Here is a 121,896-nt window from a genome sequence, read left to right as displayed (position 1 = left end):
TTTCATCATCCTGGTTGGAATTTCACTGCACGTCCCGTCAGGCTTTGCACTTTAAATAGGGGGCTGCAAGGAGCCAAGAGAGGGGCTGAGCAGTGGAAATTGAGCCCCTAGATTGCAAAAAGCATCATACTCTGTGGAATCATTGGTGATACTATCCTAACCACGCCACTGTGCAACAGAATGGTATGATTAGAGATAAATGATTGATGACATAAATGAGAGCAGACATCCAACTTACATCTTATAGGTTACTTACTATCCTCTAAGGGGCAAAAGGAAACATGTTAGTGTCATGGTGCTATGTTACCAATAATATACCCCTGCTGCACCCCTACTGCTTGTGACTGGATTCCTTATAGAATATATATTTTTTGTGATGTCTTTCACGATACTTCTACAGGCCCAGCCTCCCAGTATCACATTTGTTGCAGTCTGAATAATATAGGGAAACTTGATATATCGTATGTTGTCCTGGAGATTACATCTCATTTTAGGATTAGTGAAGATGCGTGTGAACGCTACACAATGCACACTTCTGATGAGCATTTATGCAATTTCATCTCAGAGTTGAAATGACAAAATAACTTAAAAACAATAGCGCCCATTGTTCAAGGAAATAAATGCTGCATTACGTTTTTTGTGGGACAACAGCAAAACCAGATTTTGTGCTTTCCCACTTTGTTTTATTGTTTGGGGGTATGAGACCGAGAAAGACGGCATCAGTCAGTTGAAAAATTTACATTTCAATGTAGTCGAGTGCAGATCCAATCTGTCTGGTTTAAATGCCGGCAAATGTGACAGAACACAGGATGCATCTGGAGTTAATGAACACGCTCACTCCATTTAACTATGTGAGAGGGCTACTACTTCACATCATAGTATGTCACAGCATTGCTACTGACAGTTCTCTCTTCATTCAATTTACTTGACTGACTTGAGAGGCTTCATGAATCAGACAGCTATGAGAAGTGTAATCAAAGAAGATATCTTAATTAACCAAAGTCACTCAAAAAGACACCTGGCTGCATCTGAACGTAGACAAACAGCGCTATGCATATCCTTAACACGGCCTGCTTCAGCAGGACTAGGCCTGAGTTCTTTAGTGGCATTTTGATGCTGGATGATTTTGCTCGAAGGAATTCGTTTTCAGTAGGCGGGATAACCAACAATGAAATGTTTAATGAAGTTGTCTTGTAAAATATTTGTATTGTTAAAAAATATATACAAGTTCAGTAAAAAAAAGTGAATGTCAAAAATATACATACAGTTAAATTACAGCTATACGTCTTATCCTCTGAACTTTAGAGGCCCAAGAGATAAATCCATTCCGTTAAATGCAACTGCTACCCCACCACTACAATTCAAACTAATAGCTATCTATATACAAAACATCAAAACATATAATCTATGTCAGGGTGAGATACCAGGCAACATTTTAGCCTATCTTTAATGATGGTTGGCCCAAAACTCCCCCCAACAACACACAACAGTTGACCACAGAGAAAACATTGGCTTTGCCCGTGTTTTGGTTCAGGTGCCAACTTGTCCGGTGCTCCATTTAACTAGGGCCCCTCTTAGTAGGCCTTTTCTCATCTCCAGTGCTGCACATACGGCCCTGGCCACCAGTCTAGCGAGTCAACTTGGCCTGGCCCCTCCGCTCTAATGTGTTCTCAAGGGCTTGGCATAGACGGCTTCCAGGAAATGCAGTGGCAGCAGGCCAAACAGAGCAACCAGGAAGCCCACACTGGCCACTGACAACAGGACGTATCGGCCGATGAAGAAAGTGTCTACGATCTGTGGGAGTAGAGAGATAGGGTTGTTATGTTCATTCATTGGTTGACCAAATATACTGAACAAAATCATAAAACACAACATGCAACAATTTCAAAGATTTTGCTGAGTTACAGCTCATATAAGGAAATCAGTCAATTGAAATAAATAAATGAGACCCTAAACTATGGATTTCACGACTGGGCAGGAGCACAGCCATGGGTGGACCTGGGAGGGCATAGGCCCACCCACTGGGGAGCCAGGCCCAACCAATCAGAATGAGTTATTCACTACAAAAGGGCTTTATTACAGACTAAGCCAAACTAACAGTACTCTTCTCATATTATGAGCCCCCCCCCCTCAACACTTTACATGTTGCCTTTATATTTTGGTTCAGTGTAGATCAAAGTCCAAATGGATGATGAATGAGTTAGTTAGGATCGATGATGGTTTGTGTATATCTGATAAATGGGTAACTTGTGTTTTAATTATCCTAATTCCTCTTTCTTCCAACAGATGTCACAAGTGAGCCACTGTAATCAGTGCTGGAGGGAAATGGGAAGGCAAGGCAGGCTTCTCTCGTCACACTTACTTCACTAGTGGCCAAATGTTTAAGCCAAATGTTAACATGGACTTTGGTAAATGTATTACAGTGTCTGACTTGACTTAGTAGATCATGACCCATGTTGCTCTATAAATGTACACGTTTCAGGCAGTAACTATATTGTACTCAAGCAAACATGGCCTCGTTCAATAAATGGACATGATAGGGCAAGAGACTTGTCAATAATGATGTGAGAAATAACAGGCCTTATTTTAAAAGATAATGATCACTCTCAATGTATACAATATGATCACTTGTTACATCATCCACTTGAAATGGCTCAAAAAACTAAACACTTAGGTTTACATTTACATTTAAGTCATTTAACAGACGCTCTTATCCAGAGCGACTTACAAATTGGTGCTTTCACCTTATGACATCCAGTGGAACAGCCACTTTACAATAGTGCATCTAGGTCTTTTAAGGGGGGAGAAGGATACTTTATCCTATCCTAGGTATTCCTTAAAGAGGTGGGGTTTCAGGTGTCTCCGGAAGGTGGTGATTGACTCCGCTGTCCTGGCGTCGTGAGGGAGTTTGTTCCACCATTGGGGGGCCAGAGCAGCGAACAGTTTTGACTGGGCTGAGCGGGAACTGTACTTCCTCAGTGGTAGGGAGGCGAGCAGGCCAGAGGTGGATGAACGCAGTGCCCTTGTTTGGGTGTAGGGCCTGATCAGAGCCTGGAGGTAGTGAGGTGCCGTTCCCCTCACAGCTCCGTAGGCAAGCACCATGGTCTTGTAGCGGATGCGAGCTTCAACTGGAAGCCAGTGGTAGGTAAGTTGAAACAATGGCAAAAATACAATTGATTCAAATCACAAAAAAATGATTGAATGCATTATGACCAACCTTCCTCAAAGAGACACTAACTACACTTAATATGATTCATTTAATATAATACATAATTCACTAAATCACAGAAGAGTCAATAGTACTGTGTTCCATCATCTTGGTCAATACAATTTCCAGCCAGTGTGTGTGTGTGTGTTAACTGGGGGCCCCTATGATTTAGATACAAGATTACACTTGGACAGTTGTTGGTTTTACTGCGAGGCCTGTTGGAACAAAACAGAAGGACCTGGGGGGAGGAGTGGAAGAGATGACTAACCAAGAGACCCAACTCCCTGAAGACCTGCTCCACCGTACAGATGCCAAATATTACGAGGCGGTAACAACCTACTGCTGACTAAAGATAGGATACTGGGGCCTTGGTGGGAGCTTCGGGGCAGGGGTGGGGGCATTGTCTCTGGCGGATGCAGTGTTCTCTCATTTAACGCATCTCATTTTCTAATTTGCCAATTAGCCAGCAAGAGGAGCCCAGAGCTGGGGCCCATGTTTTATTAATGTGGCATCGAGCCGTTCGGTACGGAGGCCCTGTCTGGGGCCGGCCTAATTGGCACTGTGATATTTTGTTTTTGTTTAACAGCAAGAGGTTAGCCGTTTCTTACACACACACACACAGACACATGCATACACATTCACACATTATCGTGGTCGGTCACACACACACAATCTCTTAGTAACACACACACAGTAGCTAGTTATTCAGAGGTAAGTCACATATAATTTAATAGGATCTCTGTGGTAAGGAATAACTGGTTGAGCCTCTTCTATAAGACCACCTTCTACAAGCAAATTGCATGTGTAATAGGTCTGCCCTTGTGTGTTTCAATAGGCTTGGGCTACATCATACCGAACTGTATGGTTTTTGATGTAATAATCGTTTAGTACACCAGTTGTAGACTATTGACAACTAATTACAATGTGCAATCAGCCGAATTAAAACTATTTTAGCTACGCTTGTTTATTTTAGAAATTATGCACTCCACCAATCATCTTTTAAAATCAATAAAAATATATATTTTTTTACACATGCCTAAGATTTGAAACTAATTTAAAAGTCAATTAATATTTCGCTACATAAACCTAAATACATTAACACTTTTCTGTGGAAAAATAGATTTTTAAAGTATGACAGAGCAGCAAATAGTGAATTTATTCACATAAAAAACAGAATCCATAATGAATACATCGTTGAAAATATATTGCCTGATTCATCGGGTCTGTGTGTCAGCTGATCTTGCACATTGGCCTAAACTAACAGGAAAACAGGCACAGAACCATGTCTACGGCCCAAATGGCACCCTATTACCTATATAGTGCAGTACTTTTGACCAAAGCCTTATCAAAAGTAGTCCACTAAATAGGGAATATGGTGTCATTTGAGACTAGGTTGCAAATTTCAATAAATTCCCTGGTATTTCCGAAATCGAGAGGGAATAAGCAGGAAATCCAGAGTCGTCCAACCAGGGTTTCTGGAAAACCAGGGAATTTATGGAAAGTTCCCGTAATTTTGCAACCCTATGAGACACAGCCCATGCCTCTTTGTACTTCTGGTTTTCCCATGCACAGACAGCGCAGCAGGAAAGGCAAGCGCTGTGGTCTGTCTGTGCTGCGCTGCCTTTGGGGAGAGATAAACCAGACCAGGTCTTTATGACAAACACACCGCCACATGTTCTGACTGCAGCTCTGCAGCCAGGGCCAACAGGCCACTCTGCTTGGCCTACATAATGTACATGGGCCACAAAACAAAAGCCACCATGACAAAAAAAAATGGGTTGCAGTTTACTTGTTTGGGACAAATCCCTCTGTGTTGTTCAGGGGAATCATTTGATGAGCGCAATACGCTATTCATATTCCATAGACCTTCATAGACGGGTTAGCTAATAATGACACGAAAATTAAGCGCATGATTCAATGGGGCAGATGTCTGTAGCTGTGCTCAAATACTCATACTAACCATACTATTTGTGACGTGAATTGAGTATATAGTATGCTTATTGGTCATAGTATGGATATAGTCAGTATACCAAAAGTTACCAGATGACGTACTAAATTTGCAAAAATATGAAGTATACACACAAAGGACACTATTTCAGTACCGTGGGACCCATAATGCAATTCTTCAGGAAATTTGCGTGGCTTCACATCATTTTCAGATTTGAAGAAAATGTTGGAAAATATGCAGCCGAAGTACAACGAGAGTGGATACAAATTAATTGCATTAACCGATTATAACAAATGTTAAGAAAATGTTGAGCAATGTAATAAAGTAATGACTTTTCAAATAAGTTACCTTACACGTTATGCTGGCTGACAATTTGTTAGCTACACTGTCCTTACGAACCACATAGCATATCATTACAGCAGTAAGTACTGGTATGTTAGTTGGCTACTTATACATCAAACTTGCCAGTATATTAACTATAGGCTATCTAACTACCCAACGTTTATTGACTTCATTATTCCTGTCATTCTTTGCTTAGCTAAATGGTATAGTCGTTGTGCGTTCTCAATGGACATTTGGGTGCTTTCGTAAATTCGCTCTGGCTATCTACTCCGATTTCAGAGCACTCTCGTCTGAGTGTACTAGAGCCCAGAATAATGAATTTACGAGCGCTCAACACCTGTTGAATATGGTCGGTGTCAGTAAACGTTGGCAAAAAAGCATATTTAAATTGTTGCCAGCAGCAGTTACAGTCACTAACGCTCTGTATAACATATAAACAGCCTACCCAGCTCTGCTAGGGCGAGTATAATTATCAGTGTGGTCTCATTTGTGTCTGGAAGTAGCTAGCAAGCTAGCCAACGTTAGCTTGGGTCCTTGACTGCTGTTATAAATTCAGAACGCTCAAATCAACTCTACCTCTCGGCCCAAGCGTCCTGTGTGCGAAACACTCTGAATTTACAAAACAGACAATCTGACAACGCTCTGAATTTACGAGAGCACACTGGCACTTCACATTGAATTTAGGAACACACACAAAGTTGTAAAATGTCTAACTAGTAATTTGTTATGCTAAACTAGCTAGCAACAGCATCAACTTGTCTTGAAGAGTAAGCTAATTTGCGTTGACTCTAGTGTTCTATTTGCACATGTGCATTTACGGGGCGCCCCCCCAAAAAAATAAATAGCCCAGCATCACACAGTTCATCTCCCTAAATTCCCTTTCCCTCCGTGTCTCATTCACTCAATTGCATGCGCACACAAGCTCCCGTTAGGCCTACAGAAATAGATGCATATAAAACTGTATCCAGCTGATGGGATACACAAACAACATTCCTTGCAAAATGACAACAGTTTTATCACAAATTCAAAATGGACTGATATGTGTTGCAGTTTTGGAACGATTGTGTCCCGTCTATTTTCCACTTTGGCTCCTTTGTGAACCGCTAGTGCCGTTTAGAATTGTTTAGCCGAAGCTATAACCCAACTAAACAGAGACGGGTTCCAAAAATGAAACTACGCAAAAAACATTAGTTTGATAAACACAAAGAGTATATTTGTCAGAATCATTAAGCCTAGACCTACTCAAACAGACGTCGTGATTGTAATTCATCACCACGCAGTGTTCAATGTGAAATTGTTAATCCGTTTAGAACATTCCAAAGAACAGGCAGAATAAACTAAATTGAACACCGGAATATCAAAAATACAGATTTTGTTTTGTAACCCTGAAGAAAATAGGCTTTCAACTCGCCAAATACAGCCCCGTTTCAAATGATCACTGAGAATAACTGTTCCAGACGTGAGATGCTCATCACTTCGCAGTGGCAACTTTTTTCATTTGGAAAAATATTATATTTTATTATATTACTTCTTTTTTTTTAAACTATAAAATAGGTGTCTAGACTGTGATAAGGGCTCGGGAAATAAGAGTGTCTTGTCTGCTAAATGAATTAGGATTTGTTATCTATAATGGTTATAACAAATTAGCCATTGTCGCGCACTGTTGGCATAGGCCTATAGATAAATGCACATATATTTCTTTCCAGAGCGGGCCTTGTGTTCAAAAAATATATGGGTTTTTTTTTCAGTCAAGTAATCAAGTAAAAATCTGAAATGCCCATCCCTAGTTGAGTATCAATATTAGAAAACACATTACACCAGTGGCTCCCACTTCTAAAGAGAAACTTTGACACCCAAGAGCCTTCTGCAGCTGGCTGCCTCTACGCTGGAGTACATTTGAGCGTGCGTGTGTGTGCATTACAATTGTATTCCAGTTTTTTGCTTACCTCGATGTCTTTGAATGGTGACGGAGTCTCTGAGCTGCGGGGGAAGAACACCAGGATAAGGGTGGCAATGAAGGCCAGCAGGAAGACAGGGATGACGCCTAACCTGTTCAAAAACAATACAGATATCATTAATATCATATGGGGTCAAATTGTATTCTTCAAATATTTTGACTGGTAATCAATCACTTTTGATTGTGTGTTCTTTGGGACTAATGCAAAATAGGCCAAGGTCATTGCAATCAACATCAACCAGCCCAATCAAATATGTATAACCAGTAAACTAACCCCTTTTTACACGTTTTAGTGAATCAAATCATTTTCTCAGAGTAAAATCTTGACATAACCATTTCAGTAGCCGTCAGAAACATCTGACCTAGACAGTAACAGTGCAAATAGCAGGCTAGTCTAAAGTCGAATAACAGTAGACGGCCCTGGGCTAGCCATACATCTGTATAAAACATGTAGGGCCTAACTATTTGATGTAATCTCTGAAATACATTATAATCCCTCTGAAATACATAATAAAGTACAGTATAAACCACAAAAGTGTAAGCCAGGGATTTGATGTGGAACAGCCAGTGCAGCATACACCTATGAACCTGTGATTTCACCTCTTGGCATGGCGGTTGTAGAAGCAGGCTATTCGGGGCAATGCAAATGTAGTGTGGTATCATGTCTGCACAAGATAATGTGTAAAAACTGTGTTGAGGTAGCCTATTTAGCTAGGCCTGCATGTGTGTATGTATACACAACTACCGGTAACTTACTTAGTTGGTCCAGTAGCTCTCAAAAGGATCATCCCGAGCACGAGAGCCACAATCCAGATAAGAGCAATGAGGAAAACCCCAGTGCCCACGCCCATTACCGTGCCAGCCATTCTTCACCAAAGGGTTAACCTAGCTAGCTGCTCACAGTCATATTGAGGAGATTCAAGCGAGCTAGTTAGCTGCTCACAGTCACGTCTTGAGGAGATTCAAGTGAGCTAGCTAGCTAATGTAGCTATATGCGTTAGCTAGCGCTGTTGTTCAGCTCAAGGAAAGCTAATTGCGTTAAATTGAGTTTCTGCAAAACAAGTTGCACCCTAGAATGCGAATTGCATCGTTTAGAACTCTAGACGTCGCATTTTGCACCCGCTGATGACAGTAAAGTTAGCTACCTAGCTAGCTCGTACACTCAACACAACATCAAGGCCTGTGAGCGCGTGCTGATTCAATAACTTGCTTTCCAAATAACTCAAAGTTTGAGACCGCTCGTGATAACCCACAACACCAAAAAATGGATTTCTGAACGCAAACAGAACTTGCACGAAATCACTTCTGTACTATCGCCTGCGTGCAAACTGTATAACAACTACCAGCTGGATCCAATGGTTGCAAATACACTTCAATGTCATAGGATAGAAGCAGCCTGGTTGTTACTAATACCGAATAGAGTGCTGGGAAGTGTAGTGTATTTCAAGAAGAAGGAGCATCTGAAATTATGTACGCTCTCTTGGTTGCCATAAACAACAAACAATGATGCTTTAACCACAATAAATCCAACTAACGTGATGTTGATTTTATCAGTGGGCAACTAGAATTTCGGACATTTTGCCAGTCACTGATCTTACAGCTAATAAGACATTTTTTGTATTATTATTAATTGTTCAACGCCAGAACGACAGATTTGTACTTTGTCAGCTCGCGGATTCGATCTAGCAACCTCTCAGTTACTGGCCCAACGCTCTAGCCACTAGGCTACCTGCCGCCTATTGCCACTGTAACATTGGGATAATAGATCTTTGTGAATAATTTGATAAATAAAGCACTTTTTAACTGGTGTGGTATCATTGCAGCGGTGAAAAAAGTATCCAATTGTCACACTAAGATACCTTAATAGAAAATGAAGTAAAAAGTAAACGTGAAAGACACCCAGTAAAAGACTACTAGAGTCAAAGTTTTAAAAATACATAACTATCAAAAGTAAATGTATAGATACCTTAATAGAAAATGAAGTAAAAAGTAAACGTGAAAGACACCCAATAAAAGACTACTCGATTAAAAGTTTTAAACATACATAACTATCAAAAGTAAATGTATAGATCATTTAAAATTCCTTATATTAAGTAAACCAGACAGTACTTTTTAAAAATGATTTTAGCCAGCGGCACACTCCAACAACCAGACATTATTTATAGTAACGAATAATTTGTGTTTAGTGAGTCCGCCAGATCATAGGCAGTAGAGATGGGATGTTCTCTTGATAGGTATCCTGCTAAGCATTAAAAATGTAACGGGTACATTTGGGTGTCAGGTAAAATGTATGGAGTAAAAAGTACATTATTTTCTTTAGGAATGTAGTGTAGTAAAAGTAAACGTTAACTTTATAAAAATCATAAAGATACCCCCCAAAAACGACTTAAGTATTTTTACTTAAGTACTTTACATCACTGCGTCATTGGGAAGTGACAGAATGTATCCATCCTCATACTGGATAACTGGAATGTTTGCTAATGTTTCCAATGAATGTAGCATATCAGTTGCTTGTCTGACGGTAATTTTTAATATGAGCCGACAGGGGGGCGGCAGACTCCACGATTTGAATAGATGCGCAGTGCTGGGGTTTGTGTGGTAATACTGGAGGGAGAGTAGTGGAGGTGATGGGAGGGGGGATACGAGGAGCCAGAGGGAAGGGGAGGTGTGGGGTGGTGTGTGGGGGGTGGGAGGGGTCTTACATGGCAGACGTCACAGTTTGTGCAAGGGAGTATAGGCTGTGTTGTCAGCCTAGTGTCAGTCTGATGAAGATTGGCATTCAGGTAAGCTGTCATTCATTTTCAATGTCAGAGCATGGAGCAGGCTAACACTCCAGCGTCTTTTTTTCCCCCTCGCCCTCATTACAAAAGGCAGCACATTATTCATACAGACAGGGCCATGCTAGGGAGAGAGAGCGGGAGAGAGATAGCGCAAGATAGACAGGGAGAGAGGGGAGGAGGGAGAACGTGTGTGAAAGGGAGGGAGGAGAGGAAAAGAAAGAAACAGAGAAGGGAGATACATTTTTGTACTGGATGGGAAGACTGGATGTTTTTTTTCTTGATGCAGCGTATGGATTAATAAAATATGTTGGTTATGTTTCTGTTAATGGCATTTAGGGCACGTTTTGCGAGGTGTTTGCGAGGTGTTTGTAAGGGATATGGAGAATAGAACAATGTTTTGGTTTGAGAGAATAATCGAAGGACTGCACAAGACAATTTTAGACACTGCGCACGTGAACGCGCTTTCCACGCGTGACAATGTATCATGCTTATTGAATAATGATTTATTAATAAGTTATTATGCATTTTTCTATTTGTTTGTTTAATTAATTGTATTGGCAAATATGTTTTGACTGACATAGCCTATATGTTAGGCCTTTTTCATGTATATGGATTTATATATTCTTAATTGATTTTGCAGTATATTCTTCATTGATTTTGCACCTGGATGATTGTCTTGAAATGGCATTGTATCCGGTCTTATCCTTCTCATAAGCGTTTTGTTATTGATAGGCTATAGGTGGAACTAATGTGTCCTCTTGTTTAAGGCAAACAAATGCTTTGCTGTCAGACTATGTTAGGTAAAGTAAGTAATAGTCTACGACTAACTTTAGGTTATACTGTGCTTTTTTGCACCACTTACAGGCTATCCAAAATCCACAGTTGCAAATGTATGTGAAAGAAATATAAGTGTATGAAAGGATGTCAACAAAATGGTTTATGTGTGTCAAATGGGCTACATTAAAAGTATATTTCAGTGAAGACCATTGGGGTGCATTATTTTGCATTTATGGCACATATGGTGGTTAAGCTTTATCCCACTGGGTACAGACATCACTTCAATGTCTATTCCAAGTTGTTTCAACGTAATTTCATTGAAATGAAGTGGAAGTAATGTTGATTAAACCAGCGTGTGCCCAGAGGAATGCTAGTCAGTCTTTGTAGCCTAATCATTCGTAATTGGTCTAAAATACAAATGCCATAGTTAAGCAGGTAGACTGGTAATGATTTGTCAGTCAAATCTTGTAATAGCTTGAGCATGGCAAAACGTTTTTAAAGGTCCAGTGCAATAAAAAACGTGTTTTTCTATATTTTCTATACCCATGTTTTCTATATATGTTTCCACACTATGAGGTTGTAATAGTACTGTGCCCTTTTAATGTAAGAGCTGTTTGAAAAGATGGCCTGAAATTTCAGCCTGTTTTGGTGGGACGGAATTTTTGCCTGCCTGGTGACATCGGCATGCTGTAAAGTTAATAGACCAATAAGAAAGAGCGGTGCAAACCTCTCTGCCAATAACAGCAAGTTTTCAGTTTTCCCCTCCCCACTCAGACAACTCCCAGACAGTCTTAGCAAAATTCTTGCTTGAGAAATTGCTATTTGATAAGAAGCTATTTTTGTTTATTTTTTACTATTTTAATTGAAAACAATCACAAGGTACTTCATTGTTACCAATATTTTTTTTTGATATTGAGATAAAAACGACTGCATTGGACCTTTTAGATTTTATCTTATTGGATTTGATTATACTTTTTAAAAATGAATTTTCCCATAAGTGATTTGGTTTGCATTAATCTGAAATTGCGTAATATAATGTACTGTAATATACATGTCATTGCCCTTGTCAGCATGTAATCCATGTCTATCAAGAATAGATTCAGTTTGGCACTTTATTATTTCTATATTTTAAATAGGGATACAGAGGGTGATTTGTCTAAAGTGAATGGCTTGTGGCTGTCAGCATCACAGTGACTCCAATGTTTGCTTTTCAATCCTGAGGCATACCATGCAAGACCTCTCCAGACTGAACATTGGCTCTCTTTGTGTGGCACGATTCATTGCCCAGGCGCTACTTTCTATTTTAGATGACTTGTTTGTTCCAGAATTGGGCTTTTAGTGGGCTAGGCATTTGACAAGAACACACTCAAAGTGTTTCCACATAATTTGGAATTCACTTCAGTCGTGTATCCTCAATTTATTGCCATGTAGATTATAAAGAGTTAAGCTTTTTTGTCTTTCCCTCGCGAAATTTCAATGTATAAAAAGGCATAGGGAGTTCTGATTCACTATCATGTCATGCCATACTAATGAGTTCAATATGTATCCATTTGCAATGTTTGGACATCTGTTATTATTTTATTTAGTCAAAGTAGTTGAGGCATTCTTTACGTAAAACCCTGCATCTGATATAAACAATTTGTTTTGTTTTGTCTTTTTTTTCAGAGGGGGGTTTACAGGTACAAAAAAACAATACAAAAAATGTATACAAAGATAACCCCAACCCCCCCCAGTCGCCATCCACCCGCCGTATCCCCTTTCCATCCAACCCAGAAGCCCCCTCCCCACACCTGAAGAAAACATACCTCCCATCAGTCCCCCTCCCAGCTATCTGTATCTGCATCTTATTTTTTTAATGGTGTTAGAAATTAATTAATGTACATGCCAAGTAATTGTAGACATGACATATAATATATGCGCTGTAAAGATAACTGCCAAAATAATGGAAACACTTGAGTAAATAAGGGATACAAAGTATATTGAAAGCAGGTGCTTCCACACAGGTGTGATTCCTGAGTTAATGAAGCAATTAACATCCCATCATGCTTAGGGTCATGTATAAAAATGCTGGGCAGGCCATTATTTTGGCTACCATGGGTATGCCTCCATAGGAGGACAATGCCCCCATCCACAGGGCACGACTGGTAACTGAATGGTTTGATGAGCATGATGTAAACCATATGCCATGGAGATCAGTGACCAGATCTCAACCCAATTTAACACTTATGGGAGATCCTGGAGCGGAGCCTGAGACAGCGTTTACCACCACCATCAACAACACTCCAAATTATGGAATTTTACGTGGAAGAAAGGTGTTGCATCCCTCCAATAGATTTACAGACACATTGAAGCTGTTCACACACACACACACACACACACACACACACACACACACACACACACACACACACACACACACACACACACACACACACACACACGCACACACACACATAATTTAGATGCTCCAAAGCCCTGCTGGGATCCTAATTGATGATTTGTGTCATGGGACAAGCAGCCCAGGGGCAAAACTGCAGATACCGAACACCCATACATTATTTGCATATTCCCATTCCCCAGTTTATGGGTAAATTACATTATTAGGTGCGATGCTGTGCTCTCCTGCAGCTTTTAGAGGATAATCACTAATAAAGTGATTCAGTTGCACTAAATGAATGAAATAAACAGAGCAAGAACAGCATCTGTTATTAACCAATTTGTGCATTTATGTATGGCCATAAAGCGTTTGAGAAAATTGAAGTGATATGCAAATGGCTGCTCTTTCTTTGCCGTAGCACCTAATACCACCTCCTTCATATTGCCAAAGTAACAAATACATAATTTTCTCTGTGAATATCATCAATGTATTTCAGGTCTCGTTCTAATAGTCCCAGGGCCGGCTCTACTCTTTTGGGGGCCCTAAGGGAGATTTGGTTGGGGTACCCCCATCCCGCGGCAAAATACTTTAGTGTTTTAAAGCAGGTTTTCTGCAGTTCTACACATTTTGCCATAGGGTGGAGAGGAAACATTGCAATTTTATAACACATTTCATGCAATTCTACTCATTTTCCCATTGGTCAGAGAAAATACATTTGCAGTTTTACAGAAAATAACCTGCAATTCTACGCTATTTGCCATGGGGTAGAGAGAATGTTTTGCAGATTTAAATAACATTTCCTGCAATTCTACACATTTTGTAATGACTTATGCCATGTTAATATGATATCTGAGTGAGAATGACTAACAAAATCAATGGGGACCCCCTGGAGATCTGGGCCTCCATTCGGCCATGATAACTACAAGTTTAGATAGCTGGCAAGACTAACTACCAATCAAAAAAATTGTTAGCTAACATCGATAATTGAGTGACTGTCTGTGACTGACATAACAAGAGAAAAACCGCTGATGCACAACCAAATTCCGAACAATTGCACCTGATGTATTCTACTATTCTTACTCTCAATAGTAAGTTGAAACCCCGACTGAGTCGTGTGTGTGCCCCCCTCTATTTTGATCACACCGCGTATGTCGCTTATGCCTGGAACCGGCCCTGAAAAGGCCCATTTCATTTCATCTTTTTGTTAGCAGTCAGATGAAGCGACAGAAAGAGAGAGACCCTAAAGTATGCATGTTCTTTGGTATAATTCATGAGGACTTAGTCTGCTGGGTAGGTACAGTATATCTCTTTGGAGCTCACAACAAGTTGGGCCTTTTTCTCTGCAGCACAGGCCTCAAAAGTGAAGCACACCAGCACACCTCGAGCAGTTGGGATGCATGTTGTGGCACCTACATCAGAGGTCCTCACCGGCCAGGCACTAAGCCTACTTGATCCCTATTGCTTTCCTGAGGAATGACGAGGCCTGCTTTAGCTTTCCGATGGCTCAGTGTAAGGAGGACCCTGCATGCTTTTATACTTTACCCCTCGCCCCATTCTCCCTCTAATGCAGCATGGGCATCGCTCTTACTCTAAGTCCGTCACCGGGGACTGACACGGAGAGGAAACGGATTTGCTTGATTTATGCTCCGAGAGGAGCGATGGGCGTATTTAACGATCCTCAATATTGTTTGTGTCATGTGCTATTGGCTGATCTTTTGCTGCAACTTGCTGAGTCTGCAGAAGGACAGAAAATAGACATGGTCATGAAAATGCATTAGAACTCTCCAATATGTTTTCGAGGATGTTTCCAAAGCCACTACTGCTGAATAGTAACAAGCAGATTTTGTTCCTATGACTTTAATTACATGCTTTCCAAAATCAACAGATCACCAAATACTAGGCCAGCTCTATATGGTTCTATAGAGGTTGTCCAGACAACCCTCATGGTTGGAGATCTGTATAACTATAAAACAGCACAGCATAAAATAACATTGAACAAAGGTTTAAGTCATTTGCTAATGATTTTAGCATCAGCACTTTGATTTTATTGCCCTTTTTTAGAATGATGAAGTAGCAACAGGAAGACATTCTGGAAACTAAACAAAACTCACAAAACAGAATGCTGATGTTTTAATGGTGTTTAGCTGAAACGGGGGTAATTATAGTTTGGTAGATTACAGTCAATGTTATATTATACAATTCAAAACAAAGTTAATTTCAAGTAAATGTAAACATCTTTACAATATTATTGTTATTATTGTTGTTATTATTCAAACCAAAATCAAACATTGTATTTAGACTGCAATGATTATTGTTATTCAAGGATCAAAAGTTAAATAAATGAACAGCAGCTTATTATTTATCCTGTGTTTAAAGACAGGACTGCAAACCTGAAACTTATTTGATTCTTATCTCTGGTGGAATGCAGATCATTCTAATAAATTAACACAGCCTTACAGAGAGAAATATGAAGTCTGCCACTAAATCCAGAAAGTATTTTATTCTAGTAGCAGCTGAGCAGGGTGAGGTAAAACCGCTATGGCTGCTGCATATTTGTGTTCTCCGTTCTCAAAAAATACATAAATGTATGGGCAAAAATGGTAAACCTAAAGTTGCTTAAAAATCTTATACCCTTTAGGTTCAAGCTGCAGCTAGAGCAACCATTCATATTCCCTCAATTAGTTTTGGGGTGTGAAGTGTCATTGTCGAGTTGGCTGGAAATTTCGACCAGTTGTGTTACAAAACGTTGGCTGAGGCGCAGACAACATGGAGAGAGTTTCTCCATAGTGGTTGTAGCCACGTGCCAAAATAGGGAGTTTCTTCTGAAATTGTCTTGATGGAATCCGGTTTGTCCATTGCCTCATGTTGATGATTGGCACCATACAGTAGTAGACTGTACTTGGAAAAACAGTATAAAGCTCCTTTGAATGGATGCAATCGCTTTAGTGCTATTTTGTCCTAAAAAGTGCCATCTTTCACAGTTTACTGGAATGACATCACTCATTCCTTTCTGACATTTCTATTTCCTGTGTATTTCTCAAAGCATTGTTCTACAGGATATCATTGGTTTGGAGGACAACATTTTCCCTCTGTACCCCCACCTCCTAGCTTTTTAACATTAGTCGATATTTAAGTTTCCCTTCCTGCAAATCTATTTGTGCACCTTGTTTTTGTTCTCCCTACGGGGTCCATAGAGGTTTATTATCAAAAGTCAGATGCAACGTCTGACAGGAAATCAAGGACGTTTTTCTCATGGGCTTTGTTATAGCAGAAGCACTGCATCAATGGACTGAAAGCATTGCTTAAACGGTGACATCAGAATCATTTATTGTAATGAGTTTTAGTGGTAATACCACAAATGATTTCCTCAATGTGTCCAACCCCTTACTGTAAAAGCGCAATGATTTTATATGAACGTCGACTACTGGAAGTGCATTTCTCCCTGGTAATGTTATGTCTTATGTTTTACTAGACTTTGACTCTCCAAAATACTTTAAGGAGTACCATTTTATCACTGTAATATAATGCATTAAGGCATTTTGGCCGCAGGGAGACTGTAAAGCTTCCAGCTTCTCTCAGCTTTGACATAGGTGATTTAGGGGGATCTAGGCAAAAACATTAGGCCCCTCTATAGCTACCTCTTCTAGAATTTGAGCCAATGATTCCATGGTTCTGTGCATTGTGCAAGCTGAACTCGTTGACTCAGTCTATTTTAGGGATGGAAGTAAGCTATTTTCGAAATCCATCTTGTAAACATATACAGTGCCTAGTGAAAGTACACCCCTTGCACAGCTATCACATTTTGCAGCCTTAAAATTTAATCTAAAAAGGATTCATTTAGATTTTTTCATTTTCAAAGTGAAAGAAAAAGTATAGAACATTTTCGAAATTAATAACGATAAAATACAAAGCTGTCTTGTGTATGTCTTCACACCCCAAAGTTAATACTTGGTGGAAGTCCCATTGGCAGCAATTACAGCTGTACATTTTTTTGAGTAAGATTCTACCAACTCTGCACAACGCTTAGGGAGACATACTGTATTACCAGCTCATAAAATGTTGTTATGGACAGCAATGTTCAACTCAAGCAGATTTAAAGTTAGTATTGAGACTGGACCCATGGGAACACTCAACACCTCTTGGAAAGCCATTCTGGTGTGTCTTTGGCATTACAATGTGTTATTGCTGTACTGAAAAATATAACTATATCCCAGGGTTAGGTATTCAGAAGACTGAGGCAGGTTTTCATCTGACATCTAACTCAGTCCTGGTTTGAATATTGCTGTCCATCAATGATTCCCAACCAAATTTAATGATCTTCAGCACTTTTGACAAAAACAATGGATATACAGTGCCTTCTGAAAGTCTTCACCCCCCTAGACTTTTTCCACATTTTGTTGTGTTGCAGCCTGAATTTAAAATGGAATAAATTGAGATTTGGGTCGCTGGCCTAAACCCAATAGTCCATAATGTCAAAGTGGAATTATGTTTCTTTCAACAACAAAAATTACAAATTCATTTCAAATGAAAAGCTGAAATGTCTTGAGTCAATAAGTAGTCAACCCCTTTGTCATGGAAAGCCTAAATATTTCAGGAGTAAAATATTGCTTAACAAGAGACAATCAGTTGCATGGACTCACTCTGTGTTCAATAATAGGGTTTAAGATGATTTTTGAATGACTAGCTCATCCCTGTACCCCACACATACAATTATCTGTAATGCCCCTGAACCGAGCAGTGAATTTCAAACACAGATTCAACCACAAAGACCAGGCACTGTAGGCTTTCCAATGCCTCGCAAAGGGCACCTATTGGTAGACGGGTAAAAAAGCAGATATTGAATATCCCTTTGAGCCTGGTGGAGTTATTAATTACACTTTGGAGGGTGTATCAATTCACCAAGTCACTACAAAGATACAGGCGTCCTTCCTAACCGGAGAGGAAGGAAACATTTCAGAGATTTCACCATGAGGCCAATGTTGACTTTAAAACAGTTACATAGTGTAATGGCTGTGATAGGAGAAAACTGAGGATGGATCAACAAAATGGATCAACAACATTGTAGTTACTCCACAATACTATTCTAATCGACAGAGTACAGAATACAAAATATTCCAAAACATTTGCAAATCCAATACAACTGTGACAATAGTGCTAGTACAAACTTGGACCCAGGTGCAGAGAAACACAGCAGGCAGAGGTCAGGGTAAATCCAGAATATTTACTTAAGGTCTTCATAGCAAAACACAGCAAGGGCACACGAGAACATTGAACAAAACATGAGACCTGAGCAACTGTCCCAGTCCACAGAGGAACCTAAATAACCATCCAGCAGGTCATCCCAATTAGCCCAATCAGGGTCACCTGGATACGGTTCTTGATTGTAATGTTATTTAAACCCCAGTAATCGATACAGGGGCGATATCCCCCATCCTTCTTCCCAACAGAGAAAAAATCTGCAACTGCAGGTGAAGATGATGGCCAAATATAATCTGCCGCCAGCACCTCTTCAATACAACTGTTCATGGCTGCAGTCTCTGGACCTGAGAGAGAATACAGCCCTCCTCTCTGCGGAGTGGTGCCGGACAGGTCAATGGCACAATCGTAGGGCCTGTGAGGAGGTAGTTTTCTGGCCATTTGTTTGCTGAAGACCTGACCCAAATCCCAATAATCCCGAGGTACGCGGAAAAGATCGGGCTTGTCATTCCCAGCCAGCAGAACAGGAGGATCGGATGTCTCCAGACAAGGAAGGATTCCATCCCAGAACTCTTCCCAAAGGCCAGTCAATTTGAGGTTTATGGGTGGAAAGCCACGGATGTCCAAGACCCAGGGGAAGCTCAGGAGAGTCCACCAGATGTAACTGGATAAGCTCCACATGGTCATCCAGAACTTGTAGTTCGATAGGCATGGTGAGTTGCTAGACCATCCAGTGCAGTGACCGACAACGGAGTGTCCAGCTTAGTGAGTGGCAGCCTTTGTTGGCGAGCTAATGTGCGATTCAGAAAACAGCCAGTAGCCCTAGAGTCTTTGAAAGCTGGAATATCCAACTGTTCCTTGTCCCACCACAGGTTGTCCAGAAGCAAGGTGCGTACCGTATTGGCCGCAGGAGACTGTATCTGACTCTCCAGAGCTGAAAGTCTGGTGCCTCCCAATTGCATCGGCTCCTCTGAAGGATATGAAGGAGGACAATAGTCGAATTGAGAACCCTGAAGGGGTACAGGACAAGCAGGCCCAGCATACGGCAGTGAAGAGTCGACTCCCTCAGCATGGCCCGAAACACTGGAACCAATTGTTCAGGACCCCTCCGTCCTCTCATTACGATGTTCCCGAAGCCGGTTGTCAATCCGGATGGCCAGAACGATAAACTCTTCCAGAGTGTCAGGGTTGTCCCGGGAAGCCAGTTAATTCTTGAGAACCTCGCTGAGTCCGTTCAGAAAGACTGAGTGAAGTGCCTGTATATTCCAACCGCTCTCAGCAGCGAGCGTCCGAAAGTCAATGGCGTAATCAGCTACGCTCCAGCTGCCCTGTCTTTGAGTAGCATTTCTGCCACTGATGGGGTGATCAAAAACCCTCCTCATCTCCTGGGTGAAGCTTTGCCAATTGAAACAAATGTCTGATTGCTGCTCCCAGATGGCCATGGCCCAGGCCAGAGCCCGTCCTGAGAGCAAGCAGATGACGTATACCACTCTGGAACGCTTGGTGGGAAACGTTGATGCCTGTAGCTCGAAGACCAGCGAACATTGGAGCAGGAACCCACGACACCTCCCAGGATGCCCCTCATAGCGCTCCGGTGATGAGAGATGAGGCTCCTGAGGGGAGGAGGATGATGGGTTGGTAGGAAGTGGAGGGTTAGAAACCGCCACAGGTGCAGCAGCAGTTGCTCCCGTCTGTCGCGTCTACAGAGTGAACACAAGAATTCCTAAATCCTCCGACAAAGTCTTCAGCCGCGCCTCCTGGCGACCAATCACTGTTCCATGGTTAGTGAGAGCCGACCGTAAGTGGTGGAGCTTGGAGTGTCCCTCGGACGATTGAAGAATCTCTGCTGGGTCCATTTTGCAGCTCAGGTCTACTGTGACAATAGTGCTAGTGCAAACTTGGACCCAGGCACAGAGAACCACAGCAGGCAGAGTTAAGGGTCATTCCAGAATATTTACTTAAGGTCTTCATAGCAAAACAACAAAGCAAGGGCACACGAGAACACTGAACAAAACATGAGACCTGAGCAACTGGCCCAGTCCACAGAGGAACCTAAATAGTCATCCAGCAGGTGATCCCAATTAGCCCAATCAGGGTCACCTGGATACTAGAGGAAACCCACGGGTGCTCTCCAGTGGCAACCACAGGTAGTACACTCCAGGAATAAACCCTGACCTGTGAGAACAACACATTACTGAGTACCACCCTCCAGATTTTCAAGCATAGTTGTGGCTGCATCATGTTTTGGATCTGCTTGTAATCGTTAAGGACTTCAGGATAAAAGAAACAGAATGATAAGCACAGGCAAAATATGGTAGAATCTTACTCAAAATGATTTACAGCAGTAATTTCAGCCCAAAGTATTAACTGTGAGGTATGAAGACATTTTTTCTTTCACTTTGAAAAGGTGGAGGAAAAAAATAATATTTGAATCAATTTTTAAGGCAGAAAAATGTGACGAGTACAAGGAGTGTGTAGACTTTCACTACACTTGATAGTTGATACTATCCTTATTTGACATATTGTTCAAGTGTCTGAAATATACTGTTGTATAACGTGAAGTTTGTGTACCTTTTCCCATGATGTTACGTAATCTTAAAACAGAGAAGTTAATACCCTTTAAAGGTGTGTCTCTTTCTGCAATAACTAACATTGGTTTACTGTATAGGTTGGAGAAATGCATCATCAGATAACTGCTGGCTATTCATACACACTTTTCCTTTATTTTATTAACATTTATTTAACTAAGTAAGTCAGTTAAGAACAAATTCTTATTTTACAATGATGGCCTACCCCGGCCAAACCATCCCCTAACCTGGATGACGCTGGGCCAATTGTGCGCCCTATGTGACTCGCCATCATGGCCAGTTGTGATACAGCCCGGGATCGAACCAGGGTCTGTAGTGACACCTCTAGCACCAAGATGCAGTGCCTTAGACCTCTGCACCACTCGGGGGAGCCCGAGGATTTTTAAAACCAAAATTGATAAGCTGTCAACTTGGAAAGTGCACAGTTCATCCAGACGGCCATATCTGCTCTATTCCCAGTCATTGCTTTTCCCTCTCCTGTTCTCACCCCAAAACATTGATGTTATACTGTAACTTTAAAGCTACAGGATTGCATTGAGAGTCAACCCCTTAGCACTTAACTTTTAGTCAGTTAGGTTCGATTCTGTTCTTCATTACATTTTTTTATATTTTTTTTGTCAGCTGCTTCCCTCGTTAATTAAGACACAGAGTATTCTTCCAAGATTCCTCTTCAAATACCATTTCTTGTAGAGAATCGAAGTAGGTTTGTTGTGACATGACTAATGTGAAAATGAAATGTTTTGGCCAGTTGCTCTGCAGTATAGATTGGGAATGTCTGAATCTTGCTGCTCTTTCAATGCTTCTGCAAGAAGATCATGTTTAGCCCTAGCCATGTGTCAGACCCTGCTCCTTTATCACCGGAAGGCTGAAGCCCAAGGGGGCCGGGTTGATTTGTAATTAAGGAGAAGGTTTCTTTGAAATAGTATGAAGTACTGTAGGTCCTAAATGCTGATTTAAGGTCAGTTTTGCATCCATAACCTCTAATGCATAAGGCTAGGCTTTTGGGACGGTAAGCTGATCTGAGATCTGTGTGTAAGGGCAACTTTTACACAGTGCAGGTTTTCACTCCTCAACAGGAAATGCTTGGTGACATGTTTATGGAGATCCCATTGAACTTTGTGTCCAGGAATTTCATTCGGGCTTGAAATGTAGTAAAGTCAGGGATTTAATATGAAATCCAAACCTTAAATGCAGTCAAAGGTAAATTAAATGACTGTGTACGGATGTGGGGATTTTTATGCCTTGAATTCGCAGTGGCACACACACACACGCACACCTTTTGTGAATGAAAGATGTGTGTTTGTAAGACGTTTTAGGCTAACCACATTTCAGTTCTGAAATGGTTGCGTTTTTATGACTCAACTCACATCTAACTTCCCACTGGCTTTTCCAAACAACACATGCCACTTCTTATTTTATGTCCTTTCACATTTGTTACGTTTGAGGGGCCCAGGGCATCAAGTTGTTGCCTTTCAAGTCACATTGTAAACAAGAACATGGCAGATTTATCAAGTGGATGCAGAGGCTCTGGGAAGTAGTGTGTGTTCTTGGGATTATCATATCAGACTCTAAAGGAATCTGCACACAGAGCAATTAGCGACAAAAGGATGCTAGTAGTTTCATTGTACATGTTACCCATTGTACCAAGAGATAAAGAGAACACTTTTGATTCCACTCAAGTCTTTATGTGTCTTAAAACAATGGCCCCAGTTCCTATTTTCCAGTTATTCTGTAATTATCAACATACAATAAAATGAACTATTTCATGTTAAAATGAATAGACATTTACTATTGTCTTTAAATACCAAAAACAAAACGTCTTATCAGGGTTGCTTTATAGTAATAAATTAACCCTTTAAAGCCCAATATTACATATACACTGACTGTACCAAGCATTAAGAACACCTGCTCCATAAAATAGACTGACCAGGTGCAATCTATGATCCCTTATTGACGTCTTTTGTTAAATCCACTTCAATCAGTAATATAATAATAATAAATGCCATTTAGTAGACGCTTTTATCCAAAGCAACTTACAGTAATTTTACATATGGGTGGCCCCAGGAAACAAACCCACAACCCTAGCGGTGCAAGCGCCATGCTCAAGCACCATGCTCTACTAACTGAGCCTTACAGGACCACAATAATTGTAGATGAAGGGGAGGAGACAGGTTAAATAAGGATTTTTTAAGAACTTTGAAACAATTGAGACATGGATTGTGTATGTGTGCCATTCAGTGGGTGATTTAAGAGCCTTTGAAGAGCCGTTGTGGGGTATGGTTGTAGGCAGGCGCACCGGTTTGAGTGTGTCAAGAACTGCAATGCTGCTGGCTTTTTTCATGCTCAATAGTTTCTTGTGTGTATCAAGAATAGACCACCACCCAAAGGACATCCATACAAATTGACACAACTGTGGGAAGCATTGGAGACAACATGGGCCAGCATCCCTGTGGAACCGGTATCGTGGTACAGACATTCTCTAGACATTAATTCAGGCTTGGTAGTCCATTATCTATAGTAGTATGTAGAGACAAAATTGGTTTTGTGAAAGTTCCCAGAATATTTTTTAGATTGCGGCAAATGTTCTCATAACACAAAAACTTTCAAGTTGTGCTGATGATTACAGAATGTTTGTATAAAGAAATTGCCTGATGTTGCAAGAATGTTCCTAGAACGCATTTCATTTGTTTTTTAAAGATTCCCAGAGTGTTTCCAGTTTGTGGAAACAGTCTGGTGGGAGCATTGTGGGGACATCACAAAAGATATATTCCCAGTACTCCAAAACTGTCTAGTTGCGTGGAGGATTTTACTATGTTTCTTTTAGGGTGCAAAAAACATTCCCCTGATGTTGCAAGAACTTTTCTAGAACACATTTAATCCTATCTTTAAAGGTTCCCAGAATTGTTCATTAGGTTGTCGGAACAGTCTGGTGAGAACATTGTGGGGATATCACAAAATATACTGTGTGTTCCCAAAACATTAAAACTGTCCAGTTGTGCAGATGATTCTACAACGTTTCTTTTAGGGTGCAAAAAACATTCACCCAATGTTGCAAGAATGTTCCCAGAATACATTTCATCTGCTCGTTAAAGGTTCCCAGAATGTTTCTTTGTGTTGTGGGAACATTTTGGGAATTCGACAAGAGGTTCTCAAACATTTCATTTGGTTGTGGGAACAGTGTGGGTACATTACAAGAGATAGGTTCCCAAAACACGTAATATGCTTAGTTGTGATGACATTCATACAATGTTTAAGTTTGGTTGCACAGGACATTCCTATAATGTTCAAAAAGCCAAGTTTGTCATGATGGGAAAACATTGCTGGTACATTGTGTTATTACATTACCTAGAAACCTAATGAGAACATTCTGTGGTGATTGTTACACATTTTGTGTAGAACATTTTAGTGAATGTTAGAACATTCCAAGGATATTTCATTTGAAACATTTTTGTGATGTGGTCATCCTAATGTTAGCAAAACCCCTAACTACAACTTATTGGGAATCGTAGCTAATGTTCTGTGTTTGGTGGGAGTACTCATTTTCAACCTAGTCTTTCATTGAGCATTTCTTCACTACAACTACTAATCCCATTTGGTATCGTTTGTCTATAATTTGTTACCACTCTTTTGTCTTATTATGTGTGCACATAATTATTGCAGTCATCACATTAGATTATTTCATGCATAATAAACAGACTCAAACTGTGTGCCGGGTAATTAATATGTTAGGATATGTGCTGCGATATGAGCTTTGCTTTTCTAATGATCCTATTGTTCCCGCTGTCCCTGAAAAGTGAGAGTTACTGATCCAAATTTAACACAGTTAAATAGCAATGTCTTTCATCATACCTTTTTCTTTCTCTACACTTTCTTCTTTTTGGAAGATCCAGCAAATACAAAAAGATGCTAAAGAAATACTGCAGGGAGCATAAGTAGCGATAGACATGATTTCATTCTTGTTTCTGGTAGATAGATCTTAGTCGATTTAAATCACAGATGTGCTACACTCCATTCACAAGGAAAGAGTCTTTTGATCTTTTATGTATTGATAGCTCCGCTCTGGCCTGTGGAAGTTGCGATGCAAAGAACTGTATGGTTTTGATACAGGTTTGGAACTTCTTTCCAAGTTAAGGCCCAGTGGCTTAACGCTAAACTGACTTTTTAAAGCAGACATGTTCGTGTTTTTAGGAAGGAAGTGTACAGTTCTCTGTAGAGGTCTATCAGACCAAGACATTTTGGGATTTTGGAGCTGCTGATAACAGCTTTCATCAACAGAATTGAAGCTACTGTTTGATCTCTCTGCACTGTCCTCATTTTGTCATGAATGACTGGATTAATCCTGTACAGGAATAAACAGCGTCCAGAAATGTTTTTCACCCTCTATTGTGGTAAATTGTCCATTTCCTCAGGGTTTGGGGCAATTAGAATTACAGGCAGTCAATTCAGAAAGTAAACTGAAATTACAATTCAATAAATTGACAAAAATGCATTGATTTCGAATGACTTCACAACAAACTGAAAAGTAGGTAGGTAGGTATGTATTTCAATATTTTTCCAATTCAGAATGTTGTATTCTAATCACTTCATGAACTGACAGCCTTTAAATCGAATTGACCCCAACCCTGCTTTCCCCCAATGAATAGTACAAAAAACACTGATAACCAGATGACTGTGGAGGTTTTTGCTGGCTGCTTTGTTGAGCAACTATATGCCTTTTCAATGGCCATAAGAGACCATGTATACATACAGTGTGTTTATAACCCCACTGCAACCTGTTTATAACCTATCTGCAACCTGCTCCACCACCAACTCACTGTAACAAAATATTTTTATCACCTTTGATTGGACAGTTTGGACCAACATGGCCCTGTACGGGTCTGTCATGTCATCATCTAAACACCCAGAACCAAATCTATTCTGTCAAAATATATAATTTCTGTTACGCCTGCTCCCGCTCCCCATCCTTGGCGCTAGAAGGCGCCAGGCGCCCCTGCATTAGGCGCTCCTGCCACCATCATTACGCACACCTGCCTTCCCCCCGTCACGCACATCACCTGGACTCAATCACCTCTGTCATTTCCTCGCCTATATCTGTCTGGTTCCCCACAACTTTTCCCTGCTTCAGCATTCATTGTTGCTTGTCGTTTTGTACCTGTATGCTGACGCTGTTCTTGTCTTGGTCTTTGTCTGTTGCCTGATTAAATGTTGACTTCCCATACCTGATTCTCATCTCCGGCGTTGGTCCTTACAATTTGTCTGTCACAAGAGACTAGTCACGTCAGAACGTTAACATAATGCCCTTGGCTGATCCAGTGAGTTTACCAGAGTCATAACCACATAACTGCCAGTCTCTGCCACCATATCATTCTAAAGACAGTGACCAACCAATCAACATGCTTCCCCAATAATCGTAAGGTCAGAGTTGAAACACAACACATATAAGGAGCCACGGCGGGTTCAAAAAAGGCACCATTGTGTGGCACTAGAGAACACCAGTTATGTCACCTAGTGGTGAACCCCCGACTTCCATCTTCCACTTGACCTCAGCCCCTCCCGTTTCTATAACTTTATAATGGTGTCCCTGAAAAGGTTGATGACAGCTCTGTTCTAAAAGATAGATATAAACAGCTGCTGTGTAGTGTAGAGCGACTGGTGTGGGGTTGAACACAGCAGCTAGAGTGTCTGTGGCCCGCTTCCATGTGTGTGCTAGAATGACAAGGCCTAGCAGCAGGGCCAGATTACTGGACGGGCACGCAGGGCACGTGCCCCGGACCCCCGACCTCCAGGGGGCCGCCAGATAGCATATGATAGTAAAATAGGTAGAATTGCATGAAGTTACCTTTAAAACTGCAACATTTTCTCTCAGCCTCATGTAAATGGTAAATGGACATTGTAGCCTCTGAGTGCTGATCTGGGGTCAGGTGTATTTGTTTAACAGGCTGGCTGCTGTCCCTGGTTCCACTGATGCCCTGCTGTGGTAGTATTTATAAACTGTTATAGACATTTAATACAGATTGCAGCGCACCTCTCAGCTTTCCCTGCTCTCTTAAATACATCATGTCCTCAGAAACAAACAGACAAACACATTCATGATACATCTACCCAGAGTTTGAATTATTGAGTCGGCACCTCAAAGTTTCTACTGCTTGAGTACCAGCATCTCTTATAAAATATTCATCCTAAAATATTGACCCCTGTACAGAAAAATGAAAGAGTATCAACACCTTATCAACCCACTTCAAGAACTGCATCTAAACAGAATATTCAGATGGAGAAAACTGGTGAAGTTGGCTAGATCATGCATGCACGTCTTGCATAGAAAATGGATTAACTAGATTATGCACAAAAACGTCTATTCTGTACATACAAATGCCTGGCGAAGCCCCCGATTGCAATGTGCCTCAGAAAGGGTTAACCTTTTCTTTTCCACTTGAAGAGAGAGAGAGAGAGAGAGAGAGAGAGAGAGAGAGAGAGAGAGAAAAAAAAAAAACAGGCTAAAGGTCAGCCAGCAAGCCTGATTTCAGACACTGACGGGGAATTCCGCACTGTCTTGACTTTTCAGGATCTTGCCCTTCTTCTGCCAAGTTCATTATGTTCCCTCTTCCCTCCGCTCCCTTCTGCTAGACAGAGTGGCAACAAATGAACTTCTGGGAGAAATTGTGGGCTCATCAGAGGCCCAGTGAAGGAATATGAAACAGGCATGTCTGTCTCTGACCCTCCGAAAAGAGGGAAGATTCCACCAGGGGAAGATAGTTTTAGTGTCCCCCTACGTGCATTAGATCAGCCAGCCTACTGTGCTCTACAGGAGGGTCCGTCCACCATCCACCCAATCCATCCCCAAGCCTGAGGAATCTGCTGAAAGCTCAGTGCCTCAGTCTTTTCCCCTCTGTTACCCCTATCCATCCTTTCCTCTCCCTCAGCCCCCCCCGCACTCACCAGATCTCATTCCCATAGTCCTTAGACAGGAAGCTTGTCTTTAGATGTCTGAGCAGGGGGAAGTGTTGATTGGCCTGGGCTGGGCTGATAGGTTGGAGCTGAGACTAGGACTAGGGATTGGGCTGGGGCTATTGGGCTGGGACTATGGGGCTGAGGATAGGGCTCATTGGACTGGGGCTATTGGGATTGGGGGCTATTGGGATGGGTCTGGGAGCTACGTTCTAGTGCTGGGGCTGGTGCTACGTCTATAGAGCTGAGGCTAAGGGACTGGGGCTAGGGCTGGGGCCTGGGCTGGCTGGCCGGGAGCCAGGTTGTTCTGGTGCTCAGCTCCAGTGTGAGCGAAAGAGCATATGATGCATAAGAGGCCGACCCAACAAGGCCCATGGGGGCCAAGGAGCATGGTTCAGATCATACGAGTTATGTGCGGTAGCAAGTGAGCTCCTTCAGTTTTATTACATTGGGGAGGGAGTGATGGAATAGAATAAACTGCATAGATGCCTTAGGACATGTTATATCATGTGGCATTTTAATAGCATTTTCATATCATGAAATAGGATTGACACAGATTGTAAAATGGACATGTATCATCTGGGACTAAAGGGTCAAGTTGTTTTGTCTTATTAGCCAAAAGGCCTTAGTTATGACTAGGGTAAACAGTATTTCTAAACACTAGATTGAGGAATGATTTAGTTATCCTCATATGTAATATAACAGTAAATTATTTAGAGGCAAATCATTTAGAAAATATAGAATGGAAGTAATTTACAGTTGCGCTGCATTAGGGCATACTGACTGACCAGTGACCACACCCCAAAGCTCATATCTCTTCAACTTGACTTTCAAATGGTTCATCCCGACACCTTTTGCTTTACCCTCTACATCTGCACATGCACCATTGAAAATAAGGATATCAATTTGCTAACACTTTAGTATAGTCAAATTGCTGCAAAGAAACCACTGCTAAAGTACACCAATATGAATAAGAGACTTGCTTGGGTCAAGAAACAGACCGATGGAAATCTGTCCTTTTGTCTGATCAGTACAAATGAGAGATCTTTGGTCTTTGTGAGAAGCAGAGTAGGTGAACGGATGCTCTCTGTGTGTGTGGTTCCCACCGTGAAGCATGTAGTAGGAGGTGTGATGGCGTGGGGGTGCTTTGCTGGTGACACAGTCTGTGATTTATTTAGAATTCAAGGCACACTTAACCAGCATGGCTACCACAGCATTCTGCAGCGATACGCCATCCCATCTGGTTTGTGCTTTGGGGTAATTTGTTTTTCAACAGGACAATGACTCAAAACACACCTCCAGGCTGTGTAAGGGCTATTTGATCAAGGAGAGTGATGGAGTGCTGTATCAGATGACCTGGCTGCCACAATCACCTGACCTCAACTCAATTGAGAGGGTTTGGGCTGAGTTGGACCACAGAGTGAAGGAAAACCAGCCAACAAGTGCTCGGCATATGTAGGAACTCTGGCAAGACTGTTGGAAAAGCATTCCTCATGAAGCTGGTTGAGAGAATGCCAAGAGTGTTCAAAGCTGTCATCAAGGAAAAGGGTGGTAACTTTGAAGACTTTGTTTAAAACTTGTTGGGTTACTACATGATTCCATATGTCTTATTTAATAGTTTTGATGTCTTCACTATTATTCTACAATGTAGAAAATAGTACAAATAAAGAAAAACCCTTGAATGAATAGGTGTGTCCAAACTTTTGACTGGTGCTGTATGTGTTGTTTGGTGTTCACTCGCATTTGTTTGTAGATATAAAGTACAGATAGTGGATAGTGCTGAGTGAAAGTCTACACACCACTTGCACAGCTTGCTTTCAACGTAAAAAAAAAAGATTATAGAAAATGTTCCACATTAATACATTGTTTTAAACAAAGATGTCTTGATTGTGTGATGTCTTCACACCCCAGAGTTAATACTTGGTAGAAGCACCTTTGGCAGCCATTACAGCTGTGAATCATTTTTGAATACGATTCAACAAACTTTGCAACATATATCCATTGTTTTTGTCAAAATTGCTCAAGCTCAGTACATTTTGTTGGGAATCATTGATGGACAGCAATATTCAAACATTGTCTAGTTATGTGGAGTGAATGCAATGTTATTGATCCTCTGTATTTTCAAGTTTTGTTGTGGAATTTGCCAGGATCAAAATAAATATGAAAGGAACAAAGCCCAGGTAAAACGTTAGAGGAAAAGCTGCCTCAGTCTTCTGAAAACCTAACCCTGGGGTAAAGTTTGACCTTTTCAGTGGGACAATTACACACATTTTAATGCCAAAGGCACACGGCTTTCCAAGAGTAGTCATGTGTGGTCCAGTCTCAGTCCTGACTTAAATTTGCTTGAAAATCGGAGACACGGTTTGAATATTGCTGTCCGTCAATTGTAGGGGCCCTTAAGACTTGTGAAAAGTTGGTAGAATCTTTTTCAAAATGATTCATAGCTGCAATGGCTGCCAAAGGAGCTTCCACCAAGTTTTAACTCTGGGGTGTAAAGACATACAAATGTATATTTTTTATTCATTTGAAACATTTTATATTAGTTTTCTTTCACTTTGAAAATGTGAAATAGGTTGTGAAGATCGGTAGGGGAAAAAAATCTAATGTGATCCCTTTTTAGCTGTAATTTTAAGGCAGCAAAATGTGAAGACTGCAAGGGTTGTGTAGACTTTCCCTAGCAACTGTATATGGATCAGTGTCTGTGTGTGTTTGTATACACATGTGTTTATTGTTTTGTGTGTGCATTTAAGGGTGGATATGGTGTCGTGCAGTGTGTGTATATTATATGTGTGTCCTGTGCTTTGTCTGCCACATCTGCCTATTATTAGCTGCTTGCTCGTTAAACGTTGGGGTAAACCCCTCGTGATGCCAAGCAGTGTACTGTTACCCCTATGGGAATACCTACCATTGTCATCCAAATCTCCCTGGAATTCTATAGTTCTTATCCTTAAACAACAAAGCCTTAGCCGTACTGACCTAGTAATAGTCCCCAATATTGAGCTTAGAATGACTCCTAAACACATGCAAATGTATTCTGTGCTGTTCCCAATGTTAAGTGCAGACTCAGTAGCCTCGGTTTTTCTAATGACTGCCTTGCCTGGTTCACCAACTACTTTGCAGACAGAGTTCAGTGTGTCAAATCGGAGGGCATGTTGTCCGGTCCTCTGGCAGTCTCTATGGGGGTGCCACAGGGTTCAATTCTCGGGCCGACTCTTTTTTCTGTATATATCAATGATGTTGCTCTTGCTGCGGGCGATTCCCTGATCCACCTCTACGCAGACGACACCATTCTGTCTACTTCTGGCCCTTCCTTGGACACTGTGCTATCTAACCTCCAAACGAGCTTCAATGCCATACAACACTCCTTCCGTGGACTGTAAATTCTCCTTCCAGACTCATATCAAACATCTCCAATCTAAAATCAAATCTAGAGTCGGCTTTCTATTCCGCAACAAAGTCTCCTTCATTCACGCCGCCAAACTTACCCTAGTAAAACTGACTATCCTACCGATCCTCCTTCGGCGATGTCATCTACAAAATGCTTCCAATACTCTACTCAGCAAACTGGATGCAGTTTATCACAGTGCCATCCATTTGTTACTAAAGCACCTTATACCACCCACCACTGCGACCTGTATGCTCTAGTCGGCTGGTCCTCGCTACATATTTGTCGCAAGACCCACTGGCTCCAGGTCATCTACAAGTCCATGCTAGGTAAAGCTCCACCTTATCTCAGTTCACTGTTCACGATGGCAACACCCACCCGTAGCACGCGCTCCAGCAGGTGTATCTCACTGATCATCCCTAAAGCCAACACCTAATTTGGCCGCCTTTCCTTCCAGTTCTCTGCTGCCTGTGACTGGAACGAATTGCAAAAATCGCTGAAGTTGGAGACTTTTTATCTCCCTCACCAACTTTAAACATCTGCTCTCTGAGCAGCTAACCAATCACTGCAGCGGTACATAGTCCATCGGTAAATAGCCCACCCATTTTACCTACCTCATCACCATACTGTTTTTATTTATTTACTTTTCTGCTCTTTTGCACACCAGTATCTCTACCTACACATGACCATCTGATCATTTATCACTCCAGTGTTAATCTGCTAAATTGTAATTATTCGCCTACCTCCTCATGCCTTTTGCACACACTGTATTGAGACTCTTTTTTTTTCAACTGTGTTATTGACTTGTTTATTGTTTACTCCCATGTGTAACTCTGTGTTGTTGTCTGTTCACACTGCTATGCTTTATCTTGGCCAGGTCGCAGTTGTAAATGAGAACTTGTTCTCAACTAGCCTACCTGGTTAAATAAAGGTAAAATAACAAAATAAAAAAACATAGTGCGTGTTTCAAAATAACCTGTGTCTGTGATGGTGAAAGAGTATATATTTTGCACGGTAAGGGTTGGTCTTATGTCAAAATGATTGATTATTGCTATTGATTGTGGCCTAAATAAGTTACACCCCTGAAATAATGACCAAATAAATAGTTGTGCTATATTACCTTCTGAAAAGTGGTAGAGACATATTGGTATAATAGCTTTTTATAAAAGACAGTTGAAAGAGTTGAATTGTTTATGTCATCTATAGGCTTTATACTGTAAATGTGGAAGTACTATTCTGCATTTCTTATAGCATCAGCACCCTATAGAAATCCCCAGTGAAGATGGCCAAATGACCTCACTTCCTGTTTGGCCAGTGGAAAGAAAATTGTATCATTGTTGTACATCCTGTTTGACAGTGATCTGTGTGATATTCTGTACAGCTGTAGGGCATGACAGAATATTTAGGTCCCATTGTGTGTGTGTGGAAACCTCTGTAAGGATTTTATATGTTGTTAGTTCTATAGATACAGTTACATTCTGTTTGGTGTTTATTGCAAGTGTGGGGTGTGAAGTTTGTGGGGAACGGGTTTTTGAGTTTGGGTGCATGTGCTACAGAACTCCAAAATGAATCCAAAATGAATTTGATTCTTCATGCCCTGCATCTTTGTGTAGAAAAACCTTGCTCGCCTTTCTTGTGTTTTATGGAAATTAAATTATGGCATAATGTCACTTTCGTTATTAGAACAGAGAGACCGTGCATATGAATCAGTCCACTGTTGTCATAGTAACATGAAGCACTAAACCTCTGAGCAGCTGTTATTGCAGGCTTTGAACAGCTGGGGGCTATTGCTGGCAAGGGATTGTGGGAAATGAGTCCTTTGGTCCACCCTGCTCACCTTGACCTTCCTCTTCCAAAGAGGAGAGTTTGTGGATCTTAAAGAGGTCCATCTTGAATATACCAATGTGTACTGAGTCTGTGTACGATTATAGGATATTTAGTGAATATTCATTACCTACATTAACACTATATCTTCTCTGAACATATTTGCCTGAAACTAAAATAAACTGCCTGTACTCCACGTGAATTGTAAAAAAAAAACTAATTGAGCAAATGAGCTGAATTGTTTCGTAACGCGTGGCCGAAAACAAGTTCGACGCAGCCGAGCGCATCCCATTATTCGAGAACAAATATTGTACAGGGCTGCGATAAAAACTCACAGGAAGCACAATAACTTGTCATGGGGTAGCACTGCTGCCATGTCCAATTCCTTCAGCTTTAATCAAGTCAGAATGTAACCCGAGAGCAGCGCCCCATCCTCCCACTGTTCAATTTAATGAAGAATTCCTAGACTGGGGGACTGTGTGTGCATGTGTGTGAGTGTGTGTGTGCTAGGCCTGGACTGTTTGCACAAGGCGACATGCCAGACTACTTGAGACTCCGAGACCAAGACAGTGACTGAATGTGGGAAAATCTAACGCTCTCCCCCTCCCCCTCTCCCAAGTCAGAGAGGCCCACTCTCTCCTCTCTGTGTCTGTTTGGGGGCCCAGCCAGCCGACCAGGCTGACAGGCCTTAGTGGGGCTGGTGTGGTGGTCTGCTGCTCCAGGAATGCTAATGCTTCCTCTGTGGTTTGCGAGGAACACAGTGATTAGCCCTCCAGCCCCCCGGGGGGAGCCGCTGCTGCTTCGGCCCGCTTTAATTCACTTTGACGTCAACAGGAAGGCCAGCCCGGGTTGAGCGGCTGGAGAGGAAGGCCACTGCTGGTCCCGGAGCTTAGGGGGAAGCTTCCAGAGGGATTACAGACCAGGCTAAAATGTTTTCTTTGTAGCTGGAGGAAACCTTAGAAATGCCTCCCCTTCCACCTCCCCTGATCTTCCTTCGGTGACTGTTGTGTTGGTGACGTGAACAACCCAGGCTAGAGGATAGCCCCCCCCCCTCCCACAAAAAAAGCCTACTCTCTTTGTTTACTTTCATGAGCACTGGTCTGAAATGAGTTTATACATTGATGCAAAAGGGTGTATGGTGGAATCCTATCCAGTAATTTAATTAACTTGTTAGTGGTCTTGCAGTGAAGGAAACGAAAAAGCCATGTAACTGCTGCAGTATGTACATCCCCCCTCCCCCTGTCTGTTAAATATCCAGTCTCCAAGCTCCCTAGTCTATACCTCACACACAGTCCCAATTGAGCAGTGCAGGTCTTGGTAAACATTCGCTGTTCAGAGCTCCAGTGTTAGCAGGTAGCAGCTGGAGTTGCTAGCCTGCTGGGAAGCCCAGCACACTCCCACTGACAGGATACATGACTAGCCGGTCAAGCGAAAGATCAGGTGTCCAATCCTAAATGGAAGATTGAACTTAAATCGGTTACATGTGCATACTGACTTCCTGCACTGCACCTGAACTCCTTGAAATGAGTCCAGGAGCCTATGGAGGTACTAGGCACAAAGGAATATGTCTAAAAAGAGACTAAGGCTACTTGCAGCCAAGATATTCTATATTCGACATATAGAGTTGTGAGACCCTAACGTGGACCCTTCGTGGCCAGAAGTAAATTAGCCATTCATTGTAGCCATTGGTGCTCTGTAGAGTTGATATTTTCTCAGGTTTTCTCTTGTCAATTTACTCGTGACATTCCTGGATTACTCATTATACTAATAAAGTCAGATACATATTTTCTATTGAACCTTTATTTAACTAGGCCAGTCAGTTAAGAACAACATCTTATTCACAATGACGGCCTAAATCAACAGATATGATAGTTAGTTTAAGAACGATTAAGGGTACAAGACTGTGTACATATCTGTCTGTGTTGGCAAAATCACGACATCTTCCATCGAGCCAAGCGAGGAAGGGCTGCTTGTTGTCATAGTTCCAAGTTCAGTCAGAAATGTCTATCTAACCCTATGCCACTGAAACCGGTGGATCTCAAAACTGAACTTGGATACTCGTTAAGTAGCAATGGTATTGTTTGCCACAATTGTCTTTCGACACGATAGATAGGTCGAACCAGTCATGACTATTCAACAAAACAATAAATCAAGTTTCTTTCCAGCAATTTTCTTAGTTACATGATCGTATAACTAGCAAAGGAGTTTTGAAGTTGAGTGTGCAGTATTTATGAAGTTTGACAATGATGGCGAAAACTAGCTCAAGTACTCATACTAACCGTACTAACCATACTATTTGTGACACTAACCATACTATTTGTGACACTAACCATACTATTGGTGACACAAACCATACTATTTGAAATGAATTGAGTATATAGTATGCTTATTGGTCATAGTATGGATATAGTTAGTATGCCAAAAGTTCCCGGATGTTGTTCTAGAATTCACCAAATTAAGTATACATGTGAAGTATGAAGTATACATGCAGTGGACACTTTTTCCGTACTTTTAAGGCCCGTAATGTAATTCTTCAGAAATGGGCGTGGCCTCACAACTTTTTTTTAAATTTGAAGAACATTTTGGAAAATATGCAGCCGAAGTCCAACGAGAGCTGTTACAAATTCATTGCTTTAAGTGATTATGATAAATGTTAACAAAATGTTGAGCAATGTAATAAATAAATAACTTTTCAAATAAATTACGTTACACGTTATGTTGGCTGATAAATTGTTAGGTACGCTATCCTTACGAACCGCATAGCAGTACAGCAGTATGTACCGGTATGCTAGCTAGTTACCTAACATTAGTTGTCTACTACTACAGTACATCGAACTTGCCAGGCAGTATACTAACTTTATGCTATCCAACTAACTACCCAACGCTTATTGACTTGATTATTCTCATCATTCTTAGCTAAGTGTTCATTGTACATTTCAATGGACATTGTTAATTCTGGCTATCTACTCTGATTTCAGAGCATTCTCGCACAAAATAACTGATGAATTTACAAACGGCCGGTGTCAGTACACGTCAGCAAAAAAAGCGTAATTAAATTGTTTCCAGCAGCACATGGATAACATGAGAACAGCGAGTAAAATATTCAGTGAGGTGTTCTCTCATTAGAAGTATCTAGCCAACATTAGCCAGTGGTGTAAAGTACTTAAGTAAAACTACTTTAAAGTACTACTTAAGTAGATTTTGGGGTATCTGTACATTAATTTACTATTTATATTTCTGACAACTTTTACTTTGACTTTAATACATTCCTAAGAAAATAATGTACTTTTTACTCCATACATTTTCCCTGACACCCAAAATTACATTTTGAATGCTTAGCAGGACAGAAAAATGGTCCAATTTACGCACTTATCAAGAGAATATTCCTGGTCATCCATACTGCCTATGTTCTGGCGGACTCACTAAACACACATATTTCATTTGTAAATTATGAGTGTTGGAGTGAGTGTTGGAGTGTGCTCCTGACTATCTATAAATAAAAAAAAACAAGACAATTATTCCATCTGGTTGGTTTAAGAAATGTGGAATTTGAAATGATTTTGTTTTCGAACACAGCTATAGTTCAGCTAGCCATCTATTTTAGCAAGGAAAAACAAGCTCGGGACAGGATTTAGGGTCAGTGCTATCCGGGCATTTGGGACGTCCCTACCCCATTGAAGTTAACATTTGAAATGGATACGTTTAGGGTTAGGTAAGGGTTATGGTTAGGGTAAGGGTGGGGGTTAAGGTTAGGATTAGGTTAGAGATGTCCCACGTATCCCAGATAGCACTTACTCATGATATAGCTGGGCGCACATGCCCACTTGGCTCATTCAGGACATAGATTATAGTTTGTATGCCCTGATATCTGGAGCTGTCAGCGAAATGTTTAATTAAACAATTCAGAGACTGAAACAAAGAAATCAGAAGACAAATATTTAAAGAGAGAGAATCGATATACAATTCTGAAATCAGCTGTAACTGTCAGTAGTAAAACAAAGCTTAAAACGATGTTTGAGTGAACCTGAATGCAGAAAATGAATGGTGATGTCGCTTCTAGACACATTGCTTCTCCCCACCACTCTATTCACACTCATTATATGGCGGTATTTTAATGCCAATAATACTGTAAACATAAGAAAACAACCCAGACCACTATCATTGTGAAATTACAACTACTTTTCTAATTTTGCCTTATTTTGTGTACAGTACGTGGGATATGTTAAAAAGGGACTTTAAACATGCATGTTTACTCACACAGCAACATTTCCCTGTTTTTTGCAGACTTTGTGTGGAGGACCGGACACTAAGGCGTGGAAGAGCAGACGACAACAACATTGACTGCTGCTGTGTTGCCGAGGGCAAACTAACTGTAAGTTCTCCCATCACCTTTTCACAGATCTGAAATAGGGAAGCAAGACTTTAAGACTTCTTCACTCGAGTTACTGTTTACATACTGTCTGTTTGTTTACAGCACCATTAAACAAGAGGTGTATTTAGCGAGAGCCTAAGTGTAGTCTTTAGGCATGTGTTTTATACACATACGCATGACTAACTAATGGGGTGTTAACAACACATCTTAGCAGCACATCTGGTACATCTAATACTGTCAAGCTGCTTCTTCAGATCCAACTCCCAAGTGTTTTTATCGTTCCATGATGAAGGCTAAGACTAAGGGCAAACAATTAAGTGTAACTCCTACCTTAAAAAACGACCATGCAAGAGTAGTTACTGTAAGTCTCTTTGATTGACTCAACTCCGTTGCGGTTCGGTTGACCTAGATCGACGTCAATCATTTAAGGCCTCTTCCTAATTCTGCAGACTAAGTTGTATTTCCCAATTTGACTTTTTAAGTTGACTTTACTTCTCGCAGGGAGTTTATTGCCCAAAGTTTGGATGCTGCTTTTCCCCCTTCATGTTTTTAATAGCAGTTAGATTCACTCTAAAAACACTATTTGTGTCTTTAATGGTTGAGCTGGCCAGGATGGAATTGACTGGAGTTGATGACTTCTAAGTGAAGATGTGGGGAGAGTTCGAGACGAGGGCTTTACTGTGACACTATAATGACAGGCAACAGGGAGGTGAACTCATTTTGTAGTAGGAATAGGATGAGAAGGGGGGGTTGGAGGGCAGAAAGAGAGGGAAGTCTCTTTAATTGAGTGCAAAAGCAGCTGGATATTCCAAGCCATTTCCCGCCACAACAACGGTGCACTGGCACTGCCTGTCTCCATATCCTCCTGGCCCTAATCGCTTCCAGCCGCTGCATCCTCCCTCCTCTCCTCTCCTGTATGGATTCTTTGGAGCCCTGCCGAGGATTGTTTTACACTTAATTTTGTTAGACCTAACGAGATTTCGCTAATTAAATCTCCTCCTGGCTGGAGCTGCCATCTCACCCTGTCGCGCGGAGTGTTTGTTTGTATAGATCTTTTTAGACTAATAAACATTTTCATTCCAAAGTCGTGGGGAGAGGAGAGAAGGGTTGTGTTGCTCCGGCACTTCTGATAATCCTTATAGGTTTTAACCTTCTGTGTTAGGGAAGTGGCAGCCATCCGCACCAGGTACCACTGTCTCTCCTCAATGGAATGGCATCCATGAGATGATAGTCTCTTATGGACACTGTCCATGGCTACCTAGCTCTTTCCCTTCCTGGACATCACCTTGTTATTGTACCAATGAATGGGCAGCGATCATGCAGCTACAGTATATGATCCTGATAAACACAGCTGTCCCCCACAGGAGGCTGCTGAGGGGAGGATGGCTCATAATAATGGCTGGAATGGAGTGAATGGAATGGTATCAAACGCATGGAAATCGTGTGTTTAAGTTTGATAACCATTCCATTTATTGTGTTCCAGCCATCACTATGAACCAGTCCTCCCCAATTACGGTGACACCAACCTCCTGTGCTGTCCACCCAATCCACACCGGTCTGGATGGATTAATATGAAACCTTTAGACATTGCTATATGCTTTCCCGGTATCATGACCAATGATAGAACAATTCTATTGTAACGACCGTTGGTGGAAGAAGGTGTGGACCAAAGAGCAGCGTGGTACGTGTTCATGATTTTATTAACTGAACACTGAAATACAAAACGTACAAAATACAACGTGAATAAACGAAAAAAACGAAACAGTCCTGTAAGGTGCAGAAAACACTAAACAGAAAATTAAACACCCACAACCAAAATGGGGAAAACAGGCTACCTAAGTATGATTCTCAATCAGAGACAACGAACGACACCTGCCTCTGTTTGAGAACCATACCAGGCCAAACACACAAATACTACATAGAAAAAAGAACATAGACTACCCACCCCAACTCATGCCCTGACCAAACTAACACAAAGACGTAATAAAGGAACTAAGGTCAGAACGTGACATCTATGATGGATAGACACATAAAAATACAAACATTGTCTTCCTCTCTAGGTCCCTTTGTCATCATTTCTAACAAAGATAGAGCCTGTAAAACAACATGCAATATAAAATGGGTTTCAATAACCTGCATTGTATCTCTGTGTGTTTTGGGGTTTTAGGGGAAGTGTCACCAGGTGGGGCCAGGTATAAACATAGGCGATGCCTGGTAGGGGCCCTGCCTGGGAGGGGCTCTGCTATGGTGGATGCCCCCTCAGGAGACACTCCCTGACTATTGTAGGAGCACACCGCCCACAATAGACTTGTAGTCTCTCTGCATTGTTGCTTGCCAAAGGCTCCATTGTAACCACCTCCTTCCTCCATTCTCCCACTCCCTGGCTGCATCCCTCTAACTCCCTCTTGGGTTTGGTTCTATCCAGTCCTCTGCCTCCTCTAACCCCATTGTGGAGGGTGTGGGTAGGCTGCTCGGTTCTGGCGGAGGTGCCCCTGGTGAAGGCCTTTGCTTGGTGATCATGTTTCTGCCACCTGTCGCTCAGCTTAGGGAGGGAGGGGGAAGGAGGGAGCCAGGGGAGATGCCCAGGCATCTGGCACCAAGAGGGGCTCGCCATGTGCCAAGAGTACTGGATTCCAATGTTCTCGATTTTTTCATTTAATTCAATTCATTTAATTTCTCCAGTGTGAAGTCCGCTGTCTCATTTTTATCGAGAAGGACAACATAAATGGTGGTAGGGAATTGTATTATTAGATTTAGCATTAGCATTAGCATGTGGACAATGACAAGCATCTCAAAGGTAGATGTTAGTTACAGATAATTTAGCATTGTTGGAATCAAAGCTTTGTGTTTTATGTTTAGATGTGTCCTTACAACTGTTTAAGAAATGCCATTAGGACTCCCATGAGTTCCTTGTGTACAGTATCCTGTTGACCAAATGGTATCTAACATATGAAGTATCTAACACATGCATAGCAAGGTTAGCATAGAAATTCAGAGATGGAAGCCAACCTCATTAAACAGACTACATCTGAAATGCTCGCTCTCAGATGAGGCAACTAAGGTTATTTTAGATTGAAGCACTTGACACCTCCCACTGTCTTTACAGACAATTAAATAGTGAAGGCTGGCATTTCCAATCCCACAAGGAAATTCAATATACAGTGCATTTGGAAAGTATTCAGACCCCTCAACTTTTTCCACATTTTGTTACGTTACAGCCTTATTTTAAAATGTATTAAATAGTTTTTTCCTCATCAATCTACACACAATACCCCATAATGACAAAGCAAAAACAGGTTTGTAGAAATTTTAGCAAATGTATAAAAAAACTAAACTGAAATATCACATTTACGTAAGTATTCAGACCCTTTACTCAGTACTTTGTTGAAGCGCCTTTGGCAGCGATTAAAGCCTCGAGGCTTCTTGGGTATGACGCTACAAGCTTGGCACACCTGTATTTGGGGAGTTTCTCCAATATTTCTCTACATATCCTCTCAAGCTGTCAGGCTGGTTGGGGAGCGTCGCTGCACAGCTATTTTCAGGTCTCTCCAGAGATGTTTGATCGAGTTCAAGTCCGGGCTCTGGTTGGGCCACTCAAGGACATTCCGAGACTTGTTCCGAAGGTACACCTGCATTGTCTTGGCTGTGTGCTTAGGGTCACTGTCCTGTTCGCCCCAGTCTGAGGTCCTGAGTGCTCTGGAACAGGTTTTCATCAAGGATCTCTGTACTTTGCTCCGTTCATCTTTCCCTAGATCCTGACTAGTCTCCCAGTCCCTGCTGCTAAAAAACAGCATGATGCTGCCACCAGCATGCTTTACCGTAGGGATGGTGCCAGGTTTCCTCCAGACGTGACGCTTGGCATTTAGGCCAAAGAGTTCAATCTTGGTTTCATCAAATCTTGTTTCTCATGGTCTGAGAGTCCTTTAGGTGTCTTTTCAAACTCCAAGCAGGCTGTCATGTGCCTTTTACTGATGAGTGGCTTCCGCCTGGCCACTCTACCATACAGGCCTTATTGGTGGAGTGATGCAGAGATGGTTGTGCTTCTGGAAGGTTCTACCATCTCCACAGAGGAACTCTGGAGCTCTGTCAGAGTGACCATCGGGTTCTTGGTCACCTCCCTGACCAAGGCCCTTCTCCCCCGATTGCTCAGTTTGGCCAGGCGGCCAACTCTAGGAAGAGTGTTGGTGGTTCCAAACTTCTTCCATTTAAGAATGATGGAGGCCACTGTGCTCTTCAGGACCTTCAATGCTGTAGATATGTTTTTTTTCGCCCTTCCCCAGATCTGTGCCTCGACACAATCCTATCTCAGATATCTACGGACAATTCCTTCGACCTCATGGCTTGGTTTTTGCTCTGACATGCTGTGAATTGGGGAACCTTATATAGACTGGTGTGTGCCTTTCCAAATAATGTCCACTCAATTGAATTTACCACATGTGGACTCCAATGAAGTTGTAGAAACACCCATTGATGAGGGAAAACTTTTTATTTCATCAATTTTATACTAATGCTGTAACATAACAAAATGTGGAAAAAGTCAATGGGTCTGAATACTCTCCGAATGCGCAGTATACCCTAGAGAAACCAATTGAACCGGCACCTCTGTAAATATCATGCCGTATTAGTGGAGAATCTGTGAATCTGTGAGCCTAGGGTGCCGCCTGGGATAAGGGCATTTTTCTAAGAAATGAAACGATTTAGCTGTCATTTCGATAATGGAACGAAAAAATATAATATTTAGACAAAACGGAAAAAGAAAACAAATTGACGTACGCCTATAATATATACTCCTGCAACCTTTTTGAGTTCACCCGTATGACCTTCATCATTAGCGTTAGCAGCACGCTAGCTACCCCTCCATCTCCCATCCCATCGTTCTTGCCATCTCAACCATCATCCCCCAGTGAAACCCCTTCATCTCCTCACCCTGCTAGCTACCCAACCCTGCTCTCGGTTCCCCACCAACCCAGCAACCCTAATTATGTTGATTTAACTTAGCCACAACCCCTTCCTTCCGCTATACCACCATCTGAATGGAAGCTTATTAGTTTGAATATTTTTTTTATTTATTCCCCATTTCTTGGGGCCCCTGTCGGCATATCCAATTACTCTCGCCGCGCGGCTGTAATTGCCTCCATGCCAATGGCCACCAGACAATCGTGCTAAATGAGGTGAGGCCGAGAGGCTGCGAGCCCGACTTCATTAAGAGCTAATGGGATTTTATTGGGGGGACTGAAGACCCAGCTCATCAAAAAGGGACGATGGAAAGAAAACAAAACAGATGGAGAGGAAGAGCCGAAAGACTCTGCAACGTAGCTCCCTGCGTAGGCTGCATTGCACTTTTACCCTGGTAAGAAAAAAGAAGCAGCGAAACTCTCTATAATTCGAACCTTGCCATCAATCCCTACCCCATCCCTGTAAAACATATATACAAATGTTGGAGCGTTGTTGAACGATAAGGCAGGCCTGAAGGGTGGAAGCTTTTATAGGAAGTCTGTGGGCTTCTAGACTTTTTTTAGTGTTTGACTGATAGTAAAATGTTTGTTTTCTTCAGAATGTTTGTATGTCTTTGTTGTTCAAATGTATTCTAGGCTTGAATTATGTAGCACTTATCAATAAAATACATTTTCCCCCACTTGCAATCATCTATCTCTGGGATGTTAAGCAGATCAATACCAAGTCTACAGTTTATGTTTTCTTCACCTATGTGTACAATAGATACTAACTAATATATTAACTCATTTCAAAAAGAGTACTGGTGAAACTAACAGACAGATGTTATACCCAGTTAAAGCATTCAAAGTGCTGCACTGAGACTGGGGTAGTATTCATGCTTCTGTGCAGTGTGGGATATGGCAGGGCTTGATGCACTCAGAAACAAGGAAAGTACTCAACTCAAGAAGAGGGCATGCAAAGTGCGACAAGAATAGCTTTTTCAGCAGCAATGAATGGAGTGGAGATGAGTGAGAGCCAATCACTGCCGATATACAGCAATGTGATGCATCACGTGTTGAGATGTTTTCCAACTCAGACATGTACAGTATACAGTATGTATGTGTTTGGTAGTGATGCCCATGCAATAGATATGAACATGCCCTCGTCTGTCATCAGTCTGCCCTTGGTATGCATGTGAAGCTGGTCCACCATTTTAGAGAACCCCTATAGGAATAGCTATATTGCAGCTTGCAGTTGCCCATACTTTAATCCTCTGCACCATCTTAATGCCGCTACGCGTGTCCTGCTGTGGGATTCAGCCCAATGTGCCTTTTGACTCCTGCCAAAATCTATTACACAGTGAATAGTGTTCACCTACAGGAGCATTTAGACCCCGTGTGTAATGTATACTGTGAACTGAACATTAGCTTCTAATCTGACTTTGCTCCATTCTGTCCCCACTGAGTATTAAGGCTACTAAGTCCATTCACAGGAAGTGAGAAATTGTGATTTGCACAAAAGACAACCCAATTACAAGATGCATCTGTTTGTGGTGAAAAACGACACGTTTCATCCTCAAAAGACAATTGAACATTTCAATGTTTCAAATCAAATCAAATTGTATTTGTCACATGCACCGAATAGAACAGGTGTAGACCTTACTGTGAAATGCTTAATTACAAGCCCTTAACCAACAATGCAGTTTTAAGAAAATAGGATTAAGAAAAGATTTACTACATCAACACAAGACAGTGTACTCAGTGTGTGTACCCAGTGTTTGTTGTGGGTGGTTGTAGGCCTGGAGCTGATTGACGCCTGGCCCTGGTAGTAACAGCTGTCCTCCAGCTGCCAGAATCTCCTGCTTGGAGGAAAACAGACCCAAACCTCCAGGGTCAGTGCTGTGGTATGGAGGTCTCCACGGCAACCGGAGGAGGATCTAGAGCCCTGAGAACAATCCTGCCACTGAGAGGAGAGTTGCGCTCCGGCTCGCCTCTGAACTCAACACAGGGGAATGCGACTCTCCCCAAGTGGGGAGACGGAGAGAGGGAGAAAGAGTGAGAGCTGAATAGGAAGGAGGGAGTGAGAGATAGGGAGAGGAAGGAGGAAAAGAGGATGAGGAGAGGAGGGAGGGGTGAGAGAGAAGCTTGGTTTTATCCTGGCCAAAACAGTGGTTGTCATGTTAACCCAACCCCCTCCTCCTCCTTCCCACCCTTCCTTCTCTCTTTCTCTGAGCTCAGGCATTCCCCACAAGCAGTGAGGCAGTGTTTGAATGACTGAAACACTATATGCAGAACGTAAAAAATGGTACTTATTGGGTGCCGGCTTGTATACAACACTCTGACCATCGGTGATTAGAACAAAAACCTGATCCCTTTGCCAAAACGTATTTTTGTTATATTAAACACTGCACTGAGCAAGCTCTATTCCAAGAAAAGTCATGCTCTTTCATAATAGGTTGTAGTTCAATAAACATAGCTTTTTATGCAAGTACGTTTATTTTGTTTGAATTCAGCTGGTGCAGATACGTTTGTTGCTCTAACAGTTACACTGTAGTCTCAAACTGCAGACCACATCAAAGCTAGTTACACCGTGGTAGGCAATGGCCATCAACCTGTGAATTTGAGTCTATGTTTGTGGTCATACAAAAACTTTTGAATAAAACCTCCACACACCATCCTTCTGTACAACATCTCTAAGTAGGGTTTTGTTAAATAGAGTTAAGATTCAAATCAGCAGAGGAGACAATAGAAACAGTAACAGAAAGAGTGACAGGTGTTAACCAAGATGCGGTGCCACTTGAGCCACTGTATCTGCTGATCAGGGCTTCACTTTACCTGGAAGGAGAAACACTTGGCATGGACATTCTGATAATCTTAAATCAGTTTAAGACAAAAGGAAATTGCGAATCCAATCGTCTATTGTTATGGTACATGAACAATTGTCAGAAGATTATTGTTCTGTTCTAAATGAAGAGGTCCTCACGCGTCACCTGCAGCTCGATATGGAAAGTAAGACACAAAAAAACACTTGATTTAGACGAGGGGAACGGAATGCTTGTTATTTACCTTAAGGTCACCACTTTTGCCTAAATGGTGACAGAAATTCACAAAGAATGGAGGGGTTTCTATGGTAACAGGCTCCCTGCAAAAAGGTCACCGTCAGAGGCAGAAAGACAACAGGATTGTGGGGGATTTGGAGGGGGAATAAAATCAGTTTTATTCTCTCTTTTTTTGTGTATAAATAAATTTTTTTCTATAGAATATCTGAACGATGATAAAAACATTGGATTTGAATAGTGCAATTACATGGCTCCAAACGGCAAGGACTCTCTTTTTTATTATGATTTCTTTATTTTCTTTTGATGTCAGAATTGAAAAGGGAGTGTGGTCGGCAGTCGCCCGACGCCCAAGCTTTGTGCTCGCCGCTGATACATACCCGCCTTGCCCCCTCAATCACTGGCGGCTCCTTTCGCTCCCCTCCCTCTCAAGTCATTTTAATTAAGTCAGTCTCGCTGGCGTGGCTGGCAAAGATAATTGGAGAGGGTTTTGGATGCCATTTACTCTAAATGTCGCCTGTTTCTTCCCTTTCTTTTCGGGCTGTCTCGGTCTGACTCTCCCCCCATCTTCTGGCATGGAGGCTGATCTTTCGTTTCCATCTTATATTCAAACGTGAAATATGGATCAACCTCGTCTGTGTGGTGTGTGGCACGCCACTGAGAGGTTCCTGTGAATTAGGCCGATGCTGCAATTGATTTGAAATGGCAAATCAAGTGATGCCAATTTCTTTGAAATTAGGGGATTCTTTTGAACTTTTTGATAAATAATAATTATTTTCTCACTGTCAAGAATACTGAAAACATATAGGGAAGACATATACACAGTATATTAAAAATAGCTTAAGAATAACTAACATAAATGATGCTTTAAGCAATGCTTTGATGATCTGGAAGTGAAGCAGTTGTATGTTGTTTCTCAACATCATTTCACATTGCTTCCATATGGAGAGAATGATGATCCCCCAGTTCTAGTCAAGAGTATAGACCCATTTCTTGGCTTCGTTGTTAAAAGACATCAGAAATGGGCTTGTTTACATTGGATTGAATACAACTTCAGATGCAGCTTCTCCCTTACAGAAAAAAACACATTATTTCACATGCGGAAAATTCATTTAATGTGAATTTCACCTGTTTTCATGTTAAATCAATCAATCTGAAATCAGGTGAATACATCTGTTTTTGGAACACTTCTCATGTGATCACATTTTCACATAAGATCATGTGATCACATTTTCACATAAGATCATGGAAACATGTTTTTTTGGAACACTTCCCATGTGTTCACGTGAAATGCATGTTTTTTTCTGCAAGGGCTGCAAGTTAACAAATACGTAGTCAGATGGTTAGCGCCTACAACATGGCAGCTGTCATCGGAGGATTGGTTAGCTAGCAAGATAGCGAGGCGAGGTAAAATATCACCAATAGAGCTAGAATAATATGCTTATTGAGCATAGCTATACCCATCAGTCTTGTGTGTTTTCATGGTCATCATTCACTCATTGTTAAGTTTGTCAAGTTCCCAACATCAGTGTATAGTTATACTGCTACAGGGCTTTTGATGTGAGGATGCGCGTTCATCACTTAAAAGGGATGTTTGCTTGTAAACAGAAAATGTCTCTATGTGCAGTATAATTTAGATTAAGACTACAAAATGAAGTGTAGCAACTTTGTGAAGAATCTATCGAATCATTTTTATAATAATACTGTCAAATTCTTTCAAGTTATGTGTGTTGTAGTGCGTGCATGAGTTTTGAGAGTTCAGGAATCTAGCAATGAGTGATATGTGCAACACTCTAAAAGTGTTAACTGTGTGCAAAGTGCCCATGAATATTAACTTCACACTTTCTGACATTTGCAGTGTTCACTTATGTGAGTGATAAATATAATACTACATTTACACTACATGTATGAACCCTACGACATATAATGTGGCGTATGAGGTATGTTGTACTTGAGTGTTTAGTGTGTGCAGTGTGTGGCATGTGCGGTGTGTGTGAGTGGTAAGTGTGCGGGGACTCCTCCAGGCAGGCCCCCTATCAATCACAAAGGGTCGGGCCTGTTGCTAAAATGGGTCTGCAGTGGGCCACCCATCCAGCCTTGCCGCTCGGGGGAGATCCAATGTCCTCAGAGCTCTAATGCACTCCAGATGTCCTTTTGGCTGGGGCTGATTTTTCCATGTGGTCTATATTAAAGGGAACTTTATTTAATATATCATGCTTTTAAAATGCTACATTTGTGGACAATTTCTAGTTAAAATACCAAAGGAACTTGTTGATGCACCTGCAGCAACTTGCCTGTTCAGTTCTAATGTGCATTTTCTATTTTTTCCCATTTTAAAACAGCATTGGTAATACTGAGTCCCCAATGTCTCTGTTCTCTCTGGTGTTGGCTGCTCTCTCCTCTCTCTCTATATATCTCCATCTGGCTCCTTTCATCTCTTACCTTCTCTCTCGTTCTTAATCTACTTGTGTCTCTTCCTTTCTCACACTCCCTTTCTCTCTTTTTCTCTAGTTCTGGCTTTCTCACTCCCCCTCTCTCCCTCATCACCCCACACATGCTCCCCTCCGCTCCCTGTGGCATTTGAGAGAGGAAATGTAATATTGGATTGTTTGGTGTTTCCAAGGATTCCATTCGGCTGGGCTCCTTCCCCGACACAAAGACAAACATCAGCTGTCGGTGCCAAGAGCAGCAAACACCAGCGTCTCCCTCATTATTCGCCCCTCTCATTTCAGAGCTCTGGCCTAGTTTTTATTGTCTCTTTCTTCCCCATTGCCTGGTTTGTGTTCTAGACGGCTCTCCATGCTGTCCAAGTGCCCCTGACACTGTTTTTCTTTCTTCAACTTTATGGCATACCCACTGTGATCATTTGAATTTTTTTTTTTTTTGTATCAGCAAGTGATATCGTAATTACCAGGCCCTTGGGAATACTTGGGGACAGTTATCAGATTTCTATTTTACAGGAGAAATACATCTGGATTAAGAGAGAAAATGAGGGGAGTGGTTCATTGTTGCAAGGAATGAAACTGTATATAGGGATAATAGTTATTCACTTTTCAATCATTTTGAAGGGAGCATGCATGAACTAGATCTCAATTAGCTAGCATATTCAGTAGCCTAGCTATCTTTCAGACAGTTTTAAGACTTTGTGGACCACCCTCTCATTAAGCTCAACCAAGCATTGGTTACCCTTCGGTTTCCTCATCGGTCCAACCACACATTGCCTACGAACACCCTTATGGGGTGAAGGTCTTTCTCCCTACCGCCTCCACACATGTCATCCACCTTGCCCTGGTTCCTCCACCTGCTATAATATTCTGACAGCCCTCGGCGGCTCATCCAGACCCTGACGAGGGGGCCTCAAACCCTCTCCACCTGGAATCTGCTGACGATCAAAGCTGTGCATCCCAACCATTCTACCTCCTCTACATCCCCACACCTGATAATCCCCCACTCATTAGCCCCCACCGCTCTCCTCAAATATTCCCCTTCGCTTGTCCTTTGTAGGGGGGAGGGATGGAAGGAGGATAGAGAGATGGAATCCTCTGCATGCAGATGACTAGGTGTTCTTAATCTTCCCCTCTACTGCCACATGCCTGCCAATACCTCTACACAATGTGCCCTCACCCTCCGGTGGCACCAAGCATGGCACTGGCCGTTCATTTAACTCATGTCAACCTTTCAAACTCTTGATTTACCCTCGGTGTCAATGTTAGGTGTTGTATACCTAATATTCACTCTAAAAGCTGTTGTCTAAAGGTGTTTGAAGTTGAACTAAGGGCACGGGACACAGAGTCATGCTCCCTGTCAGAGAGCCTTTTAATGTCTCTATTTGGTTTGGTCAGGGAGTGATTTGGGGTGGGCATTCTATGTTTCGTTTTCTATGATTTTGTGTTTGTATGTTTTGGCTGGGTATGGTTCTCAATCAGGGACAGCTATCTATCGTTGTCTCTGATTGGGAACCATACTTAGGTAGCCCTTTCCCTCCTTTCTGGGTGGGAAGTTGACTTTGTTTATGGCACATAGCCTTTAGCGTCACGGTTTGGTTGGTAGTGTTTATTGTTTTGTTCCGCGTCTTTTTCTAATAAAAAGAGAATGTACACTCACCACGCTGCACCTTGGTCCTCTTCTTTCAACGGCCGTGACACTCCCCTTAAAGTAATGCTCCAGAGATTTTGTATGATTTCCGCCAGGAGTTTTGAAAGTACTGCTCAAGGCAAAACAGGTCCCAGAAAATTGTGAACAATTGTGTACTACATCATCCATTTTGTACAATATGTTATTGCAAAAAAATACAGTGCCTTGCGAAAGTATTCGGCCCCCTTGAACTTTGCGACCTTTTGCCACATTTCAGGCTTCAAACATAAAGATATAAAACCGTATTTTTTTGTGAAGAATCAACAACAAGTGGGACACAATCATGAAGTGGAACGACATTTATTGGATATTTCAAACTTTTTTAACAAATCAAAAACTGAAAAATTGGGCGTGCAAAATTATTCAGCCCCTTTACTTTCAGTGCAGCAAACTCTCTACAGAAATTCAGTGAGGATCTCTGAATGATCCAATGTTGACCTAAATGACTAATGATGATAAATACAATCCACCTGTGTGTAATCAAGTCTCCGTATAAATGCACCTGCACTGTGATAGTCTCAGAGGTCTGTTAAAAGTGCAGAGAGCATCATGAAGAACAAGGAACACACCAGGCAGGTCCGAGATACTGTTGTGAAGAAGTTTAAAGCCGGATTTGGATACAAAAAGATTTCCCAAGCTTTAAACAGCCCAAGGAGCACTGTGCAAGCGATAATATTGAAATGGAAGGAGTATCAGACCACTGCAAATCTACCAAGACCTGGCCGTCCCTCTAAACTTTCAGCTCATACAAGGAGAAGACTGATCAGAGATGCAGCCAAGAGGCCCATGATCACTCTGGATGAACTGCAGAGATCTACAGCTGAGGTGGGAGACTCTGTCCAAAGGACAACAATCAGTCGTATATTGCACAAATCTGGCCTTTATGGAAGAGTGGCAAGAAGAAACCCATTTCTTAAAGATATCCATAAAAAGTGTCGTTTAAAGTTTGCCACAAGCCACCTGGGAGACACATCAAACATGTGGAAGAATGTGCTCTGGTCAGATGAAACCAAAATTGAACTCTTTGGCAACAATGCAAAACGTTATGTTTGGCGTAAAAGCAACACAGCTCAATCACCCTGAACACACCATCCCCACTGTCAAACATGGTGGTGGCAGCATCATGGTTTGGGCCTGCTTTTCTTCAGCAGGGACAGGGAAGATGGTTAAAATAGATGGGAAGATGGATGGAGCCAAATACAGGACCATTCTGGAAGAAAACCTGATGGAGTCTGCAAAAGACCTGAGACTGGGACGGAGATTTGTCTTCCAACAAGACAATGATCCAAAAATAAACATATCCAGGTGTTAAAATGGCCAAGTCAAAGTCCAGACCTGAATCCAATCGAGAATCTGTGGAAAGAACTGAAAACTGCTGTTCACAAATGCTCTCCATCCAACCTCACTGAGCTCGAGCTGTTTTACAAGGAGGAATGGGAAAAAATTTCAGTCTCTCGATGTGCAAAACTGATAGAGACATACCCCAAGCAACTTACAGCTGTAATCGCAGCAAAAGGTGGCGCTACAAAGTATTAACTTAAGGGGGCTGAATAATTTTGCACGCCCAGTTTTTCAGTTTTTGATTTGTTAAAAAAGTTTGAAATATCCAATAAATGTCGTTCCACTTCATGATTGTGTCCCACTTGTTGTTGATTCTTCACAAAAAATACAGTTTTATATCTTTATGTTTGAAGCCTGAAATGTGGCAAAAGGTCGCAAAGTTCAAGGGGGCCGAATACTTTCGCAAGGCACTGTATATTTCATGATATGTTACAAATTCCAATTCATACTGTACAATATGTTATGAATTTGTAAGTGCTTAAGATCCAGACTGATTTTTTTTAAGCCAGTGGATAAGCCTAGGTGTTGGGAAAATAGCCATTTTTATTGTGAATAAAAAAGTGAAACATTAAAAAACCTAGGAGACCCCTTCCATAAACTTACACTGTAATTATGACAACTTCCAGAGGACTTCCTCCAAACTATCAGAGCTCTTGCAGCTTGAACTGACAAGTTGTCCACCCAATCAAAAGGTCAGAGAATTAATCTTGTACTGAAAGCATAAGCTACAGCTAGCACTGCAGTGCATAACATGTGGTGAGTAGTTGACAAAAAAATTGAAGACAGAGAGAGAGCTAACTATATTTCGTAGCATATGTATCTTTTACTTTCACTTTCACTTACTTAGCTAACTAGTTTAGCCTACTCAAATACCCAGTTAAAACAGAGAGGGATGCTATGTCAAGGTAAGCTTTTGGCTTTATTCATTTATTGCCACCGACGCCTGCCGGTGTAACTGCTAAACTGCTTGCTGTATACTGTACTGCATGATTGTTTACTAGCGCGTTAGTTCTAGTAGCTACTACATGTTGACTATGACCTTAATATGGTGACAATGATGTAGGCTGTGGTTAGCGGTTATGGTATGAAAGTTTGGCTTGGAAAGTTTTTTCTGCCTGGTCACAGACAGCTGTTGTATTGTGCACTGAAGTCCACAAGTGAAGGGAAAAGGTGAGAGGAGGAGAGAGTGTAGATGCAAGAAGGAATTATATATACAATGAGTAACGTGATCATGCGGTTTATGTGGCTGCTAGTTCTGTGTTTGCGTGTGATCAGGAGTGTTTTGATTCTGTTGAAAAACCTTTCTTTAAAGAAGCAAACTAAACGAAACGGGGATACACATACCTGAATTTGTCCAATGGAAACTTGTTTGCAACTGTTGGACTAATGATTACACCCTAGATCATCTAGATTCAGGCAAGAGTGTACAAGGCGGTATTGAATGTGTCACTGTCTGTCACCTTCATTACTTTAATTTCTCTTGACCTGTGCACCTACGTTGTAAACTTTTATTTGTAGGCTAGATTGTAGCAACCTCATGATGGGTAAAGGGAACATTTGAGTATCATCTAGTAGGCTGAACCTATGGATACTATATTGAGCTGGGTGAATGGAATATGAATGACAGTCATCCAATATGATGTAATAGAAATAAGGCCCATATTATAAAAAATATAAAAAAATGACACCGACCGCCACTGTTTGAATCACATTCAATTCTAAAAATGTATATGATGGATCTTTTTTTTATTCAATTATGAAGCTTGAACAGCATGACAGGCTTGTGAGGTAGGGCCCACGTGTATTACACCATCAATGTCACTCAGTTACAGTATTTGTCATGTACCACAACCACCACCACCTGAAGTTGTGGCCTCGCTCACTCACACGTCCACCGATAAGGAGGTATCCATTTTAAAATGGCCTTGCAGATGCAATAGCAGATAAGCCACACAATGTTACAACTGGCGTATCGCCTGTGAACATGAGAGTAGAAGAAGAAGAGAGAGAGGGCCACGGAAATTATTTGAAGACAGCAAACTTTTGAAGATTACGGTCCTCTCGCCGAGCTCAGGAGTTCCAATTTCAGGCAGAATTTTCAGCCTTAAATATTCCGATATTTATCAGCTTAGGGAGGAAATGCGACTGCTGTGTGTCAACTGCGGGACACGCTGCCTGCTCGGCCCTGCATCGGGCTAATAACATCAAGATGCTGGTACATTCAGAGCCGGCTTAGCACAACTCACAGAATGAAAGCTATGCGGTGTGTAGGAGGATGCACTGAAGATCTCCAAATGGAAGTCCCTCAAAGTGCTGTTTGACTGGATTTGAAAGTCTATAAGGGAGGAAGGGAGAGAGGAAAAAACATGCCTAAATGTTTCAAAACAGAAAGGATTCACCTGGAAAATAATGTCAATACACAAAGAACACCATTTAGATGGTCTTTATTAGGCTGGCTAATGCATGAATGTCTTTCGGTGCACAGGAAGTTTGATTGAAAATGGCAATCTACTCTGAAATAATCTGCCTATTTTGATTGGTGTCATCAACAGAGAGCTCTGGAATTAAATTATTCTTATACCATAGTTCACCTGCTAGATATTCCAATATTATATTATATTTTCCCTATAAGCTTTGCCACTGAAGAAACAAATAGACCTTTGATCTACTGTATCTGTCAAATAACAGTGGCAAACCTTTTTAGGTTAACCTTGCAACCTACTGCTGGCTTGCCTCTGTAGTTAAGCAGAGTCGATCCTGGATGGAGACCAGATGCTGCTGGAAGTGGTGTTCAAATAAAACATGCTTCACATGCTCCAAATACAACACGTGTAGACCTTACCGTGAAATGCTTACTTACAAGCCCTTCTTGGCGCACCCATCCCGTTTAGCGGGATCATTTTCGTCAACATCCGCTGAATTGCAGAGCGCCAAATTCAAATTAAACTACTAAAAATATTTAATTTTCATTTAATCACAAGTGCAATATAGCAAAACACAGCTTAGCTTGTTGTTAATCCACCCGGTGTGTCAGATTTAAAAAAGCTCTCTCAGCAGACAAAACATTACAAACAGCTAGCAGAAAAGTAGGTTGGTAACGAAAGTCTGAAAAGCAATCAAATTAATCGCTTACCTTTGATGATCTTCGGATGTTTGCACTCACGAGACTCCCAGTTACACAATAAATGTTCCTTTTGTTCCATAAAGATTTGTTTTATATCCAAAATACCTCCATTTGGTTGGCGCGTTTTGTTCAGAAATGCACATGCTCGAGCGTACAAACTCCGTAAAGTTTGTAGAAACATGTCAAACGTTTTTTATAATCAATCCTCAGGTTACAATAAATAATCGATAATATTTCAACCGGACCGTAGCTTTTTCAATAGGAGAGAGAGAGAAAATGTCTGCTCCAAGCTGTTGCACATGCAAAACTCTGCTAGCACCCAGCCATCCACTGATGCAATGTGATCCTTCTCGCTCATTTTCAGAATAAAAGCCTGAAACTATGTCTAAAGACTGTTAACACCATGTGGAAGCCATAGAGAAAGGAAACTGGTTGATATCCCTTTAAATGGAGGGAAGGCATGCAATGGAACAGAGAGGTTTCAGGAAAAACAGCACTTCCTGGTTGGATTTTCCTCAGGTTTTCGCCTGCAATATCAGTTCTGTGATACTCACAGACAATATTTTGACAGTTTTGGAAACTTTAGAGTGTTTTTATTATTAATTATATGCATATTCTAGATTCTGGGCCTGAGAAATAGGCAGTTTCATTTGGGTACGTTTTTCATCCAAACATCAAAATACTGCCCCCTACACTCAAGAGGTTAACCAACAGTGCAGTTCAAGAAAGAGTTCAGAAAATATTTACCAAAATAAACTAAAGTTAAAAATAATAAAATAGGGGGTACCGGTACCGAGTCAATGTGCGGTGGTACAGGTTAGTCGATGTTATCTGTACATGTAGGTAGGGGTGAAGTGGCAATGCATAGATAATAAACAGCGAGTAGCAGCAGTGTACAAAACAAATAAATGGGGGGGGTCAATGTAAATAGTCCGGTGGCCATTTGATTAATTGTTCAGCAGTCTTATGGCTTGGGGGTAGAAGCTGTTAAGGAGCCTTTTGGTCCTAGACTTGGAGCTCCTGTAACGCTGGCCGTGCGCTAGCAGAGAAAACCGTATTTTTTGGGCTTTCCTCTGACACTGCCTAGTGTATAGATCCTGGATGACAGGAAGCTTGGCCCCAGTGATGTACTGGGCCGTCCCACTACCCTCTGTAGCGTTTTTCGGTCAGATGCTGAGCAGTTGCCATACCAGGCGTTGATGCAACCGGTCAGGATTCTCTCGATGATGCAGCTGTTGAACTTTTTTGAGGATCTGGGGACCTATGGCAAATCTATTCAGTCTCCTGAGGGGGAATAGGTTTTGTCATGCCCTCTTCACAACTGTCTTGGTGTGTTTAGACCATGATAGTTTGTTGGTGATGTGGACACCAAGGAACTTGAAAGTCTTGACCCGCTCCACTACAGTCCCGTCAATGTTAATGGGGGCTTGTTCGACCAGCCTTTTCCTGTAGTCCACGATCACCTCCTTTGTCTTGCTCAAATTGAGGGAGAGGTTGTTGTCCTGGCATCACACTGTCTCAACGTTGTCGGTGATCAGGCCTACCACTGTTGTGTTGTCAGCAAACTTAATGATGGCGTTGGAGTCGTGTTAGGCCACGTAGTCGTGGGTGAACAGGGAGTACAGGAGGTGACTAAGTACACACCCCTGAGGGGCCCCAGTGTTGAGGGTCATCATGGCAGACGTGTTCTTGCCAGTAGGGGGAACTCATTCCTCTGGTCTAAGGAGATCCCAATGCCCCAGGGCAGTGAAGGGGAAATTGCCCTGCGTAGGATGCCTTCTTTCAGATGGGATGTTAAATGGGTGTCCTGACTCTCTGTGGTCATACAAAATCCCATGGCACTTATCGTAAGAGTATGGGTGTTAACCCCGGTGTCATTGCTAAATTTCACACCTGGCCCCATTCCATCATGGCCACCTAATCACCCTCTCATTTTTTAATAAGAATATATAACTCCTGACCTCTCCACCATGATAGCTGGTGTGTGGTGAGCTTTTTGGCACAAAAAAATGGCTGCCGTGCATCACCCAAGTGAGTGCTACATATTGGTGTTGGAAGAGGTGAGTGTTTCACCTCAGACTATGTAAAGCACTTTGAGCACCTACTGTAGGTGGAAAGGTGCTCTATAAATCTAATAAATTATTATTATTAATGTTAGCTAACGTTCGTGAATTATTTACCCTGTTGAACGCGTCTGCACTTTATCCAGATTTTATCCAGTTTTTAGGTTTTGCAATTTTGTGCGAAACATGTATATTCCTCTCCTTTTCATCCCAGGGTAATGTGTACCCTATTTAGAAAAAAAACAACCTAATTATAATAAGAGCTTTTAGATATGCTAATAAGGTTATTTGCATGCGAACCATTTGCCTTTAGGGAATTACACAAATTTCACCACACTGTAGTAGTCTCATCAACATCCATAGTCGAATCTTTAATCTAATTTTAAAAAGCAGGACAGAATGCAATCACATCTGAATCTGTAATATCCAAACAATCATTTGCATAAATACAAAGAAAACAAGAATTGGAGTCAGATTGGGCGACTGATGCTGTTGTATATGGACGGAAAATACTCCTGGGAAATGGTAGGGTGTTTTTTATGTTTATGTGGCACATTTAAATGTATGAAGGACATTATCACAAAATCTACTAAAGAACTATGTCACTAGGAAGTAGCATTTATCATTCAAGGTCATTTGGACTTATAACTGCATTATATGCACTCATACATTCATATGGGGTCTTATAAGGACCTAGTCGTCTTTATAATGCATTATGCTTTTTGTTTGATGCATGAATGAATCTATAGCCTTAATGCATTCATAAAAAGTGTTAAAATGAGCTGTGAGCTATTATGAATGCTTATAAGAAGCCTTATATTGCACTATGTGGCATTATAAACAGGTGGTTCATAGATAGTGTTACCCAAAATTCAATGGACATTATTGCACTATGCAAACTTGTCAGATATTAGTTAATTAACTTCTACAGTTCTTTGCTGGATTCATCAATACAATTTCACCATCGGGGGTGAAGACAAAACAAATCAATCTGCAACAAAGTCTCTCCCTCAGCAGTATCTGTGCAGTGACCTCTGCTGAACTTATGTCTATAACAATGTCTATGATCGTTCTTCACCGAGCGACAGCATCAAAACCATCCACATTGGGCTGGTTCTTAGGTATTACCCCCACATTTTGTGTGTGTGTGTGTGTATGAGTGTGTGTGTGTGTGTGTCTTTCGAATGGTAATAGGATGAATGCTAAGGAGGAGAGGTTGAAGAAGGCTAGGCCCCGTGATGTGAGCCTCTTCCTAGCCCGGGGGCTATGAGGCCGGAGGACCGCTGTTAGGCCCACCCGCCTCGGGCTGTACGGTGTGGGGTATGTGTGTGTGGTGCCCACTTATATGTCATGACGTTGGTTATACCGAAGGGATGTGTGTTTCTGTGCGTGTGTATGTGTACGATTTTGTAAGTGTGTGAGCGTGTGTATGTGTGCAAAAGTGTGTGTGGTGCCCCCTTCCCCAACCTCATTACCTCCTGCCAAGCCCTTCTCTCTCACATGTTGAATATCCACCAAGGCCTCCTCTCCTCTTACCTTTTGCATTGCAAATCTACCTCTAAGAATGAGCAGTAATTGGATACCCATATTCATCTGTGTTATTGCTATGACTTAGGACATTAAGATGCATGATATTTGGACTACGTGTCACCTCCGAAGCAAATGTTATTCATTGCATTTCCAGGTCATGTCCGTAACCAGGAAACTCGGTAACGGGATTGAGAAAATGGAAAGGGGAGGGCAGCCCTTTGGCTCAGGCAAATGTTGTGGTTGTAGTCTCTCAGTGGTTTTCTCCTTCATGATCCTCAATGCGCAATTGAAATCAAAACTACAAAATCAATATTAAACTGCCACATTCAGACATGTTCTTAATTAACATCGGACACTGAGAAAACCAACGGGGATCAGTCTCTAAGTCAGGCATTGTGCAGCATGTGTGGCATCGATCTTGAAGTCAACCTGTGTTATGCTGTTGATAGTTTGTCAGTATGTGTGTGCTTAGAAAGGATCGTGCAACATCCTCAAACACATGGTTTCCTTACCCGACTTTTGTGTAAAGCCACCCGTGAGAGTATTCGGATGAAGTGTGTGTGCTGTAAACACTCATCTGATCACATTCCCTTGACTGCAGGCATCACCTGTTTTCTGTTTGCTCGGAAACATAGCAGAGCTGTGTTCAAGAGTGCCCAATCGCTGTGTGTCAGACATGTCACTGGAGAGGTCTTTGCACTTCAAAGATTCTGGCTAATTTCTTACCAACACTTCTTATTTTCGCTGTTTGTTTTTGGTGGGGGAGTTAATTGTTTAAATACCGCGGCTGATATTTGGTAGAAATCTGACTCAGTCTTATCAAAAGAGGAACAGGAATGTGTGTGTGTGGTGGTGTGTGTACGTGTTTGAGCGCAAGTGTTAGAGAAAACGAGATAGAGAAAGAGAGAGAGAGTGACACTATTTTCTGTTTGCAGAAACCGAGAAATTCAGAGCCAGCCAGCTACATGAGCAGCTTTGACACTGTGGTGCTTTCCCCCTCCCCAGCCAGCCTCATCAATAGCCTGGAACCAGGAGCTAACGATTGTTGTCCGAGGTCATGTCAAGAATTATCGATGACATCTTTTACCTTTCCTCAGCCAGGGCTCTCAAGGAGCAGGAGGCCTCCTGTTAAGGCTCACCGATCGAACTTAACGTTCCTGCCACATAGTTAGACATGGGCCCTGTTCGAATACCTCAGAAATGCATCCTTCTTTCGTTCCTTCCTACCTTCCTTTAAGTAATCACAGATCTGAAAGGGTTGGATTGGAGAAGGTGTGGATGGTATACAGTAAGATGTGATGTGATTAAGTCAAGTGTGGGTGGTTTTGGACTTAATCACATCAAATGTGACCGGATATGGATTTTCTATCAATACCAAGGGTAATGGTGTCAAACTGTGGTTAGGCCACTGACAGGCTTTGTGTCAATATGATGTAGGCCAATTGTATGCTTCAGAATGGAAATATTTGCTGTGTGCTCTTTGTTAATTAAACACATAACCTTTCCTACATTGGGTCCTCAAACAACTGGCACGTACTTAGTGGTTTATGGTGTAGCCTTATTCCTCATAGTTGGTCCAGTGAGGGTCTTAAAGTGGAATTACTTACTGGTACTGACCAGTGGTGCTTTGGGAAAGGGGAAAATGTGTCCCTACCATTCTACAAGGAATGTTTTGTTGTCCATTTGGGTGTTATATTTGACCTGATAAAAATACAGGTCTTGTTAATTGACCACTTGGTTGTCCCCCAGAGTGTGTGTGTGTGTGTATTTACGGGTGCATGTAATGTGGTTGTGTTAGGTAGCCTACTGCATTCCTTGAGGAATGGGAGACTTGATAGATCACTTAAAATACTGTGCAATAATTGGAATTGCTTTATCTTTTATTTATTAAAAAAAAACATTTTTATATCAAACTTTATTTAACTAGGCAAGTCAGTTAAGAACAAATTCTTAGTTTACAATGACGGCCTACAACAGTGGGTTAACTGCCTTGTTCAGGGGCAGAACGACAGATTTTTGACCTTGTCAGCTTAGGGATTCGATCCAGCAATCTTTCGGTTACCTTCCCAACGCTCTAACCACTAGGCTGCCCTCATTATAATCCACATAATAATTCACATTTCCTACTGCTGCAAGACTATGTTCCTGCTGTGTAATTTTCCATTTAATTACCAACCCTGCATTTGCAATTAAAATAAGGACCAATAAAAGGGGACATACCTTTTAGGTGATACCACTTGGAACGAGAACACAAGCCAGGAAGAGAAATCAGTATACAAATCACACTCACACACACCCATCATCCTCAATTTGTATGATTTGGACCAGAGCTCATCAGATTAACTAAAATGTGCAATTTCAGAGCCAGGATCCATTCTGGGGGTGGTTGTACAAAAATACCTTAGAAGATGTGAGGTGAGCTGCGAACCATTTGGTGGACATAGGTGTCGATAGAGGGTTAATAATATCATTAGCAAGATGTTGTGTTGAGTTATTTGGGGGGCTGGCTGAGTTGACAGGTGGTTGTGTTTTAGAGCCTCCCGGGGCACTTTTCCACACACGTTGGTGCCAGGCCGGGTCCTAGGATAGGATGGGATGAGCTCACTGGTGGAGCGCGCCCGTCATCTGTGTCTCCTTGTCTGTGTCTGGGGGAGAGATGAGAAGCCGTCCGCACCACTTCCTCTCTTGTCTGACTTCCTGGGTCCTTGTGCTGTCTTGTGCACTTGTGTCCCCTCAAACTCAAAGACACTGTTTCTATTCAGAGTAGAGCAGGGAAATGGTGACTGGGTATAATATACAGATGTAGGATCTTAATTTGACCCCCCTGTTGCAGAAGATCTTTCCTGTAATGCAGGACATTTTAAACTTGTAGTGTATTTTTGGTTTAAAAATGCTTCTTAAGTTTGTACTTTATTTGATTTTCCCTTAGGACACATGTATCAACCCCTACAAAAAATGTCCATTAGGCGTAATTATAATCCACATAATAATTCACATTTCCTGCTGCTGCAAGATTATGTTCCTACTGTGGCAAACTGGCTCAAATTGAGATCCTACATCTGTATGGCTGTTTTTTATAGTACATTTACATGTCTCAGTTATTTGCATGGAAGCATGGGTATTTGTGCCCCCCTGTTCGTGCCTTTTCTGCCTGTAAAATAGAGTTGAAATGGTTCAGTCCAATGCGACTCCCTGTGTCGAGCCGTGTTTTGGTATGACTCATAATCTCAATCTGATTTAACTCCTAGACCTCTCTGGCTGTTAACAATTATACCTGCCAAGTTCAGACTTCTTAGTAAGCATGACAAATACTGTATCATCTATTCCACAGTACCGCTCCCAATCTTCCTGTAACCACACCAGCAATTAATGTGATTCATACCCTACCATCCAAAGGGCCCTTCATGCTCATGACTATACATGCTGTTTCACTGATGTTGTGCCTTACATGGGAATCGTGTGTGTGTGTGTGTGTGTGTGTGTGTGTGCAGACGTGTATGTGTTTTCTCGCATGTGTGTGTGTTAACTCCAGAGACCCTATAACTCCATCAGGTACAGTACACAACCCTGCGGGACTTCTCCAGTTCTGGACAATAGCAATTAGTCCACCGACTGGAGCTTTAATTGGACACTGGTTGGCTTAGTTTCATAACTACAACCTACCATCCACTACATGAGGAAAACAAGGGCACTGATCCCTTATTGTGTGTTATCTTGTTAAGTGTTATTATAATGTCACCTGTTCTGTAATATTGCAGGTCCATTTTTGCATTGCTTTTTCACTTTGTGAGGTGCTATGTAGTCTAGCATTTTACGAGAGAGAGAGAGAGAGAGAGAGAGAGAGAGAGAGAGAGAAATCATAGCAGCACCTGGTGGTTGTCTGGTGCAGTCATAAACCAGACAACTGCTGCGCACTCATTCTCAACACAAGATGCATATTACATACTGTACAGCAAGTTAATCATTTTCTGGATCAACTGTATGCGAAAGAGATGTGTCACGCTGCACAAGGCAAATGGTTGTCACACCAGATACTGGTTTTCTGATCCACGCACTCTCCCTCAACCTGATCAAGACAAAGGAGATGATGTGGACTACAGGAAAAGGATGATCGAGCACACCCCCATTCTCATCTACGGGGCTGTAGTGGAGCAGTTTGAGAGTTTCAAGTTCCTTGGTGTCCACATCACAAACAAACAAACATGGTCCAACCACACCAAGACAGTCGTGAAGAGGGCACGACAAAACCTATTCCCCCTCAGGAGACTGAATAGATTTGCCGTAGGTCCTCAGATCCTCAAAAGGTTCTACAGCTGCACCATTGAGAGCATCCTGACTGGTTGCATCACTGCCTGGTATGGCAACTGCTCGGCCTCTGACCACAAAGCACTACAGAGGGTAGCGTGAACGGCCCAGTACATCACTGGGGCCAAGCTTCCTGCCATCCAGGACCTCTATACCAGGTGGTGTCAGAGGAAGGCCCTAAAACTTGTCAAGGACTCCAGCCACCCAAGTCATAGACTGTTCTCTCTGCTACCGCACGGCAAGTAGTACCGGAGTGCCAGTCTAGGCCCAAGAGGCTTCTAAACAGCTTCTACCCCCAAGCCATAAGACTCCAGAACATCTAATCAAATGGCTACCCAGACTATTTGCATTGCCCCCACCCCCCACCCCCTCTTTTACGCTGCTGCTTCTCTCTGTTATTATCTATGCATAGTCACTTTAATAACTTTACCTACATGTACATATTACCTCAATTACTTTGACTAACCGGTGCTCCCGCACATTGACTTTACTGCTGCTCTTTAATTACTTGTTCCTTTTATGTCTTATTATTTTTCATTTTTTTTTTAACTACATTGTTGGTTAGAGGCTTGTAATTAAGTATTTCACTGTAAGGTATTGTTGTATTTGGCACATGTGACTAATACCATTTGATTTGATTGATTTTTAAAGTATCTGTGATCAACAGATGCATATCTGTATTCCCAGTCATGTGAAATCCATAGATTAGGGCCTAATATATTTATTTCAATTGACTGATTTCCTTACATGAACTGTACCTCAGTAAAATCTTAGAAATTGTTGCATGTTGTATTTATACTTTTGATCAGTGTACATAGAAATGCACCAAGCATGGTAAAAGTGAAAGTGGCACGGATAAACCACCCACTAAAGCTGATTAGGTAAATACCTGGGTGTTCATAACACTTCCCAGAGTAGGAGTGTTGATCTAGGATCATGTCCCCCCCTGTCAATGTCGTCTTATTCATCATGGTCTACAAAGCATAACTGTAGCTCTCCTACTCTGAGATGCTTTATGAATACAGGGCCTGACCCTGGACCAGCAAGTAGACACTTCTTATATATATATATATATTTTTTTTTAACTAGGCAAGTCAGTTAAGAGCAAATTCTTATTTACAATGTCAGCCTACCCCAGCCAAACCCGGACGACACTGGGCCAATTGTGCGCCACCCTTTGGGACTCCCAATCACAGCCGGATGTGATACAGCCTGGATTCAAACCAGGGACTGTAATGACACCTCTTGCACTCAGAGTGCCTTAGACCGCTGCGCCACTCAGGAGACCAACGCCTGATGTTTAAATGATAATGTACTCATTCATTTAATAATTATTTTTTTTAAATTACCCCTTTTTCATGGTATCCAATTGGTAGTTACAGTCTTGTCTCATCGAAGAGGTCAAGAGCCGTCTTGTCCTCCGAAACACAACCCAACCAAGCCGCACTGCTTCTTAACACAGTGCCCACTGAACCCAGATGCCAGCCGCACCAATGTGTCGGAGGAAACACCGTACACCTGGTGACCGTGTCAGCGGCACTGCACCTGGCCCGCCACAGGAGTCACTAGTGTGCGATGGGTCAAGGACATCCCTGCCGGCCAAACCCTCCCCTAACCCGGACGACGCTGGACCAATTGTATGCCGCCCCATGGGTTTCCCGGTCGCGGCCGACTGCGACAGAGTTTGGACTCGAACCCTGAATCTTTAGTGGCACAGCCTTAGACCACTGCGCCACTCGTGAGGCGATAATGTACTCTTAACACTATGTGTGTTTGTGTCCCCCTGCAGGTCTCCATGTGAATCTGTCCCATGATGCAACATGTGTCCCCAGCACTAACAATGATGGCCACTCAGAGCGTTCCTCCACCATCGTACCAGGAGAGCCAACAGGTCAGTACACCACTAGTAGTCAGCTCAGGGTTGGGGTCAAAGCTGTTTTTATTTCAGTCAATTAAGGAAATGGGATTAGAATGTAAATAATCAATTGAAAATTCCTTGCAGAAAACATTCTAGAGTTTTTTATTTGTCTTAACCTCTTGATGCTACCCATCCCGGATCCTGATCTCACCTAGTGGGGCATCAATGATCCTGAGGAAGGTGAGAGATCAGCCCAGAACTACACGGCAGGACCTGGTCAATGACCTGGGACCACAGTCTCCAATCCATGACGGCGTAGTAACACACTACGCCGTCATGGATTAAAATCCTGCAGCGCACGCAAGGTCCCCCTGCTCAAGCCAGCGCATATCCAGGCCCGTCTGAAGTTTGCCAATGACCATCTGAATGATCCAGAGGAGGAATGGGAGAAGGTCATGTGGTCTGATGAGACAAAAATAGAGCTTTTTGTCGCCGTGTTTGGAGGAAGAAGAAGGATGAGTACAACCCCAAGAACACCATCCCAACCGTGAAGCATGGAGGTGGAAACTGCAAAAGGGACAGGACGACTGCACCGTATTGAGGGGAGGATGGATGGGGCCATGTATCGCGAGATCTTGGCCAACAACCTCCTTCCCTCAGTAAGAGCATTGAAGATAGGTTGTGGCTGGGCCTTCCAGCATGACAACGACCCGAAACACACAGGCACAGCCAGAGTGGCCTAACCAGTCTGCAGACCTGAACCCAATAGAAAATCTTTGGAGGGAGCTGAAAGTCCGTATTGCCCAGCGACAGCCCCGAAACCTGAAGGATCTGGAGAAGGTCTGTATGGAGGAGTGCATACAGGGCCAAAATCCCTGCTGCAGTGTGTGCAAACCTGATCAAGAACTACAGGAAACGTATGATCTCTGTAATTGCAAACAAAGGTTTCTGTACCAAATATTAAGTTCTGCTTTTCTGATGTATCAAATACTTATGTCATGCAATAAAATGCAAATTAATTACTTAAAAATCATACAATGTGATTTTCTAGATTTTTGTTTTAGATTCCGTCTCTCACAGTTGAAGTGTACCTATGATAAAAAAATGACAGACCTGTACATCCTTTGTAAATAGGAAAACCTGCAAAATCGGCAGTGTATCAAATACTTGTTCTCTCCAGTGTATATATATATATACACATTGCCGTTTAAAAGTTTGGGGTCACTTAGAAATGTCCTTGTTTTTAAAAGAAAATACATAGTCAATATTGTAAATGACTATTGTAGCTGCAAACGGCATAATTTTTTATGGAATATCTACATAGGCGTACAGAGGCCCATTATCAGCAACCATTACCCCTGTGTTCCAATGGCACGTTGTGTTAGCTAATCCAAGTTTATAATTTTAAAAGGCTAATTGATCATTAGAAAACCCTTTTGCAATTAAGTTAGCACAGCTGACAACTGTTGTTATGATTAAATAAGCAATCAAACTGGCCTTTAGACTAGTTGAGTATCTGGAGCATCAGCATTTGTGGGTTCGATTACAGGCTCAAAATGTCCAGAAACAAATAACTTTCTTCTGAAACTCGTCAGTCTATTTCAAAACTCGATCCTCCAGAAAGTGGAGAGAAACACTTATGCAGTTCTACTACGTGATATTTTTTCAAAATAGATGCATTAGACAGGATTACCTAAACATACTGACCAGCTCAAATAGACAGAAGCATGCTATATTGCTGACCAATCCGAATTGATCTCTCGGCATGTCCAGCCCACTCATTATCTCAGGCAATCATAGCTAGCGGGAAGGTTGCTCACTTTATTTGTTGCTTAACAAATGGCAGACAAGTTTGTTATTAAGGCACATGAAAGTTCACATGTTCCAGAGGGCATTTCTGCTAAAAAACGCAGTTTGACAACAATAAAAAGTTTACTTTCAAATGGCTTTCCTGTGATGTAGTGACCCGCGACATATGCCTAGTTACCTGACACGAGTCACATATGAGGTTGAAAAGTGCCAGAATTGCCCTTTAACCTTATCCTAACTAAGTAGTATCCTAGAGAAGGAAGTAGAGCAGGTTCAATCAGAGCCTCACCATCCCCCTCCCTGTCTCCACTCTACCACTGCCTCCTTCCGCCCAGAGGATTAGTGACAGGGGAGAGCTCCCAAGCCACAGTCAGTGCAGGCAACAAAATGCAAATGAGAGCTAGTTAAGTGTGAAGAAGCTAATTTATTTCCCATTTGGAGCCGAGATTAAGATGCTTCCTCCCCAAACCAACACAGGGGGGATGGAGGACCCATTTCCTTCTCTCCAAAGGCTGAGGGGGAAAAGGAGACGAGAGGAGGGGATGGGGTGGGAGAAGGAGAAAGAGGTGGGGGTAGGGGATCGACACGATTGAAGAGATGCATTGTACACATCCAGACCATCACATCAAAATAACACGCCCATCTTTCATAGGCCATGCGGAAAAATCAAGCTGGTGGTCTATCCACTCTCATGTAGTTCACAGTATCTGACAATGTGTGTGTGTGTGCCTGCTAGAGATGAGATAGTGGAACACAAAACCAGTTTTCTAAGTAGAAAGCCCAGCCAGAACAGGGCTAATGCACATACAGACCTGGGACTAGGCTACCAGTGTATGTAGTTGACTGTGGTTCTGATTGCATGAACAGATCTGGGACCAGGCTACCAGTCTATGCAGTTAACTGTGGTTCTGAGTTAGCTAATGCACAGACAGATCTGGGACCAGGCCTACCGTTCTATGTATTGAAGTTCACTGTGGTTCTGTTTGCTCTGCCCTCAGATGACGGGCACCACCCAACAGAACTCCAAGGCCCAACAGGTCCACATCTCAGCATCCTCAGAAACTGGAAATACCCCCATCAATGTGACCCTTGACCCCCAGGCCCAGCTGGAGTCAGATAAGCGGGCCGTTTACAGGTAAGACGTGGTCTCAAAGCATACATTTGTGCAATATACTGTACATTTTCTGTGCTATATACTGTACATTCTCTCTGTTAGTTAATTCAAACTAAGCTCTCCAAAAAGTGGTAAGGCAAAACCCCCCTGAGGAGATTTTGAGAACCAGGACACTTTTAAACAGACGCACGCACCCACTCCTGCATGGACTCACACACTCACACACACACACACACACAGGCACGTATATACACACACACACACACACACACACACACACACACACACACACACACACACACACACACACACACAATGCTAAGGTAAGATTGAGCACGATGATGGTTGGTTTTCTGTATTTTCTCCAGGGCACTGGGTTTTGTGTAACTTATTGTGTGGTACATAATGTGTAAGGAATGATCTTTTCAAGTGCAGTATTACAATTAGGAAATCCTTGTATGAGTAATTAAGTGAATAGACAGTTGCTGCCAACTGAAAACTAAACATACATTTTGAAAAACATCCTCCTCTCCCAACTCATCACTTGAATATTAATGTACTTTCATCATGGGCTTTTATTATCTGTTAATGAAGAAAATTATTCACAGAACACAGAAATGTGTAATATGTTCAGCAATCTCCCAATGAGAAATCATGCTCCAGCAACAAACCGCTATTTTTGTGCTACCAAGAAAAATACATATTCTCCCCAATACCGTCTTCAGCAAACTCTATGATGACACTGCATGCTCTTTGTTCGGCTCACTGCCCTGGCTCCTTGGCTCTCCCCTAGTGTGGATATCCACTGCTCTTGTCTGAGTGTGCTCTCGGCCCCATGGTTGGCCGGCTCAGGCCCCTTAGGCGAGTGCTGTGAAGGCCTCGCCAAGCCTGGGGCAGAATTTCTAAGCTCCTCTGAGATACAAGGCTTCTCTTTGATGTGAGCAGCCAGCCTGAGAGGGGCTGTGGGCACTGGAAAAGACACTCAGCCCCAGGCCCACGCTGCCTGTTCACTCATTATAGTCCCTCCTGAAAACACACTCACAGGTGGGCTCGCAGGCGGGCTCGCACTCACACACACGTGAACTCACACACACATGAACGCGCACACACACACACACACACACACACACACACACACACACACACACACACACACACACACACACACACACACACACACACACACACACACATGTACAGTATATTCATGCACACATACACACACGCACACAGACCGCTAACCCTACCACTTGAAGGATATGAAACTGAAAGCAAAAAGGGGCTTCAAAACGTTGCCTTTTCTTCCTCTTTGACACTTCCAAATGTCCTTACAACATTCTAAACATCCACAGGCGGAGGAGACAGCTTCCTGTCTCCCACTTTATTGATCATCTCCTGCAGTGTGCTCACACCATGCGGCAGCACAACACACAACACATGCTGCTGCAATGACAAAAGCTAACTCGACAGATATATTGTGGGTTAAATCAAATCAGAAATTAACATATTCTGTTTGTGCCAATTGATGAACACATGTTGGAAACCTTCTTGGATTAAAGACAGAATGCTTGTTTTTATATTTGGATGGCCTTGATGACAAAATGCTGTGCTATAATTAATAAAAGATACGCAACTTGATACGCAACTTTAAAGCATGTGTTCAATGAGTCAAATGTAGCCCCCAAAAAGCCATTGTCTCGACTCCCTCCCACCACTGTCAATGATGCATTCTCTGTACATTCTCAATCCAAAAATAGCTGCTCCTCCCCTGTTCCGCACTGTTCCAATTCTCCGCCGCCATTTGGGGGGTTGGAAAGCTTTCAAAGTGATACCAGAGTTTGAATTAGCATCCCTGTAATTTATCCAGGAGGTTTGCAGCATCTCTCCCTTATTAATGTTTGTGCACACGTCAGTTCTTTTCGCTAATGGCCTGGATAGTGAGTTTGCTGCGCGTGGAGAACCTGTCTAGCTCCTCTATTCTCTTTGACGAGTCCTCGCTTAATTATTACAGGCGGAATCAACTTGTGATAGCTGTAATTAGCCTAACGAGTTACGAAGCTCCCGATGAAGAAGCGCTAGATTGGGCTTGTCTTATTAGCGAGCTAGCAGGCGGTCTGTTTTCCAGAGGTCGCTCCACTATGCCCAACTGATGGAGGCTGAACGAGAGGCATATTTTTTATTTGTTGTGTACGTCTTTGTAAGTGAAATGTTGGTTGGGGATATTTTAGCTACTTTGTTTTGATATGTAAAACAGTAGTAAAACTTAGATGAACTGTTTGTTTGCTTGTTTCACGAGGAAAACAGGAACACACAGTATCTCACAGAATCAATGTGGCAACTATTTCCGCCTTCATGGGTGGGTATATTGAGAAAATGTTCTGTACATTAAGAAGTTAAAATACATGCAGTGAACTTGAAATCTACAGTGCTTTTCCACATTTTGTTGTGTTAGAGCCTAAATTTAAAATGTATTTATGTCGCTGCCCTACACACAAGACCCCATAATGTCAAAGTGGAATAATGTTTTTAGAAAATCTTACAAATTAATAAAAAATGAAAAGCTGAAATGTATTGAGTCAATAAGTATTATGGTGTTATGGCAAGTCTGAAAGTTCAGGAGTACAAATGTGCTTCACGGGTCATATAATAAGTTGCATGGACTCACTCTTTGTGCAATAATAGTGTTTAACAAGATTTTTTGACTGACTACCTCATCTCTGTACCCCACACATACAATTATCTTTAAGGTCCCTCAGTCGAGCAGTGAATTTCAAACACAGATTCAACCACAAAGATCAGGGAGGTTTTCCAATGCCTCTCAAATAAGTCCACCTATTGATAGATGGGTAAAATTTTTAAAAAGCAGACAATGAATACCCCTTTGAGCATGGTGAAGTTGTTAATTACCCTTAAGGATGGTGTATCAATACACCCAGTCACTACAAAGATACGTGCGTTCTTCCTAACTCAGTTGTCGGAGAGGAAGGAAACTGCCCAGGGATTTCACCATGAGGCTGTCATGGAAATTCTTACACAGGGACACTCAAAGTCAATCTTAAATTAATCATCCTTTATTTGTCAGTGCGCTGGAGAGGTTCCAACCAACTCAATGCACCATAGTACACATGTCAATCAGGAGCTCCCCATGGGAAGTACCAGCAGTTGTCTTATATATGGCTATACACAGACAAGTTATATTTGCATGATTTAGCATAATTAATTAATCATTACCATTTTGTTTCATTCATGTGACTGACCAATACTGGTTCATAACATGTCACAGACCAATACCTCACGAGGCTTCTTCTCTCTATGCTGAGACCTTAAAACGGAGAAATCTTTCATTCGTTCTCAAAACAAGGTCTGGGCGTACTTCCAAATTGTAGATACTGATAAGTGAGGATTCGTTAAGTCAGTCACTTGCATGAACACAGAAATTGTTTATTAGAACAGCACATGAATAAAATACATAAATTAGTTATAAGAAAAGCACAAAAATTACAATTCCCATTACAAGGCCAATGGTGACTTTAAAGCAGTTACAGTTTAATGGCTGTGATAGGAAAAACTGAGGATGGATCAACAACATTGTAGCTACTCCACAGCACTAACCTAAATGACAGAGTGAAAAGAAGGAAGCCTGTACAGAATAAAAACAGAGTGAAAAGAAGCAAGCCTGTACAAAATACCTGTTTGCAATAAGGCAATAAAGTAAAACTGCAAACAAACTGGCAAAGAAATTAACTTTATGTCCTGAATACAAAGTGTTATGTTTGGGGCAAATCCAACACAACACATCAATGAGCATTTTTCAAGCATGGTGGTGGCTGGGAATTTTATTTAGGATAAAAAGAAACAGAATAGAGCTAATCACTAATCTGCTAATCATCTAATCTGCTTTCCAACAGACATTGGGAGACAAATTAATATTTCAGCGGGAAGGTAATATTAAACACAAGGCCAAATATACACCAGAATTGCTTACCAAGACGACAGACTTAAGTCGGCTTGAACATCGATGGCAAAACTTGAAAATGGTTGTATAGCAATGATCAACAATCAACTTTACAGAGCTTGAAGAATTTTAAAAATAATAATGTGCAAATATTGTACAATCCAGGTGTGCAAAGCTCTTAGCGACTTACCCCAAAGGTGATTCTAAGATGTATTGACTCAGAGGTGTGAATACTTATGTAAATGAGATATTTCTGGATTTCATTTTCAATACATTTGCAAAAAGTTGTAAAAAAATATTTTTGGGGCGGCAGGGTAGCCTAGTGGTTAGAGCGTTGGACTAGTAACCGGAAGGTTGCAAGTTCAAACCCCCGAGCTGACAAGGTACAAATCTGTTGTTCTGCCCCTGAACAGGCAGTTAACCCACTGTTCCTAGGCCGTCATTGAAAATAAGAATTTGTTCTTAACTGATCTTGCCTAGTAAAATAAAGGTAAAATAAAAAAATTATGGGGTATTTGTTTGTAGATGGGTGACAATAAAAAATGTTTTAATCCATTTTGAATTCAGGCTGTAACACAACAAAATGTGGAATAAGTCAAGGGAGATGAATACTTTCTGAAGGCACAGTACAGAATGGTTGACAAAATGAACCACAACTCTGTTTCACACAAAAGTCCCATATTTGTCATACATCCTCAATGGAAAGCAAACAGCGTTACATGCTATACCACTTTTATTTTCAACCTTTGACATTGGTGCCATCCTATTTCTAATGGGCCCAAATTGCAGTCCAAAGCCCTGTATGTGGTGTGTCACTACACCGTAGTGGGTCTTGGCTGAAACCTGCTAATGCTGATCCGCCCGAGACATAACCTCGTTATTGTTATTTATTGTGTTACTATTCTTCTATTTTTGTTTGTTCGTTTTCTTCATTTTTAACTCTACATTGTAGGGACAGGGCTAGTAAGTAAGCATTTCATGGCAAAGACTACACCATGTGACAAATGCAATTTGAAGTGTGTGTTTGCTGCCACTTATTGAACTCCAGTGGGTGGACGGATTCACAGGGAAGCGAGGAACGAGAGGGTATGTGTGTGTGTGTTTGTGTGTTAGCGAGCACACACGTGTGTGCATCCACAGAGCAAAGTGGCGCAGCGGCGAGGCAGAGACATTCCGTATCATACACTATGGGAACACTTTTAATTTGACAGTACCCCTGGGATGGGGCATGCAGGATGTCTGCGCACAGACCTCCGTAATGCACCATAAAGTCTGTTTACCTTCACCGCTGTCAAGCTCTCGCCGCTATTTTGTCTCCCGTCTGACCGCTCCCACCATCCTTTAACGCCCAGCGCTGTTTGATGGCGCAAAGCTAGCCACCCGTGTTCCTTAAAAAAAAAGGCTTCCCTTCGAGAGTTCAGCGGGCTGGCTGAAAGGTGTTTGTGTCAGAGCCCAGTGGTTTATTGGCATGGTCAGTCTGATCTCTGCTTGGTTCCTCGCCGTTTGACTTGACTGAGAAGGTTGAAAGAGGAAGGGCTGCAGGATATTTGTGAGGGAGTTTCTCAAGCGATTTTAACTTTGATATTGTTACGGATACAGAGAACTGGGTACCTGTGGAAGTAAGCATCTTTCGATAATGTTTAATCACAGGAACATTAACGACCACAGCTGATATGACTGAATAGATTTAAACGGCCTGGACAGTTTGAATGGTGAATACAAACTATAACTTGAAATGAGTAACATGAAAAGATTACACTGGCTTAACTGGATCAATGAAAGTGTCACGCTCTGATGATAGGAAGGTGACACACCAGCCCATCTGCCTCCGTCTCCCATGAGCCCACTTGCTCTCTACAACTGGACTGTGACAGAGACAGGGAATACAAGCACGCAGGCAGATATGCGCACACGCACGCACGCACGCACGCACACACACTTCAGATCTCACATACCGCAGACACTACACCCTGTGCTGGCTTTGCCCATCTATCCCGCATTGCAGGTGATGGAGGGAGGATGGACCAACAATGACTGTATATATGAATGGATAAATCAAATCAAATTGTATTGGTCACATACAGATGGTTAGCAGATGTTATTGTGAAATGCTTATGCTTCTAGATCTGACAGTGCAGCAGTATCTAACAGGTAATATCTAAGAATTCCACAACAAAACCTAATATCTAACAATTTCCACAGCAAAACCTAATAGCTAACAAATTCCACAGAAAATTCTAATACACACAATCTAGTAAAGGAATGGGATGAGAATATATAAGTATAAAATATATGGGTGAGCAGTGACAGAGTGGCTAAGATGCAATAATTATTAAAGAATAGATAGTGAAGTATACAGTATACATTACAGTATATACATATGAGATGAGAAATGCGTGATGTGTAAACATTCTTAAAGTGGCATTATTAAAGTGACTAGTGATCCATTTATTAAAGTGGCCAAAGATATCAAGTCTGTAGGTAGGCAGCCACCTCTCTGTGCTAGTGGTGGCTATTTAACAATCTGATGGCCTTGAGATCTGATGCACCTGTACTGACCTCGCCTTCTGGATGGAAGCGGGGTGAACAGGCAGTGGCTCGGGTGGTTATTGTCCTTGATGATCTTTTTTGCCTTCCTGTGACATCGGGTGTTGTAGGTTACCTGGAGGGAAGAGCCTTGCGGTTGTAGGCGGTGCAGTTGCCGTACCAGGCGGTGATACAGCCCGACAGGATGCTCTCAATTGTGCACCTGTAAAAGTTAGTGAGGGTTTTCGGTGACAAACCACATTCTTTCAGCCTTCTGAGGTTTTTCAGCCTTCACCACACTGTCTGTGTGCGTGGACCATTTCAGTGATGGTTACACCAAGGAACTTAAAACGTTCCACCTTCTCCACTGCTGTCCCGTCGATGTGGATAGGGGGGTGCTCCCTTTGCTGTTTCCTGAAGTCCACGATCATCTCTTTTGTTTTGCTGACATTAAGTGAGAGGTTATTTTCCTGATACCACACTCCCAGGGCCCTCACCTCCTCCCTGTAGGCTGTCTCGTTGTTTGTAATCAAGCCTACCACTGTTGTGTCGTCTGCAAACTTGATGGTTGAGTTGGAGGCGTGCATGGCCATGCAGTCGTGGGTGAACAGGGAGTACAGGAGGGGGCTGAGAACGCACCCTTGTGAGGCACAAGTGTTGAGGATCAGCGGATTGGAGATAGTGTTTCCTACCTTCGCCACCTGGGGGCGGCGCGTCAGGAAGTCCAGGACCCAGTTGCACAGGGCGGGGTCGAGACCCAGGTTCTCAAGCTTAATGATGAATTTGGAGGGTACTATGGTGTTGAATGCAGAGCTGTAGTCAATGAACAACGTTCTTACATAGGTATTCCTCTTGTCCACATGGGATAGGGCAGTGTGCAGTGTGATAGCGATTGTATCGTCTGTGGACCTATTGGGGCGGTAAGCAAATTGAAGTGGGTCTAGGGTGACAGGTAGGGTGGAGGTGATATGATCCTTGACTAGTCTCTCAAAGCACTTCATGATGACAGATATGAGTGCTACGGGGTGATAGTAATTTGTTCAGTTACCTTACCTTTCTTGGGAACAGGAACAATAGTGGCCATCTTGAAGCATGTGGGGACAGCAGACTGGAATAGGGATTGATTGAATATGTTTGTAAACAAACCAGCCAGCTGGTCTGCGCATGCTCTGAGGACGCGACTATGGATGCCGTCTGGGCTGGCAGCCTTGCGAGGGTTAACATGTGTAAAAAGTTTTACTCACATCGGCCACGAAGGAGAGTCCACAGTCTTTGGTACCGGACCACGTCAGTGGCACTGTATTGTCCTCAAAGCGTGCAAAGAAGTTGTTTAATTTGTCTGGAAGCAAGATGTCGATGTCCTTTGACAGGGCTGGGTTTCTTTTTGTAATTCGCGATTGTCTGTAGACCCTGCCACATACGTCTCTCGTGTTTGATCCTTTGAATTGCGACTCCACTTTGTCTCTATACTGACACTTTGCTTGTTTGATTGCCTTACAGAGGGAATAACTACACTGTTTGTATTCGGCCATGTTTCCAGTCACCTTGCCATGATTAAATACGGTGGTACGTGCTTTCAGTTTTGCTCGAATGCTGCCATCAATCCATGGTTTCTGGTTAGGGAAGTTTTTAATGGTCACAGTGGGTACAACATGCTCACTGAGTCAGCATATATGTCAATGTTATTATCTGAGGCTACCATGAACATATCCGATTGGTCAGACCAGCGTTGGATAGACCTACGCCCGGGCGCTTCCTTTTTTAGTTTCTGCCTATAGGAGAGGAGCAACAAGATGGAGTCATGGTCAGATTTTCTAAAAGGAGGGCAGGGGAAGGCCTTGTAGGAGGGTCTCGCTTGTGTACAGCAATCAATATTCTGATAGAATTTAGGTAGCCTTGTTCTCAAATTATCTTTGTTAAAATACCCAGCTACAATAACTGCAGCCTCAAGATATATGGTTTCCAGTTTGCATAAAGTCCAGTGAAGTTCCTTGATGGCTGTCTTGGTGTCCGCTTTGCAGGGGGATATACACGGCTGTGACCGAGGAGAGTTCTCTTGGGAGATAATATGGTTGGCATTTGATTGTGAGGAATTCTAGGTCAGGTGAACAAAAGGACTTGAGTTCCTGTATGTTGTTACAATTACACCATGAGTCGTTAATCATGAAACATACACCCCTGCTCTTCTTATTACCGGAGAGATGTTTATTCCTGTCGGCGCGATGCACTGAAAATCCCTTTGGTTGTATGGACTCCGACAGCATGTCCCCAGCTAGCCATGTTTCCGTGAAACAGAGCATGTTACAATCCTGGATATCTCTTTGGAATGCAACTCTTGCCCTGATTTCATCGGCTTTGTTAACTAGGGACTGGACATTAGCGAGTAATATACTCAGAAGCAGTGGGTGGTGTGCGCGCACCCGAAGCCTCACTAGAAGACCGCTCTGGCACCTTCTCCTCCAGCTGTGTTTTGGGTCGGCCTCTGGAATCAGTTCAAATGCCCTGGGAGGCGCAGACAAATGATCCGCTTTGGGACAAAGCGTAGTGCTGGTTGTGCTGGTAAGTTCACGTCTTTCTGTAATCGAATAGGTCTTCTCGGTTGTATGTAATAACACTTAAGGTTTTCTGGGCTAACAATGTAAGAAATAATACATAAAAAACAAAATACTGCACAGTTTCCTAAGGACTAGAAGCGAAGCTGCCATCTCTATCAGCACCAATCATGTGACACCATTCATTCCTATGTGAAGACTCAATAGGACATTGAAGCCAAATGAAGTTGGTTAAGATGGCGTCTCATGGAGACATAACATGTGTAGTAGGTGCTACTCCAGGAAGTGGCGTTACAGGCCAGCTCAGTGCTGCCCCTCTCATTGAGTATCTAAAGTTGAAGGCCGACTGGGATATGCAGGCTGCCATTAGCAACTCAATTATTCTTATAACTTCCTCTGTGTGATCTTAAAATAATCAGTTATAGAACATGCATTGGTGTATTATAAGCAATTATTGTTAACATGATTGTCTTTGAAATTATTCTTTTTTTACACAAAGGTTAACCGCGAAGATCGACATTTTTCCATTCACTATGGAAAATTAGGAGATCCTGTTTTCTAGTAACAATGCCGGCCTTGAACTTTCAGTCGTTCTCCCCTGGGATGGAAAAGGGAAGAAAGAGGTCAAAAGAGAGAATAGGAGAGACCGAGAAATAAATAGGGGGAAGAAATACAGAAGGGAGGTGGGAGGACAAGACAGTAAGAAGGAAGTAAAAGAGCAGAAGGAGGAGGCAGAGAGATGGGCTGCCGTTAAACTCACTGTGTGTGAGTGTGCATGCTTGCGTGTGTGTGTGCACGTGTATGTGTGCCCCCTGCACAGGGTGTGCTTCAGACATGTAGCCTGGGGGAGAGGGCCTTGTCGAGAGCAGACACAGCGTGGTTCCTGCCACAAACTGGGTCCTAATAAAGCACCCGGGCATATGGCAGGACTGATTAGAATGGCAAACACGGTGAACACACAGATAGAGCCACCCCCTCCTCTAACCTTCTTCACCCCCTGGGTGGGTTGCCAAAAGCTCCCCAACAAAAACAGTGGCAGAGAACAAAATTGGAATATCAAAACATGGTTGCTCTTGAGGGGCGGCACCTTTTGTCCAATTACGGAAACACTTTAATTTTACATTTGTGTTTTTTTTTCACAGGTCCTACAGGTATTTATGCTTACAGATTTACTTCCATTGTATATGGAGAGAGGACTGAAAAATGACCTTAGGCATAAATAAGTCCCCACAATTATAAGTACAGATCGATAAGCCAAAGTATAGAAACTCAGAAGGCACACACCCTTGCTAATGACAGCAAGGCCACAAACACGCAATTAGTATCACAGCATGGTTGCGTTCGATACGGCACCCTATTTCCTATGTGCACCACTTTGGACCACTATATAGTGAATAGGGTGCCAATATAGTAAATTGAGTGCCATTTCAGATGCACCCCCATGCCTTTGATTCACGTATGATACTGCAGATAAAGGGTAGGTTTTTCATAACCATTCCCCAACCTCAATGTTTAAGTGAACACGTATCGTGCAAGTGTGATTCATGGAGGACCATTTCGGTGGGGTGTTTTTGTCGTGGCTCGGTTGGTGCAGGAGAGACTTTGTGCTGACTGACTCCACGCTCACTCCCTCCGTCCTTTAAATGGCTCTTTTATGGCCCGGGTAACGATCCCCCCGTCGGCCGTCTCCATTCCGTCGCACTGCAGATAGAGACTGGCTGTTTTTTTGGTGTTCTCGATGTGGGGCTAAATGGTGTCCCTATTAGGACATCCTTAGTATCAGAAAGACTTATACAGCATTCACCGAAGTCCGATCCACTCACTGATCTACCACTGTCGGTTCCCTAAGCATGAAACTGTGTAGCCTCCATTCAAGCTATGAGTATAAGAAATGAAATGCTCCCAATTTGCACAGCTTGGGTTAAGGCATACAGAAGTACCAATATAGTGACCATTAAATCAAGGGAAACAAAATGTGACACATTATTCAATAGAACTGAGAAAATATTTTCATGTTTATTACTTGGTAGGCCTACATTTATTTCCACCGACCTGAGCAGCTGATTGAACGTAGAACCATGTAAAAAGTCCAAAACCAGGGAAAATATCCTAAACGAGGCAAAAGGTCCATGACTGTTATGTGCCTGGAGCCTTACCATTTAATAAATCCATCTAAAATAAGGATTAAATTGTGTAATTACTGCTATTGTTTATTTGCCTGACAACTCACCCTGAATGTAATTCCGCTGCTCTATCAATCGCTACATACATTCAGTCTGAAACTGCCATCCTCGAAGTTGTTTGTGTGACTTCAAAATGAGGGGTGTCGTACAAAACAAATGAATCAGCGATTGGATCATCTCTAACAAATCTAACCAATCAGAGTATCAAAGTTGACATGTAGGCCAGCTCTGGCCCAACCCATCAGATTCTGGGACCAATCAGAATGGTCGCAATATGTTCGCATTCTATTGATTGTCGGCAAGGGATGCAAATCCAGACCCATTGTGGAGAAGAACCGTTTTTCTCTTACTGTGGTGTTGTAGGTGTGGGCCAGGCGGCCAATAAAACCTATTGTGTACCCATAATGCTCCGGGGTTATGAGAATAAGCCCCACGGCATCATATCTCCATTACATCAGTTGTGTGTGTGTGTGTGTGTGTGTGTGTGTGTGTGTGTGTGTGTGTGTGTGTGTGTGCGTGTGCGTGTGGGCCTGTCTGTGTGTTTACAGAAAGCACTACTGAGGAAGGGGGAACAAACATTTCTATTGGAATCAATAACATGATAAATTCCTATATTTATCTGGGTTTTCATTTTAGATTAGTTCAATACTTGGACCTATTTTTACTCTCATAAGACAATGACTGTCTATAACACTTAGATATCTTAGCCCTAGTTCACCGCTCCATCGCCTCACCAAACTAAAAAAATACTCTTTGGAAGAGTGTGGATAGAGTCCTTTCTGAAACCATGCAGTGGTAGTTCACCCCGTCAGACCTTTGACAATAGTTTGCTCTTTGGGCGTGGAATGGGTTAAGCACACCTCTGTTTCATACAGCGCGCCAGAGCAGTGCTTCCAGTGTCGGGAGAAATGGTCATGCATATTGATATATGTTAATTGCATGCAAATAAAGGTTGCTTCTCTACAACACCCACAACGGAAGCACAATCATGGCCTCGGATTGGGAGAAACTCTTTTCACTCCGTGGGCGGTGGTATACATTACAGTGGCCGTGGTTTTCAAAGCTCAAGGACTGTCCGATGCACATGCACTTTCAACTGGAAACCCTCCGCCTGGGACCTCATTCATAACTTAAACTATGGTGGGTTAATACTTATAGTTTACAAATGCACTTTCATATTAGTGCATACTTTTGCTTAATTTCCTCTTCATCTATTGGTTAATATTCTCCACTCCCCTTTAATTTCTGGTCATTCATTTCACCTGTCACTGCTGTGCTCCCTGAAGAAGGCCTGTGAGCCGCAACGTGTTGGTGTATTATTATATATTTTTTTACTATTCAATAGCCACTAAAATAAAGGCTTTTGAACTTTTCCAGAAGAGTGCCTTGGTTTTTTGAAGTACAACTTACTTTGGTCGCTATAAATTATACCCCATTCTCCGAATTCATGTTTTTATTTAACTAGGCAAGTCAGAACAAATTATTATTTACAATGACAGCCTACCCCGGCCAAACCTGGACTATGCTGGGCCAATTGTGCGCCACCCTATGGGACTCCCAATCCCAATCGGATGTGATACAGCCTGGATTCAAACCAAGGACTGAAATGACACCTCTGGCATTGAGATGCAGTGACTTAGACCGCTGCACCACTCGGAATCACCTCTCTATCTATCTTCATTTGATGCCAAAACAGCGGTCCCTATTTGCTAGCCAATAAACAATGTCAATCTAATAAATTTACCTGAATGAAATATAGAAAACTGATTGCACGTGTGTGTGGCCATAAAAGACAGAAGGTAACAATGTAGGTGAGATTTAATCAAATTTCACTGCGATTGGTTAGTCAACATGCAATAATACCTGTCAATCGCTGAGATGAATTATTTGCATTGCTGGCTTCATTAAAAACTGCTAATCGAATGGATTTTTTTTGGTCTTATTTCTTTCTTGGGGTTCTATACATGAGACCAACTTTACCATATTATCCTGGAGGCATACTTACACAACCAGTCTCGTTACTTTGCGTGAGTGATATCTCTCAACTTCAAACAATGCGATTTTTTTTTGTTTAGCTTCTTTCTATTCTGTGACTGCATGAAATAGCAAACATAAATGTGAATTCAGCGATTTACATTTGTTTACTTCATCTTTGGGGCTCCCTGATCAAACTGCAACATCCATTACTGTAGTTAAGTTTAGCCAAACTGTACTTTATGGCTTAGCAGTGTGTTAAAAAGATCCGAACATGAGCGAATTATTGGCTTGTTCTCGATACTGTGTGGATTCCACTGAAATCTACGCCCACCGTTATGTATAGCACCGCCCACCAACCAGAATGGCGTGAAAAGAGTATTCCCCCTTCGATTCACATGTAGACGCATTAGACCAGACCCAGGATCTGTTTCTGTGGTGGCAGAAATGCTAAAAGGCTTATATTCATGGTTAGTATAGTTTTTGGTGCTCTTTGAACCAGCAATTGACGGTAAAAACATGACTTCTCAACACAGAGGTTGAAGCATTCATAACGGATGGGCACTACATCAACATATGAATTACTTTGCAATCTCGGGAGAAAATAGAAGGTTTACACTGCACAGTAATATCGCCATCGCTAACATACCTCATGGTTTATTTTAGGGATGAGAAGACGCTTTGTGATTCCTTAGTTAAAGGGATTTTTGAAATCTGAAGATACCGTTAACCGCGACACCATAAACCGATCATATTCAGTTTCAAACATTAACGCCTGCGCTGCACAGGTATGCGATTGGTCTTTACCTTTTTAGTGCAATAAACTTTGTCGTTTCTTTAGCACAGAAGAGGTCGCCGTTATGCCTGAATTCGACCCAAAACCAACTGTAGTGTTGAGATCGGTTGTATGAAACCAATCAGTATGTCATGAAAAGCTCTCAACCGTGCCAGCCCGCTCTTCATTTCTATTCAGTTCCACTCACCATAAGTTCGTCGTCTGAACTGTGCGTTAGATCACTAGCAAGTTAAATAATTGAACACCTGCCATAGCATAAGACCTGATAAACAAGCCACGATGAACATATTACCCCTTTGCAGCCAGCACCTCTCCCTTGCCCCCCCCCTCCACTCCTATCCTCTATCTTCTCTTTCCTTCATCCCCTTCCTCTGTGTGCGGTTTCAGAGGGAGGAAGTAGTTGGCACTTATAGCGAACCCCTCTCTCTCTCTCTCTCTCTCTCTCTCGCACGCCCCGTGAATGAGGCCGGGGGGACTGCAGCTCAGCGCTCTGCGCATGGCCGCCTGTTTAGTATTCGTCTCACGTCTGGCCGAGGGAGCCGCATTAAATTGGGATCAGGCAGATTAGAGTCTAATATAGTGGGCTATTAAAGGCTGCGAGCCATGGGTTAGAGCCAGAGCAGGGGCCCACTCTCCCAGCATCCTAGAGTAGCCCCGTGTGCTGCATGCCCACTTCCCCCCTACCTACCTACTCTCTCACGCCACATATACACACACACACACACGTGCACGTTCGCAGATGGATGGATGTATGCATGCTTACACGTAGGCACAGACCAACGCACACACACGCACACCACTTTAGTGCAGAGACGGATGCAGGGAGGTCATGTTTTTTGGGGGAGATTTTAATTAATTGTCATGTTGTTTCATGTTATGAGGTGCCTCTGCTATTTTGGGTTTTACAACATGAAATACGCAAAGCTATAAAGGTTATTGGTACTATAGTGTGCTTGATGAAGTGCTTCTTAGTGTTTGAATAGTTTTGCACATTCAAAGGCTTTTTCCTGGCATTTGAATGATTATTAAGGAGGGATTAAGATGTTTTTATCTTCTATTCTATTTGCTATTGTTCTCTGTTTTAGTCTTGTCCAGTTAATTCTACGCAAGTATCCATAAACTTTGTCCAACTCTGAATTCTGACAAAACATTGATACTCATTGATATACTGTATATTCTCTCCTTAACATTGAACAGGCATTATTGCCTGAGTTGCAGAAGTTGGAGCCACTATATTAAACAGAGGGAGATTTGCAGATGGATCATTGAACCATATTACTGAGTGGTCTGACCTTTGTGACATTGGCCATAAAAGACAGATGGTAACAATGTAGGTGACATTCACTGTTATCGCATTGGACCATATCATCACTACTTAACGTCATCTTCATATTGATTCATACCAGAACTAAATGTCCTAGGGAATATGAGAAAACGATCCCAAACTAGGGTTGTGAAATTCCAAGAACTCTCCCAAAAGCCCCAGGTTTTCAGAATTCATGGTTTGAAGATTTACAGAATCAGAAGGGAATAAGCAAGATTTTTGGGGGGACTTTTGCAACACTAATCCAAACTATTGATAACACAGTGATATTTTGTTTTGCTTGTCAGGAGGTGAAAAGGGAGTTTGCGTGCACTTCAATCAGACCAAATTTCAGCGTTTTAATTGCATCTGATTGAAGTGTGTGGAGGCTTCGTTTTCACTCAATCATATGCATTTCCCACTTGGCACAGAAATCAATTCAACATTTATTCCACGTTGGTTCCACGTCATTTCATTGACAACGTTTATTCAACCAGTGTGTGCCCAGCGGATTACTCCTGCACCTTTACTGAGCTTGGCGACTGGGTGTGCAGTAGATCATCTCAGTGTCGTACTGTTTGCTTTGTCTGTTGCATTTGTCAGTGGAGTTAACAATCAAGTTAACTTGCTTATGCACTTCCTGGGTGCAAGACATAGAACATTGTTGCAGTACAACAATACTGTATCACGGACACAATGCACAACAAAACTTCAAACTTCAATCTTCCCATTTAATGGTCATTTCGGAGTTGAGCCTTTACTGTGAATGTGGTTTCAGAGAACTCAGGAAGGAGCATTGTCGACCTCAGACTGTAAACATGATACACATACCACAAATACCGATACAGCGAGAGCAGTATCCATAACAAACAACATTTCCTCTTCTCAAACAGAGTTAAAAAAAAAAAAATCTTTGCACCTGGAACTACTTCTTATATGGCAATCAAGATACAGCTAGAGCAGTTATAAAGTCTAACTACTTCCTGTATTCTCCTATCCTTCCAGACATCCCCTATTCCCACTGCTGGCCCTGCTGTTTGAGAAGTGTGAGCAGGCCACCCAGGGCTCTGAGTGCATCACCTCTGCCAGCTTCGATGTGGACATCGAGAACTTTGTGCATCAGCAGGAGCAGGACCACAAGCCATTCTTCAGCGAGGACCCCGACCTGGACAACCTGGTTAGTACCCTGCCTGGGGGGCATCTCAATAGTCTAACGTGGGTTTGAAGTATCTCAATAGTCTAGCATGACTTCTTCATTGAGGAGGCACCTCATTAGTCTTAACGGCGTCCTCAGGTTGAAGAAGTATCTCAACAGTCTAACATAGCTTACTAATGTTGAGGATGACTTGCTTCCTCTACTGGTGGAGGCAGTCATTACATATCCCTTTCACATACGCTTTATTTCCCACTCATAACAAGTTGTCTTATTTCCTACATGTACATGGCTCTCTCTTCTAGACTATCAATTAGCTCTCTCTCTCTCTCTCTCTCTCTCTCTCTCTCTCTCTCTCTCTCTCTCTCTCTCTCTCACATGCAGACACATCTACCCTTTCCCTTCCATCTCCTTTGTCTCTCTAAATATTTATTTATATTCACCCGTTCTCTCTCTTTTCCCCTTTCCCACTCTCCTCACTCTCATGATCTTTCCCTCCCACCCTTCCGTGACAGCTAGCAGTAATTAGAAATTAGGAGAAATAGGGAAGGTGGCTGGGGAGAGAGAGAGATGGAAGGTCGGCTCTCATCATTATGGGGGTACTCGGCCGACAAGTGGTGCGGCAGTCAATTAACCCCGCATCTGTGTGCTTTACGAGGTGCCGGCCGCGGACTGGCCCTGGCACACACTAACTCTTCCACAGGACAGTAATGCTGAAGCTGACTGGCCGAGATGGCACTTGGCTCCCGATTAAACAAGCGGCAGTAATTGGCAGATTTATCTCCTCCTTGGCCAATCACTTTTCCGCCCCATTCTGGTGCCCTTGAGTGCTGACTTTGAGGGAGTGAGCACTGGGAGGAGAAGCCTGGTTGGAAAAAGGACAAAGTTTGGATCATAGTGAAGGATTTTGAGAGGGCTCATGGATTAGCAGGTGTTATGTCAAGGGCTATCTTAGAACGTTCAGAGACTGACTAGGGCTAGCACATAATTTGTAAGGCACATGAGGGGGCTGTCCAGAAACAATATTATTATTTACCTTTGGTTCAAACTGGAGAAGGCAACCATGGAGCTAGCCAATGTTGTAAGTCGCTCTGGATAAGAGCGTCTGCTAAATGACTAAAATGTAAATGTTAATGTAATGTTGAGCGAGCATAGCATTCAGGCTAGCATGTAGCCTACTTCCCTAGTCATTGAGCCTGCTGGCTTTGCCTCTCTCTTCTCAGATGGTGAAGGCTGTCCAGGTGACCAGGTTCAGTCCTGGGTTCAAATACTATTTCAAATATCTCAAATACTTTCACATACAGTTGAAATAAGTGTTCATATATAGTTTTATTTGAAAAGACAAGAAGTTGAAAATGTTAATGTATTTGGAAATACATTTGGAAAGTATTTGAACAATTCAAATACACTGCCTCAAATACACTCCCATGCATTTATCCAGATATTTGAAAATAGTATTTGAAGTATGTATTTGAAAATTCTCTTAAATACAATTGATCAAATAACCATTCAAATACTAAAATAAAAGTACATGATTTTGGCTGTGTATTTGTAAATACTCAAATACACACCAAAAATATATATTTTTTATCAGATACTCAAATACAAATGCATTTGAACATAAGTCTGCTAAGGTTACACCTTTCTAAAATTGGAGAAATCAACAATAGAGCTCAAGTTGAGCCAATCTAGACTAGCATTCAGGCTAGCATGTAGCGTCCTTCCTTCCCCAATCATTGAGCTTGCATATATTCCTCTTCTCTCTCTCTCTCCCTCCCTCCCGAGATGGTGAAGGCCATCCAGGTGCTGAGGATCCACCTTCTGGAGCTGGAGAAGGTCAATGAGCTCTGCAAGGACTTCTGCAACCGCTACATCACCTGCCTCAAGACCAAGATGCACAGCGACAACCTGCTTCGCAATGACCTGGGCGGGCCCTACTCGCCCTCGCACACCTCGCTCAGCCTGCAGCAGGTAAGGCGGACACTTACACATATGCGCACTGGTGCACGCATGCACATACGTACAAACTCTAAACATAGTGTATCTGGTATGCACTTTGAAAAGGAGCCAACTGCGTTTTTTATGTTTTAGTGTTTTTCTGAAAGACCATTATACTTGTGTCCAAACATCTGAGCTGTATTAATTAGTCTAATACATTGTGTAACGTTTGGATAGAAATACATTTTGAAGAACAGATATGTCTCCTACATGTAGCACTAAGGAATCATCAGCTCTGTTCATGGCATTTTTATCCGCAACATTCAGTACTTTCATGTTTCAAGTTTCAAATTGTATTGAGTCGTATGTACATCCTGAACGGCCCTTCTCAACCCCCTTACTGGTTCCTTCTCTTCCTATGACCTCTGACCTCACCAGGACCTCCTCCAGACATCCTCTCCGTCCATGACATCAGTCTCCAGCTCCGTCAACTCCTCGGGCATCATGATGCCCACCGGGACCCTGCAACAGGGTAACATTGCCATGACTACCATCAACTCCCAGGTGGTGTCAGGTGAGAAGCCTTTCCACCTTCCTCAACCCAGTTCTATGGGTACCTCACCTTCCCTGATATTACATCATACAACAAGTGTCCTTTATACCTCTACATTGTAGTGACATAGGCAGAAACAATTGCAGTGTATGTACAAATTGTACAAAGTGTTCTACCCTGCATGCACAACATTTAAAATGTAAACAACATTAGGGTGAGAGAAGGTTTAGCCACAATGTTTTGCATTAAGTATTTATCTATTATTATTTCAGCAACTGCTTGCTGGTAGGTCACATCATATCCTACGTCAAATGGAGGCTGTTGACATATAATTATGGAAATATATTTTGTGTTAATGAAGGTGTTCTACACTATATATACAGAAGTATGTGGACACCCCTCCAAATTTGCCACACCCGTTGCTGACAAGTTTTTAAAATTGGGCACATAGCCATGCAATCTCCATATACTAACATTGGCAGTAGAATGGCACGTTGTCACGATCGTCGTTGGAATGAGTTGAGGACCAAGGTGCAGCATGGTAAGCGTACATTTGAACTTTATTTAAAAATGACGCCGACAAAACGAAGAACAAAAAAACAACCGTGAAGCTTTGGGCTATGTGCCCTGAACAACTACAAAGTTAACTTCCCACAAAACAGGTGGGGGAAAAGGGTACCTAAGTATGGTTCTCAATCAGAGACAACGATAGACAGCTGTCCCTGATTGAGAACCATACCAGGCCAAGACATAGAAATAAAAAACATAGAAAAAATGACATAGAATGCCCACCCTAGTCACACCCTAGCCTAACCATAATAGAGAATAAAAAGCCTCTCTATGGCCAGGGCGTGACACACATACTGAAGAGCTCAGTGACTTTCAATGTGGCACCGTCATTAGATGACAACTTTCCAACAAGTCAGTTCGTAAAATTTCTCCTCTGCTAGAGCTGCCCCAGTAAGTGCTGTTATTGTGAAGTGGAAACTTCTAGGAGAAACAATGGCTCAGCCGTGAAGTGGTTGGCAACACAAGCTCACAGAACAGGACTGCCAAGTGCTGAAGCACATAAAAATAGTCTGTCCTAGGTTGCAACACTCGCTACTGTGTTCCAAACTGCCTGTGGAATCAAAGTCAGCACAAGAGCTGTTCGTCGGAAGCTTCATGAAAGGGATTTCCAAGGCCTAGCAGCTGCACACAAGCCTAAGATCACTATGCACAATGCCAAGCATCGGCTTGTGTGGTGTAAAGATCGCCCCCATTGGACTCGCATTGGACTCGGAAATGCGTTGGAGCAGTGAAAACGTGTTCTCTGGAGAGATGAATCACGCTTTACCATCTGGCAGTCCAACAAACTAATCGGGGTTTGGCAGATGCCAGGAGAACACTACATTCCTCAATGTAAAGTGCCAACTGTAAAGGTTGGTGGAGGAGGAATAATGGTCTGGGGCTATTTTTCATGGTTCGGACTAGGCCCCTTAGTTCCAGTGAAGGGAAATCTTAACGCTACAGCACATATTGACATTCTAGACAATTCTGTGCTTCCAACTTTGTGGAAACAGTTTGGGATGGATCTTTCCTGTTTCAGCATGACACTGCCCCTGAGCACAAAGCGAGGTACATACAGAAATGGTTTGTCAAGATCGGTGTGGAAGACCTTGATTGGCCTGCACAGAGCCCTGACCTCAACCCCATCAAACACCTTTGGGATGATTTGGAACGCCGACTGCGAGCCAGGCCTAATCACCCTACATCAGTACTCGACCTCACTGATGCTCTTGTGGATGAATGGAAGCAAATCCCCGCAGAAATGTTCCAACATCTAGTGGAAATCCTTCCCAGAAGAGTGGAGGCTGTCATAGCAACAAAGGGGGACCAACTCCATATTAATGCCCATGATTTTGGAACGAGATGTTCAACGAGCAGGTGTCCACATACATTTGGTAATGTAGTGTATATCACTCAAAAGTGTGGCTGGGTTTCTTGTTATTATGTACAGCGAAATGTTACCCCTGCCCTCCAGAAATCCCTTTCAACTCAGAATAATAATCTCATTCCATCTTTCTCTTTGATCGTAAGACATTCAAAGCTCAAATTAATACCCGTGATTAGAGAATCGAAATTAGTGCTAATTAGTAGCAAAATAACAACTCATGAAAGAATACAGCTTTTCTTTTCGTGCTTCATTCGCACCGATGTGCTTTTGCCTTACTTGTTTACATGTTGTTGTTGTTGTTATTGTTTTGGTAGGGTTAGATAATAGAGCTCTCGAGCCGAAATGGTGCAAGGCCGACTGCTTTTCACAGAAGAAGAAGCCACTCGACTCTTATGACCGCAAATTATCCCCTCAGGTGGCACCTTGTATCAGCCGGTTGCCATGGTGACGTCGCAAGGGCAGGTGTTAACCCAGGGACTCTCCCAGGGGACCATCCAGATCCAGAATTCACAGGTGAGGCCGTCAGCTGCTCTTCTAGCATTTACCTGCCTCTTCTGCCATAAGATGTAGAGATGGATCATATGTCTAACAACTCCAAATACTCTCACTGTCATGCATATCATTGTTTGTGCTTGCCATTAGCTGTCATCAAGTGGTGGGCCTCTCTGTTATGAACATGTTACGACAGTGTGAAATCTATATTAGAGTAATAGCTAACATATCATTGGTAAACTTATGACATTTCAGCACACTGTCTTTGCAAGGTATCACTTGTTTATTATGCTAACGTTTCAGCCTTTAGCCTATGTGCTAACATTTCCTCCTTGACAAAATGTTCGTACAATAAACAAGTGACTTGATTATTTTAATTTGAAGTCCAACACACCTGCAATGAAAGCTCTTAATGTCAGAGTTTGTGAGTGCATGTCCCTTTAAACTCCTGCAATCCCCATGCCCTGAAGAACCTCACATAGGTGGTCAATATTTGAGTCAGACTGTCAGACCACACGTATGCTCGCCTAGGGAGTAGACTGTGGGGTGCTCTGCTCTGCAGGCGTATTAGAAAGCCACAGTGTCAGCCAGGCAGGTAATTCTGTGTTTGACAGACAGCGGCGGCCTCAGTGAATACCCAGGACCCAGCCGAGGCGGCACTCTACACGTGGTCTGGGAATAGAGTGCAGCCCCGTAGCTACATCACCGACAAGCTCCCGGTAATGATACCCCGGCTTGGTGCCGCCAATTAATTCAACCCCGCTTTTCCGGAACACAAATTCCCAGGGCCGAGGGGGATAGGGGGAGGGATTTCCACGTGACACCCCAGATGCACCTGTAATAAGGCTTATTTTATGCTGTGTGTGTGTGTGTGTTTCATATATTTACAGTGCCTTCAGAAAGTATTCACACCACTTGACTTTTTCAACATTTTGTTGTGTTACAGCCAGAATTGAAAATGAATTACATATTCTTTTAATTGTCAAATGACACACAATACCCCATAATGTCAAAGTGGAATTATGTTTTTATACATTTTTACAAATGAATTAAAAATGAATAGCTGAAATGTCATGAGTCAATAAGTATTCAACCCCTTTATTATGGCAAGCCTAAATAAGTTCAGGAGTAAAAATGTGCTTAACAAGTCACATAAAATGCATGGACTATATGTGTGCAATAATAGTGGTTAACATGACTATCATCTCTGTACCCCACATATACAGTTATCTGTAATGTCCCTCAGTTGAGCAGTGAATTTCAAACACAGATTCAATCATCAAGACCAGTGACATTCTCCAATGCCTCACAAAGAATGGTACCTATTGGTAGATGGGTAAAAAAGAAGAAGAAGCACACATTGAATATCCCTATGAGCATGGTGAATGTATTCATTACGCTTTGAATGGTGTAACAATACACCCAATCACTGCAGGCGTCCTTCCTAACTCAGTTGCCGGAGAGGAAGGAAACCGCTCAGAGATTTCACCATAAGGCCAATGGTGACTTTAAAACAGTTACTGAGTTTAATGTCTGTGATATGAGAAAACTTTGGATGGATCAAAAATATTGTAGTTAGTTCACAATAATAACCTAAATGACAGTGTGAAAAGAAGGAAGCCTGTACAGAATACAAATATAAAAAACTCACATAATTAGTTAAATAAAGTCCACCTGTGTGCAATCTAAGTGTCACATGATCTGTCACTTGATATCAGTACATATACACCTGTTCTGAAAGGCCCCAGAGTCTGCAACACCACTAATCAAGGGGCACCACCAAGCAAGCAGCACCATGAAGACCAAGGAGCTCTCCAAACAGGTCAGGGACAAAGTTGTGGAGAAGTACAAATCAGGGTTGGGTTATACAAAAATATCAGCAACTTTGAACATCCTATGGAGCACCATTAAATCCATAAAAAATGGAAAGAATACGGAACAAACAAACCTGCCAAAAGAGGGCCACCCACCAAAACTCACAGACTAGGCAAGGAGGGCATTAATCAGAGAGGCAACAAAGAGACCAAAGATAACCCCGAAGGAGCTTCAAAGCTCCACAGCGGAGATTGAAGTATCTGTCCATAGGACTATTTTAAGCTATACCCTCCACAGAGCTGGGCTTTACGGAAGAGTGGCCAGAAAAAAAACGTTGCTTATAGAAAAAAATAAGCAAACACATTTGGTGTTCCCCAAAATGGCATGTGGGAGACACCCCAAACATATGGAAGAAGGTACTCTGGTCAAATGAGACTAAAATTGAGCTTTTTGGCCATCAAGGAAAATGCTCTGTCTGGTGCAAACCAAACACCTCTCATCACCCCGAGAATACCATCCCCACAGTGAAGCATGGTGGTGACGGCATCATGCTGTGGGGATGTTTTTCATCGGCAGGGACTGGGAAACTGGTCAGAATTGAAGGAATGATGGATGGAGCTAAATACTGGGAAATTGTTGAGGAAAACCTGTTTCAGTTTTGCAGTGACTTGAGACTGGGACCGAGGTTCACCTTCCAGCAGGAAAATGACCCTAAGCATACTGCTAAAGCAACACTCAAGTGGTTTAAAGGGAAACATTTAAATGTCTTGGAATGGCCTAGTCAAAACCCAGACCTCAATCCAATTGAGAATCTGTGGTATGACTTAAAGATTGCTGTACACCAGCGGAACCCATCCAACTTGAAGGAGCTGGAGCAGTTTTGCCTTGAAGAATGGGCAAAAATCCCAGTGGCTAGATGTGCCAGGCTTATAGAGACATATCTTAAGCGACTTGCAGCTTTAATTGCTGCAAAAGGTGGCTCTACAAAGTATTGACTTTGGGGGGGTAGTTATGCACACTCAAGTTTTCTGTTCTTTTGTCTTATTTCTTGTTTGTGTCACATTCTGACCTTAGTTCTTTTGTTATGTCTTTGTTTTAGTATGGTCAGGGCGTGAGTTGGGTGGGTTGTCTATGTTAGTTTTTCTATGATTTGCTATTTCTGTGTTTGGCCTGGTATGGTTCTCAATCAGAGGCAGCTGTCAATCGTTGTCCCTGATTGAGAACCATATTTAGGTAGCCTGTTTTCTATTATGTTTCGTGGGTGATTATTTTCTGTCTTTGTGTATGTCACCAGACAGGACTGTTTCGTTTCGTGTCATTCTCGTTTACCATTTTGTTTTTTTGTTCGAGTATTCGTTTTCATTAATAAAAGGCATAATGAATACTTACCACGCTGCACCTTGGTCCTCCTCTCTTTCTCCCAACGACGAACGTTACAGTTTGTTTCACAATAAAAAATATTTTGCATCTTCAAAGTGGGAGGCATGTTGTGTAAATCAAATGATACAAACCCCCCCAAAATTATTTTTTAATTCCACTAAGTTAAACTGCAATAAATGTGGCAAAGAAATGGTTGCATCATGTTATGTTTTTTTTTGTCATTGGCAAGGGAGTTTTCTATGATAAAAAATATCTGTTTAGAGCTAAGCACAATCCTACAGGAAAACCTGGTTCAGTCTGCTTTCCAAAAGACACTGGGAGAAAATTCACCTTTCAACAGGACAATAACCTTCAACGCAAGCCAAATATACACTGGAATTGCTTACGAAGACGACATTTAATGTTCCTGATTGGGCTAGTTACAGTTTGACTAAAATCAGCTCTACATTTTATCACAATACTTAATGTCTGTCTAACAATGATCAACAATTAACTTGACAGATCTTGAAGAAATTTTGAAAGAATAATGTGCTAATATTGTACAATCCAGGTGTGCAAAGCTCTTAAAGACTTACGCAGAAACACTCGCATGTGATTCTAACATGTTTTGACTCAGGGGGTTGAATACTTATCTAATCAAGATACTGAATATTTGTGTTTTATTTTTCATGTTTTATTTTTTTTTTTATCACAATAGAATATTTTGTGTAGATCATTGACAAAAAATTACGATTAAATCTTTTGATCCTTTTTATACTTTCTGAAGGCACTGTATATCAGAATCAGTTGGAAGCCATTCCTTTTTCATGACTTTCCAATGCCTGCATGAAATTATTAAGAATATTTTTTAGCTGTATATTTATTTATCTATTCAGGCATTTTGTCCTGCCAATTTATTCGTGGTCCAGATTAAATCTTCATATTTTTGCCTCGAAAGTGTTTTAGGCATTGCAAATGGGTTGTTAAATATGAATGAAGGATCCTCACTTTGATACTGTTTGCGCCAATGGAAATAAGAAATATGTATTTTGTGTGTGGACCAGAGGTGAACAATATTAGATTAAAGACATTTTGGAATTCATACATAGTGATGTCATGCCACTGTATATGCCTTTTTAAAATGTTGTATGCCATTTAGCAGACGCATTGCAAGTGCCATCCTCTACTAACTGAGCTATAAAGAACCATTAGTCTTTGTGTGTGTGTGTGTGTGTGTGTGTGTGTGTGTGTGTGTGTGTGCATGCGCGCCCATGCATGTTGTGTTTTCTTGACGCCAGTGTGTGCATGCACATGGTTTAAACTAGTTAATTGCCACTGAGTACTCCCCACCCAACTATACTGTAAAACAAAAATCTGAGATTTCTTGAATAAGTGCCTTTTCATAATTTTCTCAACCACCCACGGAGTTGGAACAAAACTCTTATCAAAGACAAAGTTTTTGTTACAAGCTATCTACTTTACTTTCTTGTTTTTGCACAATTTGCCAGGTTTTTTAGGCACATTTCCCATCGTAGTTCTTTCAGCTAGATCAAACCGGCCTCCTAGATTTCTCTGAGTCAAGGGTGTTGTGAATCGACGTTCCTTTCTCGCCTTTTATTTTAAGTATCATTACTCAAATTTGGTTGCTATGGCGATGGGGAAGAGGGCGGTTCTGCCCTTGCCAAAGAGACGGATAATTGGCACTGTCTCTTTGTTACCGTGGCAACAATAACACTCCATCCCTCTCTTCCATCCAAGGTAAACCTGGACTTGGCTTCACTCTTGGACAGTGATGACAAGAAGCACAAGAACAAGAGAGGGGTCCTGCCCAAGCACGCCACCAACATCATGCGCTCCTGGCTCTTCCAGCATCTCATGGTGAGCTAGCAATATTAGTTACAGTAGCAATAGAGCTAATATTCATCCCTATTCCTTTGGTTAAGCTATAGAGGAAGTTATTGTTAAAATCAGGGTGAAGGGTTTAGAGCTAATAATGTCAGGGTTGTAGCTGTGTATGACTGAAGGCCTCATCCAGAAACAACCCACATAGCTTCTACCCCGTAGGCACTTAGTGATCTGAATTAATGAATTGAATATCTCCATGAATTAATTGAATAGGTATAAGCAATATGGTAGTTCCACTCCCTCAGATAGGCTAAGAAGAATTAGATTCAGGGGCTAAGGATTTTTTCTGGCCAAGGCCTGAGAATACAAGGTGTTGGGGCATGGGTCAAAGGTCAAAGGTTTAGGGAAGTTGAGAGTTTAGGGGTGAGGGGAGGGTTTGAACTTTTCATTCACAAAACTACTAATTGAAATTGCTTAAACTTTACTGATGGCATCCTAAATATCTTAAATCATTCCCTTGTGTAGCATCCTTACCCAACAGAGGACGAGAAAAGACAGATTGCAGGACAAACAAATCTGACCTTATTACAGGTCAACAACTGGTAAGATTGTAATACTACTACTGCAAATGCACTAGGAGATGAAAATCAGCTGGCTAAAAGTATGGATGAAATCAATAGAAATGTTGAATGTTCAGAGTGAATGTTGATGAGTTCAGTGCTATGCTTTATCACCTGATGGTGATTCACAACATAGTGGCGCCATCTACTGGTCTACAAATGTTCTCAGTATCACAGAGTACAACATTCTTACAGAGAAAAAAAGGTCTGTCTATGTTTCTCTCACACTGTCTCTTTCCCTTTACCTCTCCAATTCCCCCTCTCCCCCTGCATCTCTCTCCCCCCCCTCTCTTTCTCTCTCTCTAGGTTTATCAACGCTCGCAGGCGCATCCTCCAGCCCATGCTGGATGCCAGTAACCCAGACCCAGCTCCCAAGGCTAAGAAGATGAAGTCCCAACACCGTCCAACCCAGCGCTTCTGGCCAGACTCCATTGTTGCTGGCGTCTTGCAGACACATGGACCTCACTCTAACAACGCTGACAGTACGTCACTAAACCATGTCAATGTCTATTTGCCTGTTTCAAAACTCTGGCTGAAGAATGGTTGAGTCATCATGATTCTCTTTGATATTTCAACATAGTTTCCTTGTTATTTCAACCTACTTTATCAAGGTAATCATTTTGCATCAATCTGCATAGATAGTGTAAACTTGCGCACTCATCGTCGTGGATTTAAAAGCAATACAATACATTGAATAATGGCATGGGCTATAGTGATTCCACCACATTAGACCAGTTCATTCCTTTTAATCGCATTAGGGGGGGGGGGGGGGGTGAATGAGTGCACACTTTGATGGGAAGGATATAGAATCGGAGGCAGTTATCGGAGGCTGTTATGTCTGTGTGTTTCTTAGTGTGTAAACCCTGCGTTGCCTGCTTCTCCTTCTCCTCATACAGACCCCTTAGGTTTGGACAGCCTCCAGCCCCTGTCCTCTGACTCAGCCACCCTGGCCATGCAGCAAGCAATGCTGGGTGGAACCGACGACTCCATGGATGGCACAGAGGAAGAAGAGGAGGAGGAGGAGGAGGAGGAGGAAGAGGAAGTTATGGAGGAGGAAGAGGAAGATGAGGAGGAGGAAGAGAGCGAGGGAGGGAGACGTATATCTGGCGGCGGAGGAAGGAGAGATCTGGGCATGGAGCATAGAGAGGGGCTAGAGTAATGAGAGGTGTTAAAGGACAACGTGACCTTTTGACACCTGGGTTGTGTTCAGTAGTCACCAAAACAGAAGAAAACAGACTGAGACAGAAAGGGACTACCTGGATTTCTCCACAAAGAAATTTGTTTTGTTACGGGTGCCCTAATGAACACGATTCAGACCATACTTTCCTCCACAAACCACACCTCCATTCAATCTTGACCCCTGACCAGCCCCTAGATTCAGGCAACAGTCACACCTTGAATGGGCCTTTTGTTTTTTCTACCATGGATGTCTGTCTAGAAACTACAGATCCGTCCCATCAGAACTCTTAAGAAGGAAGATCCTATATGAGGATTAGGGGTCTGAAGGTGTCCTAAAATGGTCACCATAAATTGTGTGTCCTAGAATGGACACCATGCCTCTGTGGACTAGTGGGTCACCCCAAACCTCTTATGTTTTATTACTGACAAAACAATGACAACTATGAGTTGCTGTATGTGAGTTGATTGTGAACTTGTACTGTAGGTCTATACCTGGCCCTCACGTTGGGTTCCATGCTTTGGAATCATCCAAGCCTTAGTCCGTTTCAGATTGACTCCATAAACACGATGTTGTCATTATGTTTTCCACACACATTTTCATAATGTTGATGACGAGCAATTTTTTCGCTGCAACAAAATGGATGTTTTCGGGGCATGATTAAAAAAAAACGTTTAATTCTTTGAGGCCAAGAGCAAAAACTGCACAAAGTATGTATATTAGATGTTTTGACGTTTGCGTTACATTGCTGAAGGCTTGCATATGTTCTTACAGCTTTCAGAAGATGGCTCAAATGGCACCTTTGTAGAAGGCACAAAGTAACTGTTGTGATGTTCTGGAGGTCTTGCAATTGAGAAAACGCTTGAGTGAATCCGAGTTATCGAAGTTACTGATGGCCAATCAAGGTGACAAAATCTCAAGACTGGAAAGAAACACTGTATATCACATTGAGGATTCACATTACAAAGTAACAGTGTCTCAATGAGTTAAAGAAAAACATACCGACATGGAGAGAAATGGAATTGAATCCTCAGTTCAAAGAACTAACATCTTTAAGTGAAAACCTTTGCAAGAAAAAGACAATTTAAAGGGAAAGCCTGCGTATTTAAAGGGAAGAGTTAAATTCCTGAAACGATTCTCTATGTTTTACGTTAAGGATTTGAAGCTGTGAAAACTAATTTCAACCCTCTTTTATGCTAAATGAAATCCACAAAATTAAGCCACCCTTTATCCGATGTGATGTCTAGAAAAGAAAAACCTGTTCTTGAATGTTCTTTGAGATTGGTCTTTGTGAAGTATGTTCTTCATTATAAACTGGGTGGTTCGAGCCCTGAATACTGATTTGCTGACAACCGTGGTATACCACGGGTATGACAAAGCATTTATTTTTACTGCTCTAATTACATTGGTAACCAGTTTATAATAGCAATAAGGCACCTCAGGGGTTTGTGGTATATGGCCAATATACCACGGCTAATGGCTGTGTCCAGACACCTAAGAACAGCACTTAGCCGTGGTATATTTGCCATATACCACACACCCTTGTGCCTTATTGCTTAATTATACATTTTCTTGATTGCATATTTTTTAAATGGTTCTTCCAGAACAAGTGACAATAGGGATTTCATTATTTTGGTTTGTGCACATTGTTGTCATAATCTATTGTTTCAATAGACATTTTTTTATAATTAAAATAGATAAAGCTTCTAGTTTGAGTATCCTTTCTGAGGCAGGAAGGTGTGTGCATATGACAGTGGTCACACACAGTGTGTATATTAGGGCAGCCTCAATCAGCTTACTATAGACACTTTTGTGAGTATCGTGACAGGCCTACCTCTCCTCCCTGTGGCCAGATTGGGTAATTACAATCAAAATAGTACAAATTACATCAAAAACAACTGCACACTGTTAAAGGGCTAAAGATACCCCACATAAATTGTCCTGAATCTGTGTCTGTTGCGCATTGTTTAATCTTACACCATTGCTCCTTCAGGAAAGTTCACCCAAGCCACAGTACCTGTTGCATGCTGACAGTAACCCAACACTGGGCCTCTGCTTTTCAAACAAGAAAGACCACTTCTGTATGAGACAATAACCACAGTTATCCACAAATTACAGATGAAGCTCAGACTAAACGGCCTCAATGTAGAGCAACCTCCCACATGTCCTTGTCATGTCTCTATTTTCCCACCCTCTGGTTGTTAATCAAACCTGTGATTTGGTCTTGCTGGAGTACCACCCACATGTCTTCCCACCTTTACATTTGGGTGACCCATGTACTGTAAGTAGAGAGCATCAAAAAACATTTGCTGAATATGATACAAGTCTAGGATCTTCTGTAGATGGCCGCTATACATTGATTTCAGACATTCACACACGCACACATACAGTATATATATACACACTTGTATCCTTGACCTACTTCATCGTAGATGGTCACCACAGACAGACAGACACACACACACACACACACACACACACACACACACACACACACACACACACACACACACACACACGTCATAAAATACCCCAAATTCCTAAAATCGTTGTATCTGTATTTGGACTGCATATGACCAAGCATTCCATGATTGCCATTAGGGTAGTTGTGGTATGGCAAGTTGTTGTACATTGCACTAGTTACCAGTCATTCAGTTCCTCTGAAGTTATCCATCCTAGCAGCAGCACTGAAATAGCTGTAGCAGACAGGGCCTAACTGTAACTACCATTCTCAATACTTTATGCTAGCAGCAGTTCTGGAGCCAACCTTAGGTATAAATAAGAGGGGAAATGACAGAGACAGGAAAAGCCACTGTTGCTTGGGTCTTGTTTGAAGTGGGCTGCTGCCATGGCAGTCGAGCATGGTTTGGACCTCAGTGAAGAGGCTGGGCAGTGTGTCATATGCACACACACAAGCGTGAACACACACGTAAGTACAGACACACACACACACAGTCGCCACTCCCTCCTCCCACCCCAGACACACCTCACCACACAGCAGCCAGCCCTGTAGGTCTGTGGAGTTGCGGAGACACCACTGCCATCTGGGCACTAGCATACAGCAGCAGTAATTAGATCCATAGGCCCAGGACCCAGGCCAGCCCAGTCCCAGCCTGTCATATTGCAGGGCCCTCCCGGACAACTTAAGGGCCTCGCCAACACAGCTCTGGTCTTCAGAGAGGCGTTTGGTTCAGTTGTCTCACTGCATTTCCTTACTGGATTTCCATCCTGCAGTCACTGGTCACTGGAAAGAGCAAGCGGATTGACGGTAACATGGAAGCTGTTTATCATTGTATTGTAGAAGATGTGTAATGGAAATGATTGAAAGGCTGTTGATATTTAGGGAGATAGAGATGTGTAGAATAAGTGGTACTTATACCAATGGTTTAAGGTACTTTGATGCATGTTTGGTATTTACAGTATTGTCAATTGAAGAAAAATATCTGAGAAACTATTTTCTCTTCTCATCCTTTGCCATAGTTTCGCATACAGTTTCGATGATAACTTCACACATTGAATACCAGTTTTATTTGGGGCTCCCGAGTGCCGCTGCGGTCTAAGGCACTACATCACAGTGCTAGAGGCGTCACTGCAGACACCCTGGTTTGAATCCAGACTGTCTCACAACCGGCTGTGATTAGGAGTCCCATAGGGTGGAGCACAATTGGCCCAGCGTCGTTCGGGTTTGGCCGGTGTAGGCCGACATTGTAAATAAGAATTTGTTCTTAACTGGCTTTCCTAGTTAAATTTAAACAGTTTATTTATCAGATTGGATATCAAGACTATAATAGTAGTGGAACTCCTGGTTCCACTCCAACCCAGGAACTCCTGGTTGCCAGTTGGGACCGGACCCCGCCCCATGCTAAAATCCTTCATGCTCTAGGGCTCAGTGCTATAAAGTCTCAGTGGACTCTGCTTGCCAGTCTGGATTTAATCCGGCCCATCCAACAACGAAAAACCTTCTCTACTAGTGTAAAACTCAGTTCTCCCAGGTCTCAGTGGACTCAGTTGGGAGTAAATCCAACATTTCCCTGTACATCTCTAGGCGTCAAGATGTCCATCGCTAATGCAGCCGCGCAGGCCATGCTGTCGGATGCCTTGCTCCGGGACGGCGCCGGGGGCAGCCATATCGGTCACCTGGAGCTGGAGCTGCCGCTCGACAGGGTCATCAAGTTTGTGTCCGTGGGGCTGCCCTTGCTGCTGGTGTCCATGGCCTTCGCTCGCGAAATCTCCATCGGTCAGTCTGTCTCTGTCTGTCTCTCCGTCTCTCTCGGTCTCTTCTAGTTCTTGTTTAGCTGCAAATCACATTTGTTACATTCTCTGATATTATTTCCTTTCCTCTCTTTTTGCCTCTCTTTCCCTTTTCTGTGTTTATTTTTGCAATTTTCTCATGCCTCTTCTGTCCACTGTATCATTGGGTCAATATTCCTCCATTTTCTTTTTCTGACTCACATGTCTCTCTCTAGTCTCTTCTCATTTGCCTTTTTCCCTTTACTGTACGGGAGTGAGAATCTGTGTTTAGGCAAGGGAGTTAGTGATTCAGATTCAGTCACAAACAATTGTTTGCACAGCACTTTTGTGAATGGAGGGCACATGGGGGCACTGGATATTCAAACGGACCTGGTTGTAGTTTAAGGGTTAAGGAGACAATTCTATCAACTATTCAAAAGGTTAATTGTAACGATTTTCATGAATTATAAGGTCTCTTTCAATGTATTCATATCATTTCCATTTGTTTTCTGACTTGAGTTGACATGTACTGGACCCCAACCATGGTCAACTGCAACAATAATACTAACACAACAATGTGTGTGATAGTGGCACACAGAACAGGGTAAATACAGGCAAGTTTATTTCCTTTCATTGACATTGAGCTAACGATCGTCTTCCTGTCGAGCTGGTCAATAATCAGCCGTTACAGATGTTAATTGGCAGGAGGATGACTGAGAGCAGCGTTCGCAAGTGCCGTGTTGCCTGATAATTACTGGCAACCTACTCCTTTTGCAGTTCTCTATCGAAGTCAAATTAAATGATATGCTAATTAACTGGGAGATGTTGCAAAACGAGGGACAGTCTAGGAACGGTTGATGGCTCTTGGTTCTCCTTATCTCGCTTGGTTTGTTGTCTGCTTCCTCTTTTGTCTGGTTGGCAGTGTCTCCGTTGTCTCTGTTGTGTGTACCTGCTGCAGGAGCCAAGAATTCTGCCCACAGCTACAAATAGCTGGGTGAGAAGGATCCCTTGTTGTACAATGGGTAACAAGCTAAATATGGAGGGCAATAGGGGTTCTTTGTCAAACTGTCGCCCAGTGGTAGAAGGAACATGCTTTGTTGCTGTCTGTGTTCCCTTGTAACCTGACGGTCTTGTAGTACATAGTCCATTTTGGACACAGCATGTCCCCAGCTATCTCAGTGTCACGTACACACGCACAAACGCACGCACGCACATCGTGTAACATGTAACCCATCCATGGACAGTTATCTGTAATACCATAACACTGCATGCCCAGTCAGCAACTGGATGGTTGGGTTGACTTATTTTAGGAGACTCTCGCAGATGTGGAGATTTGGAGTCTGTGTATAAAAATAGGGTGTCCTGTGTTTATTTCAGAGTTTTCTCTGAAGTGGCCCTTTGCCTGTCGCCCTGCCCTGCTCTCCCAGCACGGCTGTAGAGGAGATGGGCTGAAAGGAAGGGTGTGGACCCGCTCTGTGGTTAAGCCATCTGTATGGTGGAACGGGCAGAGCTTGTTCTGAAAAAGACCCACACATTAGGAGGTTAATACCACCCTGTTTAAAAACGCAAGTTTCCATTTAGAAGCATATGATTTCGATTTGTTAGGGCTAACCTTTCTGCTTCTGGAAAAGGGAACCTTCTGAAAAGCTTTAAGGCACGTTATGGAAACTCTCTCTTTCTGCGGTGTGTGTTTATGTCTATGCATGCAAGTATGTTATGTGTGTGCACATGCACGCATCTTTATGTCACTGTAATACCTTTACAAACTGGACCAGTGCAATTTTTGAGCTTAAAATAGTTCAAATCTATATTTGTTTTTCTTGTAGGCCCACAGATCAGCTGTTTCCCACCTAACAACTTCACAGCCAGGCAGGCAGCCTATGTTGACACGTACTGCTGGGACTCCCTGATGCACCATGAGTTTGACACAGATGGAAAGTTCGAGGAGCGATCCCTCTGGGTGCACAAGGTAAGGCCTGCTGTGTTCTGTCATGCTTGAACGAGAGACAATTGCACACACCTTAATGTGGCACAGGAATTGGAGAAAAAATTTCATAAAACTACTGTAAATAGTTGCTCTTTGTCAGGTGATAATTGACATCCTTGTAAAATAAGTGGGTGAAGTCAATGGTATACCGGAGGCATTTTGTGGGCTATACCTGTATTTGGCAATGTTGTTGGAAGATTCCCAATTCAAAAATATGCACTGGCAATACATTCTTAAGAGAGAAACCAAATGTCTTTTTGAAAGGGACATCTAAAGATTTCTCCAGACATAACACTGTTAAACTTTGACAAGACATGAACAATCGGAGATTTCTGTTACTGAGGCCATTAACAACTCGTTTGAAAGCTCAGACATGCACTTTTAGAAGGGTTTTTAAAAAGATGTATTATGTGGTTCTATCAGTACTGGGCTGTCCAAGTAAGACATGGACCTCATGGGTATATTGATGGAGTTAGCCATGTGCTGTGTCCATTGGTATATTTTGATGTGTATTCTGGTGGGCAGTCTGTTCAGAAGCGGCTGATGAGGAGCTGTGTCACTAGCTTGTGAGGGTGTAAGGGGGTGCGTCCTGGCGGCAGAGAAGTCAGACGCAGGAGAGAAAACTGTGTTTCCAGCGGCGCAGTTTATTGGACAAAAACTCACCGGGAAACATAGCAAATATAACAAATGGGCACAAACACAAATAACAATCACCGACAAACACATGAGGGGGAACAGAGGGTTAAATACACAACATGTAATTGGTGGGATTGAAACCAGGTGTGATACAAGACAAGACAAGACAAAACCAAAGGAAAATGAAAAGAGGATCAGCGATGGCTAGAAAGTCGGTGACTTCGACCGCCCAACGCCGCCCGAACAAGGAGAGGGACCAACTTCAGCGGAAGTCGTGACAGAGGGGGTGTGTGTTTCTGACGTAGCACAGTACACCGTTTTAGGTGTTCATTGTGGGAAATTGTAGTGTCATGGAAATTCCCATCAACTGGATGGGGTCACCATTTGTAAGGGTGTGGAAATGATCCAACCAGTATGTAGAAATTATGCCGGATATAATAAGAAACTACATTAATCAATCGGACTCCAATATTATGTGAATAAAAGGCAACAGGCCGTGTACGTTTCTGGAGGAATCTAGTCAAGGTAGCGAGCTTTTACATCACCTCTCAGTATGACTACAATGAACATGTGTCTAACTTTCACCGTCATATCATTTTTAAGAGATTAGATACAAATAGCTAATCCTGACAACCAATGTTCTAGAAATAATTTATTGAGGCAAGCAGATCAGAGATGTCAAGGTGGTACCCAATCATGTGTAGTGTATAGCGTAAATAACAACTACCAATAGATGTATTAAATTATAAGTGTATAGTCAATCAAATAATTACTCCTTCAAACGAGGAATGCATTTACTCAATTCAACTAATAGGATTTTTTAGTTACTAAAGAATTGACACTCAAACAATTACAGTGTACATTAAATAACTTATACATTTACTAAGTGATACACACAGGAGTTTGGTAGCAAATTCTCAAAATATGAGAAAATGTACTGCCCTTTTAACCAAATTCAAGCAGAAACTCATGCCCAACCTGAATTAGCATTTCTTTGCACTCCTGCTAGTAATAACATAAGACAGGAGCAAACCCAGATTCGAAATTTAACCAACTCAATTTAAATGATAGGAGCGCTCCTCTTAAAACTATTTAATTTTTAATTTTTTTAAATTTTACCTTTATTTAACCAGGCAAGTCAGTTAAGAACAAATTCTTATTTTCAATGACGGCCTAGGAACAGTGGGTTAACTGCCTGTTCAGGGGCAGAACGACAGATTTGTACCTTGTCAGCTCGGGGGTTTGAACTCGCAACCTTCCGGTTACTAGTCCAACGCTCTAACCACTAGGCTACGCTGCCGCCCCAACTATCTGCCATCCGATAAACAAAATAACACAGCTTGCTTCACTGTACCAATAAATCCATAGCACTTACAGTACAATGAAACATATCAAAATGTGTAGTTCTTTATGAACTCTTGAAACAATCCAAACATGACAATGGAGCCTGGAAGTCACCAGTCGCGAGTATCACCTTCTCTCATTATTCCACTACAAAATTCAGCGAGGTTGTGAGTAGATATGGAGAGCGATAGGGATAGCATTGGATTTTTACCATTACTTTGTACACTAACCATCATTACTTTTGAATGGAAAGTGCCTCTTGCTTCCTTAATGTCACATTAAAGAGCATCCATTAAAAGTCATTAATCTTTCTCATTAAACATTTAAAATGTAGTCTGTAAATTACTCTTCTTCTCTCCCTCCTACTCTTTCCCTTTCTCCTTCTCTTCTCTTCACCTCACTCTCTCTCACTCTTTATCCTTTCTCTGTCATCATCTCTTACCCTCTACCTCTCCGATCCCCTTCCTTTCTCTTTGTTTCTTTCTCTCCCCCCCCCCCCCCCCCCCAGATTTTCCCTTACTCTCTGTTGGCTATGACCATGATGATGTACCTGCCTGCCCTCATCTGGCGTTTCCTCGTGATGCCATCGCTGGGCTCTGACCTGCTCTTCATCATTGATGAGCTGGACAAGTCCTACAACCGCTCCATACGATTGGCTCAGAGCATCCTGGAGATGCGACAGAACACCCAGAACCCCCTCACATTCCAAGCCGAGCTTGAGAGGTGAGAGTGGGTGTGGCAGAGATTTGTTGAGGCAGGTAGAGGGAGGATTTTGGACTGGGGAAGAGGGGAAGTCAACAGGCTTAAGGTGTTAGCCTGCTTCAGTTTGGCTGGCACCTAACGTGTGTGCTTGCATAATCCGTTAAAATATATTTTCTTGAAAAATGAGAAAAAAGCAGTAATAGTACTGTTTGTGCATTTTGAGAAGCCGTTGCCAGTATACACTTCCTTAAAATAGTCAGACTTAATGTACGATAACTCAAGAAGTCTGTCATAAATGTTGCTGTTTTTGCCAAGGAGATCTTAGTTGCACAATTTTACATCTAACTAAGATGTTTGGTCCAGTATTTATCAATGAAAAGAATTGTGAATCAAAAAAAGAGTTCTCGTTGAATGACAATAAAGACTTTATTGAAGAATCCCTACTGTTGACCAATCACTGATGAAGGGGCATAGACTGTCTCTGGCTTGCCTCCAGAGCAGATTTTGTGAGCCCGAACAGCCGAAAAAAAACCAAATGAACAAAAACTTCACAAAATGTGGTCATAATATATTCACAAACATTACCTGCTGGGAAGCACACCTTTAGATTGATGTCTACAATGATTCTGAAGACGTTTGAGTAGCAATCACATTCCCGGTTGTTTGTTATTCCCATGGAAACTGAAAACAAGACACTGGTTTAGCTTAAACTACAGTCATGTTATTGACTATTTAAATCTTGAATACTATAAATGCCTTAGATGCTCATACAACCTCCATTTTCATACAACAGAGCCAATAACATGAAAGCGTGCTTGAGCCGTCTGTCCTCTAACCCGATCTCCTTCATGGTCTCTTTCAGGGCCAAGAGGAAGCGCTACTTCGAGTACCCCCTGTTGGAGAGGTACATGCAGAGCAAGCAGAGCTCCTACTTCCTGGTCAGCATGCTCTTTCTCCGCGGCTTCCTGTTGCTCACCTTCATGTCGGCCGCCTGCCTCTACCTCGTCTATTTCCACCTGTCCGCCTTCCTCCGGGACGAGTTCAGCTGCTTCGTCCACACAGGCCTGCTGCGTGACCAAAACTGGGTTCCCGAGCTGGTCCAGTGCAAGATGACCGGCCAACTGGTCTTCCAGGTGATTAGCGTGGCTAACGGCGCTATCTATGTCCTGCTGGTGCCTATCGTGCTGTTCAGCTTGGTCCGCCTCTTCTGCTGGGATACGGCTCTATTGTCGGTGTATGAGGTTCTCCCCGCATTGGGCCTCAACAGCGGTCACAAACTGGGCTGCCCGCTCAACGACCTCAACGTTCTTTTACTGTTTCTGCGCGCTAACGTGGTGCACCTGCAATCTTATGGCAGACTGAGGGCTATATGCTCGCTGGCACCCCCGCAGATCGGGAAGGGGAATGGCATGAAGGGTGTGAGGATGCTGACGGAGGAGGAGATTGAGGAGAGGGCCGAGAGGGCGCAGGAGTTGGAGGAGGACGTGGAGGAGCTGCAGGAGGAAGGGAAGCTCAACCTGGTGGACATCATGACCATCTTAGGAGCGGCCCGGGGAAACGCTGTCAACTGCACAGAGTCCAGGCCACTGGTGGAGGAGAATATGAGTCTGGGTACCATAACTATTATCTACACTCTCAAACGTATTCTGTTAGTGGTCTTCTTCGTCTATATCGTTTGGGATGTTGAGAAAATTATAAAATGAGGAATCACTGCAAGACTGCAGATGAAGCTGAAATTAAATAGTCTGCTCCAGTACTTTGACTGAGTACCGGATGGTGGTGTAGTAGCAGTTTTCATTGAATAGCCACTATACTCTTATTGAATATTAAATGAGGAGGCAAAAGTAATAATGGACTTGACTTGAGATAGCAGGTTTGATATAAACTTTTCCATCCACACTTAGGGAACATTGGAATATACCATATGTTCTCAGTAGCTTTGATACAGATATGCTTTGCACAAATATTAATTGTACACAAATGGTTTATTTTCATTGTCAAACTACTATGCCAGTAGGCCTAATATAAATAACTATTATGTGTTAGAGAGTTTTTCCCATGACCGGACAGCCTATTCTTCTAAAAGAGGCTTTTATTAGGAAATACTGCAAGAGATCAGGTACAATGTGTTTTCTTTCCACTCCTAACTCCCCTCTCTGTCTCCTTACAGAGCCAAACCACCAGGGGTACCATGAGTTGAAGGAGACTGGACCATGTAAAAATGACTAAATCACCAATGGACATCAATGTGACACCAATCAATGTGGATGAAGGAAAAATATACTGAACAAAAATATTAACGCAACATGCAACAATTTCAAAGATTGTACTGAGTTACAGTTCATATAAGGAAATCAGTCAATTTAAATTTGCTTCAGGCCCTAATCTATGGATTTCAAATGACTGGGCAGGTGTGCAGCCATGGGTTAGCCAGGCCCAGCTAATCCGAATTTGTTTTCCCCCCAAAAAAGGGCTTTATTACTGACATAAAACCCCTCAGTTTCATCAGCTGTCTGGTTGGCTGGTCTCAGACAATTCCGCAGGTGAAGAAGCCGGATGTGGTGGTCCTGGGCTGGAGTGGTTACATGTGATCTGCAGTTGTAAGGCCGGTTGGAATTACTGCCAAAGGATCCCTTGTTGTACAATGGGTAACAAGCTAAATATGGATGGCAATAGGGGTTCTTTGTCAAACTGTCGCCCAGTGGTAGAAGGAACATGCTTTGTTGCTGTCTGTGTTCCCTTGTAACCTGACGGTCTTGTAGTACATAGTCCATTTTGGACACAGCATGTCCCCAGCTATCTCAGTGTCACGTACACACGCACAAACGCACGCACGCACATCATGTAACATGTAACCCATCCATGTACAGTTATCTGTAATACCATAACACTGCATGCCCAGTCAGCAACTGGATGGTTGGATTGACTTATTTGGTTGGATGGTTACATGTTACATGTTGGATTGGTTGGATTGACTTATAAGGCCGGTTGGAATTACTGCCAAATTCTCTAAAACAATGTTGGAGGCGGCTTATGGTAGAGAAAATAGCATTTAATTCTCTGGCAACAGCTCTGGTGGACATTCCTGCAGTCAGCATGTCAATTACATGCTCCTTCAAAACTTGAGACATCTGTGACGTGTTGTGTGACGAAATTGCATTTTAGAGTGGCTTTTTGTTGTGTAATAATCATGCTGTTTAATCAGCTTCATGATATGCCACACCTGTCAGGTGAATGGATTATATAGGCAACTTTATGGATATGCTATGTACTGTACTTGTTAGATTTTGTGATTTGTCAAAAGGTAAAGTTCTATCTGTGAAACGTCTACAGGTAACATTTGATATGCTCTATGTCAGATACAAATGTAATGAATAAAGTTATTTTTATGACTGTTGTGTTAAACAGCTCATGTGAGTGAAACATTTCTTGTCCAACTGCTGTAGCACATTCTGATGTTCGATGGATCACTAATGAGGTGGAAACCTTTCCTTACCACCAGTGAATCATATTGCAAATTAATTGCCTCATAAATAGAAAAACTGTGAGTAGTTACAGAAGTAGGATCTTAATTTGTGGCAGTTTGCTCAAGCAGGAAAAGAAACAGGAAATGTGAATTATTATGTGGATAAGGAACGATTATAATGAATGGACATTTTTGTAGGGTTTGATAGGGAAACTTAAACATCAAATACACTAGATTTTGCATTGCAGGAAAGTTCTCCTGCAACAGGGTGATCAAATGAAGATCCTACATCTGTGATTAAATGTGCTCACTCTCCAAAAAAATGCTTGACTTAGTCACAAAAGCAAAGGTGCAAATGTAAGCAATCTGTGCAGAAATATTTGCTGCACCTGAGCACTTTTTGTAATTAACAGTAGAAACATTTGTCGAGCTCGTCTTCCCTGACGTTTTGAATGCTTAAACTTTTTAACTCTATACTAGATTGTTCTCCTCTTACACACCACACATATATTTATTGTAATACAATTATATTAAATTAATGTTATCTTCCTACACCCAATCATGACTGTGATTCAAAACCAAAATTCGCACATTCCACATTCACTCATTTATAGGCAGTGGGGTTAAGAATTGATAAATACCAGGGTTGGGAAACCAGGATTGATATTTTAGGAGTTGAATAAAGAATCATATTGTTGCTGCCCAATGTGGTTTGGAGGGAGGAGTGCTGAAATGGCATTTTGCACTGCAATGTCAGATATCCTGCAGAGACTCTGTCATAGGTTGTGTCACAAATGGCACCCTATTCCCTATATAGCGCATTACTTTTGAACAGGCCCCACAGGCTCAGTTGGGACTCCGCCAATATGTCAATAAGTTAGTTGTGCAGCCATAGCCGCAGGAGTATGATCCCTAAAGATCCCTATTGCCTTTTGGTAGTGACACTTTGTGACTGTCACACCATGGAACGCACAGTAAAAACCCCTGCATAATAAACATCCTTATCATTTATGCACGCTAACAATCCCTTTGCACTATACACATGGTGATACACTCGACTAGAATAGCTTGCTGGACGTTAGACTATTCGAAGCAAGCTCTTTTTTTGCTGAATGTTAAATACAGCAGCCATTAGAACTTACGTGTAGTTTGAAAGAAGAGCGAACGTGTGACGGTGGTAGGCTAGCAGTTATATATTTAGACCCATAACCATTCAATCTTGGTGAAGAAAAGAAGTGAAAGCCTTCTGCATATAATTATAGTCCTATACTATTCAATGATGTCATTAGAATGACAGACAACTAAGCGTATGTTATTTTATTAAACTAAACGTATTTTATGTACTTATTTAAGCTAGGAAGGAATGAAGCAACAATAGAGAAAGAGGTAGGCTAATGAGCTCAGGTGCATCCTGTTTCCATTGATAATCCTTGAGATGTTTTTACAACTTGATTGGAGTCCACCTGTGGTAAATTCAATTGATAACATAAGGTCCCACAGTTGACAGTGCTTGTCAGAGCAAAAGCCAAGCCATGAGGTCAAAGGAATTGACCGTAGAGCTCCAAGACAGGATTGTGGCAAGGCACAGATCTGGGGAAGGGTACCAAAACATTTCTGCAGCATTGAATGTCCCCAGAAACACAGTGGCCTCCATCATTCTTAAATGGAAGAAGTTTGGAACCACCAAGACTATTCCCAAAGATGGCCGCCTGGCCAAACTGAGCAATCGAGGAAGAAGGGCCATGGTCAGGGAGGTAAACAAGAACCCGATGGTCACTCTGACAGAGCTCCAGAGTTCCTCTGTGGCAATGGGACCATGAGAAACAAGATTCTCTGTTCTGATGAAACCAAGATTGAACTTTTTGGCCTGAATGCCAAGCGTCATGTCTGGGGGAAACCTGGCACCATCCTTATGGTGAAGCATGATGGTGGAAGCATCATGCTGTGGGGATGTTTTTCAGTGGCAGGGACTCGCAGTCTTGTCAGGATCGAGGGAAAGATGAACGGAAAAAAGTACAGAGATCCTTGATGAAAACCTGCCTCAGACTGGGGCGAAGGTTCACCTTCCAATAAGAAAATGACCCTAAGCATACAGCCAAGACAATGCAGGAGTGGCTTCCGGACAATTCTCTGAATGTCCTTGAGTGGCCAGCCCAGAGCCCAGACTTGAAACTGATCAAACATCTCTGGACAGACTTGAAAATAGCTGTGCAGCGACGCTCCCCATCCAGCCTGACAGAGCTTGAGAGGATCTGCAGAGAATAATGGGAGAAACTCCCCGAATATAGGTTTGCCAAGCTTGTAACGTCATACCCAAGAAGACTTGCAGCTGTAATCGTTGCAAAAGAATCTTCAACAAAGTGCTGAGTAAAGGGTCTGAATACTTATGTAAATGTGATTTAATATTTTTTGTATTCATTTGCAAAACCGTTTTTTAAAAACTGTTTTTTTCTTCGTGATTATGGGCCCCATAATATGGGGTATTGTGTTTAGATTGATGAGGGGGAAAACTAATCAATTTTAGATTAAGGCTGTAACTTAACAAAATGTGGAAAAAGTCAAGGGGTCTGAATATTTTCTGAATGCACTGTACACTCTGCTATCTTTACCATTAGGCACTTAGGTACATGTAAGAGATAATCAACAAGGGGCTATGCGTTCCATAGAAAACAATGAAAAACGTGGAAGATGTGTTCCACAAAGCGCTAGCGGAGTGCAACTGACCTTCCACAGAATTGCATTATTTTCCAGAGAACGGGTAAGAGCCCGGAGTTGATTATCCCTTTTATACCATGGCTAAAATTTAATACATTTGCCACTAGAAATATCCACTGAAGTAGCTAGCAAGTTTATTCACACAACACCAAATCAAATCAAATCAAATCAAATTTTATTTGTCACATACACATGGTTAGCAGATGTTAATGCGAGTGTAGCGAAATGCTTGTGCTTCTAGTTCCGACAATGCAGTGGTAACCAACAAGTAATCTACATTTACATTACATTTAAGTCATTTAGCAGACGCTCTTATCCAGAGCGACTTACAAATTGGTGCGTTCACCTTAAGACATCCAGTGGAACAGCCACTTTACAATAGTGCATCTAAATCTTTTAAGGGGGGTGAGAAGGATTACTTTATCCTATCCTAGATATTCCTGAAAGAGGTGGGGTTTCAGGTGTCTCCGGAAGGTGGTGATTGACTCCGCTGTCCTGGCGTCGTGAGGGAGTTTGTTCCACCATTGGGGGGCCAGAGCAGCGAACAGTTTTGACTGGGCTGCGCGGGAACTGTACTTCCTCAGTGGTAGGGAGGCGAGCAGGCCAGAGGTGGATGAACGCAGTGCCCTTGTTTGGGTGTAGGGCCTGATCAGAGCCTGGAGGTACTGAGGTGCCGTTCCCCTCACAGCTCTGTAGGCAAGCACCATGGTCTTGTAGCGGATGCGAGCTTCAACTGGAAGCCAGTGGAGAGAGCGGAGGAGCGGGGTGACGTGAGAGAACTTGGGAAGGTTGAACACCAGACGGGCTGCGGCGTTCTGGATGAGTTGTAGGGGTTTAATGGCACAGGCAGGGAGCCCAGCCAACAGCGAGTTGCAGTAATTCAGACGGGAGATGACAAGTGCCTGGATTAGGACCTGCGCTGCTTCCTGTGTGAGGCAGGGTCGTACTCTGCGGATGTTGTAGAGCATGAACCTACAAGAACGGGCCACCGCCTTGATGTTAGTTGAGAACGACAGGGTGTTGTCCAGGATCACGCCAAGGTTCTTAGCGCTCTGGGAGGAGGACACAATGGAGTTGTCAACCGTGATGGCGAGATCATGGAATGGGCAGTCCTTCCCCGGGAGGAAGAGCAGCTCCGTCTTGCCGAGGTTCAGCTTGAGGTGGTGATCCGTCATCCACACTGATATGTCTGCCAGACATGCAGAGATGCGATTCGCCACCTGGTCATCAGAAGGGGAAAGGAGAAGATTAATTGTGTGTCGTCTGCATAGCAATGATAGGAGAGACCATGTGAGGTTATGACAGAGCCAAGTGACTTGGTGTATAGCGAGAATAGGAGAGGGCCTAGAACAGAGCCCTGGGGGACACCAGTGGTGAGAGCGCATGGTGAGGAGACAGATTCTCGCCACGCCACCTGGTAGGAGCGACCTGTCAGGTAGGACGCAATCCAAGCGTGGGCCGCGCCGGAGATGCCCAACTCGGAGAGGGTGGAGAGGAGGATCTGATGGTTCACAGTATCGAAGGCAGCCGATAGGTCTAGAAGGATGAGACCAGAGGAGAGAGAGTTAGCTTTAGCAGTGCGGAGGGCCTCCGTGATATAGAGAAGAGCAGTCTCAGTTGAATGACTAGTCTTGAAACCTGACTGATTTGGATCAAGAAGGTCATTCTGAGAGAGATAGCGGGAGAGCTGGCCCAGGACGGCACGTTCAAGAGTTTTGGAGAGAAAAGAAAGAAGGGATACTGGTCTGTAGTTGTTGACATCGGAGGGATCGAGTGTAGGTTTTTTCAGAAGGGGTGCAACTCTCGCTCTCTTGAAGACAGAAGGGACGTAGCCAGCGTTCAGGGATGAGTTGATGAGCAAGGTGAGGTAAGGGAGAAGGTCTCCGGAAATGGTCTGGAGAAGAGAGGAGGGAATAGGGTCAAGCGGGCAGGTTGTTGGGCGGCCGGCCGTCACAAGACGCGAGATTTCATCTGGAGAGAGAGGGGAGAAAGAGGTCAGAGCACAGGGTAGGGCAGTGTGAGCAGAACCAGCGGTGTCGTTTGACTTAGCAAACGAGGATCGGATGTCGTCGACCTTCTTTTCAAAATGGTTGACGAAGTCATCTGCAGAGAGGGAGGAGGGGGGGGGGGGGGGAGGATTCAGGAGGGAGGAGAAGGTGGCAAAGAGCTTCCTAGGGTTAGAGGCAGATGCTTGGAATTTAGAGTGGTAGAAAGTGGCTTTAGCAGCAGAGACAGAAGAGGAAAATGTAGAGAGGAGGGAGTGAAAGGATGCCAGGTCCGCAGGGAGGCGAGTTTTCCTCCATTTCCGCTCGGCTGCCCGGAGCCCTGTTCTGTGAGCTCGCAATGAGTCGTCGAGCCACGGAGCAGGAGGGGAGGACCGAGCCGGCCTGGAGGATAGGGGACATAGAGAATCAAGGGATGCAGAAAGGGAGGAGAGGAGGGTTGAGGAGGCAGAATCAGGAGATAGGTTGGAGAAGGTTTGAGCAGAGGGAAGAGATGATAGGATGGAAGAGGAGAGAGTAGCGGGGGAGAGAGAGCGAAGATTGGGACGGCGCGATACCATCCGAGTAGGGGCAGTGTGGGAAGTGTTGGATGAGAGCAAGAGGAAAAGGATACAAGGTAGTGGTCGGAGACTTGGAGGGGAGTTGCAGTGAGGTTAGTGGAAGAACAGCATCTAGTAAAGATGAGGTCGAGCGTATTGCCTGCCTTGTGAGTAGAGGGGAAGGTGAGAGGGTGAGGTCAAAAGAGGAGAGGAGTGGAAAGAAGGAGGCAGAGAGGAATGAGTCAAAGGTAGACGTGGGGAGGTTAAAGTCGCCCAGAACTGTGAGAGGTGAGCCGTCCTCAGGAAAGGAGCTTATCAATGCATCAAGCTCATTGATGAACTCTCCGAGGAACCTGGAGGGCGATAAATGATAAGGATGTTAAGCTTGAAAGGGCTGGTAACTGTGACAGCATGGAATTCAAAGGAGGCGATAGACAGATGGGTAAGGGGAGAAAGAGAGAATGACCACTTGGGAGAGATGAGGATCCCGGTGCCACCACCCCGCTGACCAGAAGCTCTCGGGGTGTGCGAGAACACGTGGGCGGACGAAGAGAGCAGTAGGAGTAGCAGTGTTATCTGTGGTGATCCATGTTTCCGTCAGTGCCAAGAAGTCGAGGGACTGGAGGGAGGCATAGGCTGAGATGAACTCTGCCTTGTTGGCCACAGATCGGCAGTTCCAGAGGCTACCGGAGACCTGGAACTCCACGTGGGTCGTGCGCGCTGGGACCACCAGATTAGAGTGGCCGCGGCCACGCGGTGTGGAGCGTTTGTATGGTCTGTGCAGAGAGGAGAGAACAGGGATAGACAGACACATAGTTGACAGGCTACAGAAGAGGCTACGCTAATGCAAAGGAGATTGGAATGACAAGTGGACTACACGTCTCGAATGTTCAGAAAGTTAAGCTTACGTAGCAGGAATCTTATTGACTAAAATAATTCAAATGATACAGTACTGCTGAAGTAGGCTAGCTGGCAGTGGCTGCGTTGTTGTTGTTCTATCTCTCTATAGTGCTGTTTCTTGTATTATGGTCTCTTGTTTCTTTAGAGGTTTCACTTTGTTGTCCTTTTTCTTTTCCTTTTTCTTCTGTCCTTATTTTGTCTTCCTTTCTTCTGTTAACTAGATATTTTTTGTTGTTATTATTTGTAAGCTAGCTAGCTTCTTCCAGGAGAGTCCCTAGCAACTGCTTAGCAACAAGTAAACAATTCAGCTAGCAATTCAGCTAGCTAAGATAACTACAATTTTATGAAAAATAGTTACTTCTTCAAAAGCCTGTCTTTTTGGTTTGTTCCTTGTTTTGTCTTCTATTGAGTCTTGCAGTTTTCTCTTGATTTTTTCGATGTACTTCACTCTAAAAAACCATTTAAATCTCAATATATACAGGAGCTCATTTTTCAGCAGCTGCTCAATTTAGAACTCCGGAACTGATCTAATCTAACTAACAATTCCAAAACTACTGTCTTATACACAGTGTAAGGGGATAAAGAATATGTACATAAGGATATATGAATGAGTGATGGTACAGAGCAGCATACAGTAGATGGTATCGAGTACAGTATATACATATGAGATGAGTATGTAGACAAAGTAAACAAAGTGGCATAGTTAAAGTGGCTAGTGATACATGTATTACATAAGGATGCAGTCGATGATGTAGAGTACAGTATATACGTATGCATATGAGATGAATAATGTAGGGTAAGTAACATTATATAAGGTAGCATTGTTTAAAGTGGCTAGTGATATATTGACATCATTTCCCATCAATTCCCATTATTAAAGTGGCTGGAGTTGGGTCAGTGTCAATGACAGTGTGTTGGCAGCAGCCACTCAATGTTAGTGGTGGCTGTTTAACAGTCTGATGGCCTTGAGATAGAAGCTGTTTTTCAGTCTCTCGGTCCCAGCTTTGATGCACCTGTACTGACCTCGCCTTCTGGATGATAGCGGGGTGAACAGGCAGTGGTTCGGGTGGTTGATGTCCTTGATGATCTTTATGGCCTTCCTGTAACATCGGGTGGTGTAGGTGTCCTGGAGGGCAGGTAGTTTGCCCCGGTGATGCGTTGTGCAGACCTCACTACCCTCTGGAGAGCCTTACGGTTGAGGGCGGAGCAGTTGCCGTACCAGGCGGTGATACAGCCCGCCAGGATGCTCTCGATTGTGCATCTGTAGAAGTTTGTGAGTGCTTTTGGTGACAAGCCGAATTTCTTCAGCCTCCTGAGGTTGAAGAGGCGCTGCTGCGCCTTCTTCACGGCGCTGTCAGTGTGAGTGGACCAATTCAGTTTGTCTGTGATGTGTATGCCGAGGAACTTAAAACTTGCTACCCTCTCCACTACTGTTCCATCGATGTGGATAGGGGGGTGTTCCCTCTGCTGTTTCCTGAAGTCCACAATCATCTCCTTAGTTTTGTTGACGTTGAGTGTGAGGTTATTTTCCTGACACCACACTCCGAGGGCCCTCACCTCCTCCCTGTAGGCCGTCTCGTCGTTGTTGGTAATCAAGCCTACCACTGTTGTGTCGTCCGCAAACTTGATGATTGAGTTGGAGGCGTGCGTGGCCACGCAGTCGTGGGTGAACAGGGAGTACAGGAGAGGGCTCAGAACGCACCCTTGTGGGGCCCCCGTGTTGAGGATCAGCGGGGAGGAGATGTTGTTGCCTACCCTCACCACCTGGGGGGGGCCCGTCAGGAAGTCCAGTACCCAGTTGCACAGGGCGGGGTCGAGACCCAGGGTCTCGAGCTTGATGACGAGCTTGGAGGGTACTATGGTGTTGAATGCCGAGCTGTAGTCGATGAACAGCATTCTCACATAGGTATTCCTCTTGTCCAGGTGGGTTAGGGCAGTGTGCAGTGTGGTTGAGATTGCATCGTCTGTGGACCTATTTGGGCGGTAAGCAAATTGGAGTGGGTCTAGGGTGTCAGGTAGGGTGGAGGTGATATGGTCCTTGACTAGTCTCTCAAAGCACTTCATGATGACGGAAGTGAGTGCTACGGGGCGGTAGTCGTTTAGCTCAGTTACCTTAGCTTTCTTGGGAACAGGAACAATGGTGGCCCTCTTGAAGCATGTGGGAACAGCAGACCGGTATAGGGATTGATTGAATATGTCCATAAACACACCGGCCAGCTGGTCTGCGCATGCTCTGAGGGCGCGGCTGGGGATGCCGTCTGGGCCTGCAGCCTTGCGAGGGTTAACACGTTTAAATGTCTTACTCACCTTGGCTGCAGTGGCATGTTTTCATTGCAGGCCGTGTCAGTGGCACTGTATTGTCCTCAAAGCGGGCAAAAAAGTTATTTAGTCTGCCTGGGAGCAAGACATCCTGGTCCGTGACTGGGCTGGGTTTCTTCTTGTAGTCCGTGATTGACTGTAGACCCTGCCACATGCCTCGTGTGTCTGAGCCGTTGAATTGAGATTCTACTTTGTCTCTGTACTGACGCTTAGCTTGTTTAATAGCCTTGCGGAGGGAATAGCTGCACTGTTTGTATTCGGTCATGTTGCCAGACACCTTGCCCTGATTAAAAGCAGTGGTTCGCGCTTTCAGTTTCACGCGAATGCTGCCATCAATCCACGGTTTCTGGTTAGGGAATGTTTTTATCGTTGCTATGGGAACGACATCTTCAACGCACGTTCTAATGAACTCGCACACCGAATCAGCGTATTCGTCAATATGCCCACACCGCCGTGGCACCATGCACTGGCACGCCACCTTTTGACCCTTATTTGGTGGTGAGAAAGTTGGCAACCCTACTAGCAACCCTAGATTTGTGTCGGGACTATATCTTGTGGAAGGCTGAAATAGTATGAATAAATTCATCAATCTAACGTTTTTAATGAAAATATGTCAATCATTATTTTGAATATGTTGGTAGCCCGTTGTATAAAAGTGATAATGCCCTCGAAGCCGGTGTTTGGAGCATATATTTGCACGGTTTGCAGGCCCTCGACGAACAACAACCGTGCCAATATATCCTCCAAACATAGGCTTCGAGGGCATTATCACTTAAATGTAACGCATTGTAAATTTGCACGGTAGAATTCAATGGCAATAGTTCATTCTTACATGTTCTATGTTTGAGCTGCTTTTGAAAGATAAAGTAGAATTGAAAACATTATTGGCCTTGTTGAATTATATTTTCATAATGGCAAGCTACAGTAGGACTGATTGTTTGGTAAGCAAGTCAGTTTGTTCGGTTACCACGGCAACTACTGTAGCTATTGTAATGACCTGATTAGATATACAGTGTTCATATTCTCATTCAATTGGAAAGGCAAAACATTTGTATATTCAATTTAGTCTATAGCTTTACTAAAACTGTATCATTATGTAAACTTATGTGAATAAATCTCAAAATAAATGATCAAAGAAATCACAATTTGGACCTTCACAGCAACAAAAGAAAATGCATAAGAGGAAAAGAGGGACATGAGTCACTCACCAAGTCTACTTATTTTTTGCTGCTCTTGACTGATTCAAGCAGTCCTTTGTCCTTTTACATAGCCAGAGATAAGTCATTACATGACAAGTCACAGTTCACAGATGTTTGAAGTTCATTTTTGATCAGCTCTGTGCTGCATCTGTTTCTTGAGTCTGACCATTTAATGGTCATCAGAGAGAAAATCCTCTCTACAAAGGCATTTGAGCCGAGCACACTGAGGACAAATGAGACAATCCTGAATATGTTGATCAAGATGGCTTTCCTTAGGTTTTGGAACACTGCCACCCACTTCTCACTGGTGGATTTTGTGGTGTCCAGAATGGCTTTCTGTATTTCCTTCAGGCTAGCACAAAACTCTTCATTAGAGTTGGTCCATACTGACTGTCTCTGTCATTTTGAGGGCAACACCCACTTGCTCCAGGTCAGTGATGGAGAGCTCCTCATAGAGGCCAATCGGTTTCAGTTTAATCATTACATTTTTTTGGTGAGAAATCAAGCCACTTGTCAATGTATTGTAATGACAGTGTCATAGAACTTCACAAAGTCCTGTTGCTGCTTGGACCGTTGTGCTGACAATTGTTTGTCCATCAGCTGCTTGGTCTGGTATCCCAAAAAGCTGTCCTGTTTCCGCTGAAGCATCGTCATTTTGAACTTTTGGACTTCCTCGTAAACATCTGTGATGCAGAGCGTTGTTTCCTCCAGCTTTTTTACGAGTTGTGGAAAAAGCACAGATAAATCTCAGCAGCTTCCATTTTTCTTCATACTCAAAAATACTCTTCAGTGCCACAGGACAGGTCTCCCCAAGGGACCTGAAGTATGAAATAAGAGCTGGCCAGCTTTGCAGGAGACGATCGACGCTGGATGAAGAGAGAGCCATCATGTGCAATTATGTTGCAGAATTTCACGCCACTCAATCTCAACAAAGGCAAAAAATGCACACAGTTCCTCTCTTTGGGAAGCAGATACTGACAAGTGGCTTTGGATCTTTAAAACAATTGTCTCAATATCCACTGACAGCAGATCGCGGGCGTGCTTGCAGACATTATGGGCTATGTGAGCTGGGAAATTAGCTTTCAAAATGCGATCGTTGGCACTATTCAATAACTGGTAAACGGAGTGGTGTTTTCCAATTTTGTCGGTTTCCACAGTAGACGTCATAAAGAATGCACCGATATTGCTAGCCTGGCCTTCTTGTGCATTTATGTATATGCATGCTGAGTTAGGTCCTTCTCCCCTCCATGGCCAATTGAGAATTCCCAACGGCATAAAGTACAGAAAGCTTTCGTCGAGTCACCACTGACGGGTTTATCCATATTTCCTTGATATGCCAAACCGACTGAACAACAACAGAAATGACTTTGCAGGAAATGGCACGTTTATGCTATACTGTGATTGGGTGAATATATGGGACAAGGGAGGTCCCATATGGGACAAACCAATTTAGCGCAATATAAGGGACTTCACAGCTAATACGGGACAGTTGGCTACCCTAGGCTAGAGATGCGGCCCAGTTCTTCAGTCTTTTTGTTCTGTATCTATAGAGGCGACCCAGTCGTTCATTCTAAATGTTCCATTGCCGTACTGGCTGGCAACGTTCTTATCCCTTGCTTGCTAGCTAGCCAACGACGGCTAACTTACAGTCACATCAAAAGGTGCAGCCAGAATAACAGCAAAGTAGCTGCATTTGCATTTGTTTAAGCAGTTATCTGATTAGATGCATTTGGATACATCCATAACAATGTGCTTACGATGCACAACTTTGCCTGGCAGAGAAAATGTGCTCTCTTTTCAGGACACTGTTCAGACAAAGAAAGACAATCCATGACATTCATATGAGCTGATTTGAGTCAATGAAACCGTACATTCACTCTGTTATCCACCACAGCTGACATAGCTCGCGCTACTTATTGTACATCACATGTATTTATTTATGTACATTCCCCTGGATGGCGCATCGGTTGAAATATCTGTCAGTCTGTGTTACTACTTCTGCTGCCTTGCTTCAGCCTTTTGGGTGTTGATGGTGCTCTAGTGTTCTCTTTGTTTTTGGCCAGGATGTTGCTTCAGCCTTTTGGGTGTTGATGGTGCTCTAGTGTTCTCTTTGTTTTTGGCCAGGATGTTGCTCCAGCGTTGTCTGTCTGTCAGTGATGGACGCAGGTAGCTATGGAGCGAACCTTCACACCGGTGCCCACTCACTGACATAAATCTCCCTCACATAAATCTCCCTCCAGTTCCTGGACTGTCGTGGTCCTGATGCTGTGATTTGTGTATGTAGTTGTTCCCGCTGCCCTGCAGATCTTGGGTAGAATTGCTGCCAAATAGTTCACGCCTAGCATAGCTGCTCAAAACATGAATCCCCTCTTGGTCTCCCTGCCCCTCTCCCTTGGGTCTAGATGATTCTTTGTGGCCTCGTTATATGCGAGAGTGGTGTATCTGAAAGGGAGAATGGATTGTTATAATATTGTTTTCCAGTAGCCTAATTACGAGTGCAACTTAGAAATAATACAAACTGGCTATGAACAACATACCTTAGATCGTTCTCGTCTGTTTTTACGAGGAATGAGTTGGGCTTTTCTTCTTTGACCCAGATGTAACTGGAGGTCGAACCACACTTTCTGGACCAGACCACTTGGTGTACCGGGATTCAGAGATTGGGAGTTTTGGAGCTGGGCCATGTCCTTATCGGTGATGGGAGGGTGGCTGTTTGTGATATCTTTTCATTGCGGCCTTAGCTGTGGTGGTGGTATATTCAGTGTCCTTCATAAGGCACCAGCTGCGACCAATGAGTCGGTCATTTATAAACCGGTTGAGCTTACTCAGGTAGCTCAGGTGCCAGGTAGCTACTTCTGCAATACTGCTCCCCCTTCCATTTCCATAAAACTGTTGGAGGATGTTAAACCCCTCCTTAGTGACAGTTTTGAAGTCAACAACTTTTTTATTCTCTGCTAGCCAGCCCTCGAAGCACCACACAGCCCAGTTTGCTTTCTTAATTGTCTTTTTTGTTGTTGTGGGTTTTCTCTAGGTCATTCAATATACCCCAAATCTGCATGCCTGGGTATTATTGCCATCTCTTTCCCCATTCATCCATAGTCATGTTCCACTCATCCATTTTAGTTTTCGCAACAAAGGATCAATTTAGCCAGTCAACTGAACAAAGGATGTGTGTGTTGCTATGACAACCAGCTCAATTTGCTGTCTGTCTCGATCAGACACAATCGCTTATGGGACGGTGGAGTTCGCAATTCAATATTGAAAAGATCAGAGAGGCAGACAGCAAGGTTTATACATATCTCTGCTGTTGAAAACCTAAAAGAAATGGGAGATAATGTCTATATGCTTTTTATAGTGAAGATCAAGTGTATACATTTCCTGGCAGGGTTGATGAGACAGTGGATTGCACAGTGAGATGGACCAGAGTAAACGTCATAAATGTAGACGGTGGTAACTTGTGAAATAGACACTGGCTGGAATGCGGTTTTAATGAATCAGCATTCAGGATGAGACCCACCCGTTGTTTGAAGGAAAATAATGCATGCTATAGAATGCCCTTCAAGCCAATCAGAAACAAGTATTCAACAATGCCATGGTATAAATAATAAGAACATTTCTATAGCGCTTATATATAAATATATATACATACACTACCGTTCAAAAGTTTGGGGTCTACTTAGAAATGTCCTTGTTTTGAAGAGTACCCGCAAAACACCAACAGTGAAGAGGCGGCCTTCTAGGCAGAGTTGCAAAGAAAAAGCCATATTGCAGACTGGCCAATAAAAAGAAAAGATTAAGATGGGCAAAAGAACACAGACACTGGACAGAGATATTGCTTTTTCTTTGCAACTCTACCTAGAAGGCCAGCATCCCGGAGTCGCCTCTTCACTGTTGACGTTGAGACGTGTGTTTTGTGGGTACTATTTAATGAAGCTGCCAGTTGAGGACTTGTGAGGCATCTGTTTCTCAAACTAGACACTCTAATGTACATGTCCTCTTGCTCAGTTGTGCACGGGGGCCTCCCACTCCTCTTTCTATTCTGGTTAGAGCCCGTTTGCGCTGTTCTGTGAAGGGAGTAGTACACAGCGTTGTATGAGATCTTCAGTTTCTTGGCAATTCCTCGCATGCAATAACCTTCATTTCTCAGAACAAGAATAGACTGATGAGTTTCAGAAGAAAGTTCTTTGTTTCTGGACATTTTGAGCCTGTAATCAAACCCACAAATGTTGATGCTGTCCGAGTAGTGTGTATAGGTGGCAGGAAAGTCAGGCGCAGGAGAATCAAACTTAATGAAATGGAGTTGTTTAATGACTGTAAACAAAACATAACTCCAAAACTATGAATAATATAAAACAAAGTGGGTACAAGGACCCGTCGCGCACCAATACGAACAACACGAAATCTGAACCACAAACAATCCCTGACAAAGACATGAGGGAAACAGAGGGTTAAATACATAACAGGTAATGGATGGATTGAAACCAGGTGTGTAGGAAGACAAGACAAAACCAATGGAAAATGACAAATTTATCAATGATGGCTAGAAGACCGGTGACATCGACAGCCGAGCACCGCCCGAAGGAGAGGCATCGACTTCGTTAGAAGTCCTGACAGATGCTGCAGACAATCAACTAGTCTAAAGAAGGCCATTTGTATTGCTTCTTTAATGAGCATTACAGTTTTCAGCTGTGCTAACATAATTGCAAAAGGGT

General features: G+C 42.6%; 2 protein-coding genes across 2 annotated transcripts; one reads left to right on the top strand and one right to left on the bottom strand.

The window, feature by feature from the left end:
• Positions 1-1,159: 1,159 nt before the first annotated feature.
• Positions 1,160-8,852, bottom strand: LOC115105414 (transmembrane protein 218). The gene is made up of 3 exons (XM_029627440.2): positions 8,212-8,852; positions 7,445-7,547; positions 1,160-1,794 (listed from the first exon to the last, which is right to left on the bottom strand). Exons 1-3 carry the CDS (start codon positions 8,319-8,321, stop codon positions 1,660-1,662), a joined length of 348 nt encoding a protein of 115 aa, XP_029483300.1. The 5' UTR covers positions 8,322-8,852; the 3' UTR covers positions 1,160-1,659.
• Positions 8,853-10,160: 1,308 nt separating this feature from the next.
• On the top strand, positions 10,161-107,453 carry LOC115105413 (uncharacterized). The gene is made up of 18 exons (XM_065006812.1): positions 10,161-10,238; positions 37,612-37,699; positions 63,976-64,077; positions 66,852-66,988; positions 83,262-83,433; positions 85,195-85,380; positions 85,786-85,921; positions 88,252-88,349; positions 93,261-93,380; positions 93,873-93,949; positions 94,274-94,449; positions 94,864-95,122; positions 95,511-95,536; positions 98,887-99,381; positions 101,201-101,343; positions 103,850-104,064; positions 104,906-105,654; positions 106,214-107,453. Exons 3-18 carry the CDS (start codon positions 63,997-63,999, stop codon positions 106,270-106,272), a joined length of 3,129 nt encoding a protein of 1,042 aa, XP_064862884.1. The 5' UTR covers positions 10,161-10,238; positions 37,612-37,699; positions 63,976-63,996; the 3' UTR covers positions 106,273-107,453.
• The last annotated feature ends 14,443 nt before the right edge of the window (positions 107,454-121,896 follow it).

Source organism: Oncorhynchus nerka, linkage group LG22 (genome assembly GCF_034236695.1).
Source record: "Oncorhynchus nerka isolate Pitt River linkage group LG22, Oner_Uvic_2.0, whole genome shotgun sequence".
Lineage (NCBI taxonomy): Eukaryota > Metazoa > Chordata > Actinopteri > Salmoniformes > Salmonidae > Oncorhynchus > Oncorhynchus nerka.
Note: the sequence above shows the minus strand (reverse complement) of the source record. Positions and strands in the feature narration are given on the sequence as shown.

Coding starts and splice junctions, on each gene's coding strand:
- LOC115105414 (XM_029627440.2), bottom strand. CDS start 8,321: ATGGCTGGCACGGTAATGGGCGTGGGCACTGGGGTTTTCCTCATTGCT. Junction 7,548..8,211: donor AGAGCTACTGGACCAACTAA/GTAAGTTACCGG, acceptor GTTTTTGAACAG/GTTAGGCGTCATCCCTGTCT. Junction 1,795..7,444: donor CACCATTCAAAGACATCGAG/GTAAGCAAAAAA, acceptor CTACTCCCACAG/ATCGTAGACACTTTCTTCAT.
- LOC115105413 (XM_065006812.1), top strand. CDS start 63,997: ATGATGCAACATGTGTCCCCAGCACTAACAATGATGGCCACTCAGAGC. Junction 93,950..94,273: donor TTATTACAGGTCAACAACTG/GTAAGATTGTAA, acceptor CTCTCTCTCTAG/GTTTATCAACGCTCGCAGGC. Junction 101,344..103,849: donor GATCCCTCTGGGTGCACAAG/GTAAGGCCTGCT, acceptor CCCCCCCCCCAG/ATTTTCCCTTACTCTCTGTT.